This window comes from Amia ocellicauda, chromosome 21 (genome assembly GCF_036373705.1).
Source record: "Amia ocellicauda isolate fAmiCal2 chromosome 21, fAmiCal2.hap1, whole genome shotgun sequence".
Lineage (NCBI taxonomy): Eukaryota > Metazoa > Chordata > Actinopteri > Amiiformes > Amiidae > Amia > Amia ocellicauda.
Window position 1 is genome coordinate 5,325,881 of NC_089870.1, and position 144,179 is coordinate 5,470,059.

Sequence of the window (144,179 nt, forward strand, 5' to 3'; positions counted from 1 at the left end):
ACTGGATTTTAAAACGCTCAAGCTTTTTTCAATTTGTCGAATGAGAAAATAATTGGGGAATATACCGTGTAAGCGTGTCATATACGGACGATATGGACCTCTGCACAAAACCAATATGGTCAGAGGTCATTTACCATTATTAACGTTCAACAGCTCCAACGAAAAGCACTATAAAAACGTCGCCGCTGATAAGTGTGGGATGTTTAAGATGCCATGTAAATGCCACTTGCTGTGGTGCGTTGAGTGCAACCAACCGAGCTAAGGGGGGTTAAAACCAACAGATAGGGTGACGTGGGATGAAGTGGAGGCTTGTGGACAACACGCCGGCCAGCTCTTCATGAATTGCAAATCGGAATTGGAAATTGAAAAGCTGAAATGCGGCGATCCACACGCTTCTTGGACACGGCCAACTGAGCAAACTATTGCATCTAACTGTCTTTCATTAGTAAATGTCAGTCTTCAGTCCCTCTGACCTTCAGCAATTGTTTGTTCAACACTAAATTGCATTTTTTGGAGCGGATCACTGGTGGGAATAATAATGCAAAAGGAAGACTTGTGGCTGTTTTCGCGACAACAAATGAATCCCAGCATATCTCATTCCAGTGTAGTTAGTGCACATTACAGCCTGTGTGTTTGTTTATGTGCAAAACTGATTGGAATGAAATTTTAACATGAGTCTGCGTTGGCTATCGGCTATTATTTAATGTAGTTGCGAGTTCTTGTGGCGTTAATAACTCAGTTATCTTCTGTGATGTTTATGTAACTACTTTTTATATGATGGAGAAAAAATTGATAGCTGTGCTCCGTGTCTTTCCAAATTCAATAATCGCCAATTTTCCAACACCTTTACTATTTTATTCATCGAGTGGTTTACACGGTGAGGCATCCTCAGTTTTAATACAATCACAATTTTGACTCGCACCAGCTTTGCTTTCAGGTAAATGTATTATTTATTAAAACACTGTCGGGTGAGCTTCTTTTCATCCATCATTTGAGGGAGATTTGCATTCTTCCAGTTTGATCTCGGCGACACTGTGTTTAGAAAGCGTCACGTTTGTTAAATAGACTTCGATGGTTCTGCCGACAAAGGTTAGGAAGTTGGACAAAATATTTCAGCGTTATTAATGAGATGCTTGCCCTGAGCAATTTCCTACATCTACGAGGGCAGCAGATGTAGGGAATCCTTAGGGATCAAATCTGTGGAATTTCATCAGCATTCATGGGTGACCCGGTCTTTTCAAGCAGGATGATAGACATGATAAATCATCTTTACAACGAATTCTAATTATCGTTTTTGTGGCCTGTGCCAATCCCTACAATCAGACTCCTAATGGGTCTCAATGCTGTAGATGTTGTGAAGAGGACAGGGTGGATCATGCCGAGTTCGTCCACTCACAGCCTATGGCTTTCCATTGAAGGACCGACATAACTGATTCAGCCCTATAGACACACAGTTATTAGGTTAGGCAACTTGAAAGACTTGGTCAAATCTAATTCACCTTTGATAAAGCTGTGTTTTTGTAGTAATGATGAGATTAAAGAATATAACACTATAGCAATTAATGCTATAATGCATTCATGATTAGTGTGATACATTGAATTTCATGGATTCTTGCACTCTGTCACCGAGATTTCCCTGGAGACTCTATGACATGAATTATTGTATTCTTTGTAAATTAAATACAAAATTATTCTTAATTATTTAAATAAATAAATAAACAAACAAACAAACTCCAACTTATTTCCAATAAGCTCTCTGCTATAAAATTATGTCTCATTTCTTCTAAATATGTATAAGATTCCTCACCTGTAACAGGAATTAGTCTGTGGATTAAGATTCCCCGCGCTATTCTATTCATAATGGGATGTATGGTCAAACTTCAAAGATGTGAAATTCGCATTGAAACACGGACAGGTTAAACTGAAACTTGGCTATTGAAGGGAGTCTGTTTTGTTGAGATTAACATCGGCCACATTATAATTGATCAGAAAGCACACAAGCAAACAAACAACCAAAACTCAGCACGCAATAGTTTGGTGACTAAGTTACTTCAATTTAGCGAAGAGTTCACAAAAAAAAAGCCTGAACAGTCTTTGAAGGTGTGTTTTTTCTCGCATTGCAGAAACAAACGTGTTGCATAGACAGTCAATGATAAGCTTTCACTTAAACTTGTCTTTTATTATTATTATTATTATTATTATTATTATTATTATTATTATTATTATTATTATTATTTGAATAACTTCATATTTATGCTCGACCTCTCACGAACACAAAAGAGGCATCCTCATTTCTAATTTTTTAATGGATTTGTACCCAATCAAAACGCAATCCATTCAGGCATTGTGCGGACTGAAATTGCTCTTTAAACCCTAAGCTTGTAAACAATCAGTGCGCCAAACTCTAAGATGCCAGTTAAGAAAAAGACACCTTGAAAGCCCGTTTGACAGAAATTAGTTTATTATGGGGTTAATGACCGCCTGGTTATCTAGACCGCGCTCCTCTGTGCCCAGGAGATAAGATTTTTATTAAGAGACGAGCGTTAATGTCTGCGTTTCGCTTTCAAAGCGCACAAGAATAATGGACTTTATCTACTCTATTAGGCTTTGTGCTCAATCGGCTCGCTGGTGTTTTACTCTCTTACAGACAACAAACGCTTGGCAGTCTTAATAACTTTTCTGCAATCCCTGGTTTATCTGCAGGACAGCTGGAGCTCTTCCACCAATACATCAGCGTCTGCTCCCAGATAGACAGTCAAAAACCGCGAAGGGCTAAATTAGCCGCGTTCAATTCCGCTACCTCTGTTTGAACCGTGTGATTAATTCCAAGCAGCGTGTTTATCCAATGGGTACATAAGAGATTATCCACCAGAAACACATAGCAGTATCCATGAGTTGTAATGGGGGGGACGCGAAAGTTATATTTTTTCAATTGATACAGAATCATGCCTCGGTGAGAGGTTATGTCAATCTAAAATTATCCTTGAAGGTGGGGACGCATATTATGCTTTCTGGATGGTCCAATAGCGTCCATGAGATGGAAGTTCAGCCAATCACACTAAGTATGAAGCACATTTAAACATAAAACCCCATCACCCCAGTTGACATCTGCCCTTGTTGTACCGTAGACCTAAAACTTAGCTTTATCCAGACCTTTACCCAGAAACTGCCCTGACCAAGTCTTAATCTCACCAATTAGCACAGGACCACAACGCCCCTGGTCCAATATGATATAACTGGATGAGATGATTAATGCAACACCTCATCTGTGACTGTCCCAGTGTATTAGGTAGTACCATTATGCTGGGTGAAGCGATGCAGAGAATCATCATCATATCTATCCCCCAAAGTGGTGGGTTACGCCCCAAACGATTGGCAGCTGCAAGCATCCGCCAGCCATCGTCCAACACGGACTGAGTCGCGCAACGGGAAGTCTACAGAGGGCAGGCTGGAGAAGGTGGTTCCTCCGGGGCAGGGCGGATTGGCCAAGATTGCAGAGTGACTGTCGGTGCACTAACTGCTCTAAGAGATACAGAGCTTCCGTTTTTCAGTGCGCTGTATCCAGCAGCTGTGACGGGCTTATTTACACATATTTACATATAATCTATCTATCTATCTCTACCTAGATACAGGGTTGTGCTTATGAGTAACGCAAACACACTTTCTGTCTCTTGAAAAGGAATGGAATATGGATTTTATTCCTCCTCGAGTCAAAGTGGGACCACCTCTATCGTCGGCAGTTGCTGTATGGTGAATTTGTGCAATTATTATCCCCTTTCCAATTTATCTGATAGTTCTATATTCATAACGACTATCATATTTCAGAACAATATGAAAGCATTATTGGCGATACCAAGATGTTTGAAAAGCGCAGGGTTTGAATCTCGAAAAGCTTGGAGCTGAAACCCTTTCCCCATAGCACATTGTGTTGGTCACTTTTGTGAAGGACTGACTAACTGAAATCTGGTGTCATTATACGGGCAATCATGCCATGATTATTGGCTGCTGCTTGTCACCGGGTAGCTCGCATGTGTCTTGTCACCCTAACGCTGCCCACTGCGAGTGGAGTGACTTCTCGACACCCCAGTGGTGCTCTTGTAACCGTCTGCTACCATTTCCAGACTGCCAGACTACAATTAACACACTTCACTGACATCCGACTAGTGACTGCACCACGGCACACCTTATCATATGCAAGACACAGACATGTTAGATACATCTTTTATTTATTTCGCTCTTTATTGTAATTTAACATGTGTATGCATATATACATTTAATAACACACATATGATTTAATGTAACCAACAACCTCATGCTTTTCGTAGGCTATGCTATTTTTGCAATTGTAAATATTACACACTGCGACTTAGTAGTGTATATGCCTTACTTTACAGAGAAACATGGATGGTTGATAGTATGTAGCCTGCAACGGATGGAAGAAGAGTAGTCAAGCTGAATATCTTGCAATTTTATGGACAAGCATCTGGGAAGAGACTCGGACAATCCCCTCCTCACTGAAAGTACAATGAGTACCGACTGATGGGACCGTGCTTCTCTGCAGTGGAGTGAGTGACTGAGAGAGAGAGAGGGAGGGAGTGAGTGAGGGAGTAGGCGATCGAGGGAGAGAACATCTAAAGGTGCTCTACGGCGTTTTTGATTTTAGTCAAAGCCTTGCAGTGGCGGAGGACGAAGTGCGACCATCGCCATAAAGTAGGAGGACGGATAGTAAAGGTGGTATAATGGAGTTCGGGGGGATTTGCTAATGGATTGTGCTGGCTTATTGCCCGGTTGGACCATTGGACACGGGAAGGCTCCTTGCAAGAATAGGTTGCCTTGGTGGGGCGTTGAGGGGAGTGTTGTGGAAAGACAGTAAGCTTATTAGAAAATACTCACAGAGTGAAGGCGAGCTTTCATTTGGATACAATCCCATGCGATGCTTGGTGGACACAAAAAAGCATGACATGGCAGTGAGAAGGAATACATGAATGCCCAGCCTGATTTTTTTACAATTTCCATGCCATGGCTTTACAAAACTCGGCAGACCCGTCTGGGGCAAGCAAGACAAATCCCAGCCTGATAGACCTGGGCACATTCTACGTTGACTCCGAAATCATTTTTGGATTTACAAGCCACCTTTTGAGAAGAAAAACTAAGGTAGGTGCTTTTTAACTTTTATCGAAATGTTAACAAAAAAAAAACTTTTCTCCAATTACTGCTGACGTGGATTGTAGTGGCAATCCAAAAAAAAAAAAAAAAAAACACAAAAGTAATAATAATAGTATGGCAAAAGTAAAAGCAATAGCAGAGACAGCAAAAACAGCAATAGAACTGCAGGAAATAATATAAGAGTTAAGAGGGCTGTATCTTTAAAAGATCTATTGCTCGATTGCATCTCTAGTTTCAGCACCAAGAACAGCGCACGTATCCGCTCATTGAGAACAGGTTGCTTTATTTCATCCGTAGACTTCTCAAAATATTCAACTTTAGCTTTATAAAAATACCAATGCTATCTAACATCACAACAGGGTGGTTTAGGATTCACTTAAATAACATATCGTTAAATAATAACACTTTCGCCCCTCTCAACACAACATTGTTCTGCAGAGATTTCGCTATAGACACGAATTTGTCAGAACCCCAATGCTTTTCATCCAAGAAAAACGTATCTCTTTGTGGAGCTGTATGGAGATCATTGGATCGCATTGCTCTGAATTCAACCATTATCTCTGTTGCATTTTCTTGTTGAAAAACTATTTTCCAAAACCATGTAAGAAAGCTTTGCTTATCTTAATTGAGGCAAGAGTGAATCTCTCAGGCAATTCCAGGTGTTCTCACATTGCTAATGTACAGACTACTGGGGGGAGACAAGTGTTTTACAAACTACTACTGTTGTGAAGTAGGAAACTTACTATTTCAGATGCTATTTTTAAATAAGTAAAATGTAAAAATTGGTCGTGTGAAAGCAATGAAGCGAACACCTATCCTAATCAGGAAATATATATTTGCTCATGCATTACAATAAAGGGCGTAAATTAGAGTGGAATTTAAATTAATTCAATTGGTTACTGCATTCTCCATGAAACTAATATGCTGAGAACTGCAGTTTTTCCTTCTGTAATCTGCTCTTAACTATTACAGACTATCAATTTATCTATCTATCTTTCAAACATACATACAGCAGTTTGCTGTCAAAAAACACAATGTAACTAACTTCTGAAAATATGAGGACTTGTTAACACTTCAAAGAAAGTCACCTGACTGCCAAGCTTTTTCTGTCATGGCTTTGTCTTACGGGTTGTAATTAAAAAATCAGGCATAGATCCATTCATGCATATCAGAAACTAATCTTGATTAAAATCTCACGTTTATTTAGGGATAGTGTCTGTTAAATGGCCACACAAACAAATAACAGCAATTCAATACGCATGTATATTTCATGCATCTATATATCGTATTTCAATAGATTCGTTACATTACATTTTAGTTTTGCATAGTATTGTAAAATCAAATTGCTTTCCATTAATCTCAAATTTAGTTGCGTTCACACACAAACACACATACGAACACAATGGCTAAGAGACCGATAGTGTGAGAACAAATACAATAAAGTGGATTAACAGTATGATAAAAACTACGAGGCTGTCATTTCTTACATCACTGTTATGAAATATTAAACATGTCAAGATTAAATATTTAAACTTAGCCTAGATCCTACTGCCCGAGTTACTGTGGTGTCTTCTACACAATGACCAAATGGTGGCGCCAGAGTAAAGATAAACGAGAGTCTTGGATGGTATTGTCTGCTTTGAGAATGGGCCACAGTCATTGCTTACTGCACTTTCTGAAGGAAACGATGACGTCCAGCCCGTAACCCAAATAAGGCAGACTGTGTTACAGACAGACTGAAAAGCATTTGAGGTCGTGTTTTCCGTCTGAATTCCTTATCTTACTTTTACAGTTTCTGCCCGAATGCTTAACGTGATGTAGGCTATACTGCTGTACAGATACAGTAATCTGCTTTACTTGATCTGTTCAGGATTCAAAGACTAAAAATGAATGTATGCATGTGTGGCCATGTGCTGTGCAAAAAGTTAACACCACTATACATAGGAGGGCAGTGGCAATGAGATCATACATACATACATACATACATACATACATACATACATACATGTGTGCATATATAGCCAACACATACATACGCAGGATGTTATACACATGTGTGTATGTATAAAGTATATTTTATTATATATAAAGAAAGATAGATACATAAAAGATAACCATATATAGAAATAAATATAGTGAACAACAGTTTGTTTGCGAAATAATTTGTAATTGTAATTTGTATTTGTTACCAATGGGCTTTCCATCTGAAAGGCAGTTCCCTATCCCTAAACTTGAACAATGCGCACTAGGCTCGGAACAGAAACAGTCTTTATGAATTAATCTTTCGTATAGGTTTTCCTTAACGAATTCCCATATATACTACAGATACTGACCAACTAACAGTGCACCTGCACCCCCATCCCAGCCTCTTATCTAGAAACTCGCCTCGTTTTTGCATGATCTAATCCCACGATAAACTTGACAATGGAGCCTATATTCGTGTTACCAACATATTTATGGTTAAGGGGTATGCTCTCTTATTCATGCGTTTATTTAGTGTAAATTGAATTCAGAAAAAAATATCGAATACATTGGAAATACAGCCCCACCACAACCACCACCACCACACACACACAGCTTCACTGGAAGCATATGGGAATTGCGGAGTATTGTCATCTGGCCACCACGGCGCACTACCCATTTAAATCTCACATGAAGGGTAGAAGAAGATCATCACGTCTTGCCCTGTGGAATTCACGCATTCCAAAAATAGCAAATCTATGATCCATGATTGCAGTGTGTATACCTTGGTGCCTAAACAGACGTCTATAGGAATACTTTTCCCGCAGAAAAAGTGTATTGTATTTACATTGTCAAGAATCAATCAATCAGTCATCATCATCAACAACAATAATTCTATGAATTGTACTGTATAAGTGAAAAGCCTTATACATACACAGTATTAGACCTTAAGGGGACGCATCCCTTTAGAAATTGCGTAATTGTATACCATCCATTTCTCCTAAGGGCTGCTGTTCTAGCACTGAAACCCCGTCCTTCCGATAGCGTTAACAATCAGTCCCTGGCAAGGTCGGCAGCTCCACCCATTCCACTGACTAGACTACAGCCCTCCACAAACTTGTAACCTAAACTGCACTCCTCCTGCTATTAAAGTACGATATGGGACTGAACCAGGAACGGGCTGCTGAGGGATTTTTAAAGTCTGACTCCCCAACCACTGGGAAGACTTTGGCTTGGCAGACCGCAGACACAAAAGCGAGAGAATTGCTCAGTTTTATAGCTATGGAGTAGCCAATGCATTTGCTTTCAAGGGGGAAAGGCACTCTGCATTACAGCAGCCAGCACATTATTACTGCGGGTGGAACTGACTAATATAGACCAGAGAGGATGAACTCAATTGCAGGGAATGCAGCCCGAGGACGGGACCCGGAGCAACGCAGGCTGGCGGTAAGTGCGCAGTTGTGCAAGAAAGTGAGTTGGAGGCATTTGTAAACGATTAAAGCAATGCATCAGGCAAATCAACTTTCACACATGTTCAGATTTGATCACTGAATGGATTACTGCGAGGTTTCTACAAACAGGCAATGCAAAGTGATGCATGCACTCATACACCTGCATTTTCGCAAATATGTATATTGTCATCCTATCTCTATCCAGTGTTATCTAATGTAAAGTTACAATGACTCCTAATGCCCATATAAAGTATCTTGCTGTTGTTAAGCTTTACATATGCACTTGGAAAGTTTACATTTTATTATTACTATATTGTTTTTCTTTCTTTTCCAACTTTTGTTCTTTCTCTCTTTGTGTCCTGTGTGGCGCAGGTGGTTGAAGGTTGCCCTGGCAGAGGGACCCCGCTCTCTCTTGAGCTTAACCCCAGGAAGAGGCTCCAGTCGACGGAGGAGGCTCGATGCAGCAGTCGGCCGCCTCCAGAAGGAGCGGGATCTGTGAGCATATCAGAGTCGGGGCACTTCGAGAGAAGAGAAGGAAAGGGGAATTTGTGCAGAAAATGTCATCTGAAAGTCGAAGAGCTGAAGAAGCAAGCGCTCGCCCTGGCAGACCCTGGGTCATTCAAGGTGTGTAAAGCCAACCGCAAAATCCCCCCAAACAACATTACAGACAACAAGCCCAGAGTTTATACTCCAAATATTTAGGGTTCGGTGATTACACATCATTCATTTTAGTTGATATGTTTTTCTTTTGCAACAGTCATGTGCCAACACTCCCCTATATGAAAAACAGCTTGTACACAGTTAGTCAGGTTACCATATATGATTTTAAAATATTGGTTATGGAAAATGCTCTCTTTCCTCATGTATATGTGAAAGTTTCAAATATGTATGTTTGGAGTGAAACTTTGCTGTGGATTACAAGAAAGAGGGCACAGTTTTAAAGGGATACTTGACACACTTTTTGTAACCAATGCTTATCAACCAGTGAAAGGCATCTAAGTGGACTTATTGCTAGGATGATATTTGAATGGAGGTGAGAGTTCATATTAGGGCACCAAACACAGAAGTTGTGTTGCCACATAAAGAATGAGGGTATAAAGCATGACTTATTTGGGCAGTTCTTTACATGTTTTGTGGCAGATGTTTTCTCTTCTCTGTTTGTTGTGATTCATGCAGTCTCCAATTCATGGCATTAACCTCGGTTATTGCATGTATAATAAATATCTGACATGTGCTGCCTCATAAGTTACACTGAATGCCTGTGTCTAAATTCTGCTGGTACCCCTATGAAATGTTTGTCTGTTGAAAAAAATAGTTTTCGGTTACACTTTAATAACACACAGCTCCAGGCAACCTCTGCTATGCAACATATTGTAAAATGCAAAAACACCTGCATTTAAATTGCCTGATGCATATCCTATGCCCCTCCCTTAATGTACCCCGAGGAAGCAAGATACAAAGAGCTCCTCAGAATGTGTTGTCAAATGTTTCAAGCCCCCAGAGTAATTGTATCCGTTTGTTTATTTGATACACAATAGAACACAAGAAGACTGTTGTAGTATAATCACAGTTTGAGAAGAGAAGAGTTTTTCTTTAGATGTTTAACAGGGTGTCTTAAGTATATAAAGAGCTTCCAGTTCTGACTGTGGTCATAAACTGCGCCTCCAGTGACAGCACTCTTGCCATCTTTTCAAAGTGTAACAAGGGCGCTGCTGATTCTTTCTTTGTATTAACAACTTTGGTATGTTTTATTTTGGCAATTAGCTCCTCTTGTAAGCTTTAAGCAGGATTTAAAAGCTGTCTTGCAGAAACCGATAAAATACTTGTATGAGTGTATGAGTCCAAATGTTGATTTTATTTGGAAAAGGGAAAAAGGAGATGTATTAAACATACAATATCCTTCTCTTCTCCAACCAAATACATTTAAATAGGGGCTATAATACATCATGACTAATACATCAATTTAAATGCTACAAACTCTTTCAGGAGCCTCACAGACAGTGTAAAAAGTTAAGGGCACGAAAGCAATAGTGTAGCAATCAGTGATTGGTAATTCCCTCTAATCCCTCTGTGGCTTTACATGTTATTGGAGTGCAAGAAGAATTAAGTTGTAGCTCTAAAGCAAATTACCAGCATGTTGACAGACTGAGATGTACAGTAAAGACACTTGATATCATTTCAAATCATCCCATAACAGAAAAGGTGCTTTCCAAACTTTTTGAGTTTCGCGTTTCACAACTTGTGAACTTGAATTCACACTTTAAAAGCTTGTTTTAGGCTCTTCCTGCCTATTTTCAATTCCATAAATGGAGTAAATGCTTCTGAGAATGAAAGCAGAGCATTGCTCCTTCTTGAATGCTAAAATCAGAACTTAAAAAGACCAATATTGTTTGTTTGACCTTGTGCCATCAGTTGTTCAGCTACTTGAACAGGCACAAGCCCCATCAATCGTTGGATTTTTGCATCATCTGTTATGAGATAGGGGCCATGTCAACATTTTTTCCTCAGACTGCTTTGATGCATGGTGGTATGAGTACTGTTTAGTCTAATTTTAAAAGCTTATGTAGACAAGGTCGATGATAGAGGTTTTGAAGTTTCAACATGTTGTTTTAAATGGTGTATTAGATTGGTTTCTTCTAGTTTTTCTAGTCAGCTTGTGATACTTGTAAATATGATTGGGGTTTTCAGACTTTTTGTGCTGTAGTCAGACCAGTAGCAAGTTTATTTTTACACTTTTACACTTTTTTATTATAACATATAGTTTCAGATATATTAAGCAGGTTGAAAATTGATAAGGTTGCAATAGTTGGTGGGGCACTGAAAATTCATATCAGAGAATTATGTCTCAACATTGTGTCTTGTACATAGAATTTGTTCAGTGTCAATCATTTCCCTTTAAGTTCACCAAGCAGTACAGAAACAAAGGCATAATTGTTCAGTATATTTCTCTAAAGCTCAAGCTCAACTCTAAAAGCACGGAGCATGTGAAAGATGTTTGTAGAATAATAATAAGTAGGCATCTGGCCCTCTTACCATATATGAAACACAATAAAGAAAATATTCAATTGTGTACATTTTTCCTTCCATATTTTGATTCTATTTGTAACCGCATAAATATAAACAAATAAAAGCCAATGTCTGGGAGTTTGAAATGGCTTTGGAAGTGACCCATTGTTTTGGAAAACAATGCTTATCTTGGTGTTGCAAAAAAAAAGATCAAGAAAAAAAAAAAAGAGTGGCAAGCAGTGGAGTCTGCAAAGGAAGTTAAACCCAGTTGACCTTCGCTGCGCATTGAAAGTGTTCCTGTATTATGGAGTCCTAGAATTCCCAGAGTTGTTAAATATAGTTTTCAGACTTTTTTTTTCTTTTTATATTGTTTTGTCGCGGCCTGTGGCGGGACCAGGTTATTCAGTTGTTGTTTGAGTGCCCTGTACTTGGCTAGGATTACAAGACCCTGAGAGCCCCCTCACTGACAGCCTGTGTGTCTCTGACAGCGCAGGCCGGCTAAACGTTGCCTTTGTCAGCCCCGGCACAGGAAGTACAGTGACATGTCTGGCCGCGCACAATACCCAGCTTCTTCTGGATTGATAATCGGGGCTTTATTTGTGGGTGGGAAGTAGCATGGTGTTTCTACCATGGGAACCACGAGAATCTAGCCAGGTGCTTTGCTGTGCCATTGAGGACTGCGCTGTGTGGTCCTTCTTGGGCATGAACTTTCTCCCATTAGGCACATGTTGACGGGTAAATTAGACCCTAATTTTAGACACAAACGGCATCACAGAATTGCTCCTGGCCTTGCGCTAAATGAGGTATCGCTTACCTGGCTGCTGGTGAAAGGAGGCTTTGTCCCCACAGCCCTGTCGAACACCTGAAAGGTCTGTTTTGTTATGCAGCTTTGGCTGATAAGGAGTGTGTGGTTTGTGGTGGTTTTGGAACGTGGTGATGGCACACAAAGCCACAGAGCTATCAGGCTTTTATCAGCACTTTCGCAATATAAAGTAACGGACGAGCCTCCTAATCTCTTAACGGCATATGACTGGGAGATGAGGAAGATTGACTTCCATTTGAGTTATCTAGCGTCCCCCGCAAACCGGCATTGTTCCCAAATCTGAATTGGTTTCTACCTGTCAAGAACTGTGGGAGGTAGACAATGGGCAATTTTTCTGTACTGTACTGTAGAACAAGCCTTTTTTTAAGAATACTTATTGCTTTTAACTTCAAACAATGCAAATATAACACTAAGCTATTATAGTCTAATAGTACAATGATTAAATATATATATTTTGGAATTGCTAGTCATTTGGAATCCCTGAGAAATACTTAATCTTGCATTTTTAATTCTTCACAAAATGCTGGGAAATATACTGTACACTAAAATGGATAATATCTTGTCTTTCCTTAGTATAATGCAGTGCTTGGTTTCCCTACCTGAGCTAATTGAAAATATAACCTTTGAGGGAACTCACTGTTGTGTGTTTGAATTGCCATTGAATTGCTTCACTAGACCTGTTTTTTGTTGCATTTGCTTACTCAAATCTTACATCAATTGTTAGAGTCCGTACTGTTGGTTTGAGTTAACTGGATGCTCGATACACCTGAAGGCATACTTACCCTCAATTTGATTAGCATGAAATGGCTGTTGAGGTGCAGTCTTGGCTTAAATGTTGGTGTGGATCCATCCCACAGTGCTGTTGGCAACATGAACGGATGATTTCTGCAGAAGGAAGTGTTTGAAAAGTATCAGTGCTGTGAGCCGGTGATGAATCTTGCTTGGGAGACCCTGGGCTCATCAGATGAACAATGAAGCTAACAAATGACATCTTTATAGTCCATTGCAGCGTGCAGATGTAAATGTTGCAATTTGCTCTTCCCATGGTAGGTGACTTTAACTGCTGGCTTATTTGAAGAAGAGCAGTTTTGCCTGCTATTTTTTTCCCGGCATTGAACATTTCACCTCATTTTGTTTTCATGCGTGTCTGCGTTTAATTCCATGAAGGACATGGGCCCCTTCCTCTAGGAGCATTGTGGGACAGGTTGGAGATACAGCTGTTCTTACAGAAAGGTTTTTGCGATGTTTTCTAAATCAAATCAAATCAAATCAAATCAGATATTTAGGCAATTGCTCTAGAATGCTGAAGGGCAACTCCGGTTACAAGCAGTCCTACTCGTTTCAGAGTTTCCTAAAGTAGTATAATAAAACTTGAGTGCCAGCCTAAATTATGGACTGATGGACTGATTTCTGTGCAGCAAATGCTTTTCAAAGGATGAACCATCTTTGAAAGGAGTCATGCTTGTGAAACTAAAACCAGCAGTAAGTAAAGTTTAAACTGGGGGTTATCAGGAATACAGCATTTCATTTAAAAGAGAAATCTAAACAGGTTGCCCACAGCTTTTACCAACTGCCATTGTGTCTGACTCCCTTATATTTCCTGTGGTTAAATTCAGATATTTGATGTGTCTTAAATGATAAATGACAAACAGTCTGGATCAATCCTAATCATATAGTAGAAATGATCATAGCCTGGGATGGAAAACAAATGCTCTGTCAAGGCAAAACAGGAGAAAGATGATAACTTTCAAGTCTAACCTAGGTTCAAAGCATGTTATTTCCTTTCTATGATAATCATGGGATCTTTCAACAAAGGTTCAGAAAACTCCCTACACCTGGTTTTGAGCTACCTTTAATTAAGATAGGTGACTTTTGTTTTTCTTTTTTTAAGGGCCTATTCAATATAAGGGCTGTATTGTGGTCATGTAATGTATAGAATTGGATGGAGGATGTTTTTTTCCCACTTTGTTAACTATCAGATGTAGTTGAGTGAAGTGGATGTCAGCTTAGACAATTGGCCTGAGATTTACGTCCCTGAAATCCCTTTAAACTGACTTTTACATTTTTTAATTTTGTACCTTCAGCAGGAGTGTTTGAAGTCCTGTGGCATTTTGAAAATGGGGCCATCTGTTATTTGATATTCCAGTAAAAATGATTATCTTCCTCATATCAGGTTATCTTGCTACAACTGAGAAAGCTTTTAGAGGAGAAAACAACTTGGCCTTTTGTACAAGGAAGGATAATCTGATTGTGCTGTAGTCATCTTTCTAGTGTTTAGTGTTTTTCTACTGGTAGCTATACCTCCCAGAAGCCTGTACATTTATCCCAAATACATGTTGTAATGTAAAACAAATGGGTTTCTGCCATATATGAGGGTATTTACAAAAATCATTCTCTTTTCCTGAGATCCCCACAAAAAAAAGCTCTTGTTTTGTTTGTGTAGGCTTTCACAGTTTTTGACGCATTTATGAATAGTGGCATGTAAAAAAACAAGTACATGGAAAAATAATAAATAAACCACCTGTCAGGGAGGTAAATGTAAATATTAACAGCATGGGACAGTTTAGTTTCCCCCCCAAATTCTGCTTTTCATTCCTGTGAAGGCCAGTATACACCGAGCGAGGGAATATATGCATGTGTGTGTCCATAATTGTTTAGCTCTGCGGTAGTTCTGCCACCAGAGGCAATAGGCTTATCTGATGATTTGTGCTGTTGTCTCCCTGAGGCCGATAGATGAGTGGAACGATGTGGGACTCTGTTTTTTCGGTGTGATGAAGCTGACTGATGACAAATACAGATAAGATGTTCTGGGATGATTGCACTGGAGGTTTTTAGTGTCCATGACTCAGGCCTTAGATGTGAAGGGAACCAGACAGGCCTTGAGATGCGTCTCCCTTCCATCAACGCTGTTTACTTCTCCAAAGTGGTGTTGTGTGTGTGTGTGTGGGTTTGAGTGCAGGTTCGCTTAGATTCCTGTCACGATTAACATATGCCAGGGCCTGCCGTGCTTTAATGAGAATGTGTCTCGGAGACCAGAGGGAAATCTCTCAACAGAACAGAGGCTGCTCGTTAAGAGTAATGAGACTGGGAAACCGATTCTTATCTCGGCCCGTCCTTTTTGTTTTCTTAGTGTTCGTTTTTCTTCAACAACCAACTGAAAAAAAAGTTTCTGAGCGCGGCTTTTCGAGATGTCAAGAAGTCAAAGCACTTACGCCTTGCTTAAAAGCCATTGCAGACGACATAACAAAGCAAAAATGTCCAGTACAGCGCATTAAATCAATCAGGTCAACAGCTAAAAAAAGTGCTAATGGCTTTTGTGTAAGTGCTAATTGGGAGAGTCTTGGAGAACCTGTGCTATCCTAACGAGGACCGTTGCATGGATTTTTGAGTGTTTTCCAACAGAGACCTGTTTAGGGGCACAGTGACACCTGTCAGCTATTCACAACCTTGATAGACAGCTGTTGACATGATTTGATGGATCCCGTGAGATTGATCAACAATGTCAAAAATCGAAGACGCTAATTTGTAGAGGATTAGATTCAGAAGGCAGAGAGTTCAAATCAAAGTGTGTTATTTGTACAATTAGTTTGCTATACTGCCACTACACAAATTGAAAAACTCTTATGTAGGTAGAACATATTGAAATAAAATGAAGTTGTACAATTTAAAGCTTATATGATACATCTACTGCATATAAAGAAACTGCTGGTGAATCTACAACAAAGCCAGGCAATGGGCGATTTTTTCAGTGCTGTCTGGTTACTGCATAACTTCTTAATTAAACATTTATCAACAAGGCAGCTTTTGGTGTGGCAGGTGAACATTTTAACAGTTTATTTTATAGATGTCTGATAAAAAGGAAGTTATTAATCTTCATTAAATTGTATTTACCTTACTTAAAATTTAAATAGTTTTGCCTGCTGATATTGCCTTACCAGGTTCAAATTCATAATAATTTAGGCCTGTGCATTGCATGCCAATTAAACACAAGTCTTCATTTTCTCTCAAGTATAACAACACTACTCTGAACTGAGAACTTGGCACAAATTCTTATTTATGCATTAGCTGTAGACTATTGCAAGAGCGCATTTGGTTTCCAGTTTCTGAAATAGCTGGCATGTGCTCATCGTATAAAAATGTGATTAAAGATTCATGGATGACTATGGATCTATTGGAAACAGAGACTGACACTATGAGATTGTTTTGAAATACAATGATGATCTGAGCAGATAGTCATGGGTGGAGCAAATTGGAAATGCAACACTCAGCATGGGCTTACAGGAAGTAAGTGTCATTGACAGGCACATTTCAATTCTGTGTTAACCTTTACCCATTTGGCCTCGGGTCAAAAGAAAACATGCCCTTCTTTGCATATCTGTATGAGGAGGTTTCGATCCTGCAGGAATGCTGGAACACTCGGTAAAATGCAGCTATGTAACCTTGTCAGATCCTTGTATCGAGTGTTTTATTAGCGTTTGCGCCCAGCGGTAAATGAGCCGCGTGTTTGCCCACAAGCGGATAATAAATAATGTATTAAGCTGATATGGATTCAATAGGAGATAAAAGTAACGGAGGCATATCGGAGATTAGCGAAGATCAACATTACCACTCTGCAGCCTTCTCCGAGTCATTATCTCCGCTGGCGTAATGAAGAAATGGGCAGGCTTGATCTGACTTTGTGCCTTTTTATGTTTACCGTGAATAAGGCCAGGGCATTCCCTTTAAAGTAGAAAACCCTCTTCTCTGTGATAGTGCTGATGATGGTATGCATTTCTGCGCTACTTCAGAAGGTAACATTAATGCAGGCATGATTTCAACACCATGTACAGCATGGGGACATATTTGATGACTTTCCAGCCCGGAGAGGCCAGTAAGGCCGCAACACGAGCCTGGTTCAGTTGTGAGAGAAATGCAAAATGATGGCATAGACCTTTCCTAATCCTTTTGGCTCTTCCAAAGCAAACAGACGCAGCAGAGCACTGATCTTTCGGAGGCTACCCATACATCTGTGAGCTTATTTCATGTTTGGTTTGTTTGGAGAGGGATTTGTCCTGGTGCTTAGCTGGGAGACTGGGTATTCACTGAGACACGCTCCCTGTCATTAGATCTGAAGCCACTAGGGGAGCTGGATGCATAACTGTGATCAGTATGCCTCTGCGATGCTTCCAGGCCACTGGCATGTATAATGTGTGCAGAGGAAGGGAGGTCTGTGTTTCTCTGGTAATTGACTATTAGTAATTGAAAGAGCAATGCTGGCGTAGCATATGGAAGGAGCCCATGAGCTCCCAATCGTTTGGTGATTAAGATGAACATCAGGTCACTGTTTGCTGCTGCAAATGTATGAGTCACTGTACTGCTGAGCTGTCTTGCGGTATGCACAATTATCTGCGTTTCCCAACCCATGTCTTGCTCCTCTCATCAAATCCTCGGCTATGAAGAAAGCATGCCATAGGGTAGAAAGCCTCTCACCTCCATTCTGCATTTTTCATAACAATGCTTCCCTCCCACCTGAGATTTATATAATGGCCTGCCACAGGATATATACTGATACTGATCTCAGGATATATATTTACGTACATATGAAGAATATATTAAAATGAGTTGGGAATCAATTCAAAAGGGATAAATCCAAGTTGCCACTGAAATGTGATGGCCCATTTTTATTTCCTTAGCAAAACCATGAAAGGAAGTCTCTTGACACTCCTGCATTCAGTTTCCTGCATGCCTTCTGGATGCATTTACTTCAGCATCCTTATTACATAACGATTTGATGGAACAGTTCTGAATGACTCCACTACCGGAAGGATTCATATTATAGTCGGCCTGCATAGAAGGGACTGTGGCAGTGATACATCCTTATATGTGTATTGGAGTCAGCCAACTTTTAACTTTAAATTTTGTACATATATTTATTCTAGCCATGTTCAGCAATTTTATCTTACACAATGTTTTTAATCCCATGTTTGAATATTGATGAATTCCATTTCTTTCTTAAGCTATACAGTAGATGAGGGATTCAGACAGTGAGCCCATTGTCTGACTCCGTGGGTCTCTTTGCCCCATGCTTCCAAGTCATGCCTCAGGCCCCCTGTACCTTTGTTACTTGCCCTCCGACCTTTTGTCAGATCTGCCTGCTTTATCGAAGTGTAGGGTTTCAGTAGGCTAAGCAGGAATGAAGCAGGTGGAAAGTAGCTTTGGACTCAGGGGTTTGAGGGGTAAACAAACTATAGCCATGAAATCTGAGCTGAAGAGACATAAAATAGGACCAGCTCAAACTGATACTGTTTACAACTGATTCAGCATGGATATTAGAGGCGAAAAGCATGCAAGCAGTGAGAACTGAAGTTGTGTGTGTTCTGCCACGTGCACTTCAACGTAATTGAAAAATGAAATCTGTATAGAGAGAGTTCCTTGCATGTTTACTGAGGTTTACCATTGTAGAACCGTGGTCAAGTGTGGAAAATTAATGCGACATTATGTTGAAGCAGTGAATGGTATTAGTAAACCATTATGTAAGCCATGCAAAATCACGGCAAAAGAAGGTACAGGCATTGTAAAACTAACGTGAAACTGCCATTTGACCATGCAAATTGCACTGGGCTTGTTTAACTCTATAGTAAGTGGTTGTTTTTGCTTGGATTTTCATTTATTTTTCTGTTCTTGGTATTGAAGTGAACAAGGAGACACACCTCTATATTTGGATTTTACAGCCTGATACTACAGTAGTTGATTTGCAACCTTAGAGTATGCAACAAGGGTGTTTGGTGATATTGAAGTGATATTAAATATTTTACAGAAGGATGTCACAATGCATTAAGACTGTACTTTTTCCTCTCTCTCAGATTTTTAAAGATACTCTACCATTTCCCCCAAACATTGTATGCTGTGTTTGTTTAATTACTTACTTAAACTGAGCTGGGTAGCTGATTCATAGCAGTCAACAATAAGGGATGTGTTCTCCACTCTTGTGTCCTAATTGCCAACGCATCTGCTCAGCTGGTCAGAAGTAGTCATGGTGAGAAATAGGGCTCTGTGTGTGTAGCTGGAGGAGAGTGCGCTGCTCCTAATGAGCTTCTTCGCTGACTATGCAACCAGACCGCCTTGGATTGAATTAGGGCGTGTTTAATCGAATGAAAGTCAATGTTTTTGGGTAACAAAGATGGACTGAAGTTGAAAGCTGGTGTGGCATAACACAGCCTCCGCATCTGCACGTGAAAGCGGCCGCCGCCAATTTAGTTAGTCTGAGGCATGGTGCCTCCGGGAGCAGGCTGAGATCATACGCAATTGAGATGTACAAACGCATCCATCAGAGTGATAAGGTCACCTGCGAGGGCTGCCGCACTTGAGCTTTTTTTCTCTTCTTTAGTTTATAGCGGGTCTGCTACATAAAGCTTGCGAGCAATAATCTCATGTCAAATTGCAGCATATGGACACGCATAAATCACACCGGGGCTGTTGTTTTTGTATTATTCAGCAGTTGTTTGATGGGAATCGTGTGATTAGATTGAGAGCACCTGGCAAAAGTGCAAGTTCATCTTCCTGATGTTTTTCCCAGGTTACCGGAGAAAAACAAGAAACGTTGTTTCCCCATTTTAGGCAGAATACAGTCTGCTGCTTAACAGGTGACAAAGTTAGATTTTTTTATTCTGCATGGTGGTTGTCGTTGGGTTTTTTGGGTGTGGGATGGTAAAAATCTAAAATGTAAAATGTATTCATTTTCTAGGCCTGTTAGATATAGTGAATGTGAATTCAATGGGCACTTGCATGTATTTCAAAATGAGTTACATGAGACTACTGAAATTAAATATAATGAGTTATTAATTATATTATTGTCTAAATGAATGCAGAATCCAGATAATAGACACAATAAGGGGGGTTTTAAGAAACATTTCCTATAAAGCTGTGGATGTTTTGTAACCTTAATCCTTGCAGTTGTTAATTGCTCAGACAAAAGTGTTCAGGCTTTTGAAAAGGGAATCCAATATCAAAAAAATAAATTGGGGAGTTTGTGCAGGAAAGCACACAGTAAAATCCAAACCAGTCCCTTTGAGTTTACCACACTATTATTATTATTATTATTATTATTATTATTATTATTATTATTATTATTATTATTATTTATTTATTAGCAGACGCCCTTATCCAGGGCGACTTACAAAATATAAGCGCAATACAAAGTGCAAAAATCCAGTGCAATTCAAAGCATAATACATTTTACAAATTCCAATTCGTGAATACAATATATGACGTCTTACATCCTGGATCGTAAAAGCTGAGTGCAGACAAGATGTTAGGTCACAGTCAAGGGCCAAGGGAAAGGGAGCATAGGGGAAATCAAAATAATATGAGTACAAGTAACGCAAGGCAAGTAGTATGATAAAACAATCCCAGGGCAATACATTTGCTAATGTTGTTGTAACACCAGTGCCAGGAGACGTGGTTTGAGCTAGTCGTGATTGTTTCTGGACTACAGATCTGTTGTACAGGAGATGCACGTGGAAAGTAAAAGTTAAGTCTGTGACCTTAATGAAACTGGACTCCAATCTGGCAACAACAAGAGGAAATGATCAGCCATTTTGGGATGCTCCATAGGAAAAGCACTAATTTAAGTGACAGTCGAGGTGATTGTTTGGACGTCATCGGAGAAGAAACCTTTTTTTTTAAATACAGTATTCCACCAGGGATGCTCTGGAATGCTCAACCATGAATACCTGCCCTAGCTGTCCATTTATTAGAAAGCTGTTTTTTTCTTTGCAAGAATAGACAAGCAACACTCTCTAATCACCGTTCCTCTACAGCCAGGAACCTGCTAATTAGTCACAAAACAGCTCCTGTTCTAAAACTCAAAAATAACAAAATGGGATCTGTAGGTGTGAAAATTGCCTTAGGTGTCTTAATATGAAAGGCTGCTGTGTCATGTCTGGTGGAAGACATTCATTAAATACACTTGCAGGCTCTTCAGTAGAGTATGTAGGCCATCCTAGATCATATGGAGAAGATTGCAGAAGTGACAGGTACAATTTCACAACTACAATGTAGCAATGTGTAAGGCTTTTATTTTTTTGAAAGAATGACTAACAAAATGTTCGTATCGTTTTTTTTTAAATAAATTCAATATTCAATAAAGACATTGTTGGTAAATTATTTGTTGACATAGACAAACAAAAAGCAAGTATGGCACTGAAGTAAAAACATTTCTAGATCATTCTGCTAATCTTTAAATAGATTTCTAACACACTCCATTGTTGTCATTGTCATGTCATTACTCATAAGCAATAGTTTCCTGTAGAGGGATATCGAAGACAAGGCCTCAAAAATGAGAGAGACAGTTTAATTTGAAAGGCCATGAGACAGTTTGAGGTTTTCACAGGCCTGAGGCACTTTAATTGCCCACCTGCCTTCTGTCTTCACAATAGACCAGGTGTCTCCTCGCGCTGGGAGGGCCCGCTGTGACTGAGGAGCAACAGAATAAAACTGGCCCGGCAGTGATAACCCTAGATTACCCCGGTTGATAGCGCTATTCAGCGTCTGATTGAATCAGTTTTAATCTTTTTGGACAGTCAGGTGTCCAACGGTCTGTTAATGCAGTCTTCTTAGTAACAGAATAACAACATTAGCAAATAATGAGGCTGATACTGTAACTCCAGCTAAACCAAGAAGAAGATTCCTGAAAAAACAAACAAATAAATCAAATAAAGAAGAAGGGTTTACCTGGGGTAAGGGCCAATACATTTACCACAAAGGAGTTTTACTGTATAAACTGGATATATTAGGTTTAAAGCTCTCCTAACAAAAATGTCTTTCTCCCCTCAGTTTCTCAGTAACATTTTAGCAAACTCCTGCAGTGTGTCTAGTACAATTTTAGATAATGCTTCAGTGTCTCTGTACACATTTGAACCCCATCACCAAAAAAGACCATTCAAAATCTAAATTACCAGAATGCTGAAGGGATTGGAAAGGGCTCGAGGTTTTTAAGGTCTGGTTTATTTGAAGGAAAGGATCAGCATGTCAAAAGAAGGCACATAAACAGTATGCTCTCTGTAGACCAAGAGGAGCCGCTGCATTAGCATTATTAATAGACTGCATGTTTTTGGTGAGACCGGTGTGTTTACTTGTGTTGTCAGTGTACCAGCAGGCTTGGTTCTTTTCAGGGGCACCAGGCCGATCTGGATCCTTTTGCATACTTAAGAGGATATTTAGGATAATAAATAGTCTTGAGTGCGCAGGAAAGGATGGAGTCCCAGGATATTCACCTCAAAGAGAAATTGTTTGTTTGGTGGTGTAGGTCTTGCAAGCTTTTCCTGCTCAATGGCATTCAAATCTAGTCCAGTCCATTTGCTTTCATTCTCACTTCCTCTCGCAATACTCCAGAATATAGCAGCTATGGTCTATATCTCCTGGAAAACCAATGTTACCATTTGCTGTCAATGGGTTGGTTATGGATTCTCAGTATTTGCTGAAGGTATTCCTGAGAACTATTATAGTTCCACTGTATCCATGTACATGTACTGTACATTGACTGGTTTAAAGTCTTGTTCTGTTATCAGAGGTTAATTAAACAATCTTATTACACTGTATTATTTCCAGGAAGGAACAGTATAAACTCACAAATGAGATGAGAAAGGAATGGAACACTTGACAATGGAAAACAACCTGCTAAAATGCGATAAATGTGTTTGACTAAAGGTGTGTTTAAATGCAAGAAATCCCCACCCCCACCCCCAGTTATGAGTACAAACTTTTAGATTTTTCATCAACAGAGAAAATATGAAATGATTCTTGCATTTCTGATTAGAGGTTTAGAGGTTATATTACAGCAATGAGTTTAAAGCCCCTATGGATTTTTGTAGTTTTTTTTTGTAAACTTTATTAAATATGGCCATGTGTAAAGAAGCCTATTTAATATAACAACAATCCTTATCAATTTTGAAAAAAAATTGAAAAACAGACTACTGGAATTTTCCACAAAGCCAAGCGCACGCTCACGGGAGAGAGTTACTCTACTGCACCGCCTTAAAAAAAAGTTGAAGGAAAATACACACACATTTAATTTCAGTTCCATCCACTTAAGGGAGTTTCCTTCGAAGAGCAAACAGCATATCTTATGGGACGTTCTCTTGTTTGCTCTCCTACTACAATTCTACAGGACATCAGTATACAAAGCCCTTTTGTTGTTGGCATACCTGCTTTTCAGTGATTGTGTTTGGCAATATTTTCCCAGCGTGTGTTATATACCTCCACACAATGTGTTTATTTGTCTTTTAATACCACTTTGGTATGTGCACATTTATTTAGCATTGAGATATGTTCAAGCTGATATATGGGTGCCATAAATCTTGCAGTTATGCGAAATGCCAGTCAGGGTTCACTCCTAGCCTCATTTCATGGTTGAGTGTGCTCAGTGGCTTACAGATAGAAATGTGCACAGATTTGTTCACTAATTGCACATTTTACAATGCCCTTCCCTAGTTTTACATGCATCTTATTTTACCTTATATTTGAATTGCTTCTGTGATTCTGTAGCCATTTCTTTTAAACAAACCTTTGAAACACCCAGAACATTAAAGCATCCCATTTTCCAGTACCAGTATTTAGACCCTTGGTTTCAGTCAAAAATCAATTGTGCGCTTTCCAATATTCAAGACTGGTAAATTAAAGCCAAACCTTTTTGGAATCCTTCTCTTATTTCTTCTGTACTCCTTAGGTTTCCTGTATTTATCTGCACCAGTGTGGTGTACAGCCACTGTCTGTAACTTCCATTCGTGTACTTTTTGGGGGGAATAAGAAAAGAAAAAAGATGTAGTGCTAGAAAGTGCCAATTCCTCTTGCTCTGCTCTCACTGTATGATATTAAAATAAACACTCTTAGCATTACCGCAGCACTTTGTCAACACAGTGTGACGCAGCCTCCCTATGCTGCAGTACATTTGTGTGTTTCATAGGCACACATTCAGAGCTTTCCTTTGGCACAGCACGCTCTGAGTTATAAAGCCTTTGACGGGAAGCAGTTGCTTTTGGAAGTATTGGAGCTCAAAAAAGGTTCTTTAGGATAGGGCTCCCCATATACTACATACTGCTGAAATCCTAGGCTGACTGACGGGGTGAAAAGGGCAGGTAGTCAGATAGCCCTAGGTTTATGTCAACTGGGGTTGGTTACCTGGGGGAGATCTCTGTGAAAAGTCCTTGCCAATGCCTTTGTATCCAATTACCCCCGACAACAGCAGATTGCATGTCTTCTCTGCTCATCAGACGCTGTAGCACATCCCTGTATTCAGGAAACAGGATTTGAGGCTTACAAGCCTTTAAATCCTAGAACAAGCAAGGAAAATATTATTATGCAATTATGTTTCAAAATGCCACAGCTATGGGAATCCTGAAATATAATATACATGTTATACGTCAGCTCCTCTTCATGAAAATGCAAGTCTAAATATATTGTGGAGGCTGGAAAAAGCAGTGCACTCTTTAAAGCAGTAAAGACATCAACAATAATAAAACAACGTACTTTAGTATTTGACGCTTTAGATACAGATTAGATAAAGCTCCACTTTAATAGCAAGAAGACATATGAGAAGACTACTCAAGGTAATATCTAAAGCAGTTTTAAAGAAGTGTTTTGATTATGACTCATCGTTGGGTGCAATTATGTGACATTTATGACTTTATAGGAAGCAGATCCGCATGAGCTCAATAGGAAACTGTGGCACATGGCCCGTGGTTGGACAGGGAGAGGGGCACCAGCAGCACTAATGCAGTGCAGGGCTGGTCTCTGCAATCGATGAAATGAGGTCATTTTTCCATCTGCTTGTTTCAATCATTTGAAAAGGGCTGAGAAGCATGGACCAGACTGGGGTGACAGGGCGAAAAGTACCCTTACCAACAAGCTGGACCAAGGTTTTAAATACATTTCACTGGCGGTTGCTTTCTAAATACAAGATGAGGAATAACACTGCAAGTTTGAATTAGATATCGTGCAGTTTAGCTCAGTTATTCTATAAGAAGAAACATATTCCATGGAGTGAGTTGTTCATGTCCAGTCATTCTATGTACTAGTAATCAGAGATAGAAAAAGATGCCATGATGTCATGGGGGTGCTAACTCTGGAGCTGCTTTGTTGGAAGTCAGAAAAGTCACGAAAATCATTAAAAAAGAACATGTTAAGCACGTTGCTCCATCACCCTATTTTCCCGAAGGATCCATCGTTTTGTAGTCATAAAAATATGATTTCACCACCCAGAACAGTTGCTATTATTTTACATGAGTTCCCCTTTAACTACGTTGATTGATTCTGATAGGGACCGCTCCGGTACACTTCCGGTCTCAAGCATAAAGCCCAGAATGCAATGCTGTGCTCCAGCATCAGGCTTGTTCGTCTCATTAATTCCAGTGAGTAGTAGATGGATCTTTTATGCATAGAGAGATTGTGGTTTTACCAATGTAAATGGCCAAAATAAAACTGTTAAAAAGTGATGTGCAAACAAGTATGTCAGTGTATTCATCATTGTTAGGGCTTTAAAAAAAAAGTATTATAAATATGAACATGTGACACATAACATAACGTGTTTATATTGTTAAAACAAAAAGCACCCACAGTATTATATGTGTAGTTATTTACTCCAGTACAGTGCTCATTTGTGTTGTTAAAAATACAAGCCAAATGAATTAACAGGGAACTATTCACAGAGTAGGAGTGTACATATGGTGACTATGGTTTGTGCTGTGTTCATAGAGAAGCTTTGTTTTTTGGAGTCACCTTTAATTGGAATGTAGGTTTCTTTAATTAGGGAAATAGAACTCCCCCTATTCAGAAACCATAATTTAACCAACAAAGAAACAAAATCCAGAGCATAGCTTTTGCTCACACCAATGTCTGACCACATGTCTCATTTTTGAATGCTTGATGCCTCTCCTTTGGATCCCATAACAACGAGGCCCGAGGGGTCACCATCAGTAAATTGGAAATCAATTCAGCATATTGTTTGGTTTTGGTTGAACTGCAATAACCATGGCAACCAGAATGAAGGATTGGTTTTAGTTCACAAATAAGGTGGCCTCTTAATAGGGATATTGTATTTCAGTGGAAAATGGGATGGAGTGAAGTACCTTGATGAGTTTGTTTGGGATTTGTGTGATAATGGGAAATGATTTGTGTGATCACTAAAGGGGACTGGAGCCCGTCCCCATTAGGAACCAAATGGCTTTACTAGGGTATGTAAAGCTCTTCAGTAGAGGAGAGTGGGATAGTATCTTGTGCAATGCTGGCATTTCAATGTGAACGGGTCAGTGTGGTGCTTTTAAGCTGTCATACGTGGCAAACAGGAAATTGTACAAGATTAAGGGCCCTTTTTAACTGTGTCTGTGACTTCTGCAAATCTCTGATGTGTGAAGGTATTCCTGACATTATATGCAAATCCATAGTGGGTTGGAGATGGCTACATTAAGGGAAAAAAAGTATTTGATTCCCTGCCGATTTTGTACGTTTTCCCACTGAAAGAAATTATCAGTCTATCATTTTAATGGTAGGTGTATTTTAACAGACAGAATAACAACAAAAAAATCCAGAAAAACGCATTTCAAAAAAGTTATACATTGATTTGCATGTTAATGAGGGAAATAAGTATTTGACCCCTTCGACTTAGGACTTGATGGCAAAACCCTTGTTGGCAATCACAGAGGTCAGACGTTTCTTGTAGTTGGCCACCAGGTTTGCACACATCTCAGGAGGGATTTTGTCCCACTCCTCTTTGCAGATCCTCTCCAAGTCATTAAGGTTTCGAGGCTGAAGTTTGGCAACTCGAACCTTCAGCTCCCTCCACAGATTTTCTATGGGATTAAGGTCTGGAGACTGGCTAGGCCACTCCAGGACCTTAATGTGCTTCTTCTTGAGCCACTCCTTTGTTGCCTTGGCTGTGTGTTTTGGGTCATTGTCATGCTGGAATACCCATCCACGACCCATTTTCAATGCCCTGGCTGAGGGAAGGAGGTTCTCACCCAAGATTTGACGGTACATGGCCCCGTCCATCGTCCCTTTGATGCGGTGCAGTTGTCCTGTCCCCTTAGCAGAAAACACCCCCAAAGCATAATGTTTCCACCTCCATGTTTGACGGTGGGGATGGTGTTCTTGGGGTCATTCCTCCTCCTCCAAACACGGCGAGTTGAGTTGATGCCAAAGAGCTCGATTTTGGTCTCATCTGACCACAACACTTTCACCCAGTTCTCCTCTGAATCATTCAGATGTTCATTGTCAAACTTCAGACGGGCCTGTACATGTGCTTTTTTGAGCAGGGGGACCTTGCGGGTGCTGCAGGAATTCAGTCCTTCACGGCGTAGTGTGTTACCAATTGTTTTCTTGGTGACTATGGTCCCAGCTGCCTTGAGATCATTAACAAGATCCTCCCATGTAGTTCTGGGCTGATTCCTCACCGTTCTCATGATCATTGAAACTCCACGAGGTGAGATCTTGCATGGAGCCCCAGACCGAGGGAGACTGATAGTTATTTTGTGTTTCTTCCATTTGCGAATAATCACACCAACTGTTGTCACCTTCTCACCAAGCTGCTTGGCGATGGTCTTGTAGCCCATTCCAGCCTTGTGTAGGTCTACAATCTTGTCCCTGACATCCTTGGACAGCTCTTTGGTCTTGGCCATGGTGGAGAGTTTGGAATCTGATTGATTGATTGCTTCTGTGGACAGGTGTCTTTTATAGAGGTAATGAGCTGAGATTAGGAGCACTCCCTTTAAGAGAGTGCTCATAATCTCAGCTAGTTACCTGTATAAAAGACACCTGGGAGCCAGAAATCTTGCTGATTGATAGGGGATCAAATTACTTATTTCCCTCATTAACATGCAAATCAAAATTTTTTGAAATGCATTTTTCTGGATTTTTTTGTTGTTATTCTGTCTCTCACTGTTAAAATACACCTACCATTAAAATTATAGACTGATCATTTCTTTGTCAGTGGGCATACGTACAAAATCAGCAGGGGATCAATTACTTTTTCCCTCACTGTATGTTGCTGAAGTCTAAATGCTTCCAAGTAAAGGTAAAACTATGTGACATAGGGGAGGTTCTCTGAGAGCATGGATGGTGTTTTGATGATTTAAGGTATTTCTAGGTGTTGTTTACTGCTTTAATTCCATTGGTAAGACAAAAAGGTTGAATGGCATTAGGGCCATCACATTGATAGAAACAAAACTGTCATTGTATAAAAGGGTTGTACAATTATCTTTGAAGGTAAAAAATCTGTACATTTCAGAATGCTTGTTTAATTGGGAAAAATAACAGTAGTGATGGTTTAAATGGTTAATTAAATTCAGAATTGAGCCAGACTATTTTGTATGCCCTGCATTGTCATGTGTGCTGCTCTAAGAAATGTAGTGATTAGAAAATGATAGCCTATTATTTTGTTACTTAGCTGTTGTTTTTGACTTTCTAGAATTCATGCATATAGTGGAATATTTCTTTGTGTTTAAAAAAACCTAACTAGCTTATTTGGACACTGATACTACTAGATACTAGCCTATTTGTATATGTCATATACGTTCTACCTCATAATTGTTCACAGAACAAAGCATAACATTTTGCTTTACTTTCCTAATTGGTAGGTTATTGCATATACTGTTTTAATTGCAGATACAAACAGCCACAAAAAAGTAAAGGCCAAAGAAACTGATGTTCTTTGGAATGAAGCCAGCAGCTGTTACAGCTAAATCTGTAGTCACTTGCAAGCTGGAACCTGGCAAAGAGATGCCTGCATGTAATTGGTGCCATCAGCCCCTGTCATTAACCTGGGAGAAAAGGATGTCTGGACATGTTTATCAGGGGAAAAGCAGGAGGCCCTGACAATTCTGAGTGGGGTGGCAAGAAACTATCTCTGAACAGGATAAGATAGCTCAGGAATGAGACAGACACACGGTGAATGACAAACTAAGTGGGCCATGAGATGGATCAATGCAACAGTTGTTGAGATTTAATGCTCTCTGCTGGCAGCCTCGACGCCCTCGATGTCTCCCTTTTACTGCCCCCGCTCCCCCCTCACTTCAAGTCAAACCTCCATCTCCACGTCGTCTGGGTGCCTCTGATAGGGACCTGCGAAGTCAATCTGCCAAAAAGTCACGGCCTGGAATGTGGGCATAGACTTCTCTGTCATAAGGGCCTGATTGGCTTGATGAAGCTCAGTGGACCTTCAGCTGCTGCATTTGCACTCGCTGTGTGTTGGAGGAACCTGCTCTGTCATGTTTTTTTTTGTGGGTTTCTCGATGCAGAACAGAAGTAAAAGAAAATGTCGGAATATTTACCAGAGAGAGCAGTGAGGTCTAAATACCACTTGGAAAATAATTTGTTGGTACTATAGATTGTGGTTAGGGACATTAATGCAACATAGGTGCTAAAAACATTACTTTGTGATGCTGAAGGCTTTTTCTTAATATGCAGAAACCATGCTGCAGCTGAAACATGCTTTGTATATGTGTAACAGGGCCTATAGCATGTAAAGTAAGCATTATGTTGATGTCATTCCCTCTAGAAGTGGTAGAGCATTCAAATCTGCACCATGGAAAAGGCTTTTTTTCCAATAGGAGCTGTGAGAGTCAGGTACTTCGGGGTTGATGGTTCGAATCTGAGCTGCACACACTCAATATGAACTCACTCAATCAATTTGTTCATAATTTCAACTTAGGCTATATCTCCCAACATAAAGTGTCCTCAAGTAAATGCTCACAGTTTTTGTGGCAGGTCCGTTCAGGGTGTGATTAATTAAACCATACCATTTATTCAGAATGGCATTTCTGTGTCTATTAGAAGTACAAGCTTCCCAGAATGATTAATAAATGATTGTTTTATTTACTGACACCTTGATCTGGAGGTCAGCTTGTCCATAACTTTTCCAATTCCTCATACAGTACATGTTGGTATATAATGGGTATGTCATTTTTTTGTATTCCTGCTTTGCTTGTTTAGAGATTTATATTTTACATCCGATACATATTTTTTTGTGGTTATTATAATATAGAAATTATATAAACAACAAATTCTCTATATATACCATCAACAAGCAATAATTATGGTAATTATTGTCATCTAAAAAAGTGGCTCAGTCACATCAGGCTTAAGTGTTGGGACAACATTTTATTTTGAAATGACCTGTTATTCAAAAGTTAGCTGCAAACATATTGGATTCTGAAATGACACAGTTAATATACTCACATATTCATACAAACCAGTGCAGGTGAGTGGAATTCAAGTGACACAAATCTTGGAATGCACTGTGATTAAAGTGATCGCTACAGATCACTGTTTTTTTCCTCTCTTGGAATGTGGGATTTTTTTACTTGGCACAAAAGATCTCCACTGTGCATTAATTTGCCCTGTTGTTGGAAAGGAGAAAAAAATAACCCAGTCTTCAATGTTTTTCCTGCAGCTGTTGACACAGCAACACTTAATGTTGTCTATGGAAACTATAATTACTACTATAGTGTAAGACCGTGAAGCACCAACACTCGGTTGACTTGATAACAATAATGACTTGAGTTGCCATGGGGAAGACGAATTCCATACTTTTGTAGTTTTCCTAGGAAGTTACGGCACGACATATCCTGAAACCTGCCAAGCCTGCCATTATTTGGTGAGTTTTAAATTTAAAGTGTTAAAAGTTGCTGATATGATAGAAGCAAACAGGACAAATTGCATATATATTACATATACACTAATTCCACACAGGCAAGGATGCAAAAAAACAGAATTTTAGGAAAGGCGCTGGTTCCCCTTTATGGTTACATTTTATTTTATAATGAAGGTAACATTTTTTCAGCAAACTTTGAACTTTAGCACAAACAGCTTATTAACTGCTATCAAGTCACACCCATTAAGGTCCTCGGTAGCTCCATCATAATCACTCCTCTCTATTATCAACCCATTATATTCACTCTCTTATCTTTATAGCCTGGTGCTGCTTGATTGCAGTTTTGCTTACAAATTGAATGTCATTAATGACGGCATGTGACCAGGCTGTTGCTATTTTGTTAGGCTCTGTAGACAAAACACAGTGCTGAGCCTTCCTTGCTGCTTGTTAATTGATTGCTGATTTGGTATGAGATTTAATTTAAAAGCCATTCCACATAGTATTTGCGATATGGAATCGGTCCTCCTCCATTGTGTTGTTGGGGGCCTTTAAATGCCTTTGAAGGCATTATATATACTGTTAGGAAGATCATATTATTCACAGTGGTGATTAATTAGTTTAATTAGAATGTGACTATTCATTTAATTAGTGTGTGGGGTTTTGAGCTCTGTATTGTACTGAAGGGATGTCACCTTTAGAATATATCAGCTGTGGAAACCAGGTGGAAATGTAGAAAAGCTGCAGGAAGAGGCTAGACTGTGTAAGGCAGAAATGCTCTTTAGTTGGGATCTGTTCAGGAGCCATTATGTGTGGTACTGTTTGTTTCGTTTATATCAGCTAACCTTACCTTGCTGACTTGGCGCAAGAAGCCATGCTTCTGTGTTTTGTTTTGCTCTTCCTGTCTCCTGCTTCGATTTACTCTAAGGCAGGGAGAGCTGAAGTTTATTTGAGTCAAGCTGTGGGAAAGACCGGGCAGTGTGACTTTATAGTTTCTAAACAGGAAGGAACATTTAATGCAGCCGGCATGTAAACATGTCGGACATTCTTAGAAAATGGTGCCCATTGTAGACTGTGATGGGCTATAAAGCAATTAAGTACAGCCCTAGCCCTACTGGGCTGTGTTTGTTTACACCTATAAGTAAAGTAAAGTATTTTTTAAACGTGGATCATAGCTGAAGCAGAACCCACTTTAATAGAGCAACCTGTAACATGAAGTGTGAGTTGTAATTCCCCTTCTAAACGTGCTAAGTTTTCCCAATGGGATACTTCCAATGAAGCTGAAAGTGTTATTTCCAGCTGGAAGGCTGCTTGTACCCAGATCTGCCAGTGAGGGGAACATGTAGGCTTGAGGCAGCTTACTTCAGGATCTCAGACAGAAAAAACACCATCTGACCTGGGCTTTAGTACAAGGATATCCTGGATTCTATTTGCCAGAATTGTAACACTCGCCCATTTTACAGTAATTCTAGTATTTTGTACATGTGTCTAGAATGTTAGAAAGACTGAGGAAAGTACTAAAGAGACAATAAATAATACTGTTCTGTTTCTGTGTAAATGCTGGTTATCCCTTTTGTTCTTTAGTGGGTGTCTTACAAAGTGCCCCAAATGTTTATGTACTCTGTGTTGCCCAAAGAACATTTTACAGGGAAAATAACCTATAGGACCTATATCATAGATTGTCCCATGGACACAGTACATCGCTCCCAAGCTACTTTTCTGTATACATAGGAAACAACCAGCTGATAACAATGATATGAGATGTTTATACAGTTATCTAGGGGACAAGTGAGGGTTAAAACTGTGTGTAATCTTACAATGTTTGACAGTTAGGTGGCAAGCTCACAAACCCGTTTACAGATGGTGATAGGAAGAATGGGGCAGCTAAATGATGTGCGGGGGGAAATTCCTTTTGCCTGAAACAATGGAAGGTTGCATAATTAGATCATAAACACAGGAGAGAGAGAAACCTTCAAGAGCAGCAGGTCTCTGTTGTAGCCCTTACACAAAGGACTCTCATCCCCTTGTGACTTCTTGTGTTGTGTCTTACTGCTCAGAGCTTCCTGAATGCATTAAAGGAGAGCGTTCCAAGATTTCTCCAACAGGAGCCGGAACCCATCAACACCTCCCCTTGCCTTCAAAGTGGCATCTCTGAGTTGCCGTCTTTGCTCTTCCACTCACTGATATTGAAGGTCCTTCCTGTTATTCCTCTATTCCTGCTGCTGCTTTTATGTTTTAATCACATTCAAAATCTAAAATGCCTATTTTATCTATTGATTGTTTCTGGTGCTGTACTGCTGGGCTACTCCAGAATGCTTTTAGAATGTAGCCTTGGTCTCCATTAGGGGAGGTGTCTGATTTCATAAATATTATGTTTGAATTGGGCCACTGCTGTGAAATATATCCTAGATTTAAAAAAAAAAGAATAAGCCACCAGTTTTTATTACTGGACTGGAAGAAGTAACTTGACATGGTATAATGTATTTAAATTAACAGAACCCAACTTTTACCATATTTAGACTGCTGCTGAACAAAGGTATATGATTTTTAAAGAGAAAGGGCTGATTTTACAAAAATTGTCAGTGTAAATTCATGCTCTTTGTCAACTGTGTCCTGGTTCAACTTTGCAATGGCATGCTGCTGGGACTTTAAAGGCTCAGCTGTTGTTCACACATTGTACGAAGTAAACTTGGCCCACTGTCCTGGGGGTCACGTTCTTGCCACAGAGGGGCTCTCCACGTGTCAGTTGTAATTTCTCTTCTCTGTTTATGAGGAGGTGGTATCTTTTTCAACTTCCTGTCAAAACAGGAAATGACAACAGTGAAAGGGAGGATAGGAAAGTGTTACATTGGTGTGTGTTTACTGAAGGTCCAGCCCTTCTGGCAGTGACCTTCCTTGATGAAAAACAAAGCAATAAATGACAGGAACCACAGCGGGACACCTGATTGTGTTATTTTTATCACAATCCCAAATAGAAAGAAAAGGATGAAACGGGGAATCTTTTTTCCAGCTGCTGACACCTTTTTAACAGTCGTCTTCTGCATTCCAAACAGGTTTGAGCTGACCTGGGACCAGCTCCACCTCTAATGAGGCGGGTTGTCACTTTTAATTTATTTTCCTATTGCTTCGGAAAGCACAGCCCTGCTGGGATTAAGTTTTTCATTTTTAATGGGACCCTCCTTTTCTTGCCATAAACATGGATATCCACAAAAGGAGTTTTTCTGTTTTTGTTCCATCCTTCCCAGTGATATCTTTATTTATCCATGCATCCATGCTTTTTCAAGAAAACGCCTCATCCGGTACAGGACTGCAACCCCATCCATTATTACATTATTATTACCATTATTTCAGCTTAAAAACTGACATCTTAATATTGTGTTCCACTGCTCACTGTAAAAATGATCATCTACGAAATGAAAACCAAGTGAAAAGGCTATTGCATGGTCTGTAATTGTTTTTTTTTTTGTATTGAGTATGACCATGGCTAACTAATGTACAGAATGTACATTGACAGAATAATGTACCAAACCTCTAATTACAGAACCAACTAATTATCCCCTAAAGTAAACAAACAACAAGCAAAAATTCAAACAGTGGCGTTCCACACTTCGCACAGAAAGCACACGGTTGATTCACCAACTTGGTATTTCTGTGGAATTTAAATTAATCGAGCTTATGTTTTGAACCAATGCTTTTTAACCTTGTGACACGGTAGAGGGCAGTTTGTGTTTTGTGCTGTATTTCACACAGAGTTAATGAACCGACAAACATCCGTTGAACATGTATTTTCCCAACAAGCTTACAATGTGTAGGGTTCACCAACTGCTCTCGTTGCAAACAATTAGGATTAAAGCAATCAGAAGGAGACCACCTTGTCTGTGCGTTCTGCAGACACCAATGGGAAGGACAACTTTGCGCTCCATTTGATTGTCAATGAAAATGTAGGACTATACCATTTTAATTTTGCGTGTGCTGAAACTGGAACTGATTTAATATATGAGTTAACAAGGAAGGCAATCTGGTCTGAAAAGCTGTATTAGGTCTGAGATGAGCAGTTACTTAAGGCGGTCAGGATGAAATAAATATCAATACTGTGCCTTAAAGCAGGACAGACAGTCCTGGAAGGCTGCAGTCCAGCAGGTTTTATAGGTCTCTTTAAATCATAAACTGCTTAAGACCTGGGGAAAGTATTTCATTGGTTCAATTAACCAAATAATTAAGTCAATTAGGCAATTAAGTGTTCTGATTAAATGAAAACCAGTAGAGCGTGTGGACCCTTAAGGCCCAGAGTTGCTCTCCTTCCTGACTGTAGAGCATAAATGTCAGTTCATCAGGCTCGTAATTTATCTGTAAATGTCCCATAATAAGAGGAATACATCCTTGTTACATTTAACTAAAATTTTGCTCATGTATGTGTGTGTGTGTTTACTGATCAAAAAAGGTTAATAAACTGCCTGATGAGATTCTTGGATCGATTGAGTACAATCAAGCCAACAAGGATGGTAGTACGAAGGACTTCATCTTTGTTTGTAACTTTTATTATGTTCTTAAAAATCTGGATACATTTTTTATGTGTTTGTTATGGAATGATGCATGCCACAATTATTTGCTCGTTGTTGTTGTTGTTGGTCACTACATATGATTCTGCACAAGGTCACGTTGCGGATTGAGAATTGAAAGTTTGTATGCCATACATTTTGCGTTAGGGGTTTCTCTCAGCAGCACAAGGCTCTTAAAACACAAGAGTGGTCATGAGAAAGTAAGACTAAAAGGAAGTTCCTGTTTTCAGCCTGGCTTGAGCTTTATACAGTGGTGCAGTGTGCCTAATTGTGCGAGCAGAGAGGAATTTCCTATACTGTTAGATGTGTTAGCTGGTGCGTTGGCACCTTTGTAAAGAACTGGAAGAGAGAGGATGCTCTTTTCCTGACCGTGTGTTTTGAGCTCAGGAAAAAGGGGTAGGGTCTGTCCCACCCTACTCAGACACTATTATTGTTAAAAAAAAAAAAAAACTCAGAAAAACAAAGCAGCAGCTGGAAGTGTGCAGTCACTGCCACTGCATGTTCAGGTTCTTCAGCAGGTCATAGAATGTTTATCTTGGAACGAGGAAGCCTGCAATATTGTTCGCAATATTGTTTCCAAAAGAAACAAGTTAATAATTGTTTAATAATGTCTTCCAGGAGTGAATTATCATATACAGTATTTGTATTTTTAGTCCTGCTTCTCACATAGATTGGTTTGTATTTTTGTTAAGTATGCCAACGACTTGTGACCCTCAATGGCTCTCTGAAAAAGCTTGAAATATTCTTCGTCTGGGTGTCTTGGAGTGACCCAGTATTGTTTTCTACCTCAAGAGTCGTAAGCTGTGGAATGCAAAAGCCGAAGCGCTAACAGAACGCAGATTGCGGTGTGGCAAAGCTCAATTTGAGCCTCGGCTCTCCTAAATTGCTTCCTGCCTCATCCATATGAATGTAGACCATTTTTACTCGTGGCGAGAGGTCGGTTTCAGTGACACAGACAGCGGGGCAGTGCTTCTTCCTGACGGATCACCAGAAGAAGCTGAAATTGACAGAAAGATTAAAATAAAAATAAAAAATGCTCTTGTTATTTCAAAAGACGGGAACCACATCAGAACTTTTCAACGGTCAACACCATTAGCCAATGACCCCTGATCCCCATAATCTTATACTTCATAGGAGCTGCACATGCAGTCGCATCCAAAAATGGGCTTCCAATTAGGGATTTAGATGGGCTATGTATATTGTTTTTTATTTAGTGGAAGGAGAAAAAGAAAACATCTGTACAATTACCAGGTTTCATCCCTGGACTTAAACAGAAGGATATAGCCAGCCTGATGTAGTTAACCCCAAGGAATGGTGTATCAGATAGGGGCTTTCTTACTTGACATAGCACTTCAGAGTTCACTGTGTATTGTATGATGCCCACCAGTTTCATTGGAGCATTGCCATGGCATTCTGGAAGTTCTGGCAACAGAAGGGATGTTGGGAAATGTGTTTTGACAGTCTTTGTCTCGTCAATTATAAGTAAATCCAGGCTGAGAATGGTTTCCATTACCGGAGTGTGCTCTTCAATCGGCAGCGCAATTTTCATTTGTATTTAAAATAAGATCTGCTTCACAGTCTGTTCAACCAGTGATTTTGAATTTGCCCAGGCTTTTTGCTTTACTGGGATGATGCAGTGAAGTAATGTGTGCTGCAGGTGTTAGTGGTGACCAAGGATTTAAATATGGACATTGTGTGAACGTGACATTAAGCAGTGCAAAGAGCAAGAGACAACGGGCAATAATTTAACAGTTAGTGTATACAGATTGAGACTCTGGTTGAATCTGACTTTATTGGAGAAGGAAAATGCTTATTTGAGGTATAGTAAATAAATCATTCATTTCAATCGTTTGTAAAGTTTCTCAAGCTAGCCGACCTCTTAATAGAAGTGAGTTTTTACTGCCTACTTTTTGCTCCATGGGAGACCTTTTTTTTAGTTGGGAACATCTCCAAAAGTTAGCTGCAGGACCAAACTGCCCCTGTAAATGATGAATTCTTCAGTTATGACACTTTTGGAACCCATGAGCAGCTTATTTAAACATCTCTAATTCAATTGTTTATCTCTGCCATCAAAGTAAGAATGCTTCTAAGCCAATTTGAAGAGCATAGTGTTTTATCAACTTAACATCTGATCCTCACTGGTTGAAAATAATTGCACAATGTTTGTTATGTGTATTGTGTGGCAAAACTGGTATTAAAATATATCAGTTAAAACGCATAACTTCAGAATCTGGGTAAGCGATATGCACTCCAATATATTATACTGCTTTTCAGTTCTTTACCCGCAGGGTTTGGGTACATGCCTTCTTTTTCTCTCTCCCAAAATGGGGAATATTATTTTGTGCTATTGAGCTACTTGTGTTGTTAAGTGAGGTAAAAGCCTACATTATAATTGTGCCCAAGGGCCACACAGATACAAAACCAACAAATGGTGCCTTTGAGGGAAAGCATAAATCATACTGGAAAGATTTTTTTCTTTCGTAAACCAATTTATGTTGGATCACATTTTTGATCTAAGAAAATGAGGCCTTCCAAACAAAAAAACATATCCACCCTGGTGATTAAACTATATAATGTCAACGACTGCTTTTTTAACTCAACAGTCTTTATCAATGTGCCTCATTGTGTAATATGTAGTATAAAGTGTTTTGACAAATATTGAAGTAGGTAAGACATAAGACAATATTAATCTGGAATGGGGAATGAGCTAGGTGAATGGCCTAATGCCAGCACTGCTCTTGTAACATTTAGGGCAAAACTGAATACATCCTCCTCATTTAAGGACTTTTTCAAATACAATCTTGCCAGTAGTTCTCGTTCAAACCTGGCCCAGTGCCTGTGTTTCCTTGGGAATATGTTGTGTTCATGGTTTAATAAGGCTAGTCATTTTTAGCAAATTTTTTAAAAGTCTCGGAGACAGTAGGCAAACATGACGTTTCGCTTGCTTGCACAAAACAGTTATCCATCACTTAGGCAGGGCAGACAGGTGCTTGTAGTCTCTTGGAGGTGCATGCCTTCCCATGCCCTGCTAAGTGCAACCATGTTTGCACGTAACTCAAATAATTTCTGGTCGATTATGAAAACCAGCCAAATGTTCAATTACCCAATGTGCACACAGATAGGTGAATGTTTTGTTAATGCTGTTTTATAGAGAATAAATGCACTTTCTTTTCCTGACTTCTTTGTTTTGTTCAAGGTTCTTTTACGCACTCAGGAGGTGCAACTATTTTTTTATTTCTATGGGGCGGCCACACACAAGACATGATCCTGAATGGTTAGGAGTAGTCCAATCCCAACCATTCCCACCTCACATTGTTCTCCAATTCCTGTATTTGCTCTGGAATAGAGCGCAGTCCTGCATTCACAACTCTAAAGTACAATTTCATGAGTATTTTCAAGAGAAGCAAACAAAACAGAGTGAAGTGCCTTTTTGTTAAACCCTGTACAGTAAATATTAGAGGAGGCATCTGTTTTTTTTCTCTCCATTATTATTTCCCTCTGCCTCATGCTTGTGCCTCTTGAAAGCAGAGTCTCATTTGAATTTAAAATGAGCTGAAGGAAGTCAGACCCTGGTTTCCTTTTTTCCTTTCTTTTTATATGGTCTACAAGCCTGCCTGTATTATCCTATTGTTCTGCATGGACAAAGTAGCTAAATAGTCATTGTTAGGGCTCTTGATAAGCAGAGCATTTAACAACAAGAAAAACCTTCACAATCATTAAGTGGATTAGTACTCCCCGTTCATTCACCAGGTTGAGGGTTTTTCGCGTCAATCCTTATCTTATGGTCTGAATAAAATATGTCTAGACATCTCTATTAGTATGTAGAAACAATTACCCACACAGCACCAAGGAAGATATGTTTTATGTTGAATACAAAATAATTTTTCCCCCTTTCGAGCAAAATTGAGTGTGCAACGTTTTGTGTCATTGTGCAGTAATTAGTAAGGATTTGGTTAGGTAAGCTCTAGGCTTTTTCTGCTGATTGTCTTTATCTTTTCCAGTGCTAGAGTTACTGTTTTAACATGTGATTGTGTCCACACATACAAATGCAGCAGTTTCCTTTAAAAACAGAAAATATTAATCTTAGTAGGTGCTGAGAAGCAGGTGAGATTTTCACGTAACAAGCCTGCCGACTACTCAAACACTTGGCAGTACTGTCAAAGACAAATGATGAAAGTCATGCACGTCTGTAAACTAGTACAATTTGAAAACCCCATCAAACCCAGTCAATCTGTCATAATGTGGATATCACATTATGTTCTCCTGCAGTTTCACATAGGATGATAGATTTAGGAGCATCCCTATATGTGTGTCTGTGTATCATGTTCTGTGGCGGTGCGACTCCTTTCCTTTTGTTATGTAAAAGAATTGGAGTAGCATAGAAAAGTAATTGCTGTCCATCATTGCATTAACATTGAAAGGAGCCTGGCTGAGTTTTAATTGAGATGTTTAGTAATCCATTTCTGGGGGTTCTTCAAAGTGCTAATTAGGAAATCCATGATGTTAAAAATAAGCTAAAAGAAGTGAGGGAACTATAAATATACCACCTTGAGGTGGGTACTAAGTACCAATTTGAGTAATTTGTGTAATGCTTATTTTTTAGGTGCAATGTTTTATATACAGTGTGTCACAGTAAACTCAAGTGTTTTTTAATGTCATTAAATCTACCTATAGGTGTGATTGAAAAACTTAGAAGACATCTAGATGCTGCACTTCATTGAATTCTTAGCCATTGTATTCTGGATGCGCACATGTTATGACGATTAAGAACATTTTATGACAAAGTTTTTCAGCTCCATTAGGCCAGCATTGTTTTATCGTTTTGTATAATTGTTCTGCATACAGACTCTCTCACAAACAGACCACATCACATAGGGATGCGCAGGCTGGGGTGTATCCTACCATACATTATCACTAATTATATCATTATTGTTGTTTTCACATTGATTAATTTGAAATTAACAATTGTAGCTGGAGTGTTTACGGAGTTTCACATGGCTGCTTTGCCTACTTGAGATGAGTTTATTTTGAAAGCAAAGAGATTTCGTTCTTCTCATTTCAAGTCAAATATCTTCAGTGTGTCATCACCACAGGCAAAACTGCATCATTGTGGACTAGCATTGAGCAACAGGGGAGCAATTTACAGCAGATGTTCCCAATAGAAGAAAAAAAATAAAATACTAAGATTTAGAAATCCTTCTAAAAAGCTGCAATGCCTTGCAGAAATAGGTAAAGTATGTTTTCTCTGAGCTGTAGGGGCTATCATCTAACATATGTTGGGCAGGCTGCAACTTCACTGTGCACAGAGATGCTTATATTCCTTTATTTACAAATTTAACTTGGCATTGTATTGGAATATAAGATCCAGATAAAAAACAAAGAACAATTGTAAGATACCATCATCATGTATATGTTTGTAAAGGAGGATAATTATAAAGAATGTATATAGTATATAGAATATATAGTAAGATGAGCACAAAGAAAGAAAAATATAAAAAATAGGTTTAGCCATGACTAACAACCCAGCAGTATAGATTCTTGCTTAGGATTTGACACTTAAAACAGCAATTGTTAAAACCATGTGCTGTGAAGTAACAGTGGGATGTAAACTGAGCATAAGGAACTGAACACCTATGTTTTTGTTTGTTTGTGGGCTATCTGTTAATGGCTCGGGCAATGATATGCCATAATTGTCAGCTGAATATTTAATGAAATGTGCTTGTGTTATGGTGTAATGACTTCCATTGACAGTCATTATGCTCCATAAAGGCAGATGGTGTAATTAAACAATTGAAGTAGGGGTTGATAAAATATTTTGGTAACCATGCAAAGGACAGATGTCAAAGCATTTGGCATTAATGTTTTGCTTTAAATTTCTAATAAATCTGAATAAACCCATTCCCTTTAGGATCTTCCCACAGCGATCACATCTGAAGCTGGATTCATAGGGGAAGAGACAAACCAAATAGCCTACTTATCTGACAACATGATGGCCCATATGTTTGGATTTTGGAAGGTGATCCTCAGTTTTTGCGGAGGCAGTTTGTGGATTGCTTTCGAGTTTATTTTTTTATTTTTATAATTTTTCAAACAGTGTTTAAAGCTTGTGTTCTAGCTCTAGAAGACGTTAATATTCACACCTTGTAGACTCTGCGAAAGGAAGAAAGATCTCTTCAATATCCTATGGCCCAATTAGAATTTGATGGCTTGTTTAATTAGTGCCATTGTGAAGGATCCCTTTGTCAACTTCCAAGTTTAAAAGGGAGGTGCGTGGCTCCTATTACCTCCATTCACGAGATTTACACTTCTTCTAACCAATGGCTTATTTCAGTGTGGCAGAGATTGGGGACAAAAGCTCGAGCTGAATAGGCAATAAAGTCAGTTCACCTGACAGCAGTGGATTAGCTTACACCATATGTCCAATTTGAAGGGAAATTTGCGTACACCACATAACTTTGCGTACACCCTCCTATAATTCCTAGAATGAATTCAGTCGTTCGCCCACCATGGCCAGGTCAATGAACTGCCCTCACCTCCGTTACATTATCATACATACAACAAGTCAAGTGGAAAGTGCACTTCTGTTGTTGTCAAACTCCTAACAGTTAGCCTAGTAAGTGTTGTCCATTCTGTCTGATTTGCTTTTGACATGAGTCGTAGCTTTCTCTTCAACAGAAAAGCACTGTGTCAGTTCATCAATAACTATTGCTCCTTGCAGGAGAAATTACAATACATCAGCAGAGATTATTTGTGCAACCAAGTAGTGCATGAGTGTATGAGAGAAGCATGATGTGATACAATGCACACAATATATTTTTTAAAATATATTAATAATGGCATAAACCTCAACTTCAACACCGCAAGGAAGTAAACAACATTCATAAGACAGCAACTTTCAAATTCATGTGAGACGTGCAGGATATTAATTCTTGGCCAAAGCTTCAAAAGTGTTAATTGCTTATATATGCATGTGCCGTTTCAAATTAAATCATTCCTAATTACTCAAATCACTATAAATTTAAATATGCAAAACTGAGTTGCATTAAGGTGTGATTTTCATTGGTGTTATTACAGTTTTATGTGTGGGTCATGCTTTCACAAATGAGTCACGGTGAGCAATTATTTGTGAATTTGTGGGTTTGTTTATTTCTATGTATGTAATTGTGTTTGCTTGCCAATTATTTATTTATTTATTTATTTGCCTTCTGTATGAATAGTTTGTCCTTCAGTTTGGGCTCACATCTTCACTTTGCACAGCTGGAGTTCGCAAAATCCTCACAGTATTAAATCAGCTGCAAAAGGCTTTAGTGGAATTATGGTGATATGTTTGTTTGGATTTGCAAACTCCAGCAGTTGTTCTGAGAAAACAGATATAGGTCTAAAATAAGTCATCTTTGCATTCCCCCCCATCTCCTTCCCACATCTTAGACCAGGAATTTTAAAATATCATCTTTTCTATAAACGTATAACTTACGCAACTTTTCTTCTCCAGACGGGAAATGATTTTTCACAGGGATTGAGGCAAAAAGTGCAATTGAAAAGCCAGGAAGTTGTTGATTCATGCCGATGTTAAAACCTATATATGGGAACAGTATTCTGCCCACATACACAAGTGCTTTAATGTTAAGGCTCTCTTGGATTAATCACATAGGGTCTGAATGTGCATTTGTCTGTAATGTTAACTTGTTCAGCAGAAAAACATTGAGATATCTCACAAGAGGGTTCTAATATTTAAAACGGGCCATGCTCTTACTCACAGAGTTAGCCGATTGCCAAACTTCTGCCCACAAAGGAAGAGCATGGGCATATTAACACATTTAAAAGTCAATGCAAGTCTCCTGTGTTTCTATTGCAGTCTTTACTTTCGTACCCTTCTTTTGCAACAAGACTCCAGAGGATTCCAACACACATTCTCAGCAGCAGAAAACTTGGCCTTGCAGCAAAAACAACACTCACCATTTTCTCAAACAAAGTGCTGAAAGTGAAGACTTAAAAGCAAATCAGAAGTGTTTAAGAGAAACCAGTTTTGAGCAAGCAGCTGTAATCCTAAACAAACAAGAGTTCTGGTGTACAACCCCCCACAACCTCCTTCAAATTCCCAAGTGCATTGAAAATATATCTTTAACTTTACTGCCTCCTTTTTGTTGTTGTTGTTGTTGCTGTTGCCATGTTCATCCTTTCAATTTGTACAAAGGCGTTATATTTATTTAATCAACCCAAACTTCAAAGAGTTAGGAAGGAAGTCTAACAGTGAAGTGCGAAAGGGGAGGAATGCTGTTTGTCTGTGTTTTTTTGGTAACACATGAAGAAAGTTGAGCACTTTGTGAGGTGGGAAAGTTCCATCTCACAAACAGACAATTAATTTCACCTTAAAGATCTCGCAATCACGTCTGCATCAACAAGCATTTCAACTCTGTGAATCTTCATATAATTTTAGTTTTGAGAAGCTGTAGTCATTTGTTGTGCTGTGAATTGCGAATTGTTGTTTTTGCCAAATATTTGTTTTCTTAGCTGGATCAACTGGTAGAAGGCTTCACAGTTGACAGAAAACATTCACATCAGTGATTGTAAAAGCAACATGCCCAGAACAGCCCAATCCCTGAATTAGATACAAGACTCACCATTGTAGCTCATGAATTTGAGATCTGCTGGATTAGACAGTCTGATTTATCCATGTTCCGTCTCCAGAGTGTTGCTCAGACCCTATAACCGAGGTATTGTCGGGTCAAGCCTGGTTTGATACACTGATTTTGAGCAAGCGATCCCATAGGGGAAACTACATTTCTGCCATTCCAGCATTGAACATGTTAATCAGGCTTGACTGACAGCTGGTGATTTCAAATTAGGCTATAAAAACAGAATAAGAAGAATTTAGTATTTGAAAGCCACAGCAACAACGACAACAACAACATCAGTGTTCACAGTTGGATTTTCAGGGGTATTCTTTAAAGTATGTCCCAGAATATGACTTCAGCTTCATCCCTTATCAAGTAAAGTAAATGGAGACAAGTACCAATTGGCATACTGTACATGTGCCTGGTGCAATATTTCTTCATGTTTTCCAAATGCACTCTACAGAATCTCTGGAAAGCTTCCAATGTTTATGAGTGTTTTCAGGTATTTTAATTAGAACGGAGATTGAGTTGGCATGCATGCATACATTCACAGCGGTGTATCTGTTGAGAAGTAGGAAATGTGACTGGGGAGATGTCGCAGTACTTTTCAATTATTGTTAAAACAAAAAAACAACGTGACTGCTGGCATGAATGTTAACCACAGCAAGAAAATGCGAAGAGCAAGTGTTCTTCGACTACCTAGCTCTTCCTTTGCCACTCGAAAAGTAACTGTGAAACAGTACACACTTAAGTTGCCCCTGTCACAATAACTGTCTATCTTTGTGCCTCGGTATCTATTGTGTGCTGTATTTAACATTAGAATGATTTATCTGCTCAGATTTCACAGGCAAGCTGTGCGCCTATTTTTAGGGAGCTTTTCAATAACACACAAAAAAAGAAGAGAGAACTAATCTCGCAGTTTAGTTTTCAGCCCCTCTCTCTGTGAAGAATCCTGTCACACTAGTGCACACAGTGCTGCAAAGCCTTCTGTTAGCAATCATAATGAGCTCCCATTACTTATTGTTCTTAAGCCCTTCGGATAGATTAAGATCCATCATCTCTTGTTTGCACTGCGAGGGGGAAATTTCCACAGTTTGTGCTGTTTCAGCGCCGGCTCACCTCTCGCCGGCTAGCCTAAGGCTAAGAGATTACACTTTCTTTACAAAGTCACTCGGCGTTTTGTAGCATTCTACCGGAGAGCACAAAGCATATTCATCACCGTCATAATCAGGCCGTGCAAAACTGGAGCCGTAAACAGTTTGAGAATGTCACAACACAACGTGGCCATTGTCTGGGTAACACCTCGGGACAGCACACACCAATGCCAGTGGGCAGCTGTGTGTACAGGCAGCCCATGTCTCTTTGTGTCACTGAAATATTCTCCTCGCTGCTTCAGCACAGACCCCTGGACTTGGAAAAAAAAACTGTTCAGCCGAGAGATGTCAAACTGTCTCTTTGAATGTAAACCATTAGCCATTTTTCTTTTTAAGTATTATAATTCCTTTCATAAAATACAAGTGCCAGGACCTACGGTGAGAAACAATGTGAACAGGAGACTGCCAAAAACAACTGCCACCTCTCAGAGCCGATGACAGCATGACTGATCAGAAATAAAGAAAGAGTAATTGGGGGTGCTGGAGTTAATGCACGGGGAGCTGGGGGACGTTGAAGGAAGATGTCTAAACAGTCTGAAAAGACATCTTTTTTTGCATGCACGAGGGAGAAAACCAGGATAATTAACTGGGAAACTGACAGTGAGATTGATAGATAGATGGATGGGCTATAGGCTATATTTATATATACTCTGCTGAAGGATGTAGTTCAAACTGTAAATGCTATTTTATGTGAGTTCATGGATTGTTTGTAATGTTATTTTTATAAATAGATTAGTCTGTTGGCAAGAAAATTGTGTGTTTCTGTGTCAGGGTTAGTTTAAAGTCTACGCATCACAAACATATGGCCACAACTACTTAGCTGGCACTTGCACTCAATTTATCAATGGTAAAGTGGATTCCTTTGACTGCTGAGGTGCTTGTGGAGACCATAGAAAGAGAAGCACAAATGTGAAACTCTCCGCATGAAGTTAGCATGAATCAGTGGTCTGGAAAAAATCAGTGATTCTGTATTCGAATTACCTGTGCACTTCAATTTAATTATATTAAATAAGTTTATTTAAATGTATTCGTTGAGGCGGTCCTTGAGAATTTAGGTGCATACTGAGCGGCTCGCTCTTCGGGGGATTGCAACATTTGGATAATATAAATTCCAGCAAAATGGGTAATTGAATGACACTAATTTCAGCCTTCAGAATGCCATATCCACTCAGCCGTGCAACAGTATAATTTGACTGCCATTAGCTTCTACTGTAGCTTCAAGGCCAGGAATAACATTGCAAACAGCTGGACATAATACGGCTGCTGAAATGAAGGCAGTTTCCCAACAATCGGCATAATTAAACCCAGCCAATTTCAACAGCCCACATTGATATGCCTGTACCTTAAGACAAAAAAAAAGAAAAGGAAAGAAAGGAAATAAAATGGCCTACATAATCTATCCCCTTCCCGCTGGTTATTCTTAATTGTTTACCAGTGTTGTTTTTAAACGTGCACAGCATCCCTCGACTCTCCCATGCTTTTGCAGCTCACAGTAGCCCCTGCTTTTGACAGATGAACAAGAGCCAAGTTGTTCGGCACTGAATAACGACCCTGTCACCGTAATGAAAGGAATTCCCTCGGTGGCAATATTGGAACTGTTACCACCCCTCCAGATAGACACGTTATCTAGAAACAGAAACACTGTTGTTTTTTTTTTCAATGTTGTAATGGGTTTTCCTTTCAAGGAAGACGTGCAGAATACTTTATGTGCCCTCCTTTGAGCTGTCTGGCCTGCATTTTTCCCGAAGATGAGGCAAACTACATTTTTGAGATTTTTAAGTACCACCTTATCAGAGCGGGGCAGCTCTGTTGGCGGCTTTATTGTTTCTCCCTCCTTATCTTTCTACTGCTATGACTTTTCTGTTACTTAAAAAAATAAGTTTCGCCTTTGCCATCTTTCTGGAAAAGATGTCTCTGACAGTAATCAGATTAAACTAAATGTCTCTGAAAGGTGAAATCTGTCAGTGCTCTGGCCTTTAACCTCTAGAGCCATGGTAAGAACTTGTCTCGAGTGAAATATCTCCTCTTGGTGTCAGAGTCTTTATCAGTAGGCAGGGTTCGTACAGGTGACATTTGAAGTTGAAGGTGGCTCTCCCAGCCTATATGGAATTTCTAATCAGCTTGTAATTTTAAGTGCATTTTCTTTCATACCAATAAAGAAAACATTTTCATCTTCATGGTACACTTAAGCAAAATGGCGCTAAGAGACCCATTTGATTTTTATTATCAAACTAAAAGGTTTCCTGACAAAGATGGACGAGGCTAAGTGCAATTGGCGGACCTCCGTTTTCTCCTGTCTTTTCTTCAGTTAAAGTCTGTTAAGTGAGTTTTGGGAGGAAAGTCTCTCCTAAGAGTGAACTGGCTTATAAGCGAAGATGGAGGCCATGCTTTGAACATGCACCTGTGGGTTTCAAGTGTTTAACGGAATTGCTGAACACCGCTCGGCGTAACGTTGGCCTCAGTTTTCTTGGAGGCAGGGTGCTTTAAATCCTTCACCTTTCACAGGATCACAAATCAGAAATCACTTTCCAGCCCCCACCTCCAGCCTCCACAAAATAATCTTGTGTCACAGGTTTTCATCCTCCTTGGAGGGTGTCCAGGTTATTGTTATTCTCCCGTCTCCCAATCGCTGTGAATGCTCTGTCTGTGTACATGTGTGCGGGGAGTCACAGGAGAGATAAACTCCCAAGCCCCTGTCTGCTTGGCAGATGTTAAAGATCCCACAGTGCCTGTTAAAGATGTGAAATCTGCTCTGACCTCAATACTAAGCTTTTTGCATGACCAGAGAGTTCGCTTCAGGGATAAGCACACATACTTAAAGGCTAGAGTCAATTATTTAATTAAAGGCCACTACAGATTTTTGAATCTAGGTGCTTGGGATGGGATGGCTTCCCTCCCCCACACCGTTGTTTTAAATCCTTTGAAATGTTTTGTTTGTTTGTTTAAAGGGACTTGGGTAACTAAGATAGCGTGGTAACCAGAGTATGCTCTGTTTCAGTGCGGATTTGACTAGACTGACGTGACAAGATACGGGAGACCGTAGCCAAAGCACTTTAAGCTGGCGTGAACTCGTAAACAGCTCAGTTAGACTGGTTTTAATTATGCTTTTTGAAGCTATGCTTAAGTGCATCGGAGTAATTGGAGCAATATCTGAGTCTGAGGCTGCGCAGCAAAGATAAACTGTGCACAGAGCGAACTTAAGTGGCACAGCAAAGCAGAGTATTCATCTTCAGCTTTACTGGTTGTAGATTGTACTGTCATTCAGGGGTGTCTAGAAAAACAGAGACAAAGCTCTTTTATGAAACTACAATCTCAGAAGTAAAGCCAGATTAAGGTTTTCTGTAGTCTGTACTAATCTTATGAACTTTTATGCCTGTATATCTATATATGGAAATAAGAAGAACCTTATCAACTGATTTAAATAATCATCACAACAGTGTGGTATTAGTATTATTATCTTGACTTATTTGGATTGATAGAGGATTCTAATTTCATTTGTATATCCAAAATTAAGACTAGCATGTATCTAATGATGAAATTAGTATAGTTAAAGTGCAAATAAATATTGACTACTTGAATAAATAAATTGATTCCTATTTCTTATTGTAAACATTCTTTAGATAATTCATCCAGCACCTATATATCCTTCTAACATGCCAGGGTAGAATTATACATTTGTTCCCACTGAAATAGTTAAGTCAATACTTTCTGGGCTGGGCACTGTCAACTACCTGGTTGACCCACACCTTCTGTAGCCCCTGAGACGGCTGTCAGGTTTGGAAACCACTTAAAACAATGTGTGTGAGACCTAGAGAAAGTCACCAATTATTCAAATGAAATTTAAAAACATGATTCACAGGGCCTCTGAAAGCAAAGAAATCTTTCAGCAGGGCACCATAATTATGTTTATTGATTTAACAATTAGAATGAGGAAGAAAATAAATCACTACTGTCAGTTTGTTTACAGTGTCATCTGTTGTGTTCATCAGCCCTCGCCCTGCTCTGTTACAGACTCGAGTAGAAACTGGTTTATTGCAGCAGCATCAAGAGTTATGGGAGACCGGCCTGCTAATTTAATTTCTCAGGGAAAAGAAAGAAAAGTTTCTATTGCAGAGATCTCACTCCTGGGAATGCACAACACTACCAGGGACGTGGCTTGTTTAGTTTTCTGACATCTATGTTTCCTTTGTGTTCTCCGTCAAATCGTGTGATTTTTCAGTTTCAATTAATCTTGGTTACAGTGTACACAGAGATGTTTTCATTACACAAAGGTGGCCTGGAAGCTATTCCCCCCCCTCTATTGCACTAACCTAAGCCAATTTGCTTTTTCTGTGCACATTGAAATGAAATACACATGTTTACATAGCACATGCGAGGGCGCCACATCTGGAATCCTTCAAATAACTGTTGAATTATATACACTCACCTAAAGGATTATTAGGAACACCATACTAATACTGTGTTTGACCCCCTTTCGCCTTCAGAACTGCCTTAATTCTACGTGGCATTGATTCAACAAGGTGCTGAAAGCATTCTTTAGAAATGTTGGCCCATATTGATAGGATAGCATCTTGCAGTTGATGGAGATTTGTGGGATGCACATCCAGGGCACGAAGCTCCCGTTCCACCACATCCCAAAGATGCTCTATTGGGTTGAGATCTGGTGACTGTGGGGGCCAGTTTAGTACAGTGAACTCATTGTCATGTTCAAGAAACCAATTTGAAATGATTCGACCTTTGTGACATGGTGCATTATCCTGCTGGAAGTAGCCATCAGAGGATGGGTACATGGTGGTCATAAAGGGATGGACATGGTCAGAAACAATGCTCAGGTAGGCCGTGGCATTTAAACGATGCCCAATTGGCACTAAGGGGCCTAAAGTGTGCCAAGAAAACATCCCCCACACCATTACACCACCACCACCAGCCTGCACAGTGGTAACAAGGCATGATGGATCCATGTTCTCATTCTGTTTACGCCAAATTCTGACTCTACCATCTGAATGTCTCAACAGAAATCGAGACTCATCAGACCAGGCAACATTTTTCCAGTCTTCAACTGTCCAATTTTGGTGAGCTTGTGCAAATTGTAGCCTCTTTTTCCTATTTGTAGTGGAGATGAGTGGTACCCGGTGGGGTCTTCTGCTGTTGTAGCCCATCCGCCTCAAGGTTGTACGTGTTGTGGCTTCACAAATGCTTTGCTGCATACCTCGGTTGTAACGAGTGGTTATTTCAGTCAAAGTTGCTCTTCTATCAGCTTGAATCAGTCGGCCCATTCTCCTCTGACCTCTAGCATCAACAAGGCATTTTCGCCCACAGGACTGCCGCATACTGGATGTTTTTCCCTTTTCACACCATTCTTTGTAAACCCTAGAAATGGTTGTGCGTGAAAATCCCAGTAACTGAGCAGATTGTGAAATACTCAGACCGGCCCGTCTGGCACCAACAACCATGCCACGCTCAAAATTGCTTAAATCACCTTTCTTTCCCATTCAGACATTCAGTTTGGAGTTCAGGAGATTGTCTTGACCAGGACCACACCCCTAAATGCATTGAAGCAACTGCCATGTGATTGGTTGGTTAGATAATTGCATTAATGAGAAATTGAACAGGTGTTCCTAATAATCCTTTAGGTGAGTGTATATATATATATATGTCTTCTTCTGAATATTCAAAGCTAAAAGCATATAAGAATGAGCTCAGATCAGGTTTTGCAGACTTTTTCTGGACCTCTTCCTCTCAAATGTTAATTAAATGCCACCTTTATTTTACATATTATATCAAATTAATAAATACCTACTTTTCTCCTTAAAATAATAGAGTGTTAATACTTCAACACTAATACTATTTCCTGGAAATACATAATCTAGGGAAGAAACAGTTTATTTTTTAGATTTGTTTGGTAACCACACATTTATTAATGTTTGCTGTGTGAAGTTTTTGATGAAGAATGTTTTACCACAATTTTTATTTTCCTTAGTGTCAGCTTTGCAATGCAGGTGGAAACTACACAGCATGTTTATAGATGAATGTTCTTTCAGACTTTAAGTATGCTAATTTCGAATTTGCCTAATGTGTAACTATTTTAATATTTTATAATAACCCTCTGCCACACACCACACAGTTAACATACAAATATGTACCATACAAAGATAGTACATCCCTACATTTAAACCACTGTGAATGAAAGGCAGGACTGATTTGTAGAAATAGTTTATCTTTAGATAAAGAGCAGTGTATGACATATTTTAATAGACTTTCGTTCAGATGAGGTAACATGAACTTACTCTGAATTATTTTAAACGTTTACTACACGTTAAAGACAAAAACTAAACTAAAGTTCAGCTCTGTATAGTTTATTCTTCATTGAAAATGTGTGCACCAGGTCGTTCACATTTGCGGCAGCTATCATTCATGTAATGCATGCACTTTTTCTTTTTAATTTCCGGCCAGAAAGATATAAAAGATAAGTGTCTTGATCTACTTTAATATCGATTAGAAGGAGGAAAAAGACTTAGGACGAGATACAGCTGAAGTTTCCAACTAAATCTTGAGCGATAATAAAAGACTGCATAGACAGCGTGTGGCCGAACTCTAGAGGGATAAGAGCCAGTTTGTAGGTAATTAAGTTAAACATCCATTAAACCTGACTCATCCAAACCGCAAAATGGGTTTCAGACTACTCTAGCTTTTCTACCAAACGATGCTCGCCCAGCATTAGTGCCGCAGGTTTGACGCAGCACACCCGCAAATCCCAATGTTTATTGCGTATCCACTTCATCTATTGGACGGGCGGCATTAAAAGAGACGACAAGGAACTATTCTGCTGCGTTTCCAACTTTCTCTGCCGTAGTTGACCAATTGTCAATGTCAGTGGGTGAGGCCAAGTCATTGGTGTCCAAGGTGTCTCCAGTTCACGCTGTGTGGCGAGATCCACAGAGCAGGAGCCGCTGTCCGATCTGTCTGTGCTGACTGCGCTGCTGGCCGTGTCCAGATCGCACTGGAGGCGATTGCGCTCCGCCGGGATACGGAGTTGGCACCGGGTGTTGCGCGTAATCTCCACAAAACAGGTACAGTTTTGCTGTGTTTTACTTTGCAACGAGTGTAAGACAAATCCTCTTAAGAGGGGCAAAAAAAGTGCTGATGTGTTTGGTGTTGTTTTGGAGGGGGTTCATGTATACATAGATGCATGCAACGATGCCATTGTGTAGCTGAAATTAGGTTCAAACGAATAGTTACGTTATCCATATTGATAAGCGTTCTTCTGGTGTAATTCATTGCATGACTATTACAGTGCCCACGGCTTACTCTTTGCTTTATAAAATTGCTGCACAACTCATAAGGGGGTTGAAAAAGTTGATGAGAACTCTATGTTCAGCTTGCTGCATTTTGGATACATTGTAAATGTTTGCGAAGCACAAAAAAAGCACATACGTATGAAACAAAAATTGCATTCAAAAGGCATTTGCAGCTGAGTTGTGTTTTTTAATATGTCTCAATATGAAGTGCATTTAATGCGACTCCAAAGCGTCTGCTAAAGTATATAATCTTCCGCAAATCCAGATTAGTTTTCTCAGTATCTGTGACACTGGATGTACTGTAATACATCTGCTGTTTCAGCCAGTTTTCAATGTGCTCCAGATATCTGATGAGTAAGATTAGACTATATTTAGAAGACCTTTGGTATATTATCCTGCTTTAATGAAGTATTATTATTGTTATAATAATAATAATAATAATAATAATAATAATAATAATAATAATAATTAATTATTATTATTATTATTATTAGTAGTAGTAGTAGTAGTAGTAGCAGTAGTGGTAGCATCAACATACAAAATAAATAGTTTAGATGAAGTTGCCCTTATGTAGGCTACATTTGTATATCACATTTGCCACGCAATTCATGTTGCTGTTGCTGGATGAAATGTATAGAGTGTTTCCTCTAAAGTTGACCTGATCATGAAATAATCTCCTGATTAGCACTGGTGATGGTATTGTACATTATAAATTATAAACCTATCTAAATAAATAAACAAACAATAACACAAGAATAGGAAAATGATCATTTGGAAGCTGCTTGATCTGGTAGGTAGTCACTACTTCTACTACTACATCTTAAAAGACTATAGACAATCAAGATTCACAACATAGTATGGCAGTTTGCTTCAATCACCCATCAATTCTGTGTAAAGAAAAAGGCTCTTGGTCGTGTTCCTAAATCCACTTGGACTTGATTTATATCCATGTCCCCTGTTCCCGGCCTTTGTATCTAGACTGAAGTAATTGTTTGGGTTGGCTTTGTCAGTTAATTTTCGTGTTTGCAGTCAGATTCAGGCTAAGGAAATTAAGGACCACATCTATAAAGCATTTTACACTGAACACTTTAGAGGAAAATAACACACAAACGCACACGCACACACACACACACACACACACACACACACACACACACACACACACACACACATATATATATATATATAATTACAAAATTAATGTTCTGTAGCACTTTACAAGTTTTCATGTTTTATTCTTTGGATAAAAACTGGTTGATATTTATATGGATAACATGTACAATATAACATGGATAACACATTTTTGTACAGGTGTGAATCAAGATGCTTTACATCAACACAGCCAGTTTCCTTTCTGTATTGTTTGAGATAATTTGACTTTCTTGTAAAGGAAATTCTTGAGAAATTGAAAGTTACACTGTATCATTTCAATTAAGAATATTCCATGCTACAAGAGCATTTATTTAGTTTTATCATGCACCGTGTGACAAGCCATGTGTTTAATACACATCTACCCTGACAGCAATGTTACCTTAAACATAATTACTCACTCATTGTGACAGGGAGGTTTGTTTAAGCTCTGAATTTTTTTTTTTTTTGACATGCCTGTGAGCCAGGGCCCTCATTGCCAGGGCCTACTGTGTCTGCCGCAGCTATAAAGAGCCCATAAAGCAGGGCTAGAAACAAGCATTTCACCTACAGCCCATGTAGACACAAGCCACACAGCCAGATCTCTGGTTGAAGGGCTTCTGTATTGTTGTAAATACATGTGTGTTCAACAGGCACCATCCCAGCAGGCAATGAAGCAAAGTTTTCCAGATGAGTTGTGAATCTAGTGTGAAGTTCAAATCCCATGAACACATGAAAGTAACTCTTCTGAAACCTTGTCCAAAGAATATTTGAACTTGCTTAGGGAAAAGAGAACAGCAGCTGAGTGTATTTGTCAAACCATTTTTGTTCTTCCATAACTTCATGAAAAAAACACAAACTGTAGACTTTTTAATGCTCCAAAGGGATTTTTGTTTTTCTTTTAATAAGACTTTTGTCAGAGTTGTACCCAAGCTGTGGAATGAAGATGTAAAATAAAAATGTGTAAGGCCTGAAGATTGGAGTTGAACTGCTATAGACTGTTTAATTATTATTTTCTCCCAGGATATATTATCTGTACTAGAGATAGTTGCAGGTTAATAGCTCTTTTCTTATTTTGTTTCTGCAAAGAAAAAAAAGGGTAAGAGTTAGTGATTGAATAGATGTTCCTTATCTGTGATGTGTGTCAGTTTTTGTATGGATACATCTCACTGTGCATTGTTGAGAGTGACTACAGGGCTGTAGTTTGTTCATGCTACGCTCAAATTAAGAACCGTCAAAATGAACACTGCAATGCTGCAGGGATGAGAAATTATTAAATTATATAAGAATCTTAACAATATGACTTACATTGACATATAGGAGAAAAACGTTTCTATCAAGTGCTTATGATCAGACATACATTTCCCATCCACTTTAGCTCACAGATATTCTAAAAATAAAATGTATTAATTTATTTTTATTATGTATTCTTAATATTTTTGTCACCCATGGATGCTGGCCATAATTAAGAAAATAAATGGCAGGTTCTGGACTATGGGAACTCAGATGAATACTTATTGGCTGGCAAAGGACCTATCTGGTGCTAGAATTGACCCAAGGTTTAGACTAGTTCCCTGTTTTCACTCGTAACTTTGGGAGAGAATAAGACCATTTGTAATCATATCGTTTGTGGCGTTTATAACCATATGAAAGTGATTAAACTAATGCACCTTATTTACATTTGATTAGAAAATAATGCAGTGTAAATTGTTGCTTTCATTCAGAGCTTTTTTGAGATACAAATTGGTTTGCCATGAGCAGAATCTTCAGATTTCTACAACAGGAAGAAAAAACATCAATCGCAGGGCTGTGTGACATCTTTTGTTGTTAGCATCTAGCAGTAGGATAGAATCGCATGTCACAAATGAAGACCACGCAAGAGGGTATCTGTTCCCTTACTGAGGTGAATCTCAGCCAGTTGAAGATGGACGCGAGGCATTAGACTTGGACTTACATGCCATTGGAAATGGCAGCCTGGTGTTTTGGACAATTTTTCAGTGGATCAGTTCAGTTCATTCAATTTTGGAATTGTGGCCATAGAAGTATAAAAGGTTGTCTTCTCACATGGGGGAGCAATAGGGATGAATCCCAGCAGGCCTTTCCTGTTAAGCTGCCTTCCCCTTGTCTCTCTGAGCACTGTAATTACAGCTGGAATGGTTTCCAGGCTTCCCAAGTCTACAGGGGCCCAGGCCTCCATGGGTTTACAGCCCACACACCCAGCCCCCTTCTTTAAAAGCAGCAGGAATCCTCAACCAGGGTCTCTGCTTTCATGGCTTGGCAGGGGAGTGACCAAGGAGGGGGGTAGGTGCATTACCTAAGGATGTTACTTTTATCACGGGAAGGTAATCTGTTTTAATAGCCTGCGGTGAGGAGGTTTCTAGCACTTGGAGTGTTTTAGCAGCTGTGCACATTTCTTTAGTTCCAGCTCTCTGCTTGTCATTGAGATGGTTTTGCATACCTGTGGGAAAAGTCCCAAGAGGTGAACTTAATGTGGTGGAAAGGTCGGCCCAACGCAACCTGGGAATGATTTTAGCATTTTTGAATTAAGTCTTTTAAGCGTCCTACATGAATTCGAACAATCTGAGGGAGCAATAGGAGCTTCAGAGAGCCCCACGCCAAACACACAGACCACCCTCCTCTATTTGATCCTGCTCTGAAAGAGAACCGGGTTTGACTGCATTACATTTGCATTATTTTTGCTTCGTAATAGCCACTGAGCAGCCTGTGAGTGCAAACTGATATCCTATGTGTGGAGTGCTGAGCAGTTAAATACAAAACAAGCAAACAAACTGTGGACTTATGGGTAATCTTGCCATATTCCTAGATCTGTGAAATGCTTTTACACAAAATATGGCATTCAAAACTGGCTGCAAATCGGAAAAAAAATGTATTCCATAGTCTGTTCCTTCCAGCAGTTTTGCTTCTTGTTTTTTTTTATACCCTTTGGAAATACCCTCTAGTCAAGGTCAGATGACTTTCTGACAACAGGCTGATAGCTAACAGAACAGAAAATTACGTTTCATGGCATATTTCCATTTTAATGGTCCATGGAGGAGAATGTTCAGTGTGAAACTTCATGCATTTTAAAAGGCTTACTGTTCATACATTTCAAGCGACTTACGCTAGCATCCAGCATCGCGGTCTGGTTTCATTGGCGTGCTTTCCCTTTTAGCTCGTTTCACGTGTAGGTACACATGTGTCATAGCGCGAAGCAGCTGATGTGGTCTGGTAATAAATTTCCTTTGCTGGGGTCTCATTTGCATTCAGAAGTTCAAAGGACATAAAGTTTACAAAACAAAAAGGCTTATTGTAGGTGGTTCCAGTTGAGCCTACTATTACCAGCCTCAGGCTAGGGATTTTTTAGGAAGGTACTATCCAGGCCACTTTATGTTCTTCCCATTTAATCATTATTTGTGTGCACAGAGAAAGCTAACTTGTAGAACAGTAGCCCAATTACAACTGTTCAGAAGGCGCATTTTATGCCATCTTGGCTTCTCGCATATCTATAACAAGGCCTCTTTGATTTTCCTCCAGAGTTTAATAAAATCTGCGCTGACAGGCAGTCCCAGAGGCTCCGAGCTGCGGCTGCAACCCCAGTCTGCATAGCCACCGCGATGAGTGCGACTCGGGCAGTGTTAGCGCACAAGGGCTCGGGGAAGAAGTGAGCCTTTTCGTATGCAATGGCTTGTGGAGGGGGGGGGTCAGCAACCTTGCACTTGTTCGACAAGAGCTGTGGGATCTTTAACAATTGGAATCGCACAAAGCGGCTTGGTTTTAAATCTCAATCAAGGGAAGACACCTCAACTGCTTTGTAACCCTCCCCCTCCAACAACTGTTTGTCTCGGGCAGGTTTTCCCAAACGTGGGCACTTAAGTCATAAATTGAAAAACAAAGAAACTAAACAATCAGCAAAACTGAAACTTAACCTCTTTCTTACCATTTCAGTGCTAGTATACTGCACAACAGCTTTCTTTAGAACTCCATTACTTTTTATTTAGCTGATTATTTTTGTGATAGCAAAAGCATGTATTTTTCATTTTAATTCGCATTGATTTTCTGTCCTCTTCAAACTCTTCTGAAAAGGAAGTGTGTAGCTCTTCTGGATTCAGGATTAAGATACGATTGGCTACACCGCAGTCGATTCGCTCGCTAAAGAGGGGGCTCATGCAAAGGCTTGCTGTCTTATATCCTTAGCAATTGAGGGATGTTAGACTGAAAACTTTGAAAAGTTGTGCGTGCATGAAAATCCTGTCTTAACTGGCAAAGCAGATTCGGCCAAATGTGTGTCAGAGACTGGTGTCACGTTTCGCGTCATGAAAGGCTTGCCAACGCTGTCTAATAGTTCCGCTTCCAATTGTCGGATTTGGACAGCTTGTGTGCATCTGAGAAGTTTGCATTTCGGTGGAGTTGTGTAAACCTTTTTCACTTTAACACTGCTGGACAAAAGCTCTGAATCCAAAGTCACCCGATACTGAAGCGGTGCATCCTCGCTCTGACCTCCAGCTAACTCAGAGAAACATAAACTTCAAAGACAGTTTTACAAGGGAATCTGAGTCTGTAACCTCTGTAATTGAAAAGAACAGCAGCAAGAGAGCTTTGCGTTTTTTATTAGCTTCCCTAAATCAATGCTTAACAATGTATAGAACAAGGTGTTGAGCGAAATTGATTTCTTACTCAAAGTAATGTCTCTAGGTGGGAGGGTGGACTGGTGGGGGGTGGGGGGTGGTTTCGTGTTGTGGCACTTCAATTTCTAGTCTTATTTTATCTCTTCTAGCTTCCAAATGTTTGGCAGTGGCATTTTATCACCACCGTAATCATAATCAGGGAAAGGCATTTTGGTTTTATAGGTTGTATTCCTTTATTCTTCTTCTACCAGATAGTAAAGCACCGAATAAATAAACTGCAAGAGATGTCGCTCCGGAGAGGTTTTCTCCGTAGAGCAGAAGACATACCTCGAAAACAAAGTGATGCAGGATAGCTGTAGATTTCCCCAGCTCTGATTATCGCTATAAAACTCTCAGTTAATGATGGGTTTAATGCTGCAGTGAAACTGACAGCGTGTTTTGTAGAAGGAAGCTTGACATGTTGTAAACAGGGTTACGTGCACATTGACTGCAAAACTAGAACTGGATCTATATGGACAATTAACCATTTACAAACTGTTTCAATAAGAAATCTTTAGTGTGCTTGGTTAATACCATCTTAAAAACTTAACGTTAGGTTTTTAGTCTACAAACAAAGGCTGGCAGCTTGCATTTGAGTGTCCAAGGTCTGCTAGTGGATTTTGGTGGGGGAGCTTGACACCAAAGTCTTGCTGGAAAAAAGCGAGAAATAGCTCCAAGTAACACATCTGAGTTGTTTTTAACACCGCATCTCGATCCAGTGAGTCGTCACACTCTCAGGAGCAACCGGCCTGTGAAAAACGAGGGGGTCTTTCTCCTGGTGAGGCGCTGGTGTTAAAAGTGCAAGGCAAAGAGGCCTTAATCTAGTCTGGCTGTGCAGAGCGACCGCAGTGCCTCCCATGCGGTCTCGGTAGGCTTTGGCCGCAGGCAGCATTTGCCGCCCCTCCCTCTGCGGTAGGGGACTTGTCTGACCGAGTTGCTCTCTCAGGTCTCCGCGGTGATTTTTCTTTTTTCATTACCCAGTGAGATATAAGGATTACGGTTACAGTGTAGCCGAGAGCTAAAAAGTGCGCATTGTTCCAAGTGAAAAAGCATTAAATGATACACTAATGTTCCCTTGCTTTCCTTGGTATTCGAGAATAGCTGACTGATTATATTTGTTTGGTGTTGGGCTGCTCTTCTTAATGCCGCACACATTTCCTGGAGGCATTAAACAGCCTAAGAATAGAGCACAGACCAGACCCTTGAGCTTTCCGAACAAACAGGATGAAATATTTGTCTGCATCAGATTATCTTTTTATTTTATGGTTGTTTTTTTTCCTCAGTCGGTTTCCATGCCGAAGCAGTGCTCTCATAGCCTCTGAAGTCAACGATATCGATAAAGTTGCCTCTTCCCTTTTTCTTTTCTGTTTTTTTTGCCTAGCTGGTTGTTGGCCCTAATTTCAGCCAGTTTTTAGTTATTGGGCTTCAGTGAGTTTGTCTCCACTTTTCCTAGTGTGATTAACTTCCCCTGTGAAGAGAGAGTCTGCTGTGGCTCCAAGTTTGCCCCCATCTTTTAAGACTTCGGACGTGGCACTTTAGTGTGTGGCGGTCTAAAAACGAGTCGGAACAAAGATTACTGTTCCCATTTAGTGTCTCCTAGGCCCAATTCACTCCAGTTGATTACTGCTCTGGCACAGAAGAGCATAGGCATCATAAACATTTATGTATTAGGGCCCTATTGTGCTCTCCTCACTGCTGCCAGGCTTGACTTTTTATGCTTCTTAAGAGATTTCAATGAATTTGTTTTGCACATGGGGGCTTTAGAGGAGCAGCAGGGCTACCCGCTTGGGTCTCATCCCCTCTCCTGGGCATTTCAAGAGACAGACAGGCGAAGCTGTGTTTGAAGTGTGCCTAATTATAAGAGTGAGAGGATGTGGCGTTATCAGGTGCGCCACAAACCCTTGCCTTTCATAGCAGATGATTATTTTCACGCTGGGCCTTTTATCATATGTAAATACTTATGATTTATAAATAAGCGATGATGCGGTGGGTCTTTTTTTTGTGAGCTTCTTTCCCTCCTCCTGTCTGATTTAGTGTGTCAGTCAGTCAGTCAGTCAGTCAGTCACTTGGTGAGATTTCTAGAGAGCTAATGAGGGTGCAAATGGCTTTTTTCTCTCCATGTCAGCTGCCCCTGCTTCTGAGCTCTGCTGGCAGTGAATGGGGCAATGATGTGTGAAGTACTAATGTGTCCTTACCTGTTGGAAAGGATCTGACTTGAGCGCAACCTGAGCTGAGATTCAGCCACGGAGCACCGGATACAACAGGAAGAGGATTCAATGGATTCACATGGACTTGTCGGGTTAAACCCTCTAATCTCCACTCCTTTCCTTTCCTTCTGTCTCATGTCGCCTGTGTTTGCCTTACCCTAATACTTAGGCAATTGCTGTGAAATTGGCACAAACGTTTGCAATCTGATATGCCCTTTGCAGCTGCAGCTTCAGAGTCTTTCTTTAAACAAACACTGCCCTGCAGGTCAGCAGGCATTGAAGCTTGGATTTAAACCCCAAATCTCTTGGATGTTCAAGGGAGGAAGCACTGACAACCACCTTGTGGTGAGGTCAGATTAAAAAAACATCCCAACTCTTATATGCATATTAAAATGTGCATACTCTGTGATGGTTTCTTCATTGTATTAGATTGAAACACTCTAATATGGGCCCATTGATCTTTCTTTCCAGGATCCCGGATTCGCTGCTTTCCTTTTCGACAAGCTACAAGTGCCTGACTACTCGCCGAGAGGCCAGAATGAGGCCGAGAACTGCTGCCAGGTCTGCGCCACACACCTCAACCAACTGAGGCACGAAGCCCTCCAGATGGTCCAAGCCCTCGCCCAGGTGGGCCCTAAAGACATGCCTGACTTCCCACCCAGCGCCTTCTCCGGCATCCCCCAAAGACCCGGGGCCCACAGTGTGGTCACCCTCTCCTCCCCCAAGGACTGGACTGTGCAACCGGGCAGACAGCCTGGAAAGCCTCCCAGCATCCTCCCCACCAGTGAGAGAAGGAAAGGCTTAGGTTGGCCACAGGGAGTGAGCAACATTCCCAAATCCAGTGTCCAGGTGACTGTGGGTCCAGGTGCCCTGACAAGCACATTGAGTTCAGTCACCATCCAAGCACAGCAGTACCTAGAGGGTATGTGGAGCATCTCCAGAGTCAACAACTTCCTCCCTCAGGCATATCTGGTAGGTTCAATTCCTTTGCACTTTGCACTCCAGGTGTCAGAAAACCAAAGGGTTAGCTTTAAATGAATGAAGCAAACAGCCCATAACATCCTGAAGCAGATCTGACAAAAGTAATGGCTTCCAAAATTTAATCTCACTGTTGTAAGAACATGCTATTTGGTTGTTTTTTAAATGCCATTTCTAATCGGTTCAGGTTCATTTTCAAGAAAAAGAAAGTAAATCTCTGGAGAAAAGCATATTTAATTATTGATGTCAGTTTTTTCTTCCTTTTCTTCAAATGAGAGATATATTTTGTCAATCTCCCTCTTCAGTTTGAAGAGGAACATGAAGGAAACAAATGCCAAGTCGCTGGTTGCCAGACAGGATTTCTTTCAGTCTTCTCGAATTTTCTCAGGAACACAAAGTATCTGAACCTCCTGACATTTTGGAGGCTTTGTGTTTCAGAACTCGGTTGGTGATTTGACCTTTGCTACTTCAGAAGTTGGAGACCCTGGGTGTTACCAGGTTACACACCACAGCCATTACTAATTTGATGACCTTCTCCTTTCAGCTTTTGAAAGCAGTTCCCAAAGATTGCTTTCTGATGGTTCTTTACTGATGGTTCTTTACTGCTGTGGAAGCCTATCCTGTTCTGTACTCATGGATGCCCCTTTGGTCTTGACTTAACATAGTAATTTATTAGGTTTCATTATGAACTATCTGTGTGCGGTTTAGAGATCATATCCCTCGTCTTATCGAGTTCAAGGCCAGGGCTCATCAAAAGTGACAGGCCATGTGATGCATTGAAGTCAGCTTTCGTGTGTCTCACCTTCTTGTTAAATAAATGACATGTCATAACCAGATGAAGACACAGATGTGGCCCACACAGAGCTCAAAACCACATTCATCAAGGTGATGTAACTGGTGTTAGACTTGATCGAACTGAAGTATTCATCAGTGCTGCTCAATGATCCACCACAAAAGCCATGTGAGCTCAGATCTACAGCCAAAGTTTGGACCTGGCCTGTAAACAGACTCAGAATAAGATGGCTGTCAGAACTGTATCTACAGAAGCAATTTGAATTTATAAAGTTTACGATTATCTACAGAAAAACATCAATTTACAGACGGTAGGCACTGGCAGTCACTTGAGCATTATTATTATTATTATTATACTTATAACATTATATTCCTTATCCAGGGCAACTTAGAATTGTTACAATACATCACATAATTTTTACATACAATTACCCATTAATTATACAGCTGGGTTTTTACTGGAGCAATCTAGGTAAAGTGCTTTGCTCAAGGGTACAACAGCAGTGTCCCCCACCTGGGATTGCACCCACAATCCTCTGCTCAGGAGTCCAGAGCCCTTGACCGCTACTCCACACTTCTGTCGAAGTGCATTGGTATGTGTGAGGTGTGATTTGTGGAATGCTCTGTTTGCAATCCGAACAATGGCTTATATTAAATTTAGGGATACAGCTGTTAAGTGCCTTTTGAATTATTTCTGTACCTTGCCTGCACACAATCCATATTAAAAAGGGATCGTAGCTGGAAATCTATGTCCTTTGAATTCATGCGGCTTAGTTTTCCTTCCATTCCGTCTCGGTATCGATTATGTATCAGTGCCCAGGCCATAATGGACATATAATGAGAGGGTGCAGGCACGTAAATCAATGGGGAGATTATTGGATATGTAAATGGAAGCGTGAGTCAAAGCTGAGGTAATTTTCCAGAGTGAATAGTAATCATTGATTAGGAGAGAAGATCTGTAATACCAGTAATGGTGGCAGTGGTGCGGGTGGGGTGGGGAGAAGGTGCTATTTCTGGATTAGTGATCACATCTACGAGAGATGTGCTTTCATCTGAGGAATGTAGGTGATGAACACTAGAGTGGGCACTGTTTATAAAGGTGTGCCACACTGCAGCTGGATTTTCATTGACAGGGAGGGATTTCGGTGGAATATATCACACTCTGTTTTTTGTTTTCTGTTTTTTTTCTTGACTTGTTTTCTCATGCATTATTAAATTGCCAGTGATCGCTGCATGTGAATCACATAACATATCAAGTGTCAATCAAGACTGAAGGAGTGTGTTTCTCTAGTGCCGGGGGAACACTGTGGCTTGGCACACACATGCTAGATTCCTCATAGGACAACAACTCAACAATCAGCCTGCATCCCTACCTTCCAGACCACACAGCCAAACTATTTAATGGCAAGCCTGTTTTCCCACGTGTTCTTTTCAATAATGTGGGCACAAGTCCATCTGTGTCTTTGGTATGGGTAGGAATGGGGACTTTTAGGTTACATTATTGCTTGTTGTCATTTTTTCTGTATTATGTTAGGGGATTCGTTTTAGAAAGAAAAAGTCCTAGTAAGCGGCTGATACATTTTGAAGCTAAGCTATATTGCTGAAAATCGTCTGAGTTGTTGGAAGAATGGAAAGAAATCGTTTTCTCATGTTCAATAAGTTCTAGTGAGGAATGCACCACTAGCACTTTATGTAGAAGGATTGAAGAAAGATGTGCTCTGTTGGATTGGAACTTTTCAATTGGACTCGTTACTTTTGCTTCAGGATATTTAATAAAAGAAATCACAGATTGTTTTTGTTTTTTTGCCGTTATTTTTATAGCCCTTTCTTTCATTAATATGAGTTCCAGCGACTGAACAAACACAGACCATCCTTTGTTATTAAAAAGCTGCCAGTGTAATTCTTGAAACAAACTTGATTTCTTGAGGGAAAAGTAAAACGTTGCAATCAGACAAAAGGAAGAGTGAGACACTGTTGCAAGCAATTCTTCAGAGAGAAGTCTAATCTAAGAGGCCTCGGGCGTTATCACTGCACATACGCTAATGGGGCATCTTGCAAATGTATTGTGAGCACCCAGAGCACCAGGAAATGTCTGTGATTTGGTCGGAAGAAAGGCAGAAATGTAAAAGTCAACAGATGGGACTGCAGGTTCACCTGAAGTGAAAAAAGACACTCTGACATCCATCTGGGAGACGTAATTAGAAGGCTGCACACACATTTCTGCTCCCCATATTATTATTCTTTTAAATCTGACTGCTTTGTTTCTTAATGTGGATTGCGATTTTAAAGCTTTACCATTGGACATTAGAAACTGTGAAATATTCTCCAGAAACTTTATTTTTTGTTACTACTCATACAGAGAATTCATGCAGAGAAATAAGATTGAATGGTACATGAATATAACTGCACTTTTTCGACAGAATTATGATCAATATAATAACCTCCCCTAACACTGTTCTATCTTCACCCTACAGGAAGTTATAGAGATCATTTTCGGTTGTTTATGAGCTGAAGTCGGCGCAGCTCACTGCCAATAGAGTTGTAACTGTGATCGTTCCTTTCTGAGATATTACGTATAATGAATAAGATCTAAACCACAGGCACACTAGAGTATTGTGTGAATACGATTAAGAAAACACACAGAAAGAAAGCGGAGAAGAAACACTCGAATAACTGCAGTCTTTAGTGCAAAAGGTTAACACACATCCCTTGTGTAGCCTGAAATTGTGTTGTGGAGCATGCACTGATTTAACTATTCCATCCGTGGTTATAGAACTGAGCCACCTCAGATTTCTGGATCCCATATGATGTCGTCTGGACCATCTGTGTTATCCCCATCTGTGGGGATAACTACATTTGATTTTAATAATTATTCCACACTTCTCATTTGAGACTTTGCTCTTGTCACTTGAGGACACAGCTGTTTGTTCCAGAGCATTCTCCACTTAACTTTTATAATATTTAATTTTGAATTTGAATTATACAAATTATGACAATGGACAGACTTGTTTTTTTAATGCATCAATAAAGATAGAACAGAGCTGTCGATGGTTCTCTAATACAGTTTTCCTGGTAAGCAGTACAGAAGCTGCAAGGATAACTTTAAAAGTTGTACATTTCCCCCTCCCCCTATCAAAATCAATAAAGATCACTAAATGTATTAGACACCTGAATGATGCAGTTGATGAACGATCATTGATACAAAGTGTCTTCTCAGGCTTCTAGCTTCACACCACATGATGCTCATGGTGGACAGGAACTCAGCACATACTTTATTGTGATGACTGTTTTGTAGGTACAGGATCCACATAAACACACATCCTGATTTTGAGGGTAATACAACACACGTGCATATTTAATTAAAGAGCAACCTTCTTAAAATGTGGTCAAGCTCCAATATATATTCCTCAACAAAGACTACAACTTCAAAGCAGTTCAGTTGGTCTAAAACATGTACTGTAACAACCACTGTAGTTAATTTGTTATGTAAAGGAAGTTTAATCGTTTATTTATGACTGACTCAAATAGTGATTTGAAAACGTGTCAAAGTTGAGCAATACTATATTCTGAAAACAGCTTTGTGTTTGATTCTAGAAAGATGGCTAAATAACCTCGATAAATCTGGTCCTTTCCCTCCCACTCATAGCCGTTCTTCATAAATTACCATCGGTCTGGATTAAATCCATGCAAATGTATCTAGCCCTGGGTAATAATGGCTCGCTGCCCACTGGGATCAAAGATCACTGGGGGATCCCCTATAGGTACAAGCGCTAAGATGGGCTGGCCTTTTTACTGCCAAAGGTTTGATGGAGGGGATGCACCCCTTTGGCCTGTAATTGTCTGAAACAGCAGGAGAGGAAGACCGGTGTCTGCAGCACTTTTTGAAGGATGGCAACAGACAGAAGGGATGTGATCTGTAACGGAGTCTCATTACCAGCAGCTAAGCTTTGAATGGAAGCTGGACCCCGGCACGGCTAACAATGCCGGCCTAATTAACAGACTGGGGACCCCGCTCCCTGTTTCGTACCGAGGGTCTGCAGGTTTTCGAGACACCGAGGAAAAAAACGGCCTAAGAACTCCCGTCTCCCACGAGGAAGGTGGCTGACAGCCGTCGGCAGCCTTCTATTCTCCTTCCCTCTTTGTTTCTTATTAACCCAGTGCCCTCGCGGAATAGGTCTTAACACCGCTTCAGACTAGCATGGCCCACACTGATTTGACAGGCGAGAGTCTATACTCAGATGGCATAGGGGGATATGAGAAACAAGAACGGGAGACATGGTATTGCTATGGATATTTTAAGCCAGTTGCCATGCTTCAAATTCTGATATAGGATTGCTTCAAACGTAGACTGGGGGTTGCTGACTACATACTGGAGATGGTCATCATCTGTCTGACATGCGGGTAGAAATACAGTACACAATTTATGCCATATGAAAGAATACATGTACATAGTTATGCATATCCTATCACGGAAAGCCTCAATGTCATTGCCATTATTGTTATTATTTTTCTTAGCCGTCGGTGACTTCACAAGAAACACTTTGAAAGCATAAAAGTGCAGTAAATACAATTGGTACAAAGTACAGTAAGCATACATCCTAGTGCAAATTAGTTAACAAGTGAAGACATAATGCATTTAAGTCCCAGGTATGTGCTAAAGGCTGGGGTAGGCATTGAAATTACAGTGAAATAGAAGTGCTAACAATACGTATGTGATCAGGAACATAGTTTAATAAGAGAGTACATTCCACATAATTGAATACATGGAAGGGAATTGTTTTCTCTTCCATTTCCTTACTTCTCTGAGACATAATTGGAAAACGTTTTTTTTGGTTAATTTATATTTATTATGTGGAAAAGCTTGTGTACCTGAATCACAAGACACTTTTAGTAAAAATAAACAAGTTCTTTTGTTAGATGACTTGTATAAGAAGATTAATATGTTTGTACAACTGAGTTAAAACCAAATTCAGTGTAAGCTTATAAATGAAATGAAATGAAAGTCCACTACAGCTAACATTTATCAGCCCGAAACACTGTTTAGTAGTAAATTGTTTTGTGGAGGAGGGCAGAAATGTTTATATGAACAGATATATTTATTTTTCATTTACTATATATGTATAATGTATAATTAAACATTTAAATAAAATGAAACCACTTCTTGTACAAATAATTTAAAAACAAACCAACAACAACTAATTTGTAATGTTAATCAGTTAATAAATGGGAAAATATGGCTTTTATCTTTCAGGGTCTTGAAATGCCATTTTAATATTCACTTGGTTAATGAGAGGATATGCATTTGCTTTAGTTATTATATTCTTGGTAATCAATTTGCCTTGCTTGACTTGAAGATTATGTTAATAAGACAGTTATTTTGTGAGGAATAATAAAACGGGTTATCACTCAGGGCCTGAGTACATATTACTCCCCGAGGCACCTAAAAAAAAGATTCTTTTTATTCTCCTCCGAGATACACTCAACCATTGTATTGCCTGCATTTTTTATATATTTTTTATTGCTGCCATATATTTACACAAGGGTTTCCATGTCATTTTTTATAGTAAAGGAATGAAATGGATCCCGCCATTTCTTTTAGTTGATATAATAAAAGATGTATAATGTCAAATCTGTGTGTTATATTTGCAGCTGATACAATATGTCGTGTTTGAAGCGAAAAAAAAGATTATTCTGTCTCCCTGCTATTGACCGATCTATAGCAACATAAGATTATATATCTTTTTCTCTTGTCATCTTTTTGTCACGGACGCTGCTGAAATGCCCTGCTGTAATCCTATTCGCCATCGTGTACAAGCACAGTGAAATTGTTGAATAATCAACTTAGTGACTTGTTCAGCAATTGTTGTTGAGATAATCCAGTGACCCATGTGTTAGACCCATTAACAAGTTAAACAGAAAAAAATAATCGTGAACCTCAGTTTCACAGACATGAAGAACATTCGCATGGATAGCAGAGCAGTGGGTGTGGAAAAAAAAGGTTTATTTTGAACAGGAGCAAGTTGCTAATATCCACATTTGTGTGCCCATGGCAGTCTTCTAAACATCAGCCTCTGTCAGGGGAGACTGGTTGTATATTGCATACAGGTAGCTGTGGCTTCCAGCTAAGGGACTGCTGCGAAATGCTTTGTGACAGGTGGGAATGAGGAGTGAGATAAGCAGCCATGCCAGTGGCCAAATGAGAAACGCAACAATGAGAGGGCTCTGTTTATCTTGTGCCTGTTTCCTTCATGCTTGTCAGTCTATTTAAGTGTGAATCATCCTGACCAAAGCTGCCCGTGCTCACTTGGCTTGTCGGTGGCGGTCATGGTTGTAAACCTTGCCCATGCGGAGCACTGTAGGACTTACTCATTGTCCATTATGGCTTCTAACTGTCAGGGCCCTGACTTATGCCACCTGGCCCACACTCGGGAATCAAAGACTTCTGCTGGCTTGGGTGGCCTGTCACTCAAAGCCAGCTGTAAGAAGAGCAATATCTGCTTCTTCAGGCACTGTGCTGCATAGCGGCCTTCTTTCTGAATTCACTTGTAAGGGTGTAAATAAACAGGAGAGAAAAACAGTGAGGGACATTCATCAATGTAAATTCACATTTTCACGGTTTTCATGGTTTCACAGCCTCTGATTTTTGTAATTTGTAAATATGACATTGTACCAGTTTGATTCTTTTACTTCCCATTGTGCTTGGCCATGACCTACTCCATGTTCATGTACGGCAGGGGGCAGCACTGTCTATTTGTGCAGAAAGCATGAAAAAAAAATGGACAACTGGATAAAACGGTGTCGTCTCTGTTTGTGTCTCCACAGGCTCCGGCTCCGGCCTCGGCAGGAGAGAATGGGAGGGAAGGGTCAGGGGGGGAACCCCAATGCGCCAGCGTGGGTGCCTGTGTGTCCGCGGCCCCTCAGCCCAGTGCCGTGCCCACCAGTCAGGGCGTGGTGGGGCCCCCTGCAGTCAGCCAGGGCACATCCGCCGCGGCTTCCTTCTTCATTAGGTAAGAATGAACTCTGTCTGTATCCCTGGTATCCCTTAGAGGCCTGCATTCACACATTTAGCTGAAGTCATATTTAAATACATGTCAGGAGCTGGGAAGCTGTTATTAAGGGCCTATCATTTTATATTTGCATTTTATGATATTCCTTGTTTGCTACGCTGCACTGTGCCACGATTCCCTGTGCTTTTCCTGCCCTGCTTATTACTTTTTGAGAAAGCGTTCCTGCCCTTGGCTAGCCCACTGCTATGGTATTTTCTTATTTCCCGCTGGGAATGCGAGCCATGATGATAGCTCTGTGTAATGCGGTAAAATGTCAGTGATAGATGCATCGACTGGTCAGTTGGAAACAGGAGCAGGGCGAGCGAAACCCTGATGCATTCTACAGGAGAATCATGTATGTAATGAATGGCTGCCTCGGGGAAGCTGGGTAATAGTGATGTATTAGCTTTTAATGGTAGCTGGTGCTAAAAGACTCCCAAAGTAGAGGAAATTGCAGTTCACTGTCAGACCTACGGTTTCATATTTGTGGAGTGTGACAGAAATGTTAGCGATTTTAGTCCGCAATATGGGAACTAAATGAAACCCCCTGCCAAGTTATTGGAAGGTGGGAAAAATTAGAACATGCAAAAAAAAATGTCTCATCTATACAAGGCAGTTGCAACTCCCTGGACCTGAATTTGTGTCAATTCCTGAGAGCAGGCAGGTTAAATGTGAGCAACTTCCTGTGACGGCACAAGCTGACCTGCCTGCACTGGGGTTAATTTCGTTGACTGATTTTTATAATTTCTCTGTTTGTTTTGGACACCCATGAGAAAAAACTAAAAGAACAAAAAACTTGGAGGTACTGCAAGGACATCAAGGAAAGTCAAGTTTTCAAATGTATGCAAATGAAAACATGGAGAGAATTCAGATAGGCAGGAGAACGTGGAAGCTCATTGCATCTCAAGATCTTTGTGTTTTGTTTTTATTTGTCAGCTTGAATAAATTGTCTCAATGCTGACTTCAGTAACTATGGCAATTTGTATATTCTATCATTCTAAAAACCCACTACTATGGTATACAGTGACATTTCTTTAAAATACCTTACAAACACATAGTGGATGTGTTGTCAAGAATAGTTCTCATTGTCATTAAGATTACTGTTCAATTTACAAACAATCTATTTGGGTACACTTTGCAATATGTGTACATGTAACTGCAGGTATGTGTCATACACTCATTCAGTACTAGGCTAGTATTGACTCATGGGTATACTACAGTTCTATGATTCACTTTGTTATTGGACAGCAGATTTTTTAACATGACTGCACTGGTCTTAGAATTATGTTGCCTCTATACTATCATATGGGTAATTTCTGCTTTAATACATTTAAATTGTAATAAATGTTAATTTTCTGGAGTATTCCATCATAATGATTTAAAGGTATACCATACTTTCAGATTGCATAAGTCCATCAGCTGGGAACTCCACATTATGCAAAACAAGGACATCCCGCCATCCTTCATCTTTCACTGTCCGAGCAAATATTTTGAAGAGACGGGCATTGACGTTTCCTGCATTGTAGAGTTCATTGTAATATATGCTAATGCAGTTTGCTCAGTAGTCACATACAGTATGCATGAGCTTTGTTCAAAAGCCCCATGTCAACCTGCTTAGAGCAAATGCCCATGTCTGTTAACAAATTCATTCCACTCTGCCTGTTAACTGGTGCATTGCAATTCAACTGGGAACAGATCCTGAAGAGCTTCAAATTGGTACAGAGTGTTTTGGGAGTTATTAAAGTATAAGGTTTTGTGAGCCATTCTTTCTGGATTTTTTGAAATCATTATTTATCTGAAGAAAATTAATAACTGTATAAACAACAAGCTGAGGACACTGGGAATTTCAAACATTATCAAATCCAACCCTCCTTTAATCTCACGTGCCCCCTAGACACACATTTGACATTCAGTTATGCAATAGAACTAAACATCTCATGATAATATCATCTTCTGTTTGTTTCAAGGTAATCTGAAATAATAGCAGGTTCACACTCAAGTGACCAATAGACCAAGAGCTAACTCTTCATTTGTAAGGCTGTATGTTAAGTCTTTGCTATGAACTGCAACTCTTAATATAATAATAGACAGTACGCAACAAAGAAACATTGAAAATGCAACCTTCACCTTACCTGAGAACAACAGCTTATATTAACAGGAATAAACAGGATACATGGTGCATCATGGGACAGAAATTGGAGCTCATTTTATTAAAATTAATTAAATAATTATAACATTGTTTTAGGTAATGTTCCTTGTGGCGCTCTTCACTTCTTCTCTTAGGCCTTTTCATTTTTTATTTAGTACTTTATACTCAGGAAGTCAGAGTTACATCCACATGATTGATATAAGCCGAGACATGAGGCAAACCTAGATATATTTCAGAATATAATATATTGTAACTGTACACCAGATTGAACCAATGAATTGTCAAACCGGATTGAACAAAAGATATATCCTTCTAACAATTGCCAGGGACCATTGGCATTTTGTGTATTGTTTATTTGTTTCCATGCAGAATCTGTTAATCTTCGTTAGACAGATTCATCAACCTTGCACTAATAATCTGTAATGGGTGACTGGGGCCAAGAAATATGCTTGGTACTAACTAATGCGGTGCTAATGGGAGCTTCTTGTCAACGGGATTCGGGCTTTGGCACAGACTCTTCTGTCCTCCCATCACTGCCTGCGCTCACCTGATCCCTTGACTCCTAGGCCCTTGTCTATGCTGTGGTCTTATGAGTTTAACGTACAGCATAGCTAGACTGAGGGTGCTGTTTTTTCTCTCTTCTACCCTCAAACTACAGTTATTTGTGCTTTCAAGTCTATCCAGGATTTTTCATACTTTGTTCTGACAGTGAATACACTTAGCTGATGGTAAAACAAATTTGCCTTTTGCTTTTCTTCATTATTTTGATAAATTAACATCTATTTCATAATTCATTAAAAATACAACTCACAATCTCAGAATTCTTGTACTCTTTTGAGTAATTAAGTTTTGTATTCTTTTTTTGTGAAAGGCTGGGCAGTGTGGATGCTTTTATAATGCAAAAGTATGACAGCAAGCTCTGAAAGGATATAGCTTATCATACCCTTAGCAAAAGTTGAAAGACTTTGAATAAACACAATCTCCCGACTATTCCTTCAGATAGAAACCAGTTCCGATTCTGTGTGGCTCGGAAAAAACCCAATGAAGGATGGAGGGTTTTTGTTTGATGTATTAGTCTTTCTACCTAAGACAAACTGGTAAACAGAGGTTACTAAATACTGATGTTTTTGGTGTCTTGAAATGCACGTGTTCGTCTCTCACTTTGAAACGTTTTCCATGATATCCCTCATGTTAACAAAACAGGACTTTTCAACTGCTTTATCTGTTTGATTTGACGTGGTTGACAGAATAGAAGTCTTCTGAGTTCTATAATTGAAGAATGAAGGAATGGATTTAAAGAATGGGAATCTAATTTTGCTTGCATCATTCTGCTGTTTAGAGAAAAGCCTCCTGGCTCTCTTTTGCTCTTTTTTTTTGTTCTGATCAACTCGTTTCTGCTAAAACAATGTCTGACTCTGTCAATGATGAGCAATTGCCCAGCAGACTGACCGTGAAACAGCCCCCTTATAATTGAGGTTAGTGAAAGGCCAGGCTCCTTATCAGTTTTAACTGTGTGCGTGTGCATGCGTTTGTAATAGGGGTTGGGGGGGGGGACAGCTTGCGAATGCTCGGCAAACTGATTGTTCTGTGACTGAGCATATGATTAGGGTATTGACACTCCGTTCTTAATGAAAAAGGCAGGACAAACAACAGCCAGCAAGCTCCCGACTGCTAAATGACTAATGTATTTTTGTGCCACGCATCCTACTGCTCAATTAGTACCTGCACATTGCACCAGGTATATTAATTCATCTTAAACAGTGCACCAGGAATAGCATAAGCAGACGAGACAGGGAGAAAGATCATTTTCTGAGTTATCGCTCTCATGCCTGCATAAGCTGGATCGAAAATGAAGCTCATTAGTTTAAAACACGGTCGAGGCTCCTTGTATTGAATGCATATTGAAGTTGAATAAAACACCACAGTAAACAATTTTAACCAAATTCAGATCTATGCTTTGTGAGCAGGGAAACATCTCAACCTGGTATAGCAGCTGGTCCATTTTTCTTCTGGAATATGTCAGGGGAGAAAACCAAAATTATTTTATGATACACATCCAAAACCACATGGCACTATCCAGGTGAGATGAGCCTACTTAACATAGGTTGTTAGGGAATTCCTCTGTAATTGTTCATGAGCCCCAAGGCCAGGGGCTTTGTGTAGGAACACTCTTTAAGATGGGACTTTGGGAAGTAACCATAGAAACAAATGTTTTTCACACAAAAAAGGGGGAAGGGGATTGAAACCTCCCCATCACTCAACACTGAAACATATGCACAGCTAAAATCAACTATCATTTTCCAAAATATAATATCCCTTGCCATATGAATCCAGCCATTGTGGATTAGATGTATCTTCTCTCTTCATGTCCTTACATTTTAGCACTTGTCTTGGCAGAATTAACAAATGCAGGAAACAATTTGACTAGCAGAAGCTTTAGGCGAAGGGAATTTCATTAAACTTCAGAATGAATTGCCAGGACTTTTCAAGTCAGCGATCAAGCAAAATATCAGTGCATGAAGATATTGTTGATTACTCTTGGGATACTCTGTGATGCTTTTCAGTTTGCTCTCGGATTCTAGCGGTTAGCTTTCTAATGAAGCCATTTCGGAGAATAACTGGAGACAAGCTCCAAGAACTAACCCCAATTTCTCCATTACTCTTTATGTAGAGCTTCACTGAATGTGTCCAAGACTATGTTTATTCAAATTAGTGTTAACCACCAAGCTGGAAATGCGAACAATATCTTTGAGAAGAGTTTTGTGGGCTGCCATTATCATCTTATCTAATAATGGCAAAATACTCCTGCTGGTACATGTACATTGAAACCATGGAGACGCCAATGTAAGCACCTTCCAGGAACATATGAAGTACAAAAACAGATGTGTATTTGTGATCTATGTGTACAATTTGCCTAAGGAGCTGAGAGCCCCTGAGGTTTCCTTTTCTAAATGGGTGGGGGTGCCCTGTCATACTCACTCACTCAGTCAGCACTGAAGATAATGCCGGCTGGTCAGGCAGTCCAAAAGAGGGGTGGGGGGGGTACAAAAAAAAGAAAGAAGAAAATCATCTGTTTGCCCTGCAATTTTTGACTGACAGCCTTAATCCTTGTCAGTAACAAATTGGCAAAACAGATTAGGCCCCGCCACTGAAAGGCAATGAAAGGCTGGGTTCTGAAGTGCTGCAGCAAATCTCTGGGATAAAGTGTAACGGCTTCAGTTTGTTTACTGGATGGGAAGTAGTCACAGATGGTTGGCAAGCTCGGGCTGAGGGACCAGGCAGACTGCTGCAGACCTGTAGAGGGAATTGGTGAAGACACAGCTATGGGGCTGAAGTAAGTGATTCAGATTTGTACGTTTCCTGTTCCTTTTGCAGGCAATAGTTTGGAAAAAGTTTAATGAAATGTCTTGGGAGGGATGTGTGCTACATGAGATGTAAGGTTTTGTTTGTTGGGTAATGTTGTACAAAGACTTTCACCACAGAGAGATGGAGAGTCATAGATGAATGGTTGGGAGCAACCACATAACCATGAATGAAGCTGAAGCTGATGTTTTCTGGTTTAAAATTGTAATATATTGGGGACTGTAATGGCCGAGATTTGTGTTTTGTAGTATTGCAGATTGCTAAGCATCTTGTTATCTTTTATAGTAGTCTTTTCTGGAAGAACATCAAGGAATAAATCCTTGCGTTTTTCTACAAAAACAAACTCCCAAGAAACAACATACAAAACTAAACTCGTTGCCTGTATGGAACATTGGTATCTTCCATTTTTATAATTTCCAATATACTTGAAAAGTTCATGTTCCTGGTTATAAGGATCTCAACTTTATTGCATTTTGGTCTTGATTTAGATGTAAATGGATACATCCTGTATTGCATACAGGTAAGAAGGCTGGTAAAGCTATCAATAACATTTCCAGCATCCTCAGTCTATAGGTGTTGATGGAGCCACCACTCCATTGCTCAAGGGAGCAACTCAAAACCTTCCTGTCCTCAGGGCCTATTGTTTGACTTCCACAGCCAGATGGATCACATCACAGCTTTCCCTCCCCCTATCTCTGTTGGGTAAATGGTGTTAATGGTGCTACTGGTTCCAGCCCCCCCCCCCTTCCTAAATCCTCCTTGGATTCTCAACTCCATTTAAGGAGACAGAAACCATGAATTTAACCCTTGCCTCTTTCCCCAAAATGTTCCAAGCAGAACTCTGGGGAAACTTTTCTTAAATTTTCTTGTAAACCTCTCAAGTTCTGCATGTTGTTATTATAAGTACAAATATTTACATAACTGCTACTGTGGTAAATAATTTTATTTACACAGTGAAATGCTATTGTGACATAGACTGAAAGTATGATAAAATAGGAGAGCATAGTGTTAGCAGGTGAATTCACTGGAAGGAACAAAGGAAAGCTATTGTAAGAAATATGTACATGTGTTTAATTCCACTGTACTGTGGAGTTTCAGGTTTAAAATAGTTACAATGTCAGTGGATCACCTTTCCTTGGCCACTGTTGTGACATTTTCCCTCAGACTCAATTTAAATGTCTGGTGGAAGGTAAACAATGTAGTTGACTAAATCCACTCTGCCACTTGTCCAGCGTGCCCCAGGGTTATTGCACAGGACTTTGAAATGGGTCTGGCAACCTGCTTCATTAAACACAAAGCCAGGAGTTCTTATCTAGCTATCGGGAAGGGGAATTCTCTTCCTAAGGAGATGTCCCCGCAAACATTAACAAAACTTCCATTTGAGGATATTATAATGGGATTAATAGATCAATGTTGGGAAGAAATGGTTTTCTAGTTGCCAATCAGGTGATTGTTGACCATATTGGCCCTTTGGCATCAATAAACAATGGCTTTGCTCTACAAGAACTGAAAACAGGTTAAGAAGGAGTTGGTGGAGAGGAATGTTTTGGTGGGCAGTGGGAACTCTGCAACTTCAGCAAACAACCCTCTAATTGCTTCTGTTATTCTTCCCAAGCAGTGGGTCATCCATTCATATTGAAATGGCTACAAATGTAAAAGCACCGGGGCCTTGGGTGGCCACATTGACTGTTAAATGTCAAGAATACGTGGGTGTGTGCTAGTCATGGGCAGCCAACAGACAGGTCAGTCATGTGTGGTACAAAAGGCAAGTTCAGGCTACTCTTTGCTTTCCTAGAAATCCCATTTATAGAGAACGGGTGTTTCTTGTGTCATGGATACATTAAACTCTTGCACTTGTTTCGCACTTGAATCTAATCCCTCAGACGATGTGAGCGGCAGGCCCTGTGGATTACTCGAGAAGCAAAAATAGAACTGAAAAAAAAGACAAAAGCTGGATCTTAGACGTCTCATACTTCACCATCTAGCTTTAATATTTGATCTGCATGGTAGCCTACACTTGAGCAAGAGTTCAAATCAAGGGCTTCTGCTCTGGCGACAAAGGGAATTTGTGGAGCTCTGCAAAGAATTAGCTGGGAGCAACTGGAAGTTTATGATTGTGGGTCGATAATCTTGGTTTCAAAGATACAAAAACATAAAAGCTACATGGCTGTTTCTGTCTTGAAATACAAGCAAGGTCTGATGTCTTTGATGCGATTCCAAATGTGCTAGAAAGTGGGAAACTTTCCCTGCAGTGGAGATTGTGGTAAAGTTATATGCCAAAGAATAAAAATGTAAGTGTAATCTCAGACATGTCATTTATAAAAGCAATACCATTAAACAAGAAGTTGACAAGTGACCAAACAAATATTTCAGTTCAACCAGCTCACATTGGCTTTTATTTATTTATTAATGAAATGTCTTCAGAAGGTTAAAAAAGATTCTCTCAAGCGTCATGGTGAGATTTTTACTTGTTGAGCCTCTTGATTGAGTGTGTCAGGTGCTTAAGTGCAACCATTGTTATGCTAAAAATGGTCGGTCCACTCCAGGAGACTGAAAAGAAAGGTAGAATATTGCTCTTAAGTAATTGCAGTGTCATGTCTTTCTAATGTTCTGGGGGCAAAATGCTTTCTTTCCACTAATGTCTGTTTTATTTTTTTTGGATGCAAATCAAGCTGGGGCTCTGTGTCTCACTTTCATTTTCTGCAGGGCAAACTATGCTTGGAAATAAAAATGCTCCTATGATTGAATCTGCTGTTTTTGGCTAATGTCCAGGTCATATTAAAATTGAATAACCACATCTAGAATAGTCATAGTTTGAGATGTGCTGTGGAGTAAGGAACGTGGCACTTTTATCGGTGTGAGTTAATTGTTACTGTAGTTGTCTAGACTGATCTATTAATTCTTTGCACTTTCCCAGTTCAGTATGCAAATAGCTACATTTTATCACCTGTTATTTTTCAGTTTTGTTTACCGCTTACCTTCTGTGCCGCACTTTTCTTTAGCTGTTTTGCTTCTGGCATGGTATAACAGAATAAATAATTGCACGACTCTCTCACATCCTTCCAATGACTTTCCCATTGTGCCAACAAGTCTTTGCCTTTCGAAGCAAAACTACATGCTAATTGATGCTTTAGTCTAAAGAGCCTGAAGCTCATGCCAAATTCCCAAACTGATAGCACTGTTTAAGGATTTGTACATATTCATCTGGCCTCTTCAGTGTCTTTTTTTTGTATTTTTATGGAAATGTGTGTTTCATGGTTGTCAATATGTGCACTCCAGGTTTTGGTGCAAATGAGCATTGAGAGCAGTGGTATTGTCAAGGTAGCCTCTTACGTATTTACCTAATCAGGGCTTAAATTTAATTTCTCTCCCCCTTTATTGTGGTTCATGATTTAGCTGTTGAAGGGGACCTGGGCACCAAGCTTGTTAGGATTTCAGTGAAGCCGAAAGTCAGCTGTTGAACCGGATTGCCTTGTTCTGGAGAGGAGAGTAGGAAGGTGCAAGGATCCAGGCAGACGGAGTTGTTTTACTTTCACCAAGGGAGTCTGCAAAGATTAATTTTGTTCTGCTAGGCATAGCACATGGCTAAAATTGTGGCAATTCCAATTACACAAGAATGTATTCAGCATTACACAGAGAGAGGCAATAGGGTATTGTGTTTACGAGAGCCGTAACATATGGCAAACAGCGCTACTGTTTCAGATGGGGGGGTAATAAAAATGTAAAAATCATTCTGTGATTATTTATATCTGCACCCACTTGCAGCGGATCATTTCCTGGTATTTGTTCCTGTTCTCTGTTATTTTAGACCACAGAGCTCTTCTTTCAGAAATTAGTTGAATGTATGTCTGTAAACATGTTTGTATGTCTACATGAAAATATTTGTGTGGAAAACTATTGTGACAGCACATGAGGATAGTAGCTAGGGCATTTCAAACCTGAATATGCACAATAGAATCAGTCTTTTCTGGATTTATGTAAAGGACATGATATTGTAGTGAGTTGCCTGTCACTCAAAACGTAATTCCTCATTAGAGATAGTTTATTCACTTCATCTAACCATTCGTTATACTTGCCGTTCCGTGCGATACTAATTTGTGAGATTGTATTACGGAACAAGCTTTTCCTTCTCTTCCAAAATGTAAATAAGGTCAAAACGTCAGCCCACCATCCCTATTTTGAGTGGCTGAATTATTGTAAACTGAGATCCACTGTCTTCACACCCACCATTCCCCTTACTTGCACCATTTTGTCCATGTTCCTAAATCAGATATCCCTCGTTCCTATGGTGTCTACTGACTAGGATATAGATCGCAGATTAAAAAACACATGTAGGCCCTGTCTGTCTTTCAAAGCGGAGCATGGTCGGCTGTTGATTAATCAGTCACAAATGTTCCCAGCAGCCATCGAACTGTTTGTTGTGAGAAGACTGCACAAATAAATAATCACTAGGTGTCAGTCATCCCTGCTTCGAAATGATTAATGAGGGATATGGAGAACTCTTTCTCTGTTTTTTTTGCTCTTTTTTTTTGCCAGTGATTAATTAGGGAGACCTGCAATGCCTACAGCCCACACAGGCATGGGGTTAAACTGTTTTGTCTCTTTAATTTAAAAGGCAGCAGAGACACTGATTATAGACCCACTTGCCTTCCAAAGTCAGTTTTCAATAGTCTGCGGAGACTAGGAAAGAGTGTTTTTTTGGTCATGTTGGGAGGATTTGGTGGTGTTACTGTTGGAAAATGTCAATAGGTGGACAGTCTCTCTTGTAGGATTGTAGAAAGGTAACAGGCACACATCTGCACTACCTATCATTAAGTGAATGGAATGGTTTAAAGATTGTTGGCACCTCTTTAGAAATCCGCTCAAATGTTTACATCCTGTTTCATTTTGGCTTGTGTTTACGCCGCATTTCAGTCTTGGAGTGGACTTTACTTTCAGAGATCTATCTCCAGCATTCTGATCAACCTATTAACAGGAGTTGACACAGCCATGACTGGGCAACAAAACCCATATAGCTGCAAGGAATCCCGGATGAGATAAAAGCATGTGTTGATCTCTGATAGCAGCACTAAAGGAAGTTTACCAATAATATAAAAGGAAACTCCAGTCATTTCTCAGTTGTCAGCCATGAAGTACTACTGCAAATGGAACTCATTTCCTTCTTTAGAAACCCAGGAAAAATTCTTAAATGTGATTTCTTTTTCTGTATTTCTAGACCAGACAGACCTTTTCTTACTCCGGATTTCCAGTGGTGGACTATATTAACTGTAGGATTATAGCCAAATAAACAAAGCAGTCTTTTAAAATAATTTCTGCTCTTTCTTTTTTTCACAGTGCTCGGCTTGTGTTTAGGCAAGGTTGGCTCACAAGTCATCCTAGAGTTTTAAAAGCCACATGGTTTGTTTTGCACAGTAGGCACTAAGTAGACAGTTGGAGAGGGTGCATTGAGTGGACATCTATGTGTTTGTGGTCTGCATTGAGTGGGCAATTTAGGAAGCAATAAAGGGGATTGCAAATAGAATAATGGCCTGTGTGACTTTTTCTCCCTAATGTTTCCTTTAAAAACAGTGGAATTGTTTAACAATGTGTAAACTGCATTGCGTGCTCTGTGAAAACAAAGCGCAGGCCTCGACCGAACCCAAATACAGCCTTGAAGTGGATGCTGCAACAGGAAGCCGGGAACTCAAGTAGAGCGCTGGTGCAACAGCTTCCAAAGCATGATGTTTCCAGCAGATGTTGATTTATGAGGAAACTAAGTCTTGGGATCAACAACTGCAATGTTCAAGGGAACTGCACACTTTTTAAGCTCAGTGTGGGGGAACATCAATGCTAAAAAAAATCTTTATATGGGCTTGGGTTAAGTGGGATTTTCAATAATACGGTCCATGTCCTTTTTGATTGCTTCAAAAACACAAGCCCCTGACCTGAAGAATTGCACATCCATATAATATAACAGAGTATCCCCCCACCCAGTCTCTTTAGAAGAGATTTATGTATCCTCTCTGTTGTATGCAGAGAAGACACCTCCTTGAGCAGAGAGCTTGCTCACACACCATGTACAGGATATCAAGGAATCATATCAGCCTGCTTCATATCTTTTCAATCTCAACAGTACAATGGCTTTCTCTACAGAAATTATCCCCCTGCTTACTGATCCAGTGACAGTGCACCGCTTCTGTTTATTTACTTGTTCTGGTAGCTTTGACTGTTATCTGTTTCCAAAAAGAAAGCAAACTTACTCTGTTTGTAAAGGGGAGTTTATAGGATTGTGCAAATTCCCAGAGGCACTGGACCTTAAACACGATCTAGAAATGTCCTCGGCCATTTCATCCTCACATCCAAACTTTGCCAGCTCCTTGGTTTCCTGTTCCAAGGATGGCTGAAGATAAACACAATGTGGAGTTGGAGTGGATTGTGTGTTTTGTTTGGGGGAAGATGGTGGAGAATTTCAGAAAATGTCCATTATTCCATCTTCCTTTTTCCTTTGCCAATTACGAAATGTAGCCGCAAAACAGTCAACCAATGCTATCTTCAGACATTTGAAATGAAATAATAACTACAATAAATACACAAACCTGTTGCTTCACGTAATGTTGTGTCTTTTTCATCATTTATTTTAATTAGAATGTTTTCCATTTAGACTCCAACTGTTTCATTTATTTTAGGACAACGGGGGGACTCCTGCCCCAGTGCAGCTTGGGAATAAAGCAATTCCGAGTTGACTACAGTGTGGCTTTAGCAATCATATTACTGTGTTCATTTCTCAGGCAGAAAATGACTTACCTTAATTCCTGTGGCTTCCAGCTGGCATCCGGCCAGGCAGTCCTATCTGAGCGAGATGCAGCAGTTAGGTGGCAGCGTGCGGCTTTGCCTCTCTTGTGGCAGCTCATAATCCTTTTTTTCTCATTTCACACCACATGCAGTTACAGATGAATACTAATAAGATCACAAGAGATTACATTTGGGGGGGGATGTTTTTTTTTACCCTTTTCTGTCCTTTTAGGGAAGACAGGAAAATTTGGAAGAATGTGTGTCTTGGTGTAGGGAAGACAAAGAATAGATAAATGCCAATTTGAAGTTCTTATGCTAATCGTGTAGAGGACCTTTCTAAGTGTATGAATGTTCCTTTGTAGTTAGTCATCACCGCAGTTTATTTGAAAACTGCAAAGAATGAGATAATATAATGAGATAAGCTATAGCTTCCGTTGGCCTAGTGTGACTGTGCATAAAAATATGGAATTTGTCTTTCTTATAGTGTGTTTTGTATTTCTCTTGCAGTAGAGTTTCTCTTTTCTTTTTATGGCAGCTGATTTCTGTTTTTTTCTTGTTTTAGGGAGGTAGCATTGAATGCTAGTCAGAGATTTTAGTTCAGTTACCTCTACCACAAGGTTAAATAACCCACTGATGCAGTCAAGGGTAAAAGGCACTCCTCAATGACAATTTAGTATGATTTCCATGGTAATTTCACAATTTTCAGCTGGTTTTGAGTGTTCACCTTTTCTTTGAGCAAGATGGGTTGAAAAAAAAAAGCAAGAAGCAAATTGCATCATGATGTGTCACCACAGTTGTTTAACTAACATGCCTGTAATTCATCCTCTTATTGTTCACAACCCATTTTCAGCCACTTTGGAGATGTCAGCTTGCATTTGCACATGGGTGTGTCCTCAAGGTTGCCTGTCTACAGCTGCTGGAAATATGCCAGCTGCAGGTGCAGTACTCAGAGAGCTGGAACAACACATGGCGATGCATATGATGTAAACTTCATTTTGCGGTGCCCTTTAACGCTCGCCTCATTGGCAGAGACATATCGAACTGAATAATTGAGGTGATTGTAAATTGTAAAGCCAAAAAACACCATGTCTCTTCTTTGAGGGAAAACGTTTTTTTGTCACCAGGAGCCTGGGTTGGATTGAACAAGACTCTCACAGAATAAATGTCTGCCTTTGTAATCATGACCTGCTACATTGTACGGTCTTTAGGCAGGTTCTGTGTTGGCAGCAGTCTTGTGGCCTTATCCTGCTGTGTCAGAAATGCTTTCACACACAGCTGAATTGACTCCAGCTTGGAGCAACAAAATAACCAACCTCCAGTGGCTGTACCTGTAGAAATGACTCCACGGTTAGCATTCTGTATAAAAGTCTTCCATCGACAGTGGGCCAAAAGCCACACGTTGCATTAGAACAAAATCAACCTGGCTTCCTGTTTTTTAGCAGCCTCATAGGTGCTGGCAGGTATACTGGAGACTGCTATCTTTTTAAGCTGTTTCAATTTTATTTTTAAACCTGGTGTATTCTTCTTCGAAGTTGAGCTGCCTGGGCGGAATGTGTGAGACTTCGTTTGCTGCTTTTCTTTTGGTTTTAACACTCATAGATGTGTGATATATTAGTTTTATCTGCTGTTGTGAAACATGCAGTGAGAAAAGAAAGACGTCTCCGGAGTACCTTAAAAGACCACTTTTATTAGCAAGTTAAGTGAAAGGCAGTTTACATGTCCTGTGATAAAGAAATACAGAGAGGGGGGGGAGAAGATTTTGTCATTGTTGTTGCATTCTCTTCCTTTTTCTTTTCTTTTTTCCCCTTTCAGTGAGTCTAATTGGGAAAGCAGGGGCAGTCTATCTAAAAGTAGATGGCTTAGCAGTGAGGCATTCCTCCTTGTTAAGAGACTTAAAAGATAACGGTGAATGCCTTGTGGGGATTCCATTAAAATGGGATTGGAGACTATTCCCCGGGAACTTGGACTTTTGCAGAGTCACAGAGCAGGAGAGATGAGGAAAGGAAAGCAAATGGTTTAAATGCCGTCTCCGTCAGCCAAGTCTGAGTTTCAGTTGTCTCCTCCTTGAATGGGTTGAGGAAAGAAGGCTGTGTCTAGTTAAGCCTTGATAATCTGGACTCGCTCTACCACAAGGTTGACATTTTGTTCAAATTTAGCAAGACTGTCTGGTGTGGGTGATAAATGGCACGAGAGAAAGGGTTAAGCACAGGCCAGAGGGAGTTGTGGAGGGTTCTCTCCGCATCGGGGCAAAAACGGCAAAGTGCTAGCTGGCATTTCTAAATAAACAACCATGATGAATAGTCGTCGGTTTCCGCCACACGTTGACATATTAAGCTGAAAGGACTGAACATGAGAGACCAAACAAGCCTCTTTTTCAAGGTTTAGGGAATGGTCTTCATGTATATATAGATCACAATGTGTTACTGTAAAAAGCTCACCCCTTTAATTAGCCCTGATCATTTTATATGTGATGTAGTATTTGCAACCTCATATACAACTAATCATGGACACCATACATAGAGAAGTTATCATTCCTACATGAAAGCCAGCATGATATTGGATCTAATTCATACATTTTTCCTGTACTTTAGCTCCAATTGGAGACGTCCTGCAGGCGTGAACATCAACGGCACTTGAAAAGTATATTCAGCAAACTAAAACAATCATATTGAAATGTCGTTCAGGTTATTTAAAGCGCTCATCCTGTCTGACCCCCAGTTCAATCCACATTCATCACAGCAAGGGTAATGCATGCATATATATCACTTAACATACATTAGCTGAAAGCTGTCACTGCTGTATCAGAGCTAAAAAAAAAAGCAAATTATAAAAATACGATGAAAATGAAATATATTTAAGCAAAGAGCGATTGTAATGGGGACCAGAAATAATCTAAATCAGTATTTTAAATAGGAGAGACAAATCTAAATCCTATTTATATTTATTAAAATAAAACTTAAGTAAGTGAGGGTTATGATTCTTCTTTATTATTGGTCTCCTAACCTTGACACTAAATCTTGTCCATCCACTGCCACAGCCTCTAAAGCAAAAGGTGACATCATCTTTCAAGTCCAGCTTGTGATGTCATCTTTCATTAATCAATTGCACAGTATTCATCAGTGACCTTAAGTTGTGACTATCTTAACAGACCAATGTCATATCTAGTTTTAAAAGATGCAAGGTATGCTTAGTGAATTAATATTCAATTCTGTGGTCGTGACAAGAATTTGTTCTGTAGATTTTAAGTGGTTTTGTAGCAGATGTGGCAGTCCAAAACCTTTTTTTTTTCGTCATTAAAATATCACACAATACATCAGTGGGCATAATACTTTGCAGAATTTAATTAATGAACACAAGCCCATTCTTCTCTTCTCTTTGACTTTTTTTCCTTATTTTATTTCCTTTTTTTTACAACCTTATTTTTTGGTTTATGGGCATATATATGCAACGGGACACACACTCGCAAACATATGTGTGAGTATGTAGCAGAGTACATGTAAAGTGATCCATACCTGCTGTAATTAATGGCTTCATTTTAAACTGTTATGCTGTGAAACTTGGTACACTTGGTCTTTGATCTCTGTTGTGATAGATTGGCCTGTTGAGGATGTTTAGCAGAGTGATCCTGACAGCAGAACACTGTGGGCATAGTAAGTCTAAATATGGCCTTAAAATATATAATGTGCCTAGAGCAGTATTATACAGTGGAGAATTAAGGCCTGCTTCATGTTTCCTATTATCCTTTGACAGTGTTAATAGTTAAGCTGCTTTGTTGTGGATATGTATCGCTGTTCTTTATTCCCTGTAAGCACATACTTGGCTGTGTGCAAAGTTTGGCTCGGATCAGAACCTGCGTTTCTCTGCGCAGGCCTCCTCTGTCATGTGCAGCTCCTGTTGCTTCTGAGTTCACGTGGAAAAGCCGTTTCAGGGACTCCTAAGCCACCCTTTCACTGTTGACAGCTATCCCGCTGCAAGAAAATCCCTTCCTATTTAAGCACAGTGTTCACCTAAGAAGATCTGGGCTCTTAGCCCCTAGCACCCTGCTTTCAATGTAGGGAGAAATATCCCTAAAGTATTTAACTTAAGAGCTTAAGCTTCGTAAAAGCTCCTTAAAACCCCCTTGCATCTGTTCATCTGTGCGGGGAGTAGGTGAGAGTTGAAAGTTCAGTCCCCAGCATTGTTTAATTTGGTCAAATTGGCTATTATTAACCTAAACTAGCATTTCTTTTGGAGCAAGTAATCCAGTGATTTGTTCCTATTCCTGGGCAGATGCGGGCGCTTGGGAGTAATATAGTCTGATATCAGCCCTCGCGATCAGCTCTGGTTTGAATGGCTAGACCGCTGTTATCTTGTCTGAGGAGAGAAGAAGGGAAAGAAAAGGAAATGTCAAGGATAGTAAATGGGGCCAACATGGTAATTAGCCCGAAGGCTGTTCAGTGATTGTAAAGGAAGGGGGTGGTGGAGGGACAAATTTTCACAAACAAGCTAATAGGAGCTCTGGCTAATGACTGTCTGGGCAGTGGAATTTTTCTTACTAATTTGACAAACCTTGAAAAGAACTGGCAAGATTATTGACATCAGACCAATTGAAGGCTTTGGAAATCCAGCCCCCCTTCTTCCCCAGGCTCTGAATTTAGATGTCCATTCTGCAACTAAGTGAGGATTTGATAACTATTATTGCCTTGACAGAGCTTGCTCGCATTTCTTTTACCTCAATTCATTTATATATATATATATATATATATATTCAGAGCTTCAGAGACTTGATTTGCATTAATGGGAGGAAGACAGTACATGGATGAGTGTAGAGGGGTTACATTGTGCAACTTCCTGAAGCATCTTGTTTCTTCCATTTGAGCTTAATTATACAAACGCATACTATACATATTTCAATACTGACTTATTCTAGTGAGCCCTGTTGTGCCTCTGTCACAATGAACAATGATCACATTAGTTGTGAGAGAATGATCTTTGCCAATAGCTTTGCCTTGCGACTGATAGCTGGCTCATCTAAGCGGATGGTGTTTTCAAAGAGATGCGATTATTCAGAGCAGCAAGGGAGAACTCACGAAACCTTGACCGAACGAACATCTGAGGTTCTCTTTTAGAAATAGCAAGTCTGTCCAGGGTTGAAACTCACGTTGGTCTCTTGGTTCGCAGGGAATAATCATAATCAATAATAATCAATGCGGATAGTATACTGTAAAAACAGAATGTCAATCCTAAATATGAAAATTAAACCTCAAACCTCATGAGATAAAATTAGTATGTGTCATTAGGCACAGTTTGAGAACTGAACGCAGAGTTTTAGACAAACTTGTTCTTAAAAAGTGCTGCTACAGTTATTGGTGACCCACTCCGCATCTGCCTTGTTGGGGCGCTTTGTCCGTTTGTCTTTCTCCCTGCCTCTCTCGCCCCTCAAGTGTCCCCATTATCTGCCTGCGACCATTAGTCTTTCCGAGCTGTCATTCGTCTGTCTGTCTTCATTCTTCCTCTGCCTTTTGCTTTTCTTCTGTTTTCAAAAGAAACAAAAGAAAGGGCTGTCACAGATCATCTGTCTCTCTAGTCTGTCCGTCTTTCTGTTTCGACTTCGAAATCTATCCATCTTACTGTGTCTCTATAATTAATAGCTTTATCTTATTCATCTGTCTAATTACATCCTAGATGTGGTGGGAGGAGGGAGCACACACACACACACACACACACACGCACACACACAGATACGCTCACACATGCACTAACCAAATCTCTTTGAAGTTCAAGACAACCATATAACAAGAAGGCTCCTTTCGGCTTATAAACTATTCATAATAAGCATTCCCTAGTAAGTGCAGACTGGGGGCAAAGACTCGTCAATCGCATATCAGCACTGTATTGATACCTCAGCTGGTAGCAGGAGGTAAAAAAAAGGGGGCTGGGCTGTTTGGAGACGTGAGGACAGCTGCCAGGATTTTTCAGCAGCACAGAGCAGGAATTTTTCGCCTTCCCGGAGGATTGAAAGCAGGCATTCTCTGTGTGTGTGTGTGTGTGTGTGTGTGTGTGTGTGCGGTTTTTTTTAATCCTTGATTTTCTTTTTTTTTCTGGTTTTGTTTTGTCTAAAAATCTGCCACTGAGGTGCAGAGGGAAGGCGTGAGGGGAGAATCCTCACCCTGCTCTGTAAAGAAGGTAAAGTAGGGAGGATTACCATCTGCTCCAGTCAGCGCACGGGAGAGAGAGAGAGAGAGAGAGAGAGAGAGAGAGAGAGAGAGGGAGTGAGAGAGAGTGTGGATGTCAAAGAGAGGGAAAATAAAGCTGTTTTGTGCTCGGGAGCCGAGTAGACTGGACTGCTGGAGGGAGAGAGCGAGAGAGCCATCGTGGGGTTGGAAGGAAAAAAGAGACACTGTAGGTGGACTGCTGCAGGGGGAGAAACTTTTTGTCCGGGGGGGAGAGAGGAAGATGCGCCCCACAGCCACAACTTTCAGCCTCCGATTTGCCACGCGAGTAACTTTTCAAGAGTCCTTTTCAGCCCTCGCCTCCGGAGCCGCCCCCCCCCCACTGCTGACACCTTGTGCTTGACACTGTTGCGATGTCGCCGGCTTTTCCTTGTCAATCCCAGCGGTTTGTCACGAGTCGGCGTGTAATCAAGCGGAAACCTCGATGATTGCAAGCGGAGTAAAGTGGACCCCCCCTGACCCTGCCAGCAGCCCCCCTCTCCCCTGCCTTTAACCCCTAACCAACACCCCCAGCCCCATTTTCTTGGAAAAAATAAACCACGCAGAATAATGGAGTGCCCAGAAACAAATGGATGGAAAAGTTATGGTTTATTGGTTTCATGCTCTGGTTATGGACACTAAATAGATGATGGATTGGCGAGAACTGTAAGTAAATCCTGGCATCCTTTTCTCTCTCTCTCTCTCTCCCCTCACCCTTTTCTTTGGGTTAGGTTCCTGTTATTGATTTGCAGCAGTTGGGCTTGTGAACCTTCATCAGATTTGTCATTAATCATATTTTAAAGAGTTTTTTTCCAGCATGTTCTGCCTAGCCAGTGCTAGTATAAAGCTATTTATATATTCTCTTCTTTGCTAGGCTGGGATCAGATTTCTATGAAAAAATAATTATACTATCCCTCCTTTGAGTGTACAGATAGATTATTTATGGTATATACTTTACTCAAATGTTACCTTGATGATTTGTTTATTGATATTGCAGACACATTTGTAATATAACAGACTGACATTCCTACATTGTGAATATCCAAGTATTTCTAAGTATATAATGCTTTACCCATTCATTTTGACTGATCAAAGCTGGCTGATTCGACTGCTAGATGTGACAAGCAATTCATTTTCCCGCTAATGCCTATATGCAATGATATGCCGGCGAGTTGTTGCTGCGATTGCGTGACTTTCCCTGCATGTCATTCTTGTGGAAAAAGAGGTGATCGCACTTTCATTTTATAACTGTGTGCGCGCCGGGGCGTGTGTTCTCCTCACTGCAGGATTGATTTTTGACCTCTAAGGTGACACAATGTGTGAATTTGTTAATGTATATACTATGCATGTGTGTGTGTGCGTGTGTGTGGTTTTGTTTGGTTTCTTTGGTGTGGTCGTGTGTTTACCGAGGGTTGTTGCTTCAGAGGCAAATGAGTTGATTGCAGGGAGGCTTTTGTCTGCTTGAGTGAGCAGTGGATGTGCCGAAGCCGCTCTGATGCGCTCTGCTCCCTTTCACACACCCTCCCCTGGGAACCGCATCCTGTCCCCTTTTTTTGGAAGCAATAATTATTTCATCAGCCTCTTATGTATTCCTTGATTGTGCTCTGAGATGCAGCTCCAGGAGATGGAGGGGCATTCACCGTCCAAATTGCTGGGAGCAGGACACTAATGAGCCAGGGAGCGGGTCCTCTATTATAATGTGCACACTCACGCACACACACACACACACACACACACACACACACACGCACACACAGTGAAACATGCAGTACACACACTGATGGAGGCACGCCAGCTCCGGTGATAGGCATGCGTGAAAACCCAATTTAAATCTGCAACATTGGATTCACTACACACACACACACACGCACACACGCACACACACACACAATGCAGCTGCAACTACAACTTATTTTCACAGCTCTTATTTTGGTAGAGATTGAGCTTGAATTCTGCATTCGCTCAAGGAGGGTCAAGACATTCAACAGGAGCAATAAAGGGTGGGCGGGACCGATTCTTAAAACATGCTGAGCAGAAAGAAATTCGGTGCAGGTTTAGTGATTTTATCGTGTCATCCTATTTGAGCAAGAGACTGCTGACACCAGTTGAAGTCAGGCAGTTGCCAGTGATTTGCTCGCACAGTGCCCCTGGTGGTGAAAGAGCTACCTAGGAAACCCTGTTTCTCTTGATTTACTGCAAATTCCAAAGCACTTTCACTGCAAGAAAATACATCCACGCCTAGAACAAAGACCAAAGGTACTTTGAAGGTTAATTGAATTTGATACAAGGTTTATGAGGAGGTTTTTGTCCTCATGAGGTTTGCACTAGCATTAGTTGAGATGCATGTTATGTTATTTTACTTCCTCGGTTCATATACATAAAGATTAAATGATTGCACACTACTTGAGCATACTAATTGTGGGCTTGCAGATACCATGGCATATTGAAGCTTTTGTAGATTCAGCACTAAATGTATTCCTCGGTTTGCTATTTGTCTTAAGATTGGATGTTTCTGGTTACATAATATCAAATTAAAATATAACGAGCTATATTGTTGGTCAAGTAGAAGCAAACACTCATGTCTTGTAAAATGAAAGGTTTTGTGAAACAGTAGCAGCAAATGAGACTCATAACATGTAGAATGCAGATATATTTTCTCATGAAATAAGTTCTGAATCAGTGTAGTTGCTGATTAACACATATCTATGGAGAAATGCTAAGTTTACTTTACCACTGCCCCTGAGCAATTATTTAAAGACAAGTAGGATACCAGTAGCTGTAGTACCAGCTCAGCCTATTAAAATGGCTTTAAGAGTCTTGAACAATACGCCTATTATTGTACCAAGTGTTTTTAAAATCTGCGAACTGTGGAACTTAAAGGGTAACTTGTGTTGCCCGCTTGAGAATAGGTAGCGTGCAACGAGTACAGCTTCATCCCATTCAATCCCAACATCCACCTGTGTGAGTCTGAATTTTAATGTTGCAGTTGATCATGTGACTGTCCTGTGCTTTGTTTTTTCAGCTTTCATATATACCGCCATTTTGAAAACAAAACTAAACTGTAATTAAATAAAGATTAGCACAGCACGCAAATAAATAAATAAATGAAAACCAAACGAGTGGCTTGTTTGGCTGACCTGCCACACTTCACAAAATCCCTTTTTCATCTTTAATGTATTAGAAGGGGCCTGCGAATGATTATTTTATTTATTATTTAGCACAGGGCTCCTCTCATATGCAGTGTTCTCTCTCCCTGGCTCTGGAGGCCGAAGGAGTTGCTGAGCTGTGGAATTATTCATGGTCTGCAGTATTTACCCCGACTTTGCACTTCAACAGCTGAACGAAGAAAAAGAACAAGGCCAGTGATCCAACCTGGGTTTTTGTCACCTCATGTCAGTTGTTTGTATTTTTACTACCACCCTCCAGAGGAGGCTAAGTGGCGTGGAGTCATTAATGTGTCAAAAAATGAGCATGTTAATGTCAGGAACATTATTGTGTCAGAAATAGCCTTATTAGGGTCACAGAAATAGATTGTTTTTGTCTGTTAAAGCTCTGCATTAATAGGGAGCTTTTTTTTCAGACTGGGACTTAAAGAATATCTAACAATAATAATAATTGAAGTCAGTGTGCAGGTGTGCTTCTGTCTGTGAAATTTGATAGAGCACAGTAAAATCCCTCCATGAGCAGCTTTCCAGCGGTTTGATTTCAGTGTTTTCTCAGTTCTTTGGTTTCAGGTTGGAATTCAACTGACAAGTCCTTGCCAGAAGCAAACTTTAGTTTGTAGTGTTCACCTAGACAACAGCATTAAGGATAAATATGTCGTTTGTTCTTTGTTAAATGCCAACTATAAGGGATACTAATAGAAATTAAAATAATGAAAAGAGCAGATGAGAGGGGAAAGAATGCATTCTATTGTTTACATTCCTACTTCTTATCTGCCCTTGCCCTGATTACAAGAAAATCATTCCTTCTTGGAGGATAACTTGGGAGTTAAGAGCTTATCACCTTTCAAAATGTTATCGCCAGGGCATTCTTTCTGACACGGAGAAGGAATTATTTCAGGTTTTTTTTTTTGTCCGTTTGATTTTTCATCATGCGTTCCGGTGACCACAGCTGCCAAAGTAGTTGAAGAAAATGTTAGTTCCTCCTTGAAACAGTGCTGGGAAGGAATGAAGTAGGTCTTGGTATGTCTCCACGTGTCTATGCAATCCCTATCTGCAGATATGAGTCTTTTTTTGATACCTTTACATGGAATTTGATGAGAATGAAGTGAGCTGCTTTGTTAAACAGACTGCGATGACAATGAACAGCTGGTCTGCTGATGAGAGCATTGACGTGGCTGTTTGTCGCTAGATTAGGGCAGCTTATGTTTAAAGTATGACAACCGAGCTCCATGACAGACATACAATTTCTTGTCAGCCTTATACAGTTTTGGCTGTCATTTCAGCAGAATTGACGTGTAGATTAGATTTACGTGTCGTTACTAAACCTTTGATGTGGTGCAGCGTCCACTAGTGTTCCTCCATCAAACAATAGAATGACTGTCGAGACTGAGAAATCCAGGCCTTCCTCGTGCTCCTGACTTTGGCAGAAGGATTGGCATTGTGTTTTGACTTTTTGTTTCCACTTATCGGTTTCCCAACTCGGCTTTGAAGCTGCACACCCTGAGAAAAGACAAAGAGGGCATTAAATCCTTGCCGAAAATATTTTCATTCTATTCTCCTGCGTGTGTTTATTTTCGTGTGTGCGTGCATGTTTGCACATTACTTTGGCTTCCGTGAGGAGAGGATATAGCTCTCTTCAGAAGCAGCGGCGTAGATATCTCTATCAAGAACTATGGGGCTTTGCGCTTTGCGAGAGCTCCGAATCCTAGCTTTGATCTGTTTTTGAAACTTCCCGTAATCTCTCTCAATAAGCCTGTTTGCCCTTGGAGTAAAATCTTAAGTATGTAGCTGCGTCTCACTTGTTTCTCTTGTTGTTTATTCCTTGCAGGGCAGCACAGAAGCTAAACCTCTCTTCCAAGCGAAAGAAACACCACCCACCGTTGCCTCACCCCCAGGAGCCCTCTATCTACCCAACCAGCTTCAGTGCGATCCTGCAGCTGTCCCCACCCCCTGCACCGCCATGCCTTCTCAGAGCCGTGTCAAAGGTCAAGGAAAACCCAGGAATTGGAAAGGTATGGCACAGAAAGTATGTGGGCTGGCAAGATCTGAAGGATCACAGACAGCTTTCCATATTCATGCAGATGCACACGATAAGGTTGTTTTCTGTCTAATTCCTGCTATGCGATGCAGAATACACCACATGCTAAATGGCGACAGTTGCTGAGAGCAGGAAGAACTGCTGTGGAAACCAGTGTTTTGTTTTCTTAATAGAAGCAACACATGAGAATTTGAGAGGGGGCCTTCACAGTTAATCTTGGTCTGGAAAAGCAGCCATGAAAGTCTTCTTTATCCCTGACACAGATTCATCATACCTCCCTTGTAATGTTTTCTCCACACCAAATATGATAACAGACTTGCTCTTGGGTCCAATTCCTAGAGATTATACCCTAAACCCTGAGAAACTAGGCCACCCCATGTTTCAGAATGGGAGTAAAAAAGGAGTTCACCACTAAATGATAGCTGAGTACTCAGTCCTTTCTGCATCTGCTCCTACAAATAACTTATTCATTCTGCAGCGAAAAGACAGGATTGGTGACTTCCCTCCCCATTCCTCTTGTCCCTGCTGAGTCCAATTACATTCCTCTTGGGATATTAAACCAACCCTTCCCTAATCTGCATATGGCAAATGAACAGTAACAAATTAAACATTAAAATGATATGAATTAGAAGTAGTTCATTGATTGCGTGGTGTGCGGAGTACGTCTTTATTACAGTTACGGGGGGGGGAAAGAAAAAGAATGGAGTTCCGCTCTGCATGTAACATAAGGCAGTGTTCAAGATGAAGTGCGCAATGGAGATGGATGGAAACATGCTGGTTGTGGTTCCTACCAGAAGGGCGCCATCCAATTAGAGCAATGAATATAATTAGATTATTCCTGTCTGACAAGGTAATTTTTCAACCCCGGACGGCACGCGCTGTTCTCTTTTTAGTCTCCATATGTCAGAATTACTCAACGTTTTCCAATGGCCTATTGTTACCCTCTTTGATGTATCTTCGAGAGGGGGAGGAAAAAGTTTTTCTAAAGTTCACAGGCCAACCTAGCAGGTGTTGAAGGGTACGTATCAAAGGAAAGGGCCAATTTTATGGTTTTATAAGCTGCCGAGTCTAGATGTTTCCGAATTTCAGATCAGAGAGAAGTGTTTTTATTTTAATGAGGAAGGTAGATGTGTTTCTGAATTTCTGCAGATGAAGAAATGTGGGGAAATAATTATACCCACTCGAGTGATATCCCATTTATCAGAAGACGTTCCATTCTCTTACAAAATAAACTGTGTAAAGTCTAGGCTTTGATTAAAGGTAGTTTAATCAGACACTGAGCTCATAACATGGCTGCAGCTGTGGTGCTGTCAACAGGGGCCACAAGAATAATTGTGGCAAATTATACCTAAATATTGATTGCTGTTAGTTTTGTAATCTAAATATTCCAGCTCCCTGTTTTATCCTGGGTGGATCATGAGCACTAAAAGTTCCACAGAAGTGCTAGAGTTTTACACCATGGCACAGACGGCGACGTCCCGCTCGAGGTATTTTAATACCCTTAGACACCAACCCACCCCCCAACCCCCAAGGAAAGTACCCAGGGCACAGCAGGGATATGAAGCAACATGGCTGTGCCCAGCAGTATCATTTGTCTTGTGTCAGGAAAGGCTGTATTAAAGGAAGAGAAATGATGCTGCCTTCTGTTTGCATTCCTTCTGTTTTTCTCCAAGCTTGATAAACATGTCCGACCTCACAGATGGATTATACTGAACGTGATATCGTGTTTTCATAAGGCGTTTCATTTATAAGCACTTCCACGGCCCCTCAAGCAGGAAACTTTAGCCAGTGAATTGGACACAGCATGTTGAACATTCAGGGCCGTCAAAGAGCTGAACATTGGAAATCACAATGAAATATATGCTATGCCGAGACTGCTATGAGAAATGCAGTTTTTATGGGGGTGGTTTATGTGTCTTAACTATGGAGCCATTGTATAGAATTTCCAGTTTCTTCTGCATATTATAACTAATATGTTTGGTCAGTTTGAGACAGTCATATACAAAATTCCCTGACATTCATAAAGCTCTTTGTGGATCATTGACACTAGCTTGATAAATATTTATTTATTTATGATTATATATTTGCTTGTGTTTGTCTGTTTGGCTTGTAAGATGAAGTTTGGCGTATGTTATAAGCAGGTTCCAGGTGGATCCCTCTGAAATCACACTGCATATTCTGTTCTTTCAGGGACAAGTCTTGGCTTTCTGCTTGCTTTTGATTATTTCCTGTTTAACAAATTGGTGGCATTTCCACACACACTGAAGATTGTCATCTTATTTGAAAATAAAATCCAGCCACAACATGTTTGGTGTAAAAACAAAAAAAACACAATTGTTTATTTTCCCAGGGTGCATTTAGATTTAATGTCAAGAGCTCAGGGAGTCATGTCTGAAAAACCTTTTAATTTTGTCACTAGAAAGAAGTTTGATTGAGTTCGCCTTCTGACGTTAATGTGCCATTTAAGATAATTAATCATAGACATCCCTGCCACTGTCTTAGCAAAGCTGCATCCTAATGTACTGGCAGCTCCATAAAAGCGCACAGATGGATGTGTGGGGTTTTGTTGTTTTTTTATGCACAGGGCTACGTGGGTTTCTAATTCAGACCTGCTTTTCATTGCAAACAGTTTATGTCCTGTACATGTGCATTGGCTTAGATCTTGTCAGGCACAGAGATGAGGTCCCAAAATTGGGAAGAAGAAAGCATACATCAGCAGGGTGTGCCAATCCAGTACCTGCAGTGCAAAACAGATATATCAATTATTATTACAAAACAGACATTGTAGCCACTGCCATTGACACTTATATGTGTGCAATGTGTAGTGCACCTCACCTCATTGTATTGACGCCAAACCCGCGTGTGTTAGGTATTGTGTAGGGTGCTATGGTAACGTGCTGTTAAATTTGGATTTTATAATCCTTAGGTCGTTTCCAGTGGCATAAAGAGAACACTTGTTTCAAGAGATGGAACATTACACATGTTGCTTCTAAATAATGTTATTTTCCTTTGAGCAACTGTTTTCCTCTCTCTGTCTTTTTCTTTTTTAATTACCCAGTGAGTTGACTTCATAAATGTGTGCTCCTTAATTAGCCTCCCTCCCTAGTTGGTTACATATTCATCTGAAATAAATGCAGCTAGTCCAGTGTGACTGTATTTATTCATTTACAATACAGTAATTTCCTTTTATGAACAGTGCTCTATCTGCACACTTGTAGAATACAAACTGATTTCATTGCTATATATCTGTGGAAGAATAACTTTATTGGTGGCTGTGTGCGGTGAGTTCTGGCAACCATTACACAGTGGATGAACGCTGCATCCCCTGTTTCTGTTTGATATCCACCAAGGACAACCCACTGTGAATCTTTTATACAGTTTGCATTATGAAAAAGAGAGGGAGGGAAAAAAACACAACAAAGTGTAGCATACAGATGTCAGAGATAATGATGATTAATTTGAAACCCTTCTTTCCAGTGCCGTAATGGCTGTTAGACTCTGGAGTACATGAGCAAAGATTTGTATTAGGTTGCCATAATTCACGCTAAGCGATAGGGCACTTATCTGTTCTCACTTCCCCCCGGACTAGCGCGACAGCCAGCCAGGATGGGAGGATGATGAAATCAAAGGCGGGTTCATGCTGATTGTCCTTCTAATCGTTTTGCGAGGGGATCAACAGTACCTGATGGGGCTACTGGAACAGGATCATTAACAGGCAATGCGTCAGCGAAAAAATGCATGGTGTCTCCGCCAGAATAAAACCCGCCTGTTGGCTGACGAAAGTAAATATAGATGGAGACGATCGTTGCACCACAAGGGAGGCTCGGCAGACATACACATATATATATATAGGAGCAAGTTTAAAAGTCGTAGCGAAAGTAATTTGTCAGACATATGTACATGTCAGTCATAATATTATCCCTTGGAATGAAAAGATAGTTTTCATTGAGCCATTGGAATCCAAGTTATTCATTGTAGGAATGAAATGAGATCCTGACATTGTTTCAGGAACTAACACTGGATTTATGACTATATATATATATATATATATATATATATATATATATATATATATATATATATATACACTTGCTTTTGTTTAGCTTAGTCTGGGTTTATGCATTCAATTTGTGTATGCATAGAGTATGGGGCGGAAATAAACTTATCTACTGCTTTATATCGCCTCAAATGTGAGAGGCATAGTAATTTTGTTTTCAACATGAAGCTCTTTATTGTCCAAGATTGAATTCCTTATCACTTTATGGTTGTTAATGCCAGGGCTGTTTGTAGTTATAGCAAAGGAAATCGGGGTGAGTGAGTATCCGACTGGTTTGGTGATAAAAAAAGCACAAGCAAACAAGCAATTGAAGCCAGTCTTCTGATGCAGAGTAACATTTACATTCGCTGTCTGTTTGCAGAGGATTTCTGTGTTTGTGCATCTTTCCCTTTCTAGGGAACATTTGATATGTGAGGTTAGGGCTGTGAAGACATGTCTGCTGTGTTTTCATTTGAATTGCCTGAGAAGTCATTTTGGGGGGAAAATACATGCACTGAATTGCCTTTTCTTTTCGTCTTTTGTTTTCCAGCTTAACTTGTTCTTCTTATAATTGTATCCCTTGCGCTTCAAGTTTTGTTCTAGAGCTCCAGATCATCTATGGCTTATGTCCACATGGTTATTTAGGCAGCAAAAACTAGCTATCTACAGGTAATTGCGGATGATTATTATTAGAGAAGGTGTTAAGTCTGTCTTTTCTTTAATTTTTAGTTTCTCTGGATTATTTTGCTTTCAGTTGCTTGCGATTTTTATTAATTCCCTGTCTCCATAACTGCACACAAAATGTGACAGTTCTTCCCACCCCAAAAATGAAAACAAGGTTTCAGATGGAAAAGAAACAACATCTGTGAAGAACACCACCAAGCATACCACTTGTAAGCCATAGAATCCTTGCTCCGCATTTTGTTTCCCGATGAAAGGAAGCCCGGATGCTTTTGACACCCTGAACCACAAGAGCAGGGAAAGATTGGCAAACCGTTTCCTTTTGGGACCTGAAGGAGATCAAATGATGTGTGCAGCGAAGCCCTCTCGCTTCCTGTCTGAATTATATATGGCTGGTAAATTCAGTTTAACTGTTAAATCAAGTGTACATGGACTACAGCTGATAAAGGCTGGGTGGCTTCGCTTGGCCCTGGTGGCGGCTGTTTGCAGGAGGAGAGATCAGCACAAGGGGTCTTAGGGTTGCCATGGCGTAACAGCTTTTCGCACGGGCCGACATCTGTTACAGCAGCGACTTAGTGTTGCCCACACAGGCCGAACAAGACGACACCCATGAAAGATACTTCATTTGAGGAAAAGTTCAAACGTATTAACCTTAATTAGTGCTTTACAATTAATTCCAGCTTGCAAATTACATCTGGTAAGCAAGAGTTGGAGGGCTGCAAAGGTTTAATTATCCCGAGTTCCTTCTCAATCAGTTTTCTTTTTAATAGTTTTATATTGAGACCACAAGTTATGCCCTGAGTGGAAAAAAGATGAGTACATGTTGAATATATATCATATATCTTTATAGTGTCTTAATCAAGATTCATAGTGTAATGGAGAAAATCCTACATATTGCTGAGCAGCCGGTTTCAGTTCTCCATGGATTTAAAGCAGTTATTCCTTAGACACCCAAGGTAGAGCGATTGTCTTGAATATTCTTTTGATCTGGCACAATGAAGCTGATGCTTGTCTGAGCAGTTCCTTGGGATAATTCAAGGCTACAGGAAGTGAGGCTTAGTTTGTGTTGGCTGTCTAATGCCTCTCGCCTTTGTTTCCCTTCCCACCTCTAATGCACTGCCTTCTTGGGAGCAGCTGTGTCATTTATCTTCTGGTTCACTAAGTTTCTAGGTCAGCTTTTTCATATTTGTGTCAGGGAGAGTGTCTGCAGGAGGTGGGAAATCACGACTTTGAACACAATGTCTAAAGCAAGAAACCACCAATTGTTGAATGTATATTGTCAGGATAGCACTAAGAAAAATACTGTCCAACTTCTTCTGATAAAATTATCATGCCAACCATCTGATACCAGAACACGGCAATAATCTAGTTTATAAGGAAGTGTCTAAAAAGCAACCCTTCCTGTTTAGAAATCTGTTTTTATCTAAGGTACTATACAACATACCTAGAGAATTGTGAGATTATAAGGTTCGAGAAAGGTCTGTAAAGCCAGACAGCAAAGTGTCCTTGGGGCAACATATCTGCACCGTTGTGTAGCTGCCAAGATTGAGGATACAGTCTTTGAGCTTGTAATTGCTTGACTGCTGTTTCAGTGTATTTGGTGCTATAGAAATGAAAAAGCGAGATTTAGACTTGTTTTTGTGTATGACATTTAGGTAAACTGTCATGTGGAGGACTTTCTCAATCCGATTTGCTGGCTGTATTTTAACATAACATTTTAACATAATTCAAAATTAACCTCCTGCTGACTCAAACACTGCCAACAAGCATTTTTGTTCGGATAAACCGTGTATGTCATCCATGCTGATTGTATCGCCCCAGTTTGTGTGTCATAAATGACATCTAAGAATATAAGATGCCTATGTGGAGCATTTGTGTATCTCAATCTACCCATAGGCACAGATTACAGTTTTTAAAATAAATACCCATGACATAATTCCACTGTAGAGATACCAAGCTGAACAGTTATGCATGGGAATCTATTTTTTATGCAGCTGGAGGACATTTTTTGCCATCATTATTTCAATAACAATCTCTCAATTTCCACAATTAAGATTTACATTGTCAAGGACTTGCTACTTCGGTCATAATAGGACATGTTCAAAAACAAAGCACAGTTGGTAACCACTCCATTTTCCAAAGATTCGTTCTTATGTAACAGAATTGTTAAGCAAAGTCTACGTACTTATTCTATGTTGAAGGCTTCTTCTTTGAATGGCAGACCGCTGATTTAACCATTGCCACCCTCAACACAATGGGCGCCTTCATGGCACTGCTGTCCGTCTTGATAAAGGACTACATTTGTGTAAACAGGGGAGCATGAGGGCATCTATGGTCCAGCTTGCCTTTTTCAGTACCGCTGTTTGTCCACACCATCTGTATGAAATCTTACTTTATCTCTTTAATGATACATTTTCTTTTTGGTCTTTCAGGTGAAGGTAATGATGCGCATCTGTCCTTCCCTGGGACCGAACGATACCTCCGAATCCATGTCCTTCCTCAAGGTGGACCCCCGCAAGAAGCAGCTGACTCTTTATGACCCTTCTGCCAATGGACACTCAAACTCAGGACACAGGCGAGCTGTCGTGGCGGCCCCAAAGATGTTCGCCTTTGATGCAGTTTTCACCCAGGATGCCTCACAAGTAAGCAAAAATGCTGACACATTAACTGTGCCAACGAAGCTACAAGGCAACCTGCCTCGAGAAAGGGGCGGAGCCTGATTTCAAGTGGCAAAAATGCAGTACTGTGGATGGTAACATTCTTCAGATTTCAGGGCCATAGCAGCTGGTCCTTTCTTGTGAAGCAAGTGATTTGAATTCCGTCCAGGGCCTTATCTAACCTCGCAAAATAAACCACATCTAGGGTTCAGTGGAGGGAAATCCATTTTAAGATCAAAGCCTAATCCTCGGGATTGGGGAAGCAGAATGTGGCCAGCATGGAAATAAAGTGGCAACGTTGTTTGTGTGAGAAAACAGACAACGTCTCTATGTACGATAGGATGAAAACGAGACTTACATAGAGGACCGGGTCGTAGAAAAGGATACCGTTTGTGTTGAGATGCAAAGAAACGGTTAAAGCTCTTGTCTGGCGTATTGGGTTTCCCTGAGGTGCGATGGTGTATTTTAAAAACTTTATCAGACAGGGAGTTGAAAGCCTTTCAAACCGGCAGCTAAAACCGTCGGCAAGGGAGATACGTGCCTCAGATTGCCCTCTGATACAGAACGTTATGGTGTATCTGGGTTGAGAATAGGACTGGAGGTGTAGGCTTCTCTGAGGATTCAGCTTGTTTTAAGGCAGATCTCGAGTTTGTATAAAATGTAATTGGCAATGAACTGCAATGGGAGCGCACTGTGCAAGAAGCAAGGAGGCGTGGAGGGGGCCTTGTTTGCATTGTGATGTATGGGAGGGTAATCTGCAGCACAAACATCCCCCAGTAGACGCACAGCAAGATGGCTTGGAAAGTTAAAACAGAATTCGGCACATATTGTAACATGTATTTCTCGACTACTGTTTTGTGAAGCGTTGTAAGTACCTGCCTATAACATGGTGTATTGCTCTGAGCAAGAAACTTGATAACAGGCAATCAAAGAAGCTTTCTCGCATGCCAAGTTCCTTTTGTTTTCAGCTCAGATCTCATCTTTCGTGGATTGTTAATGCCCTAATTGTCGTGATTTTGTTCTTTTCTTGTCATAGGTAGAGGTGTGCTCAGGAACAGTCGCGGAAGTCATCCAGTCTGTCGTGAATGGTGCAGATGGCTGCATTTTTTGCTTTGGACATGTCAAGCTTGGTAAGCTCTTAAATTTGATACAGTTAATTACTATGTCAGCCCAGTAAATACATGCTGTCAGTTCGTGAAACAATAAACCCGCAGTGTGTGGGAATGGATTAGAACACCGTCTTTAATTGACTTTGCAAACTTAATAGATTGTCTGTTCAAATGGAGGCTTCTAGCATTCACTCCCCAAGGTTGTAATTCATGTGTTCAATGAAGAGAACAGGAAGCTTTATTTCAAGAATACTGGAAAGGTTCCCTTTTTTGTAAGCATCTTTTAAAAGTCTACAATAGCTATTTGGTTCACTCTGGAGAAGGGGGGGTGGACAACAACATGCAGTAGCTGTAGGAAAATGTTTCAGAAAGATGTTTAATTAACCCCTATGTGTCAGAGGATGTGAAGTGCTTAATTTGTCTGTCTCTTAATTTTGCTTAATTTTTTAGGCCAATATTGGTGTTGTCTGTGTGTTATTCAGCTTACAACTAAACAAGCCTCAGAAACTTTTCACTTCTTTAATTTGCTTTTATAATGCTTCCTTCCTCTATAAAATATTATTTCTGTGCCCGCTGCAACCTATGAAGTCGTGTAAAGTGAGGGAAAATTGCATTTTCTCTCGGTGACAGAATCCTTGGGAATAGAACCGAAAAGCTTCAAGAAGATTTGGCATATGAGTGTGTGTCTCTGATCTGTTAATACAGGGAATCTGTTAAGCTTCACCGATTCGAAGTTCACAGGATCATCCTTTCCTTTCCATTCATGACGTTGTGTTGTGTGTATGTATTGTGTGTGTGTGTGTAATGGTTCTTTTATCGCTTGTGCTTTTTTGAAGGGAAATAAATCATTTTTATTCTGTAAACCATTGATGCTTAGCGCCACTCTGTGTACATGTGTCTGGAACCGATAGAACTCTTATCACATGCAAGTCTTTTATGTCCAAGCATTGATCCGATGCTGTTGTGTTCTCGTTGTTGTTTTGTTAAACATAGCTTACTTACTCCCTCACCTTTAGGAAAAACCTTTACCATGATTGGCAAGGATAACTCGACCCAGAACCTGGGCATCGTCCCCTGTGCCATCTCCTGGCTCTTTAAGCTCATCAACGAGCGCAAGGAGAAGACGGGCACGCGCTTCTCTATCCGGGTGTCTGCGGTGGAGATCTGCGGGAAGGACGAGACCTTGAAAGACCTGCTGTCAGACGTAGCCAGTGGGAGCCTGCAGGACGGCCAGTCCCCGGGGGTCTACCTTCGCGAGGACCCCATCTGTGGCACCCAGGTAGCTCATTAGCATATGCCCTGCTCACAGTGTGACCTCCAGCTTTCACCACACATCCTGTTCTCCCCAGAGCATGTGCATCTCTGTAGTGTAAATATCATCCCTGTGTACAACTGAAAAATGCTGCCAGACACACATGTGATTTAGCAACTTTGTGCATCATTATCTGCTTTGGTGCTATCTTCGTTTCAGTGCATCTTTTCACAAGTACACACTATTCTTTCATGTTTGCTCTATTTACCATTAAGGGAGGTTTTTTTTTGTTCCTTTGTCTACCTACCTGTCAATCAATGGGGCTGGTGGTCTCTCTGCTCTCCTCTCTATCAATGCGTCTGTCTATCTTCCCACCTATTTTATTGATCGGTGTGTCAGCCACAGCCCTTGTGCATCACCCCACCACACAATCCCTCTATGGCTCTATCCTAGTGTAACTACATATACACATATCTCTCTGTATATTTACCTAATCAGGAATCTTCAAGGGGGCTTTGAAAAAAATTGACAGGTGTTGCCTTCAGATGTTGTTTATGTGGACTGCGACTTCAAAGCTCTTGCCGTCCCTTCTGAAGCTTCCTCCTGCTATAGACACAGAAATTGGGCTGCTGTGGTAATATTTGCTCCGTATTCCGTTGGCGTTTTAGCATTCCGGGAAGTGTCACTGCCTGCGCTTTTCCATTACCTTTCCTAATCCCTCTCCCTCTGTGTGCATATTTGTTTCTCTGATTGCCCAGGAGACCTAATCTAATGGGCAAGAAACATGTGCCTGGGTCCAATTAGCAACCTGCTCTTCTCTACCTCTCTCTCTCTCTCTCTATCTCTCTCTCTCTCCCAGCTCCAGAATCAAAGCGAGCTTAGGGCCCCCACGGCGGAGAAGGCTGCCTTCTTTCTCGACGCAGCGGTTGCCGCCCGGAGCACCAGTAAACCGGATTGCGACGAGGAAGACCGGAGGAATTCCCACATGCTCTTCACCCTGCACATCTATCAGTACCGCATGGAGAAGAGTGGCAAAGGAGGAAGTAAGCCATTTTTAAAAGAGTTTTGTGTATTTGTTGCATTTTGTCAACTTGTCTTTTGGGGAGGGCAACGGGCCTATTTCTTTTCATTGATTTCAGAAGGATAACACACAATTGTCAGTTGATTTTTGTTTTACGTTCAGCGGCACTGGATGCAAAATGGGATTGCGAGGTTACAATTCAAAGGGGAGGATTTTCAGTTTGAATTTGTCCCACAATGTCCCAGGTTTTCAGGTTTATTGTGCTTCATCTCACCTTACTTTTATGCCCTAGAGTTGATTCTCCTTTGAGTAGCAACATTGCCAATTTGGAGGGAAATGTGTAGCTATGAGGTGGTATATACCATTTTGAATGAGAACCAAGCATAAGAAGGAGTTTTTCATGGAAACGTCCTGTGCAAAGAAACTGTGGAGAACTATTTCTACTCCCAGTAGGTGTGCAACACAACACAACACACTTTTTACGTGAAATACTTGGAATACTAGTTAGAAAAGCTGGACAACCTGGTTGAAAAGGAGAATCCCAGGAAGGAAGGCAAAGTAGCAAATACAACAACTCCAGCTACATATTGTCAACATTATTTATAAAGCCAGACACTTTCAAGTTCATGAAAGCCTTCATTCATTGCCAACTTGGAAGAGAATAATCAGATTCGTACATTAGCATAGCAGAACACATTCTCGCACACATCAGAACACTACATGGAAGGGAGTCTGTAAGTCCCACACACTCATTAATCTTTCATATTATCAGGTAAAAGATGAATTAATGAGGTTCATTTCCCCTAATTAATGTAGTCTTTTTTCATATTTAAAAATATTAAAAACCACAGTGTCTTCTTTTTCATCAACAGTTCTAACATTAACAAGACACTGCTAGTACCTGTCATTTGAGAAATCTTTACATTTAGCCCATCATTAATAGTTTTCCCTGGTAGCCCCCTTGTTGGTTTGATTGTGACTGCCAGATGAATACTTGTGAATAGATAATAAGGCTTGATTCCACTTACTTTCCATGTGTATGGGTTACTGCACAGATAAGAGCTGGTTTTAAATATCTGAGGCTGGTTTGCATGCCTGAGCTGAAAAGAGGTCAGGTTTCCAAAAACTATAAAAAAACATATATTTTTTTTCATTATTATTAAAGTTCTCAAATTTGTTTCATCATTTTAAGGTGGCTGTTAGAATTGGTGCCATCAAATGTCTGGACATTGTCCTTTGTTATTGTTATTGTAATCCTGATTTTGCTTCTACATTGTCCATACACCTGACATTTTCAACACAACCATCTACACTAGAGGTTCCACTCCTATTTTGAGTTATTAAAGCAGGGCCTAAAGATTTGAGACTTGTTGTTACTCATTCCTGGGATACCTTAAAGCTAAATTGTCTGGAATATGATTCATTTTCTTTCATTCTTTCAACAACGGACCTGTTTGAAGTTGTAGCCATTACATCTAAAGTCTTACCAAATTATTAAGTACTCTGGAGGCAACAATGCGATGTGAGTCAATTATAAAACACTACATAATATGTCCACCATAAAAACCAGTTGAAGAGAGACTTGTCAATAAAAATAAAGTCTAACTTGTCTCACTGGCATCCGTGAATTGCTTCTGTGCTTCTGCCTGGAGTAATCTAAACCTTGAAAAAGATGTTCTGAGATGTATGTCTGGTGTCTGGAACAGCAGTCAAACTGGGGCAAGCTTACCCATCTTTGAATCATATCAATCCCAGGCTAACTCATAAATAAATCAACTGTGCAGCAGGCTTGCTTGCTCCTGGATTAGAATCACCTAGATCTGATAAGAGAACACACCTCATTGAAGGAACCTTTCTTTACATCTGTAACGTGTCCGTGTCTTTGTAGTGTCTGGTGGCCGCAGTCGTTTGCATCTGATCGACCTGGGAAGCTGTGAGAAGGTCTTGAGCAAAAGCAGGGATGGGGGAAGTGGTCTTTGTCTGTCCTTGACTGCACTTGGCAATGTCATTCTTGCCCTGGCTAATGGAGCTAAACATGTACCTTACAGGTAAGTCACCAGCTCCTTATCTTTCATTTTTATTCTTGAATGCATCAAGAACACAAAATAAAATTAACATAAGTTTGTTTAGCTTGACCATTTTATGGCTAGATTGACTTTACTTATTTTATATTGGTCTGCCACTTATAGGAAAAAGGAAAGGAAGGAAGATAAATTATATAACCTTTTTTTCCCCATTTCTCAGTCAGAATAGAATGGGGAATTGAAGAATTTGGAAATTCTAAGATACCAAAAGTTATTGATAACATTTGGTCCCAGAAATGCGCTTGATGTTGGAAATAGACTAGGTTATTGAAGACCAAATGATAAGCATGAAGTAACGAAGTGAAGAGCTATAGAGATGGTATCTGGAATGAAGCTCCGGCAGAGAGAGTAGAAATTGTATTTATTTTGAAACATGTTGTAGCAAATATATGTGGGATTAATTCATTTCAGCATAAATGATGCCTGATTTAAATACTGCACCTGCCAGGGTGATACATGGAGTATAGCTGCCTGTTTATAAACAAATCTGAAGAAGATTGTTTTCAGTTTCAGTTCCATGCCTGCTAGTGTCTGTTCATTCTCTAGAAAATGTAATGTATAGAATTGAGGGGGGTCTGTTTTTTCTTTGAATAACTGGGGGTGTTTTAATGTATTATTCAGGGATAGCAAGCTGACTATGTTGCTAAGGGAATCACTTGGGAATATCAACTGTAGAACTACAATGATTGCCCATATCTCTGACTCTCCGGCCAATTATGCAGAGACGCTCACTACTATTCAGCTGGCATCACGGATACACAGAATGAGGAAGAAGAAATCCAAGGTTAGTATGTTCAGATGTTTTTTCTATGATCTATCTCTTTCTCTCTACAGGTATTTCAGTTACATTCGTTTTATTTTATTTTCTGCATTGGCCCACATTTTATGGTGTGCTTTACCTCACCCGTAGGTATTGAACAATTTAACTACACTGCAATTACACATCTGGCTGATAAGACAGCAGTGACACTGCTGTGAGTACTACACCTGGAATGAATTATACAAGTTAAGATTAATGTAGTGAATGGAACATTTTATGCCATTTAAAGCTATTTGCCATGCTAGCTAAGCAGAATATAGATTCGTTTTCCATATTGGTTGTTGAATAGTATGAATTTCTAAGAATTCTGCTGTATACATTCACATCAGGGAGAGATCCTTTCAGCTAAATCTGTTACAAAGGCTGTATATATTAATGCTGTATAGATCTGAGAAACTATTTACATGCCAATACATTGCATTCAGCTTAATTTCATTCTGGCCATTGACTTGCACTTTTAACCTTTCAAAATATTGACATGTAATTTAAGGGAATTGGCATTTGTCTTAAAATTGATTATATTTGCAATTCATTTTTGTTTAGTTTACATGAGAGAATTCAGATGATTGAATGAGCAGAAGACAATTACTACTATAGAAACATGAATCCTATTGGAATTTCAATTTAAATCAGAAAATGTCCAAATGGTAAATACATTTTTTAAAAAAAGACTCTGTAATATGCATTGCCATGTTTTTTTTTCTTTTTGGTAATCAGATTTTTTTCATCCCTTTCCAGTATGCATCCAGTTCTTCTGGTGGGGACAGCTCATGTGAAGAAGGTAGAATACGCCGGCCACCCCACCTGAGACCCTTTCACCCGCGGACCATCGCTCTGGATCCAGATCTTCCAGGACTGGTGTCAAGTGACCCTGATTACTCTTCCAGTAGTGAGCAATCCTGTGACACAGTCATCTATGTGGGGCCAGGAGGAGCTGCCATTTCTGATCGTGAGCTCAGTGACAATGAGGGCCCACCAGCCTTTGTTCCCATCATCCCTTCATTAAACCGAAAACGTGTAAGAGAAGGCCCTTTGGGACCACCGAGGAGTTTCGACCGGGACCATTTCAAGTGCAACACTTTTGCCGAGCTTCAGGAGCGTCTGGAGTGCATTGATGGTAGTGAGGAGCCCTCTGCTTTCAAGGTGGAAGAAGGCCTTGTGTCGGAGGATGGGAGTCAAGTAGTCACAATGGAGGAGACCGGGTTGCCCCAACCAGGGATAGAGGAGAACACTCTTTCCTCTCTGACGTCTGCCAAATCTTCAACTCAAGACAGCCTTTCCCCCAAGCGAACACCATATTCTCCGGCTACTGGTCAAACTGCAAGTAGTTTACCTCTCAAGTCTAAGCTGGAACAACCCAAATGGCCAGTTGGGGTGTCAGAAGGAGGGCCCTTAGAGAACTCAAATCGAACGAGTGCAGATGGGGAAAAAGTAGCGGTTTCGGATAATAGTGCCGGTGTGGTAAAACACGGTGGGACAGCATCACAAGAACAGACATCTGAGCCTGTGGTACGGGAGAAGGTTTACTTCAATAAAAGGCCTTTGCCCAAACCTGCACCACCTCCTCCTCAGCAAAAGGACTCCAGGAGACGATATCCTGAGCTGGAGAGCAGCAGTGCAACCAGAACACCACCTGTGGGGATGAGCCACCAAGCTCTGAAAAGGATAGAACCCAGAAGTATGAGCAGGGGCCAACCCATGAGCCGAACCCCTGTAGAAGTGAGCCATTTGCGCTCAACTTTAAGGGGAAAGTGCTTTGATAGGGATATATTAACAACCACAGTGACCCTTCAGCAGCCTGTCGAATTAAATGGAGAAGATGAGCTTGTTTTCACGGTGGTGGAAGAGTTGTCCATTGGTGGGATAATAGACAATGGACGGCCTTCGAGTATAATCAGCTTCAATAGCGACTGTTCCCTGCAAGCTCTTGCCTCAGGCTCCCGTCCTGTCAGTATTATCAGCAGCATCAATGATGAATTTGATGCCTATACCTCCCAAGTGGCTGCCTCGGGGGTTAATATTGAGATGGTCACTCCCTTACCAGAAGAACCTTTTACCTATCCTGGCAGTAGGCGTTCTTCTATCAGTTCCTGGCTTAGTGAAGTGAGTGTGTGCACACTAGAGAGTGAAGGTGCCCAGGCACCTGAAGGCACCTTCTGTTTGGATTCCCTTGGCATGTTCCATAAGGCAATGTTTCCCACACAGGATGCCAAGAGCTCTATGAATGACAGTGGTTTTTGCTTCTCAGAGCTCGATAGCGACAGTGCTGCTTCCAGTAAACTTTCCTTAAGTATCAGTAAGTGCCCACCATCCCCCGAGTCTACCAAAGCAGCAGACAGAAGATGTAGGGTAACACAAGCCAATACTCTCAACACCTCTCAGTCCCCACTGGTCTCTCAAGTTGCTCACTCCAGTCTTCCCAGGAAAATGAAACCTACCTCATCAGTGGCCCAGATTAGCAGCAGTCCGAATTGTAGAGAACTCCAGAGACAGGAAGGCAAGCCGGATGATCCTTGGCTTCGCATGGACAATCATTCTGATTCTAGAATGACTGACTCGAGTTCTGTTGGCAAGCTCTCCAGGAATGGCACTGGCATCCCGACCAAGAAAACAGGGATGAACAGCAACAGCATGCCCCGTCCACCCAAGACACAGGTGTCTTCCTCATCACAAAGGGTGGTCGATGGCTGTGAGAAATCAAGCAGCAAAAAAACAGAGGCTCCAAGTAAGATGCCTCAGTTCAAAAGAGGGGCTACAACACTTGGCACTGTGCCTGTTATCCACAGTTCTTTGGATTCAAAGGGAAATCAAGATGGCACCTCTGGAACTGGCAGCCTAAAGTATTCCTCCTTAGGAAAAAAGACAACCGTTCAAAAATCTAGCTTGCTTCCAAAGTCTGGTGGCACCTCACCTCCGGCTCCACCTGTCCGTAAATCCAGCCTGGATCAGAAGAACCGAGTCTTGCTGCCCCCCAGTGCCTTAAAACCTGCAGGGCTAGATGCAGGAAAATCCTCAGCACCAAAGGCAGCAGCCACGGAAGAGGAGTTTGATGTGAGGTTAAAGGTTGACTCAAGTAGTCACAAAACATCTAGCTTAAAGGCTGACTATAGTTCAGCCAAATCCACATCAGGTCTGAAGCCTCGTGGAGCTAGAACAGATACTGGACTGTGTTATGGCAGTCAGATGTCTCTTGAAAGATGTGACAGCTTAATTTCAGTAGGATCGAAAGCTGGACTTTGCAGAGAGAACAGTGGTGCAAGCTTGGCCAGCAATGGCAAATCCAACAGGTCAGTGCCAAGGCTTGGAGTACCTCCCTCCACCTCTACCCCTACCGCTACCTCCCCACCTCCCTGTGCTGCCCTGGGACCCCCAGGCAAAGCAGGGCAGATCAAATGCAGTGTAAACCCTAAGGCTGTTAACATCACTGGAAATAAAACCCGAACTTTGTCAGCCAGCAGTTCTAAGGCCCTGAGTTCCTCTACCAAATCTCTTGCCCCAGCTGCCACTCGGAGTGCCAACCTACCTCCCAATGGGAAGACAACCCCTCGTTCAGTGCAAGGGGTCAACAATAAGCCAGGAAGGGGCACCATCATGGGCACAAAGCAAGCCATCCGAGCAGCCAACAGCAGAGTCAGCGAGCTTGCTTCTGGGAGCTCTGGGAAACACTTCAGAGGATCCGGGGACTCTGACAGCGGCAACGACAGCGGAGTGAACCTCAGTGATGACAAGTCGCCTATTCCCATGTTGCCTTCTCCCTACAGCAAGATCACAGCCCCCAGACGGCCGCAGCGCTACAGCAGTGGGCACGGCAGCGACAACAGCAGTGTCCTCAGTGGGGAGCTACCTCCTGCCATGGGCCGCACTGCCCTCTTCTACCACAGCGGGGGCAGCAGTGGGTATGAGAGCATGATCCGAGACAGCGAGGCCACAGGAAGTGCCTCCTCCGCCCATGATTCCATGAGTGAGAGTGGCATGTCTTCTTCAGGTCGTACCAGGACTTCCAAGTCCCCAAAGAAGAGGTCAAACGGTGAGTGCTGTTGTTTCCAGTCCTCGTGAACTTATTTGAATGATGTTGTCAAATAATTGTGTCTACTTCTATGATCTTGGCATAAAAACCTTCATATTCAGCAGGGATGGTGCAAATGTTGAATAAAGAGCATATTTTCTACATCATGCTATCTTGGGTGAAATATATATAATTTATTTTATACATTAACAGTATTAAAATAAAAAAATCCACAATAATATAATGCACAGTTTTCTTTTGAAAGCTGGTATTACTAGGCCTTAGACATTGTTTATAATGATCTAATATGTGAAGTTTTAAGTCAAACAATACCCATTGCCATGAAAAATAAGGAAAGCCAGTAAGTAATGTAGGCTATAATCCTACCTGACTTTACTGCTTCCCCATAAAATGCTTTGATTTAAAAGTCATTGAGCGATGGCTATAAATACCTTCTGATTGCCTTTTGAAGAGCAGTCCTGCCACAGTTTGATTCAGAGGCAGGGCTGTAGTTTTAAGAGAACAGGCAGCTTGTGTAGAGTTTCTGGCTTGCTTTTCTTAATATGCTGAAATACGGTGTTATTTGTATGGTTAACCTACAAGGGACCATTTTGAAATCTCACCGATCTGTGGTTTTGCCTTCAAATGCTAGGTTTGTCTATATCCTGTAGTGGAACCAAACATATAGGCTTCTCCCTCCACATCGCACATTCCTCATGTATTCTACAAATCAATAGCAACAGCTCTTTAAAATTGCACATATTTTTCAAAAAGGTATTACCTCCTTGACGGTTAGATTTTTTTTCTCCTTCTTTGCCCCAAGGCAGCTCTTTCCAGATCTATAGAGAAGGCGTACTCTTTAACTTTCAATTGGATTTTAGTTTTCTCTCTATCAGACGCTTGCCTCTTGACATCTGAAAATCTCATACATTTTTGTTCAGAGAAAAGAGCGTACATTTTTGGAAGACCCATTGCCTAAATGTGTGTACTTGGGCATAAAGGCTTCAACTGTGAAAATTAGAACAGTTCACCTCTTGATGCTTCTATGTATTTATGCCACATGCAGTTTTGTTTAGGTGCTCTATGCATATTTGTGATGTGTGTTAGGAGACTTTAACGGATGCCAAAAGCAGTAGATACATGTTACTGGCTTGCATTCCCTTGCAGATTTATGTAGTCTCCTGTTGTAATTCATATCCATGACAGGTGTTATAGATAGACGTACAGTTTTTGTATGAATGCAGTGTAGATCACACATGTGAGGTTATGTGAACCTATGGAAAGATTCCTATCCCATGACAGCTCAGCCTGTTTTTCCTCGTACAAAATAACATGCATTCCATATTCTGGAGTTTCTAGCAGTTGAGTTCCATCCTGAAATGTATCCAACCAGATCGTTCCTCTGTAGATATTGTTTATTTTGTATTCATTTATACCGAATTAATAAAACTGTTAATTGCTCTCAGTAGTAAACTCCAATAAAGCAGTCGCAGAAATTAAAGTCACAGATGAGTTTAAATGTACCTAGACTTGTCTTTCCTGCCTTCAGTATGGTATGATTTATCTGTATCCTGTATCTATGATGCTTATGTTTATTTGTAATTTTGCCCCCAACAGGCCTCCAAAGGCGGCGACTGATCCCTGCCCCGCTGCCAGACACTTCTTCTCTGGGGAGGAAGCCCAGCACAACAGGCCAGTGGGTAGACCTGCCTCCCTTACCTGGAACTCTGAAAGAACCCTTCGAGATCAAGGTGTACGAGATCGACGACGTGGAGCGGTTGCAGAGACACCGACATGAGGACCCCACTGAGGTGAGCACATCTCTGGGAAGCCCCCTTTAGGATCTTGGGGAAGCCCCCCATGATTTAGGCATTCCTTCCCAATTCAATATTTAAACATCTTATTATTTTAACTATTTGTATTTAAGGCCGAATTCTGAAAAGCGAATCTCTCTAAGTGTCTATGACATCTTTCCATAACTGGTAGGGGCAGCCTGAGGAGGAGATCAGAACTTGAAAGCAATTACTGTCTCTGGTTAATTCGTTTAGATATGAGTGATTGGTGGGGCAGCTCGGGTGGGGAGGGCATGGAGAACGGGAGCAGGGTTGAAGAGCATGTGGTGAACGAAGGGTCTCTGCTATCTTAAACGGCTTAAACTTTATGGTTGTCTCTGTTTCCATGGCTCATTAACTCTTCATATAAATGGGAGTGAGCAGAGCTGGGGTTGGGGATGGGGTGGAGGATGACGATGATATTAAATCAGTAGAACGGAGGTTTGATTTAATTTCGATTAACAGAAGATCATCTTCAGGACCAACAATACAGTCCTGTGGTGGCCTTGGTGTTTCTGTCTCTTCAGTGCTGCCTCAGTTGTTACTACTTCTGCACTAGATGTATTTATCTCAAAACCTCTAACAGCTACTGTAGACCAGCATGAGTGATTTTGTGATCATTTTTCAGTCCATGTGTCTCACTCACATCATCTCTCTCTGTTTTTTTTTTTAGCAGCCATTCCAGGATGTGGAAAAGGTATGTCTGGTTTTTGCAGGGGTGTTTGCTGATGGAGGCCTCTTGTAGACTGAGGGGTTATGGGTTTCATCAAAACCACAAGAATTGAAATACATTCAGAATGAGCTAGTGCATGCTTATCATTCTGCTCATCTGTCTTCAGAGTTTAAACTTGATTAAATGAGAAACAATTACATTTTTTGTTTGGGTTTGTTTCTTTATATGTCATAGTGAAATGTTTCTGATTAAAATGAAAGCAAACTGGTACCTTATGAAACAATACATGGAATATTCCTTTTTACTTTTTTTGTTTGACCAGGGGATGCTGTCAAGGACACCACTAGTTTGTTAATATTATTAGTATTTTGTATGTAACCATTTATTCTTAATCCTCAAGTGATTATTTTATTTCCAGTGGATTAAAATTGAGGATTAAAAGGGTGATAATGGTATTTGATGTTGATCTGGAATTAATCCCACCCCTCACCCTAGATCCCTCCATGTTGGCTGTGGTTTAATTGAAGGTAATATAGTAGCCTTAAGTGTTTGTCTGACAGTTTTCCTGTCAGATAATACAACGTTAAAGGCAGAAATTTAGCAGGCATTGTGCAGCAAGTCCATATGGCTCCTGTTGTTTCCATAGGGTCTGCTGTATTTCAACACCAAGCTAAAGATCCTTGAGAGACGGCAGCAGCAGATCAGAGAGTTGAAGGCAAAGCACGAGATGTTGAAGGAAGAGCTGGAGGACACAAAGCAAAGACTGATGATGGATCCTGGCAAGTGGATGGGAGAGTGTGAGTACTTGAACACAGGCCTGCTATTCACTTCAAGAGCTCTCGTGTGTGTGATTCAATGTTTCATTTTACTGGTGTAATTTCAACAACAAAACCGAAAACAAAACAAATGCCGTTACTATGTTATCATCCCTCCTTCTAATTTATCTCGCCTCAAGCATAAATCTCCTCACACTTCATTCTCACTGTGTTGTAAAGAGTCTTGCCTCTTAAAAGTGCTCTGGAGCGGATTTGCTTGTGCGAGTGGACATGCTCACTCTCAGTTAATTGAATATAAGCCAGGCTGTTGTAGGATTTGCTGTAAGACTGCTTTACAAATGAGTGCCTTGTATAAAATTGTAATATAAAAACTTGATATCAGGGAAGAAATCAATGGCCCGTGGGAGTCAGAAGGTATGTAATCTGTGGGAGCTCACTAATCCAGCATCGCCTGCTAGAAAGTTTGAAGAGCGTGTTGAGAGGGACATATGCATGTTTATAAAGCAGCACTTAGCTTGGAATATGGACAAATACACTGGAACGTGGAATCTTAAATCCTAGGAGATTTCGAAGATATCTAAGAGGATGAAATCTTCTCCTACATGTCATCGATCGTATTTATAGCTGTTTTGAAATGGGGTCATAAGATCTTCAACACAGTGCAACTTCAGCAGCAGGAAAAACGTTTTTTTTGTGGCAGAGATATAAAACCATTTCTCTTTATTTGTTTCTGAAAGATTTAATGTTAAACGTATTACTATAGAACGCAACATATATTGTTTGTGTGGTCATGCGTCTTAGAAACTTTAAACGGTGATTGACACAGATTGTATTCAAGAGGAATATTGATCAGATATTCTTCACAGAAGTGAAGAAATCGTTAAGCTGTACGTTATTTAGAGACGGACGTAATGTTTACACCAGAGTGCAAAGCGTTGTGGCACTTGTCAATTTCACGCAGATATTTTAGTGCTTGCTGAAATTGTGGTCTATAAGAGTTGGTGCTGTGTACCTCACTCTGGCCTGTCTCCTTTTCCCCTCTGAAAGCGAGTGCAGTGAGCAGTCAGCAGCCTTCAAAATCTACTCTTGTCAAGCACAGGGGGCGACTGATGCAGCCGCAGACTCCCGTGTGGCCACTGGCTGCCTGTAATTGTTCCTAATTAGCCGCGAACTGTGAGTCATGGCAGCAAAGAACAAGAGCCGCTGTCCTTCCCCCCCATTCCACACTCCATTCACCTCATTAATATGGGATGTCATGCGAGTCACTGACTCACAAATCTGCTGCAGACTGACTTCAGGTCCCAGTGTGGCTGCTGGCACATCTTGAGCCCTGGCCTGCCGGTGCACTAGCCACACAAGAGACAGCGCCGGGGCCCCCTAGTGTGAACAGCCCACCAAAGGTTACCTAAAATAGCAGAACCTTTTTTTTCCTTGGGTTTGCATTTGTGTTTTCATTTGTAGCTTAATGGTATACATTAACCGGCAGTTGAACCCAAGCACATTTCTGTTCCACAGATTCTTTTTAAGAACAGCAGTTGCACTTAGACGTCTTTGTAATGTATGATCTAGTTATAGCTCACAATATGGCAGCACCGCGATACCACGCGTCTATATATAGGATTATGAACAAGAAGAACGTCTCTTATTTTCATATTTCATATATATTTAATTTGTGCCATATTAGTATATCATTTGTACACACATGCACTGGGATATTAGGGGCACAGTTGATTAAATATGCATATGAATTTACTTCTCAAGTTCCTCCAATTATATTTTAACCATCCCCACCTATACCGTCCACAGTATATTCCATTACTAAGCAGTAAACTCAGAAGACACAGCAGGCATTATAAGCCATCTATTTATACAAAGCAATACAAGTGGACCAGTCTTCTGATTTTGAATGGATACCAGTACAAAGAGCCTATTTAAATTCGAGTGAAGACAGAGCTGCCCCAAGGTAATTCCCTGCTGGAGTATTTTTTAACTACAATTTCCTTTAAAATTGAAGAAAGTCTCTGTTTTCTCTGATTTGTATAATGGGGGGAGTACTGTAGTTTACTTACCTCATTTGTTACAATATGATAGGACAAAATGGCTGGTATACCAGTACACGATATTTAAGAGGATACTGTTAGCTTTTTATCAACTTTAATCATCAAACACCAAACACATCTTTCACTATCTTTAAATATATATATATATATAAATTAGGCTGTGCAATTAATTCCCATTGGAAAAGCAGCTCTGTTATGATGGATTGCAGAAAAATTATCACTGGATTAAGGGGATTTCTGAAAGCTACTATTTTGAATGTCCACAAGGAAGTAAAATATTGACAGGATGGCACATGCTAGTGGCTAATCAGAATTATAGGGGAGAGTTGCTACTTGCACAGACCACTGCGTCATTGCGATGACAATACCTCTTACTAACAGCAAAACACTGCCTATAAACACACTCTATAATCCATCCGTTTAGCATAACAAAACTTTCCTATGCTGTGATCTAAATAAAAACCTTCCAATGTCTCAAAACGAACTGCCATGGAGAGGAACTTGGACAGGATGGAGTTAGACAAAGCCGAAAGACTGAGACAGCAGTCTTCAATCTCCCTGTCATCACAAATGAGGTAGAGATCCAAGAATGTGCAGTGAAAGGCCAGGCTTTTTTAAAGTCTCCGAGTGTCTGGAAATCAATAACATGTTATTTTCCCTCAACAATCTGTAAATGGCTGGCTTGTTGCTTCTGGGCCTCTTGTGCCGTTCGGTGTGGAAAGGTTTTTAAAATGCTGCCTCGCACGTCTACCAACTAGGACGTTTACCATTCATCTGTTGCTCATGTCAAAGAATGCCATGATTAGAACAGACGTGCTAAATAAATCACCTTTCTTTCCACAGTGCGAATCAAAAGGGCAGCTTGTCTGAAAGGGATCTTCCGTGCAAGTTAAATGTATTTGCACCCCTTCAAGTTCAATTTCTTTTTGACCCCTGTTAGTTATAGCTTATACCTTTGGCCACTATAAGGGCATGACTACGGTCAACGTTATAGAGTCCAACATGCTGTTGTGTCTTTGTTAATGGTTTAGTTTATTGGTCAGTTTTATTCACAACAATCATCAAAGAAAAGCTTTGGATTATGAATTTGTAAATCAAGCACTGGCTTATTTTCCTCTATTTTCCGCTGGCCACACTTCTAATACTTCTTCGTGTTTTTGTCTCCCAGTCGAGGTTGACCCAGAGCTGGACAAGGAGTCACAGGAGTATCTGGAAGCACTGGAACAAGCCACCGAGGAGCTGGAATACTGCGTCAACCTATGCAAGTCACACGTCATGATGGTGACCTGTTTTGACATTGGTGTTGTTTCCAACGTGCAAGATGGACCGCGGGAAGTCGAGGTTTGAAAAGGAAAACTGAGCAAGTGGAAAAGAGGGGGGGGGTGAATCCCAACCAGTCCATTTCAATTGAGGAAGGAAAAGAATGCGAAAGAGCAGCGAGCAGCCAGAAAACAGCCCATACAAAACATCTACTTGTGAGACTGATGTGAAGAAGGATTTAATGGCAATGGCTTTTGTTTAAAAATGAAAAGAAAAATCCTCTGGTGCCTCACACCTTGAAACTAGTATGGAGGGAATGGGACTTTAAAGAAGCCATGCAGCATTTCTGCTGTCTGCGTGGCGCAAGGGAGTGCAACACCAACAAGAAGATATATGAAACGAAACCCGAAAGTGCCTTTTTTTAAGACTGATTTTAAGTACTTTTTTTTTGTATTGGTGCTAGTATTAAAACCAGCATACCTAAGCAAACCTGAAACATATTCCTATTAAAAAAAGTTATTTTATATTGCATTGTATAGTGTATTTATATGATTATACAGTATGTACAAATATCATTTTAGGTAAAAAAAAAGAAAAAAAAAACATAAAAAGGAGAAAAAAAGATAAGCAATAAGAATATTATTATTGCATCCCAGACTTTGCCTTTCTCATGTTAAACCTCAGTCAACTTATGCCCATGGTCATAAAGCCTTTAGAAACTAGATTTTCTTGTTTTTATTATTACTGGTGTTCAATTAAAGGGGTTGATTTTGTCAGACTGGGTTTTCCTGTTGATTGTCATTATTCCAATTCTGCGACAGTAATGGAATAGCCGCCTATTTGTGGACCTTTTTTGGTACAGTACTGTTAAATACAATGTGTTCCTGTCTTTTAGTTGCCTTGAACATATCCGCTTCCAACAGACACTAAGTACAGTGGGGGAAATCATGGAAAGAGACGCTGTTTTGTAGACGTTGCAATCTTGTTTATTTAAGATCAAGCTGTGGACGTCCAGTCATCTGCCAACTCAATGGGAGGCATTTTGATTTATGGTGTGACATGTTCTGAGGGGTACACTTTGGAGTGGCCCTGAAATACCGTTATAAATAACTAATTTGCATGATCTATTGCTAAATAGTACAAAGTTGCCAGAATATTACGTTGCAAGGAAACATGCACAAATTCAGACTTAAGTAAACTGGTTGTAATTTCCTCAAAACAGTGTATATGCCCATTATCTAATTCCAGTTAAGAATGGAAGAGACACTACTAGCATTGCAAGTCCAAGCCCATGGTGGTGGTTTACTGCTCTGAGGTGCTACATCTTGCTCTATGCACTCCAACACTCCTGCTCCTTATGAAAAACCTCAACACTGATAGGGACAGCACAGTGCGTGTGTCGGAGCATGACGTCGGTTGCTTCTTTGGCCTCCGGTTTCCTCAAAAGTCTTTCAAAAGCTGCGTACACTTGTGGGAAGGTAATTCCTTTGAACTCTTCTTTTAACACAGGCCAGGGAACAAACATAACATATGTGATGTGGATCATTATGGCAGTTTTGATTTTTACTTTAAAATGACAAGGGCGTGCCGCTCATCGACCTTAGCAATGGCTGCTGTGACTTAGCGGTATGCCTCGTGTACCGGCTTCACAAACGAAAGCAAACACCAGTTAAATACAGCTTTTACAGCTTGTTTGGTTTGTTTTTTTTGTAAATGTTCCTACAATGATTGTTTCTTTAAAGGAAATAACTCTCAGGCCCTTTCTGAAGATGCTGCATGAGATTTTTTTTTTCTTATGGTTTTGTATTATTATTCCTTAATTTTGTTTTATAAAATTTCACTAATGTGTGGTTAATTACCTGAACTTACAAACGATTGCCAAACTGAAGCATTTTTTTTTAAGGAAAGGATTTAACAATGTATGTGATGTCACATTTCATATCAAATCATATTTTCTAACGTGTTTGTTTTTGTATGGGGTTTTGAAATCCTTTGTATAAATGTATATTATGGCAGCTTGCATCAGCTTTTATTTGTGAATAAAAGATGTCCCTTCTTATGTACGTGTCCACTAGAGGTTTTCTTATTGCGTATTTGAAATGTTAGATTTTTTTTAAATTTGATTTTATTCTTGGTAAAAAAAGACATTAATGTATTTTGCACTTATTTTATTTTTTACTTTTGCATTGTTTAATAAAGCAACTAGTCTGATGTTGCATGGGAAAAGTATATACACCCCCACTGGGGGTTTCGTGGGAAATATGGCTTCAGTCCATTTGAGTGACGGCCCAAAATATGGAAATCAGAGACCATGGAGGTTCGACAAAAGATTATTCTGTTGCCGATAATGTGTTTCAAGAAGCACATAGACACCTGTTCTGCTTTCCTTTCAATGAGGCGGGAACAAGACAGGAAACGCATCACGTACATGTTTTATTCTCTCACATTTATAGGCTTCATTCACATTTACCTTATTTACCTCTAATAGTGAAAAAGGTGAAAGGTCGCATAGTACATCACATATCGTAAACCCATGTATCACCTGAGTTTCCAAATTGTATGCAGGGAAATTGTATGAGGTGATCTCTCCTAACGCAAATAGATATGACAGTTTACATTCTTTGTACACTTCCCGGTAATATATTTTGATTCCCCTCAGAACCTTATCCTAAACAGGAAAACATAAAGGAGAACTGCAAAGAGTGCATTTACAGAACAAGCAACATGTAAACTAATGTAAACTAATGTAAAAAGTGAGAATGTAAACTTTTCATAAAACAGATTTTTCATCATTATGCAAGGTATTCACTTTCATGCAATATCCATACAAATACAATTGATTAGTCTTTTATTTAATCCATTGAACATGTTTATTTTTGGTGCATGTGTCTGGGATTGTGCTGTATAACACTGCACTGTGTCAGAAAAGTAGGCCATTCTTCACGCCATCTCCGGTGGCTTTTAACAAATAAATGACAGTTCTGCTCAAGCAGAGATGGCATAATCTTTGGAAATGGGCGTCAAAGGAGATGTATACTAAAATTGGTTGGGTGCCCGACTATGTGGAGATTTTACACTGAAAAAGTGGATATTTTCATGTCAGCACAAAGAATGTCATAACCTATAATGGGATCAGAGCAGTGCTCGATGATTTTAATGACACCAGATTCTTTTTGAATGCATTGTAATCCCTTGGTTACTTTTGCAGTTTTTCCAGGAGTCTTTCCTGTGCTTTCTTGGGTTCTGAACATATCCTATTTGGCTCAGTATTTGTTCTTTATGGAAAGGCTTTTTTTAAATAATGCCTGCCGTTTTGTCTCTAGGTGTACCATTTACAGATCATGAATGTGGTCCTTTAAGCAGATAATTAATATGTCCAGCCTGTTAGGAGCATTGAAATTTAGGATTAGAATACACCAGGTATATACATCATACCCCGCTGCTCCAGTAATTGGTACTGAAGTCTCGTGCACGACCAGCATGCTAATGGTACGGAGCTGCAGTCCGGCACACACTGATACAATTCTGCAAAAGTGCAGCTGCAGTCGTTTCACACACTCGGAAATCCACACCCCTTTGGGAACGACCTCCAGCACATGATTATACTACCGCCAATAATTAGTGCAGATTGGGGGGTGAGAAAAAGAAAGTCCCTCATTTCCAATTCATCGCTTCCATTGATATCTGGAGAGAATTTATTGAACTGTAGAAAAGATTGAAACGGTGCTGCAGGTTGTGAAGGGGATGGTTATAATGATTGCCATCTTTTCTTACACGAGGAGGGGAAGTGGCAGGATCTGGAAAGGTCAAGTTATATCATCATTGAAATACAAGAGACAGGAGAATCCGGGGAAGCTGCCCAGGATAGCGAATGCAATGGGCTTGTTTCGGTTTCTTGGTTCAACTCCAGCTCGGAGAGAGGTGGCGATGGTGGGTTGTACATACTGAAGCTACCTCTACCCCTCCCTCCCAGCGGGAAGACACCTTCACAGCAGCTGAATCTGAAAGAGATTGTAATGCCATGTAGGGCAGCCACCTGCTCTGTATTTAACTGTTGAGTGCTTTGTTTGAGGGAAATAAATGGTGCACCAACTTTATAGGGTTGCAGTGCTGAGTTTTATAACCTCTTAAAAATGTTTTAAATCCTTTGCTACCCATTGGCTATTTATGTTGATACAAGCAACTCCTTTAGAACTTCCAAATTCGCATCATATATGACTGGAATTCTTCATTCTTAATTCAAAGTTTTCATTAAAGAAGCTAAGTTCTAAACAAGCATGTTTAAGGGAGCCTTCTTTTAGACTGTATGTTGTATCTTATTGGCAGATGCAAGTCACAATAATGATATTGCTATGAATAATGTTACACAATACAAATTAATTTACAAATATATATATATATATATATATATATATATATATATATATATATATATATATATATATATATATATATATATATATATTAAAGAATACATGTAATGTAGTGCAACATTACAAGCAGTAATAAGATCAAATATTCCCTCTGTCAATATATGTGAATAGTTCGATTTTTAATTGAAAGGGCCTTGTTTCTGAGTAGCACCTATTCATTCAATAGAAAAACACCCACACAGTCTATCTGGAGTCTCCATAGAAGTGTCTTAAAAAACAAACACTGGAGAAAAGGTAAGGAGGAAATTACCCTTTACATGTATATGTATGCACTGCTTTAATTGAATGAAGGCAGTAGGTAATACTAGTGGAAAAGACTACAAGGCCATCCATATTTATACATTTAAATTAATTTATTTTGTGAGAACTGTTCACCTTTCCATATTTCTCAAGCCATGCTGTTAGGAATGCGCTCGTTGGGTAGGGCTGTGGTGTGTCGGGTAATACAATTCAGGCCAGTTTCTCATACACCATTTATTTAATTTGATTAAAAGCATCATAAGATGATTTGGCTGAATGGCAGAAGCAGCTGGTAGTCACAGTGCTAATCAAATACACAGACAGATTTAGAAACCCAGGAGCCCTATGCACTTTTGACTCCACAGTGTGAGGAATTGGGGATTTTGAAGCAGATAGCCAAGTCTTAAGAGTGAAATAAGAATATATAATAATAAAATAATCCTCCCCAACCCTCCACCAAATATATAATTCCCTTTCCTATTAATTTCTGGTTGCTGCATGTTCTTAACTCTGCATAAGCGCATAATCCGAAATGTCCTGGAAATATATATATATATCAGTGGCGAGCGGTCATAGTAAGCTAGCTAAGCGGCATTTGGCCAGAAGCAATTAAAATGAGAGAATGTATATAATATCAATTTCATTTGTATTATATTATTCTCATCACTTTATCTTATCAGTACTATATGTATCTCAAACTCATGTGATGTATGTTTTCTTCTGACCACTTTATTTTCTCTTCAAAGAACAACGTCCTCCTTTCATTTTGCGATTACAGTACTTATACTATCAATGAACGTCTCCCAGTCCGCTGTTACAGGTGCGCATGCGCTCCCTTCACGCACACGCGCTCATAAGCTGCCTGGAAAGCCGCGTGCGGAGGCGCTTGTTTGGGCAGCACGCATGCGCACTGCCACCTAGCTGCTCACTCCTAAGATGGAGCAGTGCAGTAAAGCTCTGGATGATATTGTTAAAAAGACGTCTCCCCAGCCGCCCTTACAGGTCCCGTCTGTTGAATACAGTATCGCAGGATGTACTTCATTTTCAAATAAGGTATATATTATTATTTTTATTATGCTTGCGTGTCTGCTCTGGCCTGCTGAGGCCTCTTGTTTTTGTTGGGGGCATTTGGAGCGCAGCGTGTCCAGTTGCACATGTATTATATGTATATATACGAATGTCGCCCAGTGGGAGTGTTTATACTTTTTCTTAGTAAAATTAATTAAAAATGTATTGCCTTGTGTTTTAAATGTCCACTGATGAGGCAGAAGTGCATGCCGGGATAGGTGTCGCTCTGTACCACTTCCAAAACATCTGTTTCCATCTGCCACCTCCAACAAAAAATAAAGAAAGAGGATAACATTTGTCATAAATGAGAGGTCGAAGGTCACATTATGACAGCTTGGCTATTTCCCCCTCACCTAACGATGTACTCAGTTCTGTGCAGTATCCAAGTCTATTATACACGGATCTCCCTTTATCCCAATTTCTAAAACGGCCGCAGTGTAAGTAATGTTGTGGCTCCTGGAAGTGATATTCCTCAATCAACACGACATCCTGAAGGCAATTCACAGTCTGTTTATTCACATCAAAGTCAAGTTGACAGGATGATGCCAGTGGATATGGGTCTGACAGGAGTGTTTGTGTGAGGAGTGAGTACATATGCCGGTGCAATATTGTGTAGATCTTGCTGAAGGCCAAACAAGACACCAGGACACCATTCCTGCGTGACAGCGGAAGAGTGACAAAATCGAGAAATGCAATCACATACACACTTGTATCTAACATATGTGCGAGCTATAATTGTATTCCAATCTTTGTGTAATAACTAACATTAATATTGATATGTGGCATATAATAATGAATACCGACAGCATTTACAGTATTATATAATTAATAATAGTAATATTATTATTACAGAAGAGAGTTCATTATATTTACACTGAAAGAGATCTGCAGAAGGGTGCTCTGAAAGAAATCACTCACTGGAGTTTGAAGCATGGAGCATTCATTTTCTTTTTAAATCCAGCCTGTTAAGCTTGACTTAACTGTCAAAATTTCACAGTCAAACCACATAATTGAGAGCTAAGTTGGGGGGCGGTGAGGTGAGGAAGGCTCTTCTACCAGAAGAAAGCAGCATTAGATTTTGCTTTGTGTTTATCCATGAAGCAGCTGAAAGATTCAATATAAAAACATGACACTGTCCCTGAAGAAAATAAGGGATAGAAGCTGTCAGGAAAAGTTCAGGCAAGGTTGCATGGTATTTTTATTGGATTTTGGACAGTTGTTCGTGCTTGGATCAAATAATGCTTGTCAAAATGCACTGACATCAGGATTTTTGTTATAAAATGCTGGTAAGCAACACTCGAGGAACCAAGGGACTTTAATCTTTCACAGCATTTGGCTTAAAGTTGTTCCTGGGTATGTGAATAATTGTACTGGTGTGACACTGATTAAATGTTTATGTTCTTTGGCATTAGAAAATTACAGAATAACACATACATCTGTTTTTTTTTCCTTTGCACTTAATGCAGCTAGAACAGTAGCTTTTATTTTAAATACACATTTGTTTACAATTATTGTTATTCAAACTCTGATTTGACAAAATATAGTAAATAAGTACAGTCTACCACTTTTAATTTATTTAACTATTTAAGAATGTACCGATCTGTTTTTGTGTAGTCACATCTATACTTAAACTTAAAGTGACAGTTATTCACTGTAAGCATCTTGAACAACATTCTAGGGAAAAGTTGTGAATATACGCAATTAAACCTTGGATAAAAGAACGTGATAAATATACCTCCTGAACTGAGCTTGTGGGAATGTGATTTATGCTGGCACATGATTCTCCAAAGTGCAATTCTGTTTTTTTGGAGCCTGTTGCAGTTTTTAGGTTTCTTTGTAGATATTGTGATTAAATAGATCTATGCTGAATTGCTTCCATGCATGCAGCAGAGTTGAGTGGCTACAAAAGATCTCTGTACCCAATGTATTGACAGTGTGGACTGTATTGTTAGGGAATATAATATGCGCTGCTAAAATAATCTTAATTACCAAAAAAAGGTTTTTTTTTTTTTTATTTCTTCCAAAAATCATTTTAATATTGTAGGGTTTCCAGTTCTTCAGAAGCCTGAATTCCTCTGAACTGAAGAGTTTTAATGAGCTATCCAGCATGCTATATTGGCATTATTTCTATTCTTTCAGCAGATTTTCTGTGAGCCTGACACAGTGAAATGCATTAATGGGAGGTACTTTACTTTCATAAATTATACACATTCCTGGACTCAACACCTTCCTTGTATAAAATGTATTTGCGATGAATCAATATGAATTTCCAAATTGCACGCATCAGCTTCTGGTCAATTTCATCACCTTTAATGGCCTTGTGCAAAATAAAGTCAAGCAGAAGACATTTGCTTTGGTGTTATGCTTGTGTAAAATACAGGCTGTGCTGTAATGAAACACAAGCCCAGTCTGCTTTTACATTCACGCCTAGGGCTGCACCAGAAATGTCTGCTCCTCGTCACAAGTCAATCATGACTTCTCTGACATCTCTGACTCTGGGCTAACTATACCCCCGATTCCTTTGGCACAATAGCCAGGGAATTTTTCCCCCTCTTCTTGTCTGAAATGTAGCTCCCCCATGGAGACAGTCCATCAAGTATTCTTTCGAGTTTGCAATATGCTGAGTAGGCCAGCTCTAGGCCTAAACTGACCTTCTATTGTTCACTGCAGGTACCGCCCCTGAAAGAAGAGTTTTGATATTGTATGAGAGGTAAAAGAGTGTGCGAATGGCAAACCAATGAGTCTTGCAAGTGTGTGCTGAAAGTTAGACTAGAATGTCTGTCAGCTATAGAAGTTGCATGGCAGTTATGTGTATGTTTTCTAACCTAGCACTCTCAAATAAACATCCCCATCTGTGCACTAAAAGTGTAGTGGGACTAGCACTTAAATCTCCAACCTCAAAAGAGAATAAAAAGGTGATTTTTGAGACTGCACATGTCCAAACCACCTAGGGTAAGGGACATTATATAAATTAGAAATTTATATTGACCATTTTGCTGTTTTGAGCACCTTCACTTCATGCTTGGGTTTGGAAAGTTAACATTTGTTGCTTACAGTCCTAAAGCTTCAACTAAACAACTTGAGTGAGTTAAGGAACATGCAACACCAGCACAACAGACTTCCTTGTTCAACTCTACTGTTCAGAGTAGTGTTTTCAAGAAGTGTGTCCAATCTAAATACAACAAGCCTTCCCCCATTCACTTTTTGTTGTTGCATTGCACTTTCTTCACCTCGCTTTACCCAGATCGTGTTTGCATGTAGTTAGTTTTACATTGAGAACAATAAAAGAACAGCCAGCATTTCCTCTGCATGGCAAGTATATAGTTGGGCTGTTTTGCAATCAGAGCCATCAAACAGCTTGCGTATGTCATGTCTGGCCTTAAGGTGGAATGGCTGCTATTAATCTGTCTCCGAGCCAAAAACAGATTTCTGGGGGAAAGAATCTTCGAGCCGTGTTCTGACCCCTGTCTTTGAAGTGCTAAAAAAAAGAAAAAGAAAGAAACGTGCTATCAACAGGTTTTCACAGCATTTGACAAATTGTAGCGCAAATGCACCTTTTAAGAATGTATCAGAGAGACAGTGTGGCAGCGTACTGAAGTATGGAATCAAACATGATTGCCAGAGTCTGCCTCTTAAACTGCCAGCCGAATTTCCAGCTGTTGAGGCCATCAAAGGAGATTTTGTGATGCCCGGGGACTGTGCCATTAAAAATAGAGTACCTTCCCTATTTACCAAGTCAGAAGGAAAACAAATGGTTTCCATATGTCTTCAAAACAGCATGGGGCTGTGAAATTGAAACTGCTTGGCCAACATATATTGCTGGGCCCATGTTTAAACGTGGGCAGTAGAAGCCTCAAATAGGCCTGGGTTTAACGTAACAAGCATGCTTGTATTACAAAGCTAGGTTATGAGGTCAGTTAATTTCTCTGATGTCACACAGCAATCGAGACATGGCTGATGTACACTGAGGAGAGCATGAAAGGTTATATCTCAAAATGCTGTTGCCTAGGAACATAAATGAGCACTGGATTGTTTGGACAGAAAGTTTCTTTCAGTCAGTTCTGTTTCATCCATGCCCAGATATAATGCGAGTAAAATATTTGACACCAAGATCCAATACAAAGTAAAAAAGCCAAAGAACAAAGCAAAGACTTTGTCTTCTCCAAAGCTAAGTATAGTCATTATTACTGATTTGTTAAGTTGGTTGACAGGTGTGTAGAAAGTGACTAAAATTTAACCATAGAATCTATTTAAAGGGAACTGTAAAAACTAACAGCAGTTACACAGAAGATCAGATTTTCGGTGCTGGTTAGTGTCAGCTAGCACAGTTCTGGTAGTTGCAGCTTTTAGGTTGCAAAGCTGATGGCTCTACAAATGCAGAATAAGTAGTTGACTTTTTGAGGCTGTCAGAGAGAGAGAAATTTCAATGCTCCATGCTTATATATCAGACAAAATTTAAACAAACACTTCTCAATGAGTAAAGTGGCTGTTTTATTTTTCATCCATTTGATTTCTTTACAATATACAAAAATATACATTAGCATTAAGCTCATAAATTGACCACAGCACACTCAACCCACCCTGCCTGCTTGGTAGACTTATGTGGAACTGGAGACACATTCATATAAATCTGGTAGTTTATCCCAAAAAATAGATTTCAAGTTACAAAGTGTTTATATGGGGTTTCCTGAGCCTGTTATAGACTGTAAGCCCTGCACTGCATTTAGATGAGATACATTCACAGAGAACTGTATTTCTATGCCCTGATTATGCTTGGCTGCAGGAAATCCTACTCTAGTTTAAAATTAGACCTATTGAAAAGGATAATTTCCGTAATAAATTAGTACATAATTAGCTCTTGTGCTGAGGCGCTTTAGGCACCTAAATAGCAAATCATCTCTGTTTCTCCTTTTTTCATATACGTACGAGAATATTATTCTAATTTGATGGCATAACTGTAACCGAACTGAACAAAGAAGGGCTAGATGTGCATGTTTTGCAAGCACGAAAGTGTGTGTGTGTGTGTGTGTGTGTGTGTGTGTGTGGGTCCCCTATGGTGGATGATCATAGAGAAATACACTCACCTAAAGGATTATTAGGAACACCATACTAATACTGTGTTTGACCCCCTTTCGCCTTCAGAACTGCCTTAATTCTACGTGGCATTGATTCAACAAGGTGCTGAAAGCATTCTTTAGAAATGTTGGCCCATATTGATAGGATAGCATCTTGCAGTTGATGGAGATTTGTGGGATGCACATCCAGGGCACGAAGCTCCCATTCCACCACATCCCAAAGATGCTCTATTGGGTTGAGATCTGGTGACTGTGGGGGCCAGTTTAGTACAGTGAACTCATTGTCATGTTCAAGAAACCAATTTGAAATGATTCGACCTTTGTGACATGGTGCATTATCCTGCTGGAAGTAGCCATCAGAGGATGGGTACATGGTGGTCATAAAGGGATGGACATGGTCAGAAACAATGCTCAGGTAGGCCGTGGCATTTAAACGATGCCCAATTGGCACTAAGGGGCCTAAAGTGTGCCAAGAAAACATCCTCCACACCATTACACCACCACCAGCAGCCTACACAGTGGTAACAAGGCATGATGGATCCATGTTCTCATTCTGTTTACGCCAAATTCTGACTCTACCATCTGAATGTCTCAACAGAAATCGAGACTCATCAGACCAGGCAACATTTTTCCAGTCTTCAACTGTCCAATTTTGGTGAGCTTGTGCAAATTGTAGCCTCTTTTTCCTATTTGTAGTGGAGATGAGTGGTACCCGGTGGGGTCTTCTGCTGTTGTAGCCCATCCGCCTCAAGGTTGTACGTGTTGTGGCTTCACAAATGCTTTGCTGCATACCTCGGTTGTAACGAGTGGTTATTTCAGTCAAAGTTGCTCTTCTATCAGCTTGAATCAGTCGGCCCATTCTCCTCTGACCTCTAGCATCAACAAGGCATTTTCGCCCACAGGACTGCCGCATACTGGATGTTTTTCCCTTTTCACACCATTCTTTGTAAACCCTAGAAATGGTTGTGCGTGAAAATCCCAGTAACTGAGCAGATTGTGAAATACTCAGACCGGCCCGTCTGGCACCAACAACCATGCCACGCTCAAAATTGCTTAAATCACCTTTCTTTCCCATTCAGACATTCAGTTTGGAGTTCAGGAGATTGTCTTGACCAGGACCACACCCCTAAATGCATTGAAGCAACTGCCATGTGATTGGTTGGTTAGATAATTGCAGTAATGAGAAATTGAACAGGTGTTCCTAATAATCCTTTAGGTGAGTGTAAATGACACTTGATAACTTTATTTGTTAGAGGTCCGCCAATTATATTTATTATCTAGATGAAAAACTCACAAGCCTTCTTGGTTTCCCTTATATAGTTTATATTGTTTCAATTCAGGTGAAGGCATGTATATCTACTAACAGGATTATGAGTCATGTCTTAAGGTTAGGTCAAGGCAAAGACCATTGTGGCACATTGCACGGCCTGCTCAGAGTCCTGATGCCAACTGCTTTGTGCACCTTTTGCAATGAAAATAACTGGAACGGTGACTCCGGAAGTTACGGCCCGGCCCTACGTCTCTCGCTTCCTTAAAAGCCGTGCTGTGGGAGGAACGAAACCGTATTCCTGCAGTCATCTATCAAAGAGTTGCAGCGGTCATTAAGGGCAAGGGTGGGCCTACATCCTTTGGAATACATTGTGAACAGCTGTCTTTTGCATTTTGGGAATATAGCATTTTTAAAGTGAAAGAGGGATTAATGGTGGCAAGAAACTGTGACTGGGAGCTGGTGGTTACTGTCGTTCCCAGCTTAAGGAAGGAAGGCTTTATTAGTGCTGGCTTCATACAATAGGAGCTTTCCCTTAAGATGCACAGTATTTGGCCAGGGAAGTCACTCCCCTTAACTTCAGCACCATAAACATCACCCCCTGCTCTCTATTGCCAAGAAAACAGGTGATCTTTCCACATGACCTAATCTACTAATTTATGACATGCATATTTTCTGTACAAAAATGGGTAGATTTGAATGTAATTTAATTGCTGTAAAACCTCGAGTTATCTTATGGCGGATTAATATGGATGAAGACACCACCTCCAAGCATTTGTATGTTATTTAAATTTTAAAAGCTTTTTACAGTTTGTTGGGTGGTTTCAATGAAAAGGTATATTTGATAATTGAGGTGGGCTAGTAAAATTCTGGAAAACTCAAAAATTCTGGGCTATGATGTAGATCGCGTTTGTGTAGTGCAGGTGTCCGCAGATCTGCGCAAAACTGCAAATATGAACTTCATAATGCTTCGATGAGACTTGGCTAAGGTAAAACTTTTATTTTATTTGTAATGTTTCAGGTGTAAATATGTATTTTCCATACATCTTCCTACTTAAGGTCCTGTATAAATGTATCCTCTCCTGTTTTATTTTCCTGGCTATAGAGCTATAGACCACATTTCTTATTGCATGAGTCCTTGTTTGTAAGCATCAAGTGTAAAGGCCATGCAGCCTCTGAAATACTTGAGACGGATTGATTTATACGTGAATGCCATTCATTCGGGCTGTTTTAGTGTTTTGAAATGTATAGTGTTTAAATGTGGACAGTGACTCCTTAGACTCTTATATATTCAATAGTAATGTACTGCAGTTTGATGACCACTGTGGATGAAAAGAATGGGTGTGTGAAACATGAGGATAAATACAGTCCCTTGTTGCATGTTTAAGCCATATCGCTTTCATACCTGCAAAGAAAAAAGTTATTACTACAGTTGTAAAGAGCATTTTATGACACCATTTGCTGTTTTACTTGACACATCTGTATCTACCCTTTAGCCAGAGTTTCATAAAGCAAAAGGCCAGTTTTAAGGAGTGGCCAAAAACTGAATTTAAAGCAATAACTGCAAATTCTGTTCTATGAATGGAAACTATTGCAGAGATAAATAAAAACATTCAATATATAGCCTATATTTGAATATTGTTTATCCCTTCCTCCCTTTCTGGCCCTGTGTTACCTTTGTAGAATGTGATTTTCTTAGGTCTCTCCTTTTTAACTTCATTGGCTAATTTGTACTTCCCTTACTAAAAGCAGGATCTTCGTTCTTGAACAGACAGGGGGAGAATAGGAACGTGTGTGTGCTGGTTGGGGGGAACAATCCTGAAAGGCAGCAACAGTGAGCTATGAAAACAGTTCTGGATTCTGGGAGAGGCTGAGGGTCATTATTGAAAGTAGGCAGGCCTAATTTACTTTGACCCTGCTGCTCTAATTAAGTGGGTCATAGACACTGAAAGACACCCTGCTGTTGAGAACTCTAATAAAGTGAAAGATTTAATTTGAGAGGGAATAACAGCAGCCTGTTATTGACCACACAGACCTTTATTTTCCTCTGTTTACCAGACAGAAACTCCCTTTTTCTTTTCGATTTTGCATCACACAATGAAATAGTCATGGCTTAATTTGGTGTTTGTTTATAACCAGTTTTGCACTTACTAAGCCTTTTCCAGCGAATTGTTTATGCCCAGCTGAGGAATTCTACTCTGAAATTGAGTAAATTCTTCTTTGGACTTCCTCACAAAGCTTTGGTCTCAAAAAGGTTTTATAACAGTTCAGACCTTTACCACAGCACCTGGTCTGGATCCAGCCAAGTATTTATTAACACCTCACCTCAATCAATGTGTATGAAGTGGTGTTGTCTTTATTACCAACATCAACATTTTATTATTTTTTCTTTTTCTTATCCAGGACGACTTACAGTTTACAAAAGTATTACAAAAGTTGATGCAACATTCAGTGCTAATCTGGGTTTGTGAAAGCATCCCTATGTCAGCTCTGTGAGATAGGCCCTATCCCATGTAGTGTTTGATTCCATATCAGATCTATGACTGATTTTTATGGTCGATCTGCTTGAATTTAATGAACTGACAAGAAGTGAGGGCCAACAGAAACAAGATCTTTACCAACTGTTATAGACGGGCAGCAATTGTTGTGCTTGCCAATGGTTCTTTGACCCTGATTAGCATATGTAAGGTATGAACTAATCTGATTTGTATTTAATCCACCAGCATATGTGTCATGGATAAGAAAAAAAAAAATTGCAGACGTCATCGAAACCAAGCCATCATGACTTGTATATTATCTTTATTCAACAACATCTCACATTGTTCACACGATGGCCTTCAGACTGAGTTATTTTTGGCCAGTTTGAGCGGGTTTACAAAGCCAGTGTGTATGTAGAAGGAACATTAAAAGATAATTTATAGTTCCCTCTCAGTGCCCGTGGTACCTGCTGGAGCTGTGTATTGTTAGCATGACTGTCTGTGCCTGGGAGTTTAGATTTACTGCGTTCCAATCAAACAGATTGCAGTGGACTAGGCGAGTGCTCGCTCTTTCAAGAAGCACCATAAACTTTGCCAAATGCTGCCACTTATTCTTGGTAATTAAAACAAGCTGGTGTGGAAAAGGCTAAATTATCAGGAGCTAAAGAGATTTAAAGCTTGCACGTCTCCTGAGGCTTCAGGGAACCATAATTATTGGCGATCCTTAAGACATTTTATGTTGCAGAGGAGTAAGTGTCGACTTAAACAAAGTTTCAACAGTAAAACTCAATTTCGTCTGACAAACAACAACCCAAAAAATAATAGTAATATAGTAAAGAAAGTTTGGCAATAGTTTAATTATAGCCGGGGCGTAAAAACACTCATTATACCAATTCATTATAGCCAAGGCCCTGTTAATAAACGCCACTTTGAAGACAGCTGAGGTATTCAATTAGTTTTGATTTAACCTTGTTTCAAACGGCTGGAGGCTGGAGGCTGAGTGAAGATTTGAGAGATGACTGATTATTACTGCGTTTCACGGCCAAGGCAGACACGAAACCCAAACACATGTAATTGCTGGCTCAAAGGAATGTTCTCAATAAACAATATTGGGTAGTCGGGTTCTTAAACAGCCATAATAGGTATCAAGGTAAGACACAGAATCGCAAGTCCAATTTACCACTCTAAACATAATTTATGTTTAAAGCAAAATTTAAATTCTGATGTTTCTGATTTTTATTAGGAGCATTGTCTCCTTTAAATGGCCAGAATTTTGTTTTATTTCTCTATGGTGTGGTGATAAATAGGACTCTGGTAAAAGTAATCTTTTTCTAGGAAAACAATGTCTTATTTAATTCGGGAACTCTTTTATTGCACGTACAGAATTTATTCAATTTGCAGATTATTTCAGGTTAAGGGCAGTATGAACCCGTTCTAGACATTATCTTTATAATTATTTGCATTATTAGAATGTAATGACTAACTGAAAAGATGATTTTCCTGACAATTCCTATATTTTTCTTTATACATTGCTCTTTTGGCAGATCTCTCCATATTTCTGTAGTTGTAATGACAAAGATGTGTTCAGTTATGAAACGATATTTTCTCATTCCCACAGTTCATTTCTGGAAAATGTCTTTGAACAATCAACATTGCAAACTATAGCATGAATAGGATTTTGTGATTAAAATGCATGGTTGTTCATTGAAATTGCTGTGAAAAAGTGCGGTCTTGTGGCAGGTATACTGAAATGTGGAATTGGTTTTCAGTGCTCATATGTTTCAGGGGAAGAGTGTTGGGTTGCAAGGCCCTTTCAAAGAAATCAATTCCAGTATGTTATTTGTACACACGTATACATCCTTCATAGAAGCGCTCTATAAATAATCCTCAAAATGGCAGTCTTTGGGGAACAATGTTTCTTAGGGCACATTAACCAGCCAACTTTCTGCAACCATGCTCATTGACTCAGTTTGTTTTTTGGAAGGGCTTTACATTTAATGCAGCCCTTTAAAATGATTTAAAGACATATTTTAGGCAGCTCAAGTTGAATGATGCATGTTCTCTGTGCATTTCATGGACAATTCAAAATAAAAGTATGGAACATAATTATCCAAAGTAACATTCTTCAGCCCTATGCAGACTTTAAAGGGGATTTTGTAGCTTAATGGATGATCATATTTAATTAAATACTGTAGCTTGCTTCATAATCTGTCCTTCTGTTGCCTTAATACACATGCAGTAGATTATTTATCATCTTTAGTTTCTGAACAGTGGCTACTCTATACTGAAATGAGTTACTAAATACAACATCACAAGTTTTGTGAAGGGATTGAACAATGCCCCCCAAAAAAGCTGAGAAGTTGACATTTATGAGATTTAATTACTCAATTATTTATTTACTACTTGATTTATGTCCTGTCTTGCCTAATATCATTAAACTGTTGTTTAAATGAATCATTGTGACCACCAAGCTTTACGAGTCAAGTTGGTCCAATGTTGGAGGGTCATACTGTAATTAATAAAAAGTGCACATCAAGCTGCTTTGTTCTTGGGTTGCCCCCCTTTTGCCCCTACAGCTTTGATACAGAAATGGATTGGCTTGAGGAGAGAGGATTTTGCCTGTGTGCACTGACCTGGGCTGGTTGGCAAGATGGCTCAGCCTAGCTATTTGTGGGCTAACTTTAATGGAGATGCAAGCTCAGCATAAATCTGATTGATGGTGACATGAGTTTGGCAAAAGCTTTGCCAATGGTGTCATCTTTTAATTTTCACCTTGGAGCCTTGTGGTGGGCTCTCAAGTTGGGGGTACAGCATGCTGGCAGAAAGCTCTGCATGTGGAGATAAGAGATGGGTAGCTTGGAGTCTCCAGGGTTTGTGGGAGGTTGTTTTGCTCAGCAGCATTGTGGTGGTCTGTGAATGTTCTTTTTTTCCTTCACATATCTTCAACTCTGTATTTGTTAGTGATCTACTTGCTATACTTGCTACAAAGTACAGAATTAGGGAAAGCACAATATTCAGTTGGTTGTAATGATTGTCAATCCTAATGCCTCCTTTATTGATAGGCTCCTGTCTCTAGTCCTCACATATAATATCAGCAATGGCCAAGGAAGAACAGTGTCTAGAAAAGAAGATGCATTTTTAAAAAACCTTGTTTGTTTACCATTACATATGTGCTTTTACAGGATGAGCTTCATTTTATTTTGCTTGAGTAGTAGTGGAGGCATGAATTCCTCATAGTATCATATCATAAAATGTGTAAATTGACTATAATGTTGTGATTTCACACTGTAGTGGTGTTATTATATAGGCCTAACTGTTTTAGAAAATACATTACCCTAATGCATTTCTGAGTATTTTTAATTTTTTTTTTTTTTTTTTAACTGCCTGCATTACAATGATAAATGTTTGTGATGACTCTGTAACTGTATCCGTGTCCTCTTAGTGTCCCAGTCTGGTTTGACTGGTGTTCTAGGTGAGTGGTGTCTGCACTATGGATCGTGAGTGGGCCAAAGAGAGTCAAAACGGTGAATGATCTAGTAGTCAGAGTGCGACACATCAATGTCACTCACAATTTCCACTGTTATAATGGATTTATAATTACATTCGCATCTACAACTTCCTGCATGTGGCAATTATTTACTTTTTATTGTGTTCTCCTGGTGAAGATGTTAACAGTAGGCTTTAAAAACAAACAAGAAAAACATCTTAACCTTATTAAGCTGCAGAATTGTGGTCGGTGTCCTTTATTCACTGTATAACATTTGTCATATTTACAAGGCAAGAACAATAGTGGTAAAGGAAGAATAACCTGAAACCTGCAAACCCACAATGATTCTCAAAATGCTTTCTGGGAAGTCAACATAGAATAACAACTGATCATGCTTGCAGAGTTATGGAGGGATCTTTTCTTGTGGTTTTGTTCAGGCTAGGTTTTTTTTATACCATGTAAAATAAGAAAAGTATGTTTCTGTAGTAATGGAAAAACAAACTTATAGGCCTACTTCATTTCATCTCCTTTTTAACATGTAAGTAAACAATCTAGCAAAACAATCAATCAAACAAATGAGAACAAATGGGAATGAAGGACATTTGTTTGCAAGATGTGGCGGGCTTGTGTAAAGCTTTCATTACACTCCCGAGTGCCCCGGCGATAAAGAAATCTCATTAGTCACACAGAAGTACCCAAATAGTTTTATAGGACTGGAGGTGCTCGGTTGCCACAACTGTCCATTACAATCGTTTCAACTGGTACGCAATTCCATCAGGTCTACGCTTTAACAGATGGGCCTGGCTAATGAAAAGAGCTGTTTTAATTAGTCCGTCTGAAGACATTTATTCACATCGGAGGTCCCTCCCAATAAAGTTTCATTGACCAGGCATGATGCTGTTGGCTCCCAGCAGCCACCATCTGCTTGGTGGCAGAAAAAGACTGCAGGATAGCTGCTTGCGCTTCCCACTTCAGTGAGCCGGAAATAGGTTTAGAGGACGCAGTCGAGCTGCTGGCTGCAGGGGGCCACTGTATCGCCTGTGGCAGTCTCCACGGTCTCATCAGCAAGCATTAGATGCTTTGTAAGTGAAGAGACTACAATTTACATATGGCACTTGTATACGGAGTCAAGATTGACTTCTCTTGATATCTTCATTTCACAGTGAAGATGAATCAAATCAATCTACGCTATTGTCCTGGTATGATGGATTTTCTGCTCCACACTTGAATTTGAAGGCACCTGTTTCAACTGCTAAAGGTTAACTGAGGTAGAGGAGTCGTATTGGAGTCCTGTGGTCAAAGAAAATGACTTCAGTAGAGGTGAACACTGTTTTTCTGATGAAATGTCAGAACAAATGGAAAGGGTGTGCTCTGTTGCATGTTGGTGTAGCTGTGTAATCATACTAACTCTCATCTCCCTGTTAGTAGCCTAAATCCTTGTCATATTATTAGCGTACATCATTAAGCTTTCCTTGAAATTATATACCATATAACAACCAACACCCATTTTGCAACACTATGATTTTTGAGGCATAATCTATCCCTTAAAAGAAAAAAAAAGAAAAAACAGGCATTGACGTAATTGATTTAAAATATATATTAAATAAAACCTACAGCACTTTACTGACATACCTGTGGGTGAAATTGTACTTTGTAGAACTTGTGTGACTAGCAATGCTAACACACAGCTGTCACTGCACTATTTTTCACTCACTTCATGACTATCTCTATAACCTGGGAGAAAGCATGTATTGTATTTTAACCAAATGCCAACTTTGGTATTTTGTAAGTATGCATTCATTAAATAAGGGGCAACTCAATAAAGCTGTACTTGTTTTTCACTCCCACAGTTATTTGCTACAAATCGATTACACCTTTTCTTTTGGGGAAGGTGTAATGCATATTCCTTTCTCTCTTTTTATCAGAAAGAGCAAGCTGCTTGCACTGGCAGAGGGTGGAATGGATTTTTCTGCACCGTAGGAAGAAGCAGTGCTGTACTAACTGGCATTTTATGCTTTACTGCATTGTGCTATGAATGTCCAGGAGGTTATGCTTCAATTTGCTTCAGAATGTAAATGTAGAATGTGTTTCACAAACAGCAAAATTTTGATGTGGGGAGGGGGGTGGTGAAAAGGAAAGCTGCACCCCCTCCATGTTAGTCTTGAAAACTGGTAGAAAAAGGTTATTAGAATAACATTTCTGCTGACACGCAAGGAGGATATGATTGTAATTTGTACAACTGAATCCTAGAAAATGAGCAAAGAAATTATTCATTAAAACCACTGCCTCTTTTTTGTTAGGATCAGCACTCTGCATTTTATTATGGGATTATTTTTTTTAGGGCACGGAAATTGTGATTTGTCCGTTTTCTGATCTCAAGTTACTGCCGGAGGGTTAATGTAACATGTTGTCTGGAAGAGAGACTCCTGTTACACTTCTGTCAGTGTCATTTGCCAAGTTATCACGCTTAATCTGTCAAGGTTTTGACAAATTTAATGAGCTAATTCTAAAGCATCTTTTTCCCCCCATTGTTTAAGTCATTCAGCTTTTCTGTTTGCAGATGGTTTCGACTGGCAGGGACTTGTTCGCTGTTTGGAAAGTTCTTGTTTTACTTAGGATGTGAGTTTGAGATTTTCACAAAAGATCTGTCAGGTCTGTTTGTTCCCATGTTAAAAGGTGTTGTTGAGTTTGCTATCCCCTTGACTTTGTTTGCTTGATTCTGCTTTATGTGATTTTTGGCTCTAGGCTCTTGTCCACAAATAACATTTTTATAGCTTTTACGTTCTCTGATTGAAACAGTTAACTTACTACCACACTCTATCGCTGGCTTAGAAGTCGACAGCAATTCACTTTCATATTCTGTAAGATACTTTGTGCTTTGGCTTCCAAAACATTGATTAGAGGGTGCTGTGAAAAAAAACTAAGAAGATTGTGGAATGTGCTGTTCAGCAGTTGCTAAGAAAAAGGAAAAACAACAACAAATATGCCTTTATTGAATTAAAATGCATTTAAAAACTATTATGGTGACATGCCTGCAGTAATGTTTAACTTCATTAAAATGACTCGTGACTGTACAATACAACTGTCAATAACTGAACTTCATTGTCCTCATTATTACTATTGCATATATGACAGTTTTGAGATCAAAGCCTATTTATAACAAAGTATAACCATAGTTTAACCAAATTTAAAAAATTTTAAACTTCATATGTAGTTAATATATTCAGATACATTATACATGCTATTTTATTATTTTTATTTTAACCATTCATTACTTAACTTGTTTTACCCCTTTTCTTCACTCACCAATGACTGAACTTGGCTCACAGTTACAACTTCCACGTTTCTTCAGCAGGGATGAGACAATCTTCTGACACACACATTGTGAAAACACATCAGATATTTTTCTCAGTGCAGGCCCAGAATTGCTATTGTCTATCAAACCAATTAAATTATCTGTTGTAGATGGAAAAGCTAACACCCTGGACCTGGAGATGTCCAAGAAGCCATGGCATATGTGAGAAACTGAGTTTTCTCCTGTTGGCTTCTACCCACCCAGTGGTGCTTGGCTAATTTGGAACTTCTGACCAAAACCTGCAATTGCATAGACTGGATTCAAAACTAGGGAACATGGTTTTTTTTTTAACCTGTAATAGGGGTTTACTTTCCATTGCATAGTGTTTATCAATAAATGTAGTTTGGGAACATATTGGGAGCATGACAGGCAGTTTGTCGGGTCCTATGACATTTTCGTGTCTTGTGTAAAACTTGGTTTGTGCAGGAAGCCTAAAGATTTTGTAACTTGAATATGGAGTGCATGTCACGTCTCGCACCTGCCGATCCTCCTTTTGTTTTTACTGAGTTGACCAAGGTTTGAGTTGCCATTTAAAAATGAAACGTTGGCTTCTTTGCTGCTGACAAAGAGTCTGGAGGAGTGAAGCCGTAGCGTTATGAAAGATGGACTTGTGACACAGTAGAAAATCCTACTGATGAAAGACCAAACAGAAAAGTATATGAAAGTCCTTTGAAAGATTAAAAGCCAAAGTGGCTCTGTGATCGCAGGACCAAGGCGACTCTTTCATTTAAGAAGTGGAATATGTGGGAGCCAGAAGGTTAATTACTGTTCATGGAGGGATAGCGCTCAGAGTAAGCCTCTCTTCTTTCACTATGATTTTATCCTCGCTAGTGTAGCATTTGGAGATCAAAAGCATTAAAGATAGCCAGGGACTGCTATATGGCAACAGTTGCTGTAGTGTAGCATGTCTGGCATGTTGCTTGCTTCCCGCTGCTTGCTTATTTAAATTCACTGGCAGCTAAGCAAGCCTTTACTCATCTTTATTCAATAGCAGCCAAAGCAGGTGATGAATAAATACTTCCTTTTGTTTCGCTGATGCATAGGAAACTGATGCATTGTATTTTACCCTCTGAAATTAGATGAGACAAAGTTTTGGGGTACCCTAGATCCCGTTTTCCAAAACTAAAAGAAGGTGAAACAATAGATGCAGTAAGATGTTCTTTCTCTGTCCTGCATACATCAGGCAGTGTGCTGTCTTAGAGTTGGATTAATGGAGAAATAATTAAATGCAGGTCTTTTTGGCATGACTATAGTCAATGTGTAAATTATTGGTCTGTGAGAAAGGAAACCATGCCCTTATGATGAACTCCTCATCAGACATCGGCACCTTAAGCATAGTCAACAATTTGCCCATAGCAATTAGAGGTGTCCCTTACTTTTGTCTACTTATACATATATGCTGAATTTGCCCACGCAGTACACTTGGAAGGTGTGTTTTGGGCTTACTTTCCAGCAGCCTGACTGACTGGGGGCAAATGCAGCTTTCACTCATAAAAATGTCCGTCAGTTTTGTTTTCAAAACTAATCCACAAAAGAGAAATGTATATGGACAAGGAAGGCCAGTATGAAATGGTTTATTATTTTAAGGAACCCACTAACAACTAACCTGCAGTGTGTGTCTTTTCAGAATCCTTGCATTGACTGGCCCATGTATAAAATGTAACCGATACACTTAATCAATCAGTCTGGTTAATTGAAAAATGTTAAGATGAGAGCTTTGCTGAAGCTTGTGTCTCATTTGTATTGTTTTGAAGTGGATCATAAGCATCAGAACCTTGGTTAATGTTTTTGGTGAGAGATATTTACCAATTTTTATGTCACGCCATTCCCAGTTAAAATGATTCTAGTCAAAGCCATTATAATCACAACGTCAACATAACTGAAAATATATTGAAAGATAGCAATCAGTGATTATTGAAAAGTCCTGGTAATTATACATGTTACACCTCGTATGTATTTGAAGTGGTATTATTCAAGTTGGGAAAATTTAGTTTTTTGAGTAGAAACCACAAAATAAGGACGAAAACTGCAGTGTTCCTTTTATGTGCAAATTGGCGCAACATTAAAGTGCTCTCGGTTGTCAAGATACTTCATTAAGCAATCAGATTTTTCATAAGCCCTTGCACCCAGAGACATTATAAAGATTGTGACCTCCACACAGTCTTGGCTTTGTCATAACACCGGCACTTTCAAAGTCAAACCCAAGTATCCCATTTCCTTTGCAGTCGGGTTTCATTAGCATTACGGGCAGCTATGGCCTTGACGTGCTCCCTTACTTTGCTGCGTTGGCTACTGCTATTACCTCATTGTCCAAGTATTGAGCTAATTATGAAACGTGAGACTGGCTAACAGGCTGGATACCAGTTTCACTTATGAAGAGTGCACGGGCTGCTTTCCACTAATCAGCTTAACTCCAATTGCTTTGCGCATTTGCAGTTAATGAGCTGCCCAGGCCTGTTTTTTTTTTTTTTTTACTGGCCTGCAATAAAGGAAGTTCACATAGTCAAAGAAGGCACCAATAAAGCTGCTCTTTCATGCCTCTTGCTCGTTCAATGAGTGATGACGACCATACACGATAGCCCTGTAGGCATAGTTTCCCCTGTCAGGTCCTCAAATGGAACGAGGGAAGCAAAAAGTCATGGCAGAAGGTTAGGAAAGTTGCATTCCCAATCATTACTTCTCAAAGTCAGATTTTGTCTGTAATTGTACATTGTCAGTTTCATTTTTCAGAAAGTGGGGTGTGGGGGTATTTGGTTATCTAGATCAAATACTTTTTTTGTCTTGATACACTGAGGTAGATTTTAATATATTCTCTGTAAGTCTGCCATGCACTCTGTAGGAATAGATAATGTGAAATGCCATACTTTTTATTGCTGTTCAGCCTCCTGTTTCTCTGGCCCAGTTTCCATGTCACTGAGGACATTTAGGTCACCTAAATAAGAAAAGACCTCTATCCATTTTAGGTTGTTTGAAGCAAATGTTTCAATTAATTCCTTTCTCGACAAATCAATTAAAACATGAATGGATAAAAATGTTGACTGTCTTAGCATTACAATACCATCCACCATTGCGGCTAATAAAACTAACTCCCAGGTATTTTGTCATCTTTTACACCGTACCCAGTTGATTTCTTGGCATGAGCAACACGAGTTATCATGTGTGATGGGTGTGTTTTCCATCTTGAGTTCTTGATGTTGACCTGATCCATATCTGTAACCAATTTTTTCAAACAGAAACTGCATTCTGTTGAGCGGTTTTCCCAGAAGTGAATGCGCATTGGTATCTCATGAGTAGGAAACTACACATGGAATCTTGGCCATTGAATGCCTGGAAAATGTGCATATATATACATATATATTTTCTTTTCATCAATTTGTACTGTAAATATAAATCACACATGCATTTTAAAAGCTGTAATCATAGCCAATCTTCCCTGTAAAAAAGAAAATCAAAGGTTGCAATTCTATATTTCAGTCTCTTTAAGTGAACAGAACCACATTCAGTACCAGTACAAAGATGCAATTAGATGTCACAAGACCAAATACCTGCTCTGATAGGTTATCCCGGAACTAATTATTGTGCTTTACAGTATGGCAGATCACTTTAAGGGTGTCTCACAATAAAGAAGAATGAAGTCCCAGAGGGCATTAATATCAGAGTGTAAAGTTTAATGGATGCCCTTTCATGAATTATTTCATGTATAATTCTCTCAGTAAGGTAACATGAGCCATAAATTAACCATCAACACCCAACTAAGTGCATTACAGCTGTTTACCAACTATTTTAATGAATACACAAAAAGTGGATTTTTTGAGCATTTGCTGAAGTGCATATGGATGTGTGTGTGTGTGTGTGTGTGTGTGTGTATATATAATATATATAATATAATATAATAATATAATAATATAATAATAATATATATATATATATATATATACATACACTCACCTAAAGGATTATTAGGAACACCATACTAATACTGTGTTTGACCCCCTTTCGCCTTCAGAACTGCCTTAATTCTACGTGGCATTGATTCAACAAGGTGCTGAAAGCATTCTTTAGAAATGTTGGCCCATATTGATAGGATAGCATCTTGCAGTTGATGGAGATTTGTGGGATGCACATCCAGGGCACGAAGCTCCCGTTCCACCACATCCCAAAGATGCTCTATTGGGTTGAGATCTGGTGACTGTGGGGGCCAGTTTAGTACAGTGAACTCATTGTCATGTTCAAGAAACCAATTTGAAATGATTCGACCTTTGTGACATGGTGCATTATCCTGCTGGAAGTAGCCATCAGAGGATGGGTACATGGTGGTCATAAAGGGATGGACATGGTCAGAAACAATGCTCAGGTAGGCCGTGGCATTTAAACGATGCCCAATTGGCACTAAGGGGCCTAAAGTGTGCCAAGAAAACATCCCCCACACCATTACACCACCACCACCAGCCTGCACAGTGGTAACAAGGCATGATGGATCCATGTTCTCATTCTGTTTACGCCAAATTCTGACTCTACCATCTGAATGTCTCAACAGAAATCGAGACTCATCAGACCAGGCAACATTTTTCCAGTCTTCAACTGTCCAATTTTGGTGAGCTTGTGCAAATTGTAGCCTCTTTTTCCTATTTGTAGTGGAGATGAGTGGTACCCGGTGGGGTCTTCTGCTGTTGTAGCCCATCCGCCTCAAGGTTGTACGTGTTGTGGCTTCACAAATGCTTTGCTGCATACCTCGGTTGTAACGAGTGGTTATTTCAGTCAAAGTTGCTCTTCTATCAGCTTGAATCAGTCGGCCCATTCTCCTCTGACCTCTAGCATCAACAAGGCATTTTCGCCCACAGGACTGCCGCATACTGGATGTTTTTCCCTTTTCACACCATTCTTTGTAAACCCTAGAAATGGTTGTGCGTGAAAATCCCAGTAACTGAGCAGATTGTGAAATACTCAGACCGGCCCGTCTGGCACCAACAACCATGCCACGCTCAAAATTGCTTAAATCACCTTTCTTTCCCATTCAGACATTCAGTTTGGAGTTCAGGAGATTGTCTTGACCAGGATCACACCCCTAAATGCATTGAAGCAACTGCCATGTGATTGGTTGGTTAGATAATTGCAGTAATGAGAAATTGAACAGGTGTTCCTAATAATCCTTTAGGTGAGTGTGTATATATATAAATAGCAGGCAGTTGTAGAGCATATTCAATTTAGTGATCAATAAAGGCCAAAAGAATATCTGAATGGATTTATTTTGTTGTTGTATGGTAATGTCTACATTTTATTGTCATATTTAAATATGGACAGTAAAACAGCAGTTGCTCTGTAATGCAGATTCTTTTACACTGTGTACATTTCTAAACACTGAAGCACTG

The 144,179-nt window shown here is 40.0% G+C and overlaps 1 protein-coding gene across 3 annotated transcripts; it reads left to right on the forward strand.

The window, feature by feature from the left end:
- The first annotated feature begins 8,214 nt into the window (after positions 1–8,214).
- On the forward strand, positions 8,215–119,467 carry kif26aa (kinesin family member 26Aa). 3 transcript variants are annotated; one of them, XM_066693969.1, is made up of 16 exons: positions 8,215–8,574; positions 8,952–9,203; positions 61,121–61,621; positions 69,242–69,426; positions 92,932–93,115; positions 100,291–100,500; positions 101,552–101,645; positions 102,641–102,903; positions 103,736–103,919; positions 105,786–105,945; positions 106,603–106,765; positions 107,540–110,828; positions 112,425–112,618; positions 113,313–113,336; positions 113,959–114,109; positions 117,317–119,467. In XM_066693969.1, the coding sequence occupies exons 1-16, from the start codon at positions 8,515–8,517 to the stop codon at positions 117,493–117,495; spliced, it is 6,093 nt and encodes a 2,030-aa protein (XP_066550066.1). In that variant the 5' UTR covers positions 8,215–8,514; the 3' UTR covers positions 117,496–119,467. The 3 variants fall into 3 exon arrangements, with proteins under 3 accessions (XP_066550066.1, XP_066550067.1, XP_066550068.1); XM_066693970.1 differs by having other exon boundaries at positions 113,316–113,336; XM_066693971.1 differs by lacking the exons at positions 8,215–8,574; positions 8,952–9,203; positions 61,121–61,621; positions 69,242–69,426 and adding an exon at positions 87,857–88,605.
- Positions 119,468–144,179: the final 24,712 nt, after the last annotated feature.

What these genes read in the sequence shown, in the direction of transcription:
- kif26aa (XM_066693969.1), top strand. Translation starts at nt 8,515, where the DNA reads ATGAACTCAATTGCAGGGAATGCAGCCCGAGGACGGGACCCGGAGCAA. An exon ending in GAAGAGTGGCAAAGGAGGAA is followed by an intron (nt 103,920 to 105,785) that starts GTAAGCCATTTT and finishes GTGTCTTTGTAG; the next exon opens with TGTCTGGTGGCCGCAGTCGT. An exon ending in TGAGGAAGAAGAAATCCAAG is followed by an intron (nt 106,766 to 107,539) that starts GTTAGTATGTTC and finishes ATCCCTTTCCAG; the next exon opens with TATGCATCCAGTTCTTCTGG.